This window comes from Fistularia commersonii, chromosome 4, assembly GCF_037954325.1.
Source record: "Fistularia commersonii isolate RoL2024-O1a breed Wild chromosome 4, RoL_Fcom_v1.0, whole genome shotgun sequence".
Taxonomy (NCBI): domain Eukaryota; kingdom Metazoa; phylum Chordata; class Actinopteri; order Syngnathiformes; family Fistulariidae; genus Fistularia; species Fistularia commersonii.
The window spans coordinates 195,863-335,862 of record NC_141287.1 but is presented as its reverse complement, the minus strand read 5'-3'; the positions used below and the strand labels follow the sequence as shown (position 1 = coordinate 335,862).

The following is a 140,000-nucleotide window of genomic DNA, read 5'->3' as shown; positions in this document are numbered from 1 at the left end:
GTTCCAATACCAGTCCAGGTCCTGATCCTGGTCCTGGTCTCAGTCCTGATCCTGGTCCTGGTCCTGGTCTCACCTCGATCTGGTCTATGGTGTCCTGGTATTCTCTCTCTCTGGACTTGAAGAGCGAATCGGTGTCCTTGATCTCCTTCTCGATGTTCTCGTCCTGTGGCTGCACAGAGAAGTTTTACCTCAGACGTCACTTTCTCCTCCTCCATCCATCATCCATCCATCATCCATCCATCATCCATCCATCATCCATCCATCATCCATCATCCATCCATCATCCATCATCATCCATCATCCATCCATCATCCATCATCCATCATCCATCCATCATCCATCATCATCCATCATCCATCCATCATCCATCATCCATCCATCATCCATCATCCATCCATCATCCATCATCCATCCATCATCCTTCACTTGTTCTTCAGTTGATCTCATCTTTACATGGGAAATTTCGGGAAACGCGAAAAGATTATTAGGAACTTTCCAAAGACCTGACTTTGTCCATGAAAGAAAAGCATCTCAAAAACTCATTCACCACAATGTAATTTGAACATAACAAAAGTCTTTGCACGCTTTCCTTTCACTCCCCTTTTCAGGTGAACATGGAGAAAAGAGAGGTCCTTCTATCGAGCCTTGTGGGACACCCCTCTGCTTGTCTGGAAACTCTGATCTACACCGTCTCAGAACCTTCTGCTTCAGGAATATGTTTTATTGTCCCCGTGAAGGGCGATTCTTTTTGCAGCCTGGAGGGGAAACAAACAACCACCACAAAATCCACAACAGCAACACTGAAAATCAATGCTAGTAAGACGACGGAGATGCTGATTGTCCCAGCAGCACCGGTGGACATACAAGTTGTTGACATGGAGATGGTAGAGGAGTGCAGATACCTGGGTGTTCACCTGAACAAGCTGGACTAAGGGGTTAAAGTCGTCTCCACCTTCTGTGGTCTGTGACTGAAGACTAAAAGCACAACCAAACCTTATGTGTCTATTCAAAAAGAGAATCAAAAGACACTTTACATTCTGGTTGAGATTTGATCAAGAAACGGAGAAAAAACCAACCATCTGCATGGATGAGACCTCCCTGAAAGTGCTGGCTGGAGTCAGGCGTTGATTTCCATAGAGACACTTTGCATCAGCAGCTCCATGCTCCAGTGCTCTGGGACTCTTTATAGTCTTGACATTTGGACCCTGGATGACTGACAGCCGTCCTTCATCACAAATCCTCCTCATCACAAACATGACGCGGGTCTCCGTCCTCATCTGGACTCTCCTCTGCTGCTGCTTCACAGGTAAAGTCCAGAGAGTCCACCTCCTCTCCTCTCTCAACATCACTATGTGTGAGATGAAGCCTGCAAAGCCGTGGAGTCTCTTTCACTTTGTGTGTCTGTATCCTCAGAGTCCAGAGGTCAGGTCACACTGACTCAGCCTGCAGCAAAGAGCTCTGCTCCAGGAGACCCCGTCTCCATCTCCTGTAGGACCAGTCAGAATGTGTACTCTAATAGCAACGGGAACCATCTAGCCTGGTACCAACAGAAAGAAGGACAAGCTCCTAAACTCCTCATCTATTATGCTACAACTCGAGCATCAGGAATTCCAGATCGTTTTTCAGGCAGTGGATCAAACTCTGACTTCACTCTGACCATCAGAGGAGTCCAGACTGAAGATGCAGCAGTTTATTACTGTCAGAGTTTACATTACATCAACAGTCAGTGGACGTTCACACAGTGAAAAAGCGTCGTACAAAAACCCCCTCAGTCAGACTGAAGTGAAAGTGAAGTGTCTGCTGCTGCAGAGACTGACACACTTCACTGAGGACCAGTGTCGGGTCTCTGCTCACCACAAGTTGTGTGACATCTGTCATTCTTTGTAAAACAAGACTCCCTCATGAAATGATTTCATTACATTCATCCACAAATGTCCTTTTGTCAGCAATCCAACATCAGAGAGCTCCCATCAACAAAAGTCCAATAAAGACGCTCAATGTCTTTCTTTGCAACTCTTTAGAACAGATGGAGGCTATTGAGCCGAAAGAGGTGGAGAACCAGGCCTGAAGGAGGATAAGAAAGAGAGAGTACATCTAGCAGCAAGGGTTTGTAACTATCAGAAACACAGCGATCTTCAGAATACTCTCTGGTCAAGCAGTGTGTCATCAGAAGAACAGATAGCTGGAAGATGTTTATGAGAAGTCCCTTAAAGCAGGTGGAGCAGAAAGGCCATCGAATTGGGCCGTCGATTGGTTATCAGTTCTTCTGTGGCTTCAGAAGTGACTGGACTGAGACATATTGATCCACAGTCAGTCACAGCAGTGGACAAAGTATATTGATAAGGGAGCTGTTTTCCAGGATCCAAGAAAGCGACGGGTTGTTGTGCAAAAATGAACTCTATGAGCAGCAGGAAGATTCACTGCAATAAATGCACGGTTGCAGTCAAACATCTTGAGCTTCAGACCTTTGAAACTGGCAAATGCGTATGTGTGGAGCAGTGAGGAGGACACAGCAGGACATGTTGAGAACAGCTCCAGCTGACTGACTCTGTGTTTGCATACATGTCCTGCCCCTCAGCTCCCAGCTGTTAAGAGCTCCAGACCTTTCAGAAGCACCGACACACCGGCAGCACCATGATGAAGTCACTGATCCTCCAGCTGGCCACCCTGGGGCTCCTCGTCCAGGGTGAGACTCTCCTCTGGAGACGTTGCTCCAGGTTCACCGCCATCAAGTTCCGATGCCAAGCAGGAACACACAAACGAGCAGCATCCACCTTGGAGAAACGGTGCTCCTCTGTTGCCACGTCCTTCAATTTGTCTCCTAAAATCTTCCGCCGACTTGTTTTGCAGGTTCATCCGGGGAGGTTATCCTGACTCAGTCTGGACCTCCGTCTGCTGCTCCAGGAGAGACCGTCTCCATGAGATGTAAAGCAAGTACAGGAGTTAGCGATGATATTCAGTGGTACCTTCAGAAACCTGGAGAAGCTCCAAAGCTTCTTATTTATGAAGCTGGGACCCGTTTCTCTGGAGTGTCTGATCGTTTTAGTGGGAGTCAGTCTGGGACTGACTTCACTCTGACCATCAGCAGAGTCCAGACTGAAGATGCAGGAGTTTATTATTGTCAGCAGGGTAACAGCTTCCCGTTCACACAGTGATACAACGTCGCACAAAAACCTCCCTCAGCTAAAGAGGAACTGATGCAGCCGCAACAACATTCTGGATTGTAGCATTCTAGTTATTTATAGAAATAAATTCAAAAAATTTCTTTTCTACATATGAGAGAGTTCAGTGAGCCTCCTTCAGAGTCCAATCCTGAAATGAAAGAAAATACCTGATCTTCATGCCAAAGACTTTCCTGGTGTTTAAACAACAAGTCCTCTGGGACAAAAGTCGCAAAGATACGACACTGACGGGATACAACAAGAGACAGGTGAGCAGGCAGGGAGCTGATTGGTCAAGACATGAGGAACAGGGTTGGACTGAGCAGGACTGATGAATCACACAGGAGGGAAAGCAAAGGAAGACAAACACAAACAACATGAAACAATCACAATTTAAATATGACATTGGAAACATACTGACTTTAATTCTACGTCCAAGACACGTGTGGAGCAGTTCTAACGAAACAGTGATCCATCACACTATTGGTAACAATGACAAGATCAATACATTTATGCATGAAATAATATGAGACACAGCAGGAAATGACAGTGTCACCAGCATACAAGGGTAAAATTGGGAGCTTTTGGACTTGGTTCTGTGAATTTATAGAGGGAACCCTGGGATACACCTCTGCACATGTTCAGCACTGAACCATTTTAGCGGCGACAGTCAACAGGGAACTCTTTCCAATAAGTCTAAGAGTGGGAGGACTGACAACAGCCTCCTCTCAGCCTCTGCATGACCCTGCAGGGATCTAAGCAGCTCCTTTGGCCAAAGACTTGCATCCTCGCTGCAAGAAGGAACGCCACTGCAGGTCCTTCATCCCATCGGCCGTCAGACTGTTCAATGCAACAAGCACATAAAGCTCAGTGCAGATGCTGCTCACAAACATCTCAAAACACTCTTTGTTGCACCGGCTCACGACCTCCATGAGCACTACCTCCAGCTCTACTTAGCACTGTTATCCGTGCAATATTGATATCTACACATTCCCTAGGACACCTTGCTCATCATGTCTCTTTCAGGATCCTCATCCCTACTGTACACCTGCTGTTTCTATCACCATTCTCTGAACAAGGACTTTCTTGTTTCTTCTCAGATGTTAAGATTTTGTTTGTCTTTTGTTCATGTTATACACCATCTTGTTCCTTGGTATCTATATCTATGTTTGCATATTTTTTTCTGACAAATCTGATTTAAAGACTAGTTTACGGTGGACTGTGACTGAGGAGCTGATATTGTGCTGATATTGTGATCATCTCTGAAACATGGCTTTCTAATTCTACTCCAAATGAGAGCATAAACATTCCTGGGTATGATATGTTTCCTAATTACAGGCCCAAGAAAGGTGGAGGTGTAGCAATTTATGTGAAATCAAGATTTGTTGTTGTAGTTCTTCTATCTGAATCCATCTGTTAGCAATTGGAGTTTTTGGCTTTAAATATAGAAATTGCAAAATCCCTGCGTTTAACTGTTGTTGGTTGCTATCGGCCTCCTTCTGCCAAAAAGGAAGCTTTGTCAACATTAAGACATCTTTTATCTAGGTTTAAGTCTAACGAACTCTTGCTGTCCGGGGACTTAAATTGGGACTGGTTAACCTCAGTTTTGGATGAGTTTAAATGCTTCTGTGACTCAAATAATCTAAGTCAATCGGTCAATCTATGTACTCGGCCAAATATTAGAAGTCCTGATAAATCCACTTGACTTGATTTAATCCTTACAAATGTTCCTCATAAATTCTCAGCTCTGGGAGTTTTCTGCAATGATATGAGTGATCACTGCGCTGTTGCTGCTTGCCGGGACACTAAAATCCCTAAAAGTAATCTGCTCGTTATCCACAAGACAGTGGCGGGCCGTGCATTTTACACCTAGGCCTTCAGTAGTGCTCCGAATGAATCCACCCCCCATAATTAGTTTAAGGCTATAAAAAAAAAAAACATTGTATTATGCAGAAATGCGGTATAAAGAGTCGCATGGCGGGAGCCACAAAAACGGACAGTAGCCACAATAAATGCCTTTATATCAAACAGCCTCGACACATAAAAAGCACCAATAATAACCTTATAAACTGGCAGCATTATTTAGGAAAATAGCAGCATTTTACTCACCATCAAATCCATCCTCCTTTCCTTCCCCAAAAAGAGTTCAATTATTCCCTCATACAGATTATCCGTGCGCTTCGGCTCCAAACGCTCCCAGCAATACAATTTGCAGTGAACCTCGGATCCTGTGAGCCAGGGGTACCAGTCGTAGTTTGTGGCTTGAAAATGTCGGACAAATACTTTTCCTGGTTGTGACAGGTTCACTAGCTTTGGTGTTGTCCGACCTTTCTTTACTATGTCCAGCTTTTCTTCAAAACGAAAATTGCTTTAACAATATATTGGTAACTAAATCCGTTTCTTCTCCTGTAGCCATTGTGGGTTGAAAAAAACTATATTAAACAAACACAACTATATTTCTGTTCGCAGCTGGCTAGTAATCCAATCAGATTACGTACTCAAACCCATCCAATCAGAGGGCGTGAGTACGCTGACGTTGCTGTAGCCTGCTAGAAGGCTTTGATGTCGCCAACTCAAAATCTGACTGGTTGAAGCAACCGCGTCATCAACACTTGTTTTTTTCCGTAAAGGGCTTGCAGAACTAACCCCCCTCCCCCCCAGCCAGACTCCTTTGACTTTGACCCTGCCTGGCAACAGATGATGGCTGAAATGTGATTGGTTAAATGCTTTTATATGAAAATGATTGTCTGGAAGCGGCACAACCAGGAGAAAAGCTATGAAAGGAAGTGAACAGTCCATTTGGAATTATTTCATAAGTATTCATGGACAAAATATTATTAACCTTTGTGATTCAGATATTCTTTAGGCCAGCAGAGAAGGCATTGCAGGCCCTGACAGCCCACCACTGCCACAAGAGAAACTTTAAACAATTCAGTGAACGAGCATTTCACCGTGATTTGTCCCTAGTTAATTGGAAACAGATGGAGCTGCTCCCAGATGTCGAGCTTGCTTGGACTTTCTTTAAGGAAACTTTTATAAGTATTGTGAACAAGCATGCTCCGATCAGGAAATTTAAGGACGTGAAAATCCCTGGTTTTCTCCAGAATTGTCAGACATGGTCCATCAGTGCAACTTGGCATGGGCCAAAGCTAGGATAAGTGATGCTGCAGCCGAGTGGACTGTTTTCAGCCATCTCAGAAATAAATGCACTTCTCTTATCAAAAAGGCCAAATCGGAATATTACTTATCCGTCACAACTGACAATCTCAATAATCCACACAAATTTTGGAAGGTGATACAGTTTTTATCAGTAATTAAGTCTGCACAGACCCTTCCAAAATTTGTTCTGAAGGACTCGGTCCCGGTCCATGCAAAAGCTGAAATGTTAAATTGCTTTAACAAACATTTTATCTTGTGCGGATCTTTGTTTGATCAAAAAGGTGCAGCTTCTGTAAACTCCTGCACAGATCCTCAAATGTTTTCTGGGGATCCCTTCCGATTTTATTCCTTTTACCGTGCAACAAGTGCATAAAGCACTCAAAACTTTAGATCATAGAAAAACCCTCTGGTCCAGATATGATAGAATCTTATTTTCTGCAAATAGCAGCAGATTTTGGAGCACAGCCCCTTACAGTCCTCTTCAATCTCTCCACCCAAAGTGGTGAAATGCCAGCCATTTGGAAATCGGCTTTTGTTACTTCTTTACGAAAGAGAGGTGGCCCAGCGGTTTTAACTAACTACAGACCAATATCCAATTTATGTGTCTCATCAAAAATTATTGAATCCCTTTCTGTGATTAGCTAAAAGTTTTTCTAGTGAACTTCTTTCAAATTTGCAATCAGGTTTCAGGAAAAAACATCGTACCATCACAGCAGCCACAAAGGTGGTCAATGACATACATTCTGCTCTTGATAAGAAGCAATATTGTGCCTGGCTTTTTATTGATTTGTCGAAAGCTTTTGATACTGTAGATCATGCTGTTTTAATGCATCGGATCAGCAGTTTTGGATTTTGTAGCTCTGTACTTTCTTGGTTTAGAAATTACTTGAGTGACAGAACTCAGTGCGTTAAATGTGATGGTCTGGTTTCTGACTCTTTGAGTGTCCAAAAGGGGGTGCCACAGGGTTCAATATTAGGACCCCTCTTGTTCATTTTGTACATTAATGAACTAGGAAAAAATCTATCAGATGCCAATGTTCATCTTTATGCTGATGACACAATCATCTGCTGCTTTGGATCCACCCCTGTGAAAGCAATTGAATCTGCGCAGAAAACTTTTGATGTGATTCAGCTCGCACTAGTGCAGCTAAAACTGATTCTAAATGCTGACAAAACAAAGCTAATGATCTTTCCAAAAAGCAAGAAGGTCTCTACAGATCTTCCTTTGGTATCAACTTTCAAGGGAAGTGTCATCGAGCGGGTGCATGAATAGAAATACCTCGGGGTTTTATTTGATGACTCTTTGACATTCAAGCCCCATATTGACTGTCTTGTGAAAAAACTTAAACTTAAAATGGGTTTTCTTTTTCGAAACAAGGTATGTTTCTCCTCTAATGTTAAGAAGCAACTTTTTTAGCTATTTTAGATGACGGTGATCTTCTGTACATGAACGCCTCTGCTCAAAGTCTTCAAAAAGTCGACACCGCGTATCACGCCTTGCTGAGGTTCATAACAAATTGTAGATGGTTAACACATCATTGTGAACTATATTCCCGTGTTGGATGGCCTTCTTTGTGCACCGGGAGGTCGGGGCATTGGTACACTTTTATTTATAAGGCCGTGCTCGGGCTGCTGCCCTCGTACATCTGTGACTGAGTCACAAGGCGGACTGTTGATTCTCACCTGCTGCGATCACATGATCGACTGTTGCTTTATGTCCCTTTTGCAAGATCAGAACAAAGGAAGGGCTTTTGACTGTGCTGCCCCCACTGCATGGAACAGACTTCAAAAAGACTGGAAACTCCCTTATTTTATCTCACTAAATGCTTTTAAAACCAAACTGAGAACACTAGAGGTCAACTAGTCAAAATGTAATTGCTTCTTTTAACTGTTTGTAATGTTGTTCTGTCTGTAACTTACTGCTGCCTCTTGGCCAGGACTCCCTTGTAAAAGAGGTTTTTAATCTCAACGGGACTTTTTTTCCTGGTTAAATAAAGTTGAGATAAAAAAACAAAAGGAGAAACAATAAGAAGCATAAAAAAACAACCATCTTCATGGATGAGACCTCCCTGAAAGTGCTGGCTGGAGTCAGGCGTTGATTTCCATAGAGACACTTTGCATCAGCAGCTCCATGCTCCAGTGCTCTGGGACTCTTTATAGTCCTGACACTTGGACCCTGGGTGACTGACAGCCGTCCTTCATCACAAATCCTCCTCATCACAAACATGACGCGGGTCTCCGTCCTCATCTGGACTCTCCTCTGCTGCTGCTTCACAGGTAAAGTCCAGAGAGTCCACCTCCTCTCCTCTCTCAACATCACTATGTGTGAGATGAAGCCCGCAAAGCCGTGGAGTCTCTTTCACTTTGTTTGTCTGTATCCTCAGAGTCCAGAGGTCAGTTCACGGTGACTCAGCCTGCAGCAAAGAGCTCTGCTCCAGGAGACGCCGTCTCCATCTCCTGTAGGACCAGTCAGAATGTTCATTCTAATAGCAATAATCCGAGATTAGCCTGGTACCAACAGAAAGAAGGACAAGTTCCTAAACTTCTCATTTACCTTGCTACTCGTCGAGCATCAGGAATTCCAGATCGTTTTTCAGGCAGTGGATCAAACTCTGACTTCACTCTGACCATCAGAGGAGTCCAGACTGAAGATGCAGCAGTTTATCACTGTCAGAGTTACCATAACATCAACAGTCAGAGGACGGTCACACAGTGAAAAAGCGTCGTACAAAAACACCCTCAGTCAGACTGAAGTGAAAGTGAAGTGTCTGCTGCTGCAGAGACTGACACACTTCACTGAGGACCAGTGTCGGGTCTCTGCTCACCACAAGTTGTGTGACATCTGTCATTCTTTGTAAACCAAGACTCGCTCATGAAATGATTTCATTACATTCATCCACACATGTCCTTTTGTCAGCAATCCAACATCAGAGAGCTCCCATCAACAAAAGTCCAATAAAGATGCTCAATGTCTTTCTTTGATACTCTTTAGAAAAGATGGAGGCTATTGAGCAGAAAGAGGTGGAGAACCAGGCCTGAAGGAGGATAAGAAAGAGAGAGTACATCTAGCAGCAAGGGTTTGTAACTATCAGAAACACAGTGATCTTCAGAATATTCTCTGGTCAAGCAGTGTGTCATCAGAAGAAGAGATAGCTGGAAGATGTTTATGAGAAGTCCCTTAAAGCAGGTGGAGCAGAAAGGCCATCGAAAGTCATCCACCACTGATGTCCTATGAAGAGGCTTTTGAGTGGAAGCTCTCCAAGTACACAGGACTGGTCAGTGAGTGCCAGCAAGTAGAATGGAGGGTAAAATGCCTTCCAGTGGAAGTGAGCTGCAGGGGCTTTGTGGCACGGTCCCATGCCAGCGCTCTGGGTTGTCTGGGCATTGTCGGGCAGCATCGGAGAAGAGCCATCCGCAATACCACCGAAGCGGCAGAGAGGGCCTCAAGATGGCTGTGGCTCAAGAGAGGAGAGCCATGGAGTCATGGTAGCTAGCTTGCCAACTGGACACAAGCCGGGGTCTGATCAGCCCTGGCTGGGTCACCTGGATGAGGGTGTATGATGTTGAAACACCTAATGATCCCTGGAACATCACTGAGGATGTGTCCAGGTGCATTAGTATATGTATTTACACAGAGAGTACTCTGAGGCATCAGTGACGGCCAGGAAAGACTGGATGACAACCATGAATACAATGGTGACTACTGGAGAGACAGTGACAGCTCGGAGAGACGGTGACCAGGGCAGAGCGGGCTGGCAACCCAATCTATGTCCACCGTGAGGAGGAAACCCAATCAAGCAACGATGAATTTCAATGAAGAGATACCCCCAGGGGTGCCCGAGAAGGGGGAAGGATGAACACCCCAACAGGACGGATTCATTGGTAACAGCCCAAAGCAATGGACAAACGATTACGAGCTCACAGTGTATTTGTGGAAAGGTTTGCATAAACATGCACGTCTTGAAGATCCACCAAGCAAAGAAGAAGTGCTTGGGGGCAGCAGGAGTAACGCAATGCACAGGTGTTCCACCTGCTGAGACGCAGGAGGGGCCTCGCCCAGAGTCACCCCACAGTGCTCGGAACCTCCAAGCGTTGCCCTTGCGCTCCTTGAGCATCGATTAAGAGCGGAGGCGGATCAAGTGGCCAGCAGCTACCATGACTTCACTGTGGAAGCAGTTTGACGATGATGTGGACCAAATCCTGGAGACTGTGTCAAAAGGAGAGGCAGAGCGGAAGCTGCATGCCATGACAGCAATCATTGTCAGCATAGCGGTAGAATGGAAGAAAAGCTCAGGAACATCCCATGCAAGGAACCACAGAGCAGAACAGATCCACCTCATCAGAAGGGAGATGAGAGCGCTGAAGCGCCAGTATAAGGAGGCAAGAGAGGAGGAGCGATCAGGCTTAACCCAATTGATGGCCATCCACCGGAAGAGGATAAGGGTCCTACGCCGAGCAAAGTCGAATCGGAGGCGGCGACGTGAGAGGGCTCGTAAACCAAAGGCCTTTATCGAGAACCCCTTCAAGTTCACAAAAGACCTACTAGGCCAGAAACGCAGTGGCAAACTTACCTCTTCAAGGGAAGACATCGATCGAGACCTCTCACAGATGTTCGGTGACACCAGAAGAGAAATGGAGCTGGGAGACTGCGACATCCTCATTGATCCCCCTGAACCAGAGGTGCAGTTTGACACGTCGGAGCTGAGGCTAATGGAAATCAAGGAGGTTGTCCATAGAGCCAGAGTATGCTCTGCTCCAGGACCAAGCGGCACTTTGTACAAAGTGTACAAAAACTGTCCCAAACTGCTTATGCGTCTGTGGAAAATTCTGAGAGTCTTCTGGAGAAAGGGGAAGATACCAGAGCAATGGCGAAGGAGTATGGATTCCGAATATTTTCCCGACTGGATGTGACATTGGAGGGAGAACCTCCCTACTCTTCTGTTCTACTTGCTTTTGGAGGACGTGGATTTTGATCTGCAAAGGAGATACAGGTTTTTCAGCTGTCTATATGGAGTGGATCTCAACATGGTCATAACATGGTGATTTTGGTAACTATAGAACTATATATTCACTTTATGTTTCATTTTATGTGACATATCTTGAATAGTCTGATTGTTATTGCAATTGAGAATGTTTGTTTCCAGTTGGGTTAATTGAAGTGCTTAATGTAACTCAATGGTTACTATAGTTGAAATAACCTGCAATTAGGAAGATAAAACTACTACTGGATTTCTTTACACTAAAATAGCCCCATGTTGATTTGGAAGATAGATAACTAGTTAAAATAAAATAACTTACTGCTTAAATAATAAAGAGTAGTATAGATTGAAGGGTTTTTGGACAACTATTGTGCAGAATCATGTCCTATTAAATCAAATCAAGCCGCAGGTTTGGTAGATATACTTTGTGGTCAGATAGCGTTTGTCTCACCAAGTTGAGGCTTTATGGCTCAAGTGGTTAATAACTTTGGAATTCTTTAAAGGTTGTTTCTAATACTGACATATGTTGAATAGGACATGATTCTGCACAATTTCTGTCAAAATCACTAAAATCCAGCCACTGGTTAAAAAAATTAAGCTATGTGGTCAAAAGTGCTTATCTCACCATAGTTGAAGCGTTTATGGTACACAGTGTAAATAACTTATGAATTCTTTCAAGCTGGTATCAGGTGATGAAATATGTTGACTAGGGCGTGTTTTTTGAAAATATATGTCAAAATCATTCTAATCCAGCCACTGGTTCAAAAGATATAGCCATGTTGTCAAAAAGCCACTTATCTCAATGAGATGAAGCATTATTTTTACATAATGTAAATAACGTATGAAATATTTTAAGCTCGTGTCTAATGCTTACATATGTTGAATGGGACATGATTCTGTACACTATATGTCAAAGTCACTCAAATCCAACCATTGGTTCAAAAGACAAAGCCAAGTGGTCAAAAAGTGATTATCTCACCAAGTTTAAGCATTATTTGTACAAATTGTAAAAACCGTATGACTTCTTTCAAGCTGGTTTCTGGTGCCGAAATATGTTGAATAGAACATGGTTCTGCACAATTTATGTCAAAATCACTTAAATCCAGCCACAGGTTCAAAATATATAGCCATATGGTCAAAAAAGTGCTTGTCTCACCAAGTTGAAGCATGATTGGTACAAGGTGTAAATAAATAATTGTTTCAACTGGTGTCTAATATTGAAATATGTTAAATAGGACATGATTCTGCATAATATATGTCAAATACACTCAAATCCAGCCTTAGGTTCCAAAGATAAAATAATGTGGTCAAAATTAGTTTTTCTTACCGAGTTGAAGCGTTTTTGGTACAAAGTGTCAATAAATAATGAATTGTTTCAAGCAGGTTACTTGTACTGAAATATATTGAATAGGAAATGATTCTGCACAATATATGTCAAATACACTCAAATCCAGCCACAGGTTCAAAAGATATAGCCATATGGTCACAAAGTGCTTATCTCACCAAGTTAAAGCGTTTTTAGTACATAGTGTAAATAACTAATGAATTCTTTCAAACTGGTGTCTGGTGCTGAAATATGTTGAAAAGAACACGATTTTGCACAATATATGACAAAAACACTGTAATCTCTCCACAGCTTCAAACGATAAAGCCATGTGGTAAAAAAGTGCTTATCTCACTGAGTTGAAGCGTTTTTGTTAAAAAGCGAAAATAATTAATGAATTCTATCAAGCTGGTGTCTGGTGCTGAAATATGTTGGATAGGACAAGATTCTGCAGGGCTCCAGGGATCCTCCAGTGCTTGGAGAAGATCCCCACCTGGGCACGCATGCACTTCAAGCCGGAGAAATCCAGGTCTCTAGTCCTTCAGGGTGGAAGGGTGACTGACCAGTTCCGCTTCTCCCTAGGAGGCTCCCAGATCCCATCAGTAACGGAGAAAAGCTCACTCCCGGCCGGATCGCCTGGGTGAGGAGGTCTGAAGTTGAAAGAGCCGAAACCCCCCGTGACCCCAGGTACTATCACTGACGATGTGTCCAAGAAACTGCATCACAAGATGTATCTTAAAACCGTATCAGTCTGGCTAAGCCAGTGACGTCCAGGAAGAGCCTGGTTGACGACCATGAACAGAGTGGTCTCGAGGAAGATCTCATGTGAGACGTTGTGAGCAAGGATATGAAGGTAGTTGGTGTGAGAGAGGAGGATACAGAGAATAGGGTTAGATAGAGAAAGTTGATTTGCTGTGGTGACCCCTGAAGTGAAAAGCCGAAAGAAGAAGAAGATTGTATTTTCTGAGATTCCCTGTACTTCTCCACTTCTCTGTCAAAGACACACTGCCATTGATGCTCTCAATCCCAAAAATCATCTCAAGACCATCTTTCAACGGCCTTGGAGATAGGTATCGTTCTGCATTCCTTCTTTTTGGTTGACACCTCTTATGTATGTACAGCTCAGTACTTCTCAAAGCCTGTATGGTTCACTCCTTGTATAAAGGGGACTCACTATAACCAATAAATTGAAGTCTTGCTGGAAGAAAACCAAATACAGCGTCTGTCTCTTTTTCTTTGCTCCCTGTAAACGAACAAGCCTCTGATACAACAGGACTCATCCACAATCGGTGAGGAGATCAGGACCCGAGCCCCAGAGGACGAGGAAGGCCCACCGAGGTTCACGGGCGTCGCCACCTCCACTTCACCTCAAGACTGTCCTCAACAGAAAGGAACACGAAAAGATTATTAGGAACTTTCCAAAGATCTGACTTTGTCCATGAAAGAAAAGCATCTCAAAAACTCATTCACCACAATGTAATTTGAACATAACAAAAGTCTTTGCACGCTTTCCTTTCACTCCCCTTTTCAGGTAACCATGGAGAAAAGAGAGGTCCTTCTATCAAGCCTTTTGGGACACCCCTCTGCTTGTCTGGAAACACTGACCTACATCGTCTCAGAACCTTCTGTTTCAGGAATATGTTTTATTGTCGCCGTGAAGGGCGATTCTTTTTGCAGCCTGAAGGGGAAACAAACAACCACGACAAAGTCCACAACAGCAACACTGAAAATCAATGCTAGTAAGACGACAGAGATGCTGATTGTCCCAGCAGCACCGGTGGACATACAAGTTGTTGACATGGAGATGGTAGAGGAGTGCAAATTCCGGGGTGTTCACCTGAACAAGCTGGACTAAGGAGCCAAAGTCGTGTCCACCTTCTGAAGTCTGTGACTGAAGAATAAAAGCACAACCAAACCTTACTGTGTCTATTCAGAAAGAAAATTAAATGACCCTTTACATTCTGGTTGAGATTTGATCAAGAAACGGTGAAAAAAACCAACCATCTGCATGGATGAGACCTCCCTGAAAGTGCTGGCTGGAGTCAGGCGTTGATTTCCATAGAGACACTTTGCATCAGCAGCTCCATGCTCCAGTGCTCTGGGACTCTTTATAGTCCTGACACTTGGACCCTGGATGACTGACAGCCGTCCTTCATCACAAATCCTCCTCATCACAAACATGACACGGGTCTCCGTCCTCATCTGGACTCTCCTCTGCTGCTGCTTCACAGGTAAAGTCCAGTGAGTCCACCTCCTCTCCTCTCTCAACATCACTATGTGTGAGTTGAAGCCCGCAAAGCTGTGGAGTCTCTTTCACTTTGTGTGTCTGTATCCTCAGAGTCCAGAGGTCAGTTCACGGTAACTCAGCCTGCAGCAAAGAGCTCTGCTCCAGGAGACCCCGTCTCCATCTCCTGTAGGATCAGTCAGAACGTTTACAGTGGGGACCATCTAGCCTGGTACCAACAGAAAGAAGGACAAGTTCCAAAACTCCTCATTTATTGGGCTACACGTCGAGCATCAGGAATTCCAGATCGTTTTTCAGGCAGTGGATCAAACTCTGACTTCACGCTGACCATCAGAGGAGTCCAGACTGAAGATGCAGCAGTTTATTACTGTCAGAGTTACCATTACATCAACAGCAAGGATACGTTCACACAGTGAAAAAGCGTTGTACAAAAACCCCCTCAGTCAGACTGAAGTGAAAGTGAAGTGTCTGCTGCTGCAGAGACTGACACACTTCACTGAGGACCAGTGTCGGGTCTCTGCTCACCACAAGTTGTGTGACATCTGTCATTCTTTGTAAAACAAGACTCCCTCATGAAATGATTTCATTACATTTATCCACAAATGTCCTTTTGTCAGCAATCCAACATCAGAGAGCTCCCATCAACAAAAGTCCAATAAAGACGCTCAATGTCTTTCGTTGATACTCTTTAGAGAAGATGGAGGCTATTGAGCAGAAAGAGGTGGAGAACCAGGCCTGAAGGAGGATAAGAAAGAGAGAGTACATCTAGCAGCAAGGGTTTGTAACTATCAGAAACATAGTGATTTTCAGAATACTCTCTGGTCAAGCAGTGTGTCATCAGAAGAAGAGATAGCTGGAAGATGTTTATGAGAAGTCGCTTAAAGCAGGTGGAGCAGAAAGGCCATCGAAAGTCATCCGGCACTGATGTCCTATGACGCAGATCTGCCCAAAGGGCTCCTCTTTACTGAGGTGACTGAACACCATTTATTCTACTGGTGACAAAAGGTGGCAGATAGTGGTCCTGACATGGATCCTTTTAGGACACCTCTCTGCTGGTTGAGCAAATATGACACTGACCTCCTAAAACCCTGTGACCAAAGTATCTGCTGAAATGTACAAACTATCTTCAGGGTCACTGTGACTGAGCTGCTCTTTGTCTCCTTGCTCAAGACGCACACCTGTCCTCACCTGATTAGCAATCATGACCAATATCGAGACAGCAGCCTCACACTTGCCCAGTTTCCAGTAGGTCACCTTCTGTCGACTAAGAACCCCAAACAACTACTACCTCCACTCTTGACTCTCTTCGGCCTGTGTCTTTGGTCAATCAAGGCCAAAAATTCCAGAAACAGTCGAAGTGAGAGACGACAACAAGTGTCGATTTGATGAGAAGGTGTTTATTGTCTTGAAACAAAGGAAGTCAACATGTGACGGGACAGAGGAGGGCAAAGAGTAGCCAAGAGAAATAGGTGTGGAGGTCCAAGCAGAGAGAGGGGTCAGGACTGGAGACACTGGGCTGTGGTCAGTGTCTCACTGAGTGGAGTCTGGGAGCTCTTGGTGGCCTCACAGGTCACAGAGTCCACCTTGGTCCACTGGTCTGCAGAGAGCCTCACGGTGCTGCTCCAGCTGTAGCGGCCGTCCTTCTCCGGCGGTCCACGGCTCTCGGTCTGCTCCCAGTTGCTGCTGCTTCCTCCGTTCACCTTCCAGGCCAGACTCCAGTCTGAGGGGAAGCCATTGTTGGCCAGACAGGTGATGGTGGTGTCGCCGTCCTCCAGCTCCTCGCTGGACGGGGGCAGTACCGTCAGGGTGGGACGGACAACATCACCTAGAAGAGGGCGGGCAGGCGGGCAGAGCAGGACCTCGACAACTTTCCATCGGCACTCCGTGGCCAATGGAAAAACGAGGGTGCAACTTGCGACCCGGAAGTGTTTGAAGCTTACAAGTGCTATCATGATCTGACGTCTGACTCTGTCCCAGCTGTCAATCAAACCTCTTTAAACCCCTCCAACTGGAGAGAGAGATGACTCTCGGACTTTATCTGCACAAACTCAACCTACCAGCCTGAAGATCAGAGTCTAATATCAGCCAGGATTCAGGCTCTTCTTCTATGTCCGACTGCTTCTATCCCCACTCTTCCACCTGAAAGCCTCCGTCCACTTTGTCCTTCAGCACAAATCGACCTGATCACACTGGAGACCCAACTGTTTTCATGGGAAAAGTCAAAAAAAGTCTGGAGTAACATCGACAAAGTCAAAGATTTCACTCACCTCCCACATCCAGTCTGGTTCCACCGCTGAACGTCCACCACAGTGACACAAACTCATTGAGCCGTCGTACAAAAACCTCTGAGTGCAAAGACACGGTTCTCTGACTCTCACACAAACACTTCACTAACAGGCAGGAAAACTTAGAGCCACATTTCAAAGATGCACAATCTTCATTTTTCACCAGTAGTTTGAACAAAGGAAATAGACTGATCATTTTCCTACACCATTGTATTTTCTGAGAACAATGCAGCCTCAGGGCGGCACTGGCCCGTGTCTCTCCAAGCCTGCCTCGGGGGGACACGGAGCAGTGTCTCCGTGTGCCGGTCCCAAGCCTGGATAAATGCAGAGGGTTGTGTCAGGAAGGGCCTCCGGCGTAACACTTATGACAAACAAACATACGAGTCAACCATAACTATATCATACCGGTTAACAACGACCACCATTGGTACTGATGACCTACAAGGTACTAATGGAAATTGAGCTACTGTGGGTCGAAGAACAAGAACAAGAATAAGAGGAGGAATGCTTGTTCGTAAGCAGAGAGAGAGGAGGAAAGGAAAGAGTCCTTGACTGAGAGTAGGGACTTTGAATATTGGGACTATGACAGGAAAAGGTAGAGAGTTGGTTGACATGATGCAGAGAAGGAAGGTGGATATACTGTTTGTCCAGGAGACCAGGTGGAAAGGTGGTAAGCCAAGAAGCTTGGGGGCAGATTTAAGTTGTACTATTATGGTACTGACAAGAAGAGAAATGGAGAAGGAGTTATCTTGAAGGAGGAGTTTGTTAGGAACGTCCTAGAAGACTGATGAGTCTGAAACTGGACATGGAAGGTGAGATGATCAATGTTGTTAGTGGCTATTTCCCGCAGGTGGGATGTGAATCTGAAGAGAAGGAGAAGTTCTGGAATGAGTAAGATGAAGAGATGTAGAATATTTCCAGAAATGAGAGAGTGATAATTGGTGCAGACTTCAATGGACATGTTGCTGAGGGCAATAGAGGGGATGAAGAAGTGATGGGCAGATTTGGTATCCAGGATAGCAACACAGAGGGACAGATGGTGGTAGATTTTGCAAAAAGGATGGAAATGGCTGTAGTGAATACCTTTTTCCAGAAAAAACAGGAACATAGGGTAACTTATAAGAGCGGAGGTAGGAGCACGCAGGTAGACTACATCTTGTATAGACGAGGTAACCTGAAAGAGATCAGGTACTGCAAAGTAGTTGTAGGCGAGAGTGTAGCCAAACAGCATAGGATGGTGGTTTGTTGGATGACTCTGGTGACAAGGAAGATGAAGAGGACAAAGGCAGAGCAGAGGACAAAGTGGTGGAAGCTGAAAAGGGAGGAGTGTTGCATGGTTTTCAGGGAGGAGTTGAGAAAGGGTCTGGGTGGTCAGGGTGAGCTTCCAAATGATTGGACAACAGCTCGTGTTATCAGAGAGACAGGTAGAAGAGTACTTGGTGTGTCATCTGGAAGGAAAGTAGATGAGGAGACTTGGTGGTGGAATGAGGAAGTGCAGGAGTATATACAGAGAAAGCGGTTAGCAAAGAAGAAGTGGGATACTGAGAGGACTGCAGAGAACAGACAGGAGTTCAGGGAGATGCGGCAAAAGGTAAAGATAGAGGTAGCAAAGGCAAAACAAAGGGGCTTACGATGACTTGTATGCTCGGTTGGATATTAAGGAGGGTGAGAATGATCTATACAGGTTGGCGAAACAGAGAGATAAAGATGAAAAGGATGTACAACAGGTCCGGGTGATTAAGGATAGAGAGGGAAATGTATTGACAGATGCTAGAAGAGTGATGGGAAGATGGAAAGAGTACTTTGAAGAGCTGATGAATGTGGAAAATTAAAGAGAGGCAAGGGTAGAAGAGGAGACTATTGTAGACCACAAAGTAGCACAAATTAGTAAAAGTGAAGTGAGGAAGGCAATGAAGACGATGAAGAGTGGAAAAGCAGTTGGTCCTGATGATATACCCGTGGAGGTGTGGAAGTGTCTAGGAGTGGCAGCGGCAGATTTTCTGACTAGATTATTCAACAGGATCTTAGAGAGTGAGAAGATGCCTGAAGAATGGAGACAAAGTGTGATGGTGCCTATTTTTAAGAATAAAGGGGATGTGCAGAATTATGGCACCTATAGAGGGATAAAGTTGATGAGCCATACAATGAAGTTATGGGAAAGAGTAGTGGAAACTAGACTGAGAGCAAAAGTCAGCATTTGTGAACAGCAGTATGGCTTCATGCCTAGGAAGAGTACTACAGATGCAGTATTTGCATTGAGAATGCTAATAGAAAAGTACAGAGAAGGTCAGAGGGAGCTGCATTGTGTTTTTGTAGACCTAGAAAAAGCATATGACAGGGTGCCAAGAGAGGAGCTCTGGTATTGTATGAGGAAGTGTGGAGTGGCAGAGAAGTATGTACGAAGTATGCTAGCTGTGAGACACTGGTACGGTGTGCTGTAGGGGTAACAGAGAAGTTCAAGGAGGAGGTGGGACTCCATCAGGGATCAGCTCTGAGCCCCTTCTTGTTCGCAATGGTGATGGACAGGCTGACAGATGAGGTGAGACAGGAATCCCCATGGACCATGTTTTTTGCGGATGACATTGTGATCTGTAGTGAGAGCAGGGAACAGGCAGAGGAAAATCTAGTCTCAGCAGGACAGAATATATATGTGTGAATGAAAGGAACTCGGGTGGAATGGTGGGGCTACAGGGAGTGGAGATCAAGAAGCGGGAGGATTTCAGGTACTTAGGGTCAACAGTCCAGAGCAACGGAGAGTGTGGAAAAGAGGTGAAGAGACGGGTCCAAGCAGGTTGGAATGGGTGGAGAAAAGTCTCAGGGTTACTATGTGGAAGAACATCAGCCAGAATAAAAGGAAAGGTGTACAAGACAGTGGTGAGACCAGCGATGATATATGGACTAGAAACTATTACAATGACCAAAAGACAGCAGGCAGAACTAGAGGTTGCAGAGATGAAGATGTTGAGGTTCTCTTTGGGAGTGACCAGGGTGGAGAGGATCAGGAATGAGTCCATCAGAGGAACAGTGCATGTTAGATGTTTTGGAGAGAAGGTCAAAGAAGCCAGACTGAGATGGTTGGGTCATGTACAGAGGAGGGATAGAGAATATATTGTTAGACGGATGATGGAATCGGAGCTGCCAGGCAAGAGGTCTCGAGGAAGACCAAAGAGAAGATTTATGGACGTAGTGAGAGAGGATATAAAGGCAGTTGGTGTGAGAGAGGAGGATACAGGGAATAGGGTTAGATGGAGAAAGTTGACTCGTTGTGGCGACCCCTGAAGGGAAAAGCCGAAAGAAGAAGACGATCCACAGAGACAGCAATACGGTCTGAGCTGCATAGCATAGCGGCGCAGTTAGCAGAATCATTGCGCAATCCGGTGCCGCGTCACCGCACGGCTCTTCTTCATATTTAAACGCTATGTGTGATTTTCTTTTAGCGATTTTGAAAAAAAAAAAAAAAAAAAAAAGGTGAAGTTAGATGGAAAATAACTTTTTTTCTCTTCTTTTAATTTTAAATTTTCTTTGTGACTACCTGTGTGAAGAAGCACAAAAACAAATAAAGTATCCCCCCCTCCAAATGTCTGTGGATGAAAACCCTAAGTCCCACGGCCATTTGTTTTGAATTTTCTCCAGCAGGGCAGCTTCTACAGTGTATCTCTGCATGCCCTCCTCCCGCTACCCCTGAAGTCCCCCCCGGGAGCCCCTCCTCCCTAGCTTTTGCAGACGGATACTTTATTTTACTTTAACTCCAAGCATCAAAAATCATTTTGCTGACTTTACTCAAAACACGTAGGAGGGGGGAAAAAAAAAAAAAAAAAAAAAAAAGTCATTTCTCCACACAAAGGTGTGCGCGTATAAAAACAGCCATATTTTGTCAGTCTGGGAACGGAACCTTCTCCACAATGTGGATATTGACTTGTATATCCAGATGTGCACATACATCTATAAACTCATCGGAAGGAAAAGATCAACAGGACAGAACACCAGTCCATCCCCTGAGATTAGGGCATCTTGGTTGTAGAAGAGTTGACAAGCAAACACTCAAATTGTCCAGGCTGGTGATTATGTGTGTTCTGGGTTTATTTGAAAGAGTCAGACGTTTTAGAAATGTTGGCACACGTATCTATCCAGACCTTAGACTTGAATCCTGGACCTTCAGGCTGTAAAGGTCGAAAGCTTATTTACATTTTGGTCCAAAAACAAACAATGGGGCTGTGCTTCTTCACCCAGGTAGTATCAAGTCAGTCTGTCTTGCTGCCCTGCAGTCCAAGATCAGCATCTGCAAGCAGAACACTGACTGGCTTGTCAATATCTGCAAATTCTAGCCCCCTGAAAATCTGGTTTTATCTTCTTTCTGCAATAAGAGAAAGAGAGAAACTCAATGGAAAGAGCAGCTTGAGTGTCTGAAGAGGGTTTGGACAACTGCCCCGGCTCACTGGCTTCATGGATCAGCCGGGTCACTCCTGGGACTCCTCCCTTCTGCACAGAGGTATAAATGGAGATGTTCTTCTCATGAGGTGGTTGGAAAGGATCTTGAAGGCCTTGCACTTTACACTAGCAAAAGTTTGCGATGAAGGTGCTGCACTTGCGAGCCCCCTCCTTGCACCATTCGCCCCAACAGAAGGCGAGCAGCCTCTCCCTCATCACAACCCTCAGGTCTGCCAAGGCTTCCTTCTTGTCACTCACTTTCCTGTGTCAGCTCCTCAAGCGTCCTCAGCTCTTGCCTGAGTTAAAAATCCCCCCCCCCCCCTCACGCTGGTTTGGAATTGGTGCTGTCGCAGGCTTGGTGGCTCCGTGTTCTTGGACACCAAACCTTTCTGATTCAAAGCGTGATATGAACGTACTCTTTTCGCCAACCTCTGGTCCACACTACCTTTTGCCATTTCTTCCAGGGCTATCAACATCTAATGGTTGCCACTCAGACTCCTTGTTGGGCTACAAAATCCAACTATGTTCTGATGGTGTGCCGGTGGTCTCGGGGGCCTGGATCAGATGGTGTACTAGGTAGTGGCACTGTGCGATGCACCGTGGGATTCCTCGGTCTGATGTCACTTTAGACCTGTCAGATTTTTGAAGACCTTGCCTGCCACATTCGCAGATTGCAAAGAACGCCGTCTCGGAATCGGACCAAATCTTAAGGTGAAGGATTATTTCCAAGTGCAATGTTTGGAAGAAACACTGAAGATTAGGTTTGACCAAAAGAACACAAGTCACTGTGTCAAACCCTGGAGAAAAGGAACTAAAACAAGGATTTGTCAAACAGTGACTGATTTCAGGGTGTACATGGACACTATTTCAAAACAGGAAAACTACAAGCATTTAAAGTTACAAAAAACAGCAACATGATAAAAAAGCTGCTAACTTTACAAAAGTGTACATACACACCACCTTTGTGTTGACAGGCTACTTCTGGGGCTCAGGGTCCTTGCAAGCCCAAACACAGCATTTATGGACGGTGTCTGAAAGAACTTTAGAATTAACACAAGAACCATGGCCAGTACCTGACATCAGTAAAGCCAGTGCTGATGCCAGTAAAGTCACGAATTAAATTGCATGAAGACAAAATTTAGCACTTCACGTACCATTATTTTGCCAAGCACTTGTGACGTCCATCCGTGGACGGTTACAAAAAATAAACTCGTGAGGTCTGCAAAACAAACATTGCCAACGTTAAAGGCTTCTCTTCCCTTCAAAAACAGTCACTTTGTGTCCAGTCGTATTTAAGACACAGAATTTCTATTACCGAATGCTTGAATACGACGAGTCGGAGTTATGGGTCGGCAAATTCTGCCCCGGCCGTCGAGCAGGTTGGAATCCGGCCTGGACTAAGAGCCAATATCCCACAGGAGGACACGGGGCCGCTCTCCCCTCAGAGTACTTACAAGGCCTGAGCCTGATGGCTTCAGAGATCAGTGAACACACTGTTGGTGTTCAACCTCTGCAGAAACAGACATATTGGATCTTTCTTATTCAAGAAGTGCTCGCCTCCCGTCTCCAAATCACATGAGCTGTAGCTGTCCAGTCACCTTTCAGCTCTCCATGACCTCAGAGCCTTTTCAAACTCCTGCCCTTTCAGCTTCCACCACTGGCTCCACTCTCACCACCCGTCTGAAGACATAGTCTACCTCTGCTCTTAAGTCATCTTATTAAATGTATTCACTAAAGCCATTTCCATCCTTTCTGCAAAGTCTACCATCTTTCCCTCCACTGGATACCAAACATGTCCATTGAAGTCTGCACCAATGTCCACTCATCTCCAGGAACATTCTGCACTCCATCTAACTCACACACCTATGAGGCAGAGCCAATAACATTGAGCATCACATCTTCAATGTCTGATTTCTCACCTCCAGAACATTACCCAAAGTCCTCCTTCAAGGGAACTCAATTTCTCTTCATGTGACATAAAAAACACCATCCAAGAGAATCTTCAGTCCAGTCAAAAGAGTCTTCCATCAGCACAGGTGCAAAGATCCCTGGGGGAGGAGAAGAATATGAAACTTATTTAAGCACTGAAGTCTGCAGCACACTTCCACTGAACACAAAACAAACAAGGAGAACACTAACTCACCAGAGATCGCAGACCACAAGCACACTGCAAACAAATGAGTCAGAACCGAAAGACCAGACTAACATGTGCTTCCCCGGTCAAACGAGACCATACAAGACTCAACTGGCGTCACCCGGAAACGACGTCACGGCCAGTAAAATAAGGCCGGCACCCTGGCAGGGACCAATAGGAGGCCGCCACCAATTAGCATTTACTAAACGCTCTCAGCTGCTGCACATTATCTGCTACATAGAATAACATAAGATCAACTTCATCCATCTACAGAGGAGAAAGTAATTTCTCACAGGAGTGTAACACTTATTATGTCAAAAAAATAAAAAATATATATAGTATAAATATAAAAAGAGAGACAGAAGATAACAAGACAAACAACAACAAGCAACAACATCAGGGATAATAATGGACAACATAAAGGAATAGTAAGGGATAAAAATACACAACCAGAACTAAATAACAATATAAAAAGAGTGAAAACAATGTATGTAAAATGTATCACTTCCATACGGAATGGGAGGTGGACTTTTTTTTAATATGTAATTTTCAAAGTGCGTTCGCCTCATCTGCCGGTCTGTCATCGCTATAGCAAAAAAGGGAAATGTGGAGCGGCGTTTTCAGACCGTTCATAAAAACTACGGCCCCGACTTCCCTCCGAATGGTGAGCTGAGAAGGAGAAAGGTGAAGGAACTTAAATCCCAGCTGTCGGGAAAGCGGTCATTTTTCTCCCAGCTAACTTCAACTCTGCTGCTGACTCCAACTGAGTCGTCAGAATGAGGTATTTACCAAAAAAGTACTCAGTTGTCGTGTGCTGAATGGGTTCATGCAGTTATGCAAGATCCACAAACATGTATTGTGTTAAGTATACTCAGTAGATATAGGAATAAATATGTATTCAGCATTTTTAGTGGAGGTAGATCATTTTCACATGGTCATTTGAAGCCTCTCTAGATTTTCCTCTACCTGTTTCCTGCTCTCACTACAGATCACAATGTCATCTGCAAACAACATCATGGTCCATGAGGATTCCTGTCGAGCCTCATCTGTCAGCCTGTCCATCACCCTTGTGAACAAGAAGGGGTTCAGAGCTGATCGCTGATGGAGGCCCTGACGCACACTAGCATACTGTGGGATGAAAAAGTTTGGGCACTCCTGATCATTTTCAAGATTTTCCTTTATAAGTCATTGGTTGTTCGTCTCAGCAATTTCAGTTTAATATATCATATAGCAGACAAACTGCTATATATATAGCAGTTTGATATTTGAGAAGTGAAATGAAGTTTACAGAAAGTGAGCAATAATTATTTAAACAAAAGTAGGCAGGTGCATACATTTGGGCACCCCAACAGAAAAATGACATCAATATTTAGTAGATCCTCCTTTTTTTTTTTTTTTTGAACATTTATTAGAACAGGTTCCTTGACAGAGTCACAAACATTCTTACAAAACCTCATGACAAGATACACATTATACAATATTCTTTATAGGTCACTTATTTCCTCACTAGCAAGCGAAAAAAAAAAACAAAAACAAAAAAAAAAACATCTAGCTCAGTCAAATACAGATAATATCTTCAACTCTCCAAATATTTTTTGATGGATGCCCATTTGTCAAGATATAGGTCTGTCTGAAGTCCATGCAGTTTCCATCCTTAAGCCTCTGACGCCACTGGTCCAGTAGGTGGGTGGGGTTTGAGCCAGTTTACTGGGATCATTTTATGTGCAATTAATAGAAGAACTCTAAGCAAAAACACCTAGTTTTTCCTTAAATCGCTTGTTGATGCTGTACCCATAATAAATTGCTGTGGATCAATTGGTCTGTTTAATTCTAAAACCTCACTTATTTGTTTATTTACCTCCTCCCAGAATTTCATCAGTTTAGGGCAGTCCCAAAAAATGTGGGAAAAGTCCCCCGTTATGCCACAGCCCCTCCAACACAGGGGAGAACAGTTATTAATCATAAGAAGCTATTATCAAGGGAGTTTTAAAATACCTTATTCTTAACTTCCAGCTGAACTCCCTCCATGTTGGGTTGCTTAAACATTTTTGCCAGGGCAACCAAGAACTCTCCCATTCTCCATCAGCAATCACGGCATTAGATTCCAGTTCCCACTTAGCTTTCACATCCAGTGTGTCCACTAAAGTGTCCATATGTATCCTGTCATATGTATCTGATATTGTATTTTTAATGTTCATTTTGTTCTCAACTATCTCAATCCAATATTGTTCAAAATTAGTTGAAGCTTCTTTAATATTGTTCCATTCTTTGTGTGTCATCAAATAGTGTTGAATTTGAAAATATCTAAATGAATCCTTAGAGTCAATGTTGTATTTTGCCTGAAGTTGTGAAAAAGCCCTCAGAGTTCTTCCTTTAAACAACTGATTATTGTGATTAAACCTTTCCCTGCCCATCCAATGAAACCACCGTCCATCTTTGCTGGCAGAAAGTCACCTGCTGCTGTTATTTTTGCTGCCCTCGATAGAGATAGAGGTAGATTCAGGAACCGTCTTGTCTTTTCCCAAACCTTAAGTGTATGGTTGACATATTCATTTTGTATCTTAAGTCCACGTCTTGGTTTTGAATTTAGAAAGGGAAGAGTTGAAAGCCACACATTTTTAACTGAACCTTGCTCTATATGCACCCATCTTGTGTCCATATCTAGTTTTATCCATGAGACCAATTTTCCAAGTTGTGCTACCAGGTAGTAACTTCGGAAGTGTGGCAAGGCCAATCCGCCCTTATCTCTGGGTGCACAGAGTATTTTCAATCTCACTCTGGGCCTCTTTCTGCCATATATATTTGGAAATGAGCTTATCCAGTGATGTAAAGGTAGATACAGGAACAGTGATAGGCAGAGCATTGAACAGAAACAGCATTCTAGGTAGGACATTCATCCTGATACTTTCTATCCTCCCAACTAAGGACAAAGGAAGCACCTCCCATCTTTCCATGTCATTTTTGATCTGAGAAATGAGTTTACCATAATTTTCCTTATATAGCTGATTTGTGTCGTGTGTGAGAATGATTCCCAGGTATCTAAAGCCCCCTTTTGACCACTTGAATTTCACCTCTCCATCCAAGCATGTCGGCCAGCATCCCGTTATCATCATTGCTTCTGATTTCCCCTCATTCACCTTGTACCCTGACACCTCCCCATAGTCCCTCAGGCATTGCATAAGGGCCGGTATAGATGACAGAGGATTTCTTATAAACAAAAGAACGTCTTCCGCGAACATTTTGTGCATCTCCCCTCCTTCATCCACTATTCCCTCGATCTGATCGTTTGTCCTTATCAATTCAGCAAGCGGTTCGATACACAATGCAAACAAAATAGGCGAGATTGGGTTCCCCTGCCTAACTCCTTTTTTAAGGTGAAAAAATTGGGAGCAGCACCCATTCACTCTGACCCTTGATATTGGGTCCTCATTCAGTGCTTCAATCCATTTTATAAATGTCAAATTAAATCCCATTTGTTCCATAGTAAATTTCAGATATGTCCAGTCCACCCTGTCGAACGCCTTCTCAGTATCTAGACTGAGAAGCATTGACGGGTGAACTGAATGTCTTGCCACTGGTTGTACATTTAATGCTCTTCTAATATTATTTGCTCCTTGTCGACCGGGTATGAAACTGGTCTGGATTAATCAATTTACCTAAGTACTTCTGCATTCTATTTGCTAATATGGCACTAATAATCTTACGTCATTCCCCAACAAACTGATCGGCCTATAGGCACCACAATCTAATGGATCTTTCCCCTCTTTGTGTATAACCGTTATTACTGCCTCAGACCAGCTCTCAGGTGGGTCATTTTCCTATAAGGCATAATTAAAGATCTGGCAAAGTTTTGGCACGAGCTCCTCTCCAAAGGCCTTATAAAATTCACCTGGTAGACCATCTGTGCCAGGGGATTTGTTGTTTTTTAATGATTTAATAACGTCTTGTATCTCGTTTTCTCGGATATGAGCTAATAATTCGTCCGCCTCAGATGCAGAGAGTTTTATTAAATTAAGATTTTTGAAAATATCTTCTAATTTCCTTTTGTCTTGTGTTTCTCCTGATGTATCATAAAGATGTTTATAGTAAGTCTGGAATGCCTCAGCTATCTCCTCTGGGTGGGAGACCTCGGTCAGAGAGGAGGGGTGTTTTATCTCAGGGACAATACGGCTTGATTGTTGTTTCCTCAGTTGAAAGGCAAGTAGCCGGCTCGCCCGATTTCCCTTTTCATAGTACCTTTGGCTTGTGTATCGAAGTGCTCCCTCTGCTTTTCAAGTGAGAAGTTCATCCAAGGACGTTTTACTTTCTTGTATTTGTTTCAAGACATTTTTGTCCCTTGTCGTTTCGTGTCCACGTACTAGTCTTTTTATGTCACTTTCCAGCTGTTTTTCCTTTTCCATTCTCTGTCTGTTTAATCTAACCGCAATTTCAATACATTTCCCTCTCAGCACCACCTTTGCCCCCTCCCAAAGAGTCGAGGGGGATACTGATCCATTATCATTAATTTTGAAGTACTCATCAATTGTTTGTTTTTTTTATGTTTTCCTTTATATTTGGATCTGTCAACAATGAAATATTTTGTCTCCAGTATTTGAAGTGCCAACCAAAGCCTAAATTTAATTTCATATATACAGGACCATGATCAGATAGGATACCAGGTTCAATAACACATTCTATGACTTTATATAAGCTTTGTTTTGAGATGCAAATCAAATCAATTCTTGAGTATGACCCATGTACCATGGACAGAAAGGTGAAATCTCTCGTGGTTGGGTTCTTAGCCCTCCAAACATCCACAAGTCCTAATTCTTCCAACATATGTTTTGCTGCCCTGGATTTCCTGCTAATGGGCCCATAATCAGAAGGAGTTTTATCCAATTTTACATTTAAAACACAATTGAAATCTCCTCCTAAAATGATAGTACCTCTGGCTTCTCTTGCCATTACAGTTGCCACTTCTTTAAAGAAATTGGGGTCATCTTCATTAGGGGCATAGATATTCATGATAGTTAGCTCTACTCCAACTACTGTTCCCATAATAAGTATATATCTCCCCGCTTTATCCTTCACTTCTCTCTGAATTGCAAAACTAATTGAATGACTAATTAAAGTTGCTACTCCTCTCTTTCTGCTGTTTGAACAAAAAGCATAGAATACCTGTGCAACCCAGTCTCTCCTCAATTTCTTATGTTCTACCTCATTTAAGTGAGTTTCCTGTAGTAACGCTATTGAGCAATTAAAGTTCTTCAACTGAGTCAGCATTTTCTTACTTTTTAAAGGATTATTTAATCCTTTGACATTATAACTGATAACCCCTACCTCTGACATAAATCGGTATTTCTTATTTTCACTTTACTCTCCCCAGATTCACATTTGCATAAAGTAACTATCCTTGCCCTAGTAGTAACAAAAATCACTTGTGCCGACCTAACCGACATGTCAAGGAAATAAGAACTCTTAAAACACAGAACAGAAAAATAAAGTACACATATGTGACTTCCAATAGTCCAGCTGAGTACAGAGATCTGTCCAGCTCCTGTTGTAATGCAGGCAGAGGGTTGTGATTTAAGATTCCCTCTGGGCAAAGTGCACTAAGTGCTGTCCAAACCACTGACCAAAGAAAAAAACAAAATCTTTGGTGAGGCGGTGATCCCAACACGGGTCTCATCGTAGAAAAATATTAATTGAAATAATAGCAGTTAACTCTCCTATCCTCTCAATAACTTTACAATATGATTCACTTTACTTCATATTTGGCACACTCTCATCACCGACAACGAACAGGCAGCCCTGAGTATCCAAATCTAATGGGTTGGTGGAGAGAGCTGTCCGTAGTGCTGAAAGCCTCACGGAGACAAAACCGACATCTTTCTCAACCTACTCAATTTAAGAAACATTCCTCGTGACACTAAGCTTGGGTCTCCTGCACAAAGACTGATGACGCAACAGACGTGCACTTCTCTCTGTTAGAGTTTTCTCTCTATTTCTATAACTACACTGCTCAAAAAAATAAAGGGAGCACTTAAAAAACACATCCTAGATCTAAATGAATGAAATATTCTTATGAAATACTTTGCTCTTTACACAGTTGAATGTGCTGACAACAAAATCACACAAAAATGATCAATGGAAATCAATTGTATCAACCCATGGAGGTCTGGATTAGGAATCACACTCAAAATTAAAGTGTAAAAACAAACTCCAGGCTGATCCAACTTTGATGTAATGTCCTTAATGTCTGTGCAATATTCAGAAACTGTGCAATATTTCATCTGATAACAGCTACACTGTGCAATATTTCATCTGATAACAGCTACACTGTGCAATATTTCATCTCATCTCATAACAGCTACACTACAATTTTCCCTTCTATCACACTATTGTGCACTCCTTAACTCACTTGTTACTAAGACACTTATAGTTTTATCACTGTTTACTAAGACACTTTATAGTTTCACTGAGACACTTTATAGTTTATAGTTTATCACTGAGACACTTTATAGTTTATAGTTTATTTTTATTTCTAATTCTGCCTTTTCTTTTATTATTTATTACTGTTATATTTTCTGTAACTCTGGCACAGCAATTTCCTTCGGGATTAATAAAGTTATTCTTATTCTTATTCTTATTCTTATTCTTATTCTTATTCTTATTCTTATTCCAAGTCAAAATGAATCTGTGTTGCTTCCTGAGTGGACACTGTGATTTCACAGATGTGTGATTGACTTGGAGTTACATTGTGTATTTCAAGTGTTCCCTTTATTCTTTTGAGCAGTATATATTATTTCCACTACTCACATGAAGTTAGCCAGACATGCTAGAGCACAAATGACTTTTGGCCTTAAAATGACTTTTGTCCTCAAACAGGAATCGGGCCTCCAAGATTTTAGATTCCAATGGTCGTAAACATCTTTAGATAAGAACCTACCCTCCGTAAACGTAAATCTAACTTCTGGACAGAAACCTGCCCACCCCTGTATATCATCCTGGACAACTTAACATATGCATGAACTATACTACCCAATGAATGTTGTTATGTAAATAAACACTTCCACACAATAAAAAGCCGAGCGAGGAGGAACTGGGTGGAATTCTCTGGATCTCGCCTCCAAAGAGCGCTGAGTCTCCCCTCTGCAGAGCTCAAAAGAATATTCGCTCGTCTGTGTTATTTCGTATGATAACCTCAGTTTCCTCTTTACAAGCTTTAACTTAGCATGAAGTAGAATTACTCTCCAACACTCTCCCTGTCTCCAAAAAGCTGCTTGAACCCGACACGTGCTCGACTTCTCAATAAAAGACTGGCGCAAAAAAGCTACTATGACAAAACGAGCCGACCTCTGAAACCTCTGACAGAAGGACAGGAAGTCAGGCTTCAAACACCGAAAGGATTCGACCGCACAGGAGTTGTGAAAGAAACATGCAATGAGCCCAGATCATACCTGATTCAGTCGGAAGGACAAACATACAGGAGAAACAGAAAACACACCTTAACTGTTCCTGAACCGACTCGGGTCGAACATGCAGAACAGACTCTGAGCGCCCGGCGGATCGAGCCTCTGCTTCTGAACCGTCTGTAAACGTGGATGTTTATAGAACGCGCTCAGGTGGCATCAGTAAACCAAACCCCAAGTACAAAGAGCTAAACTGCTAAGAGGGTATTTTGTTAATGTCTGACTAGGTTACATGATGACTTGTTGAATGGTTATCACAGTTATTTACACACTTTTTTTATTGTTTGGATATGTCATATTTCATGCTACATTCACACAAGTATGGAATAAGTTTAAGTCTGTGTTACTATTAAGATGTTGAAACTGTGTCCAGGGTTAGAGGTTCCAACTAAGGAAAGGGGATGTAGAATATTGACTGTGGACACAGTAATATTGAACAATAAAGAAATCAATATACTTGTTTTTGCTCATGAAATAGACACTACATTTGCTTGGCTCATGAAGAGGTCAACATATTTGCTTTGCTTATGAGGTAGACATTAGGTTGTTTTCTTCTCTTTTCAGACATCGGTGTGAGACGGACGGGATGTGCGAGATAGAGGAGAAGGTTGGAGAAGGAACTGGGGCAAAAGGGGAAAGACGGACGGGTGGAAAACAACTGCACACCTGGAAGACCCTCTTATGAATATTCATGTAACACCCGGGCAGGGAAAGAAGGCTGCTTTTTTTTTTGCTGGGAGTTCCAAGCATAAGACTCGTTTACTTCAGGCGCAAGGAAAACAGCACGAGTCCGGGTTCCTGTATTAGGTGATTTTGTATCAGGGATTTTTGAAGAAACTTTGCTTAATAAACGCATCTCTAAATTGATCCATCTCGTCGCGAATCGTCTTACTCCAGCCTGATTCCCACCACTTCAACAATTAACCATATATGTTCACTTGCGATCTGCACATGCGCAGACTCTCTGTAGGCGGGCTCATGTCTGTCAAAATAACTAAGTGCTACTCTAATATCTCCGCTCGTCTTTTACGCAACACACAACAACGCCGTACTCCCATAACAGCTGATCACCAAACTACAACAGCCGGGACTCAACACCTCCCTCTGCAACTGTCTGCCGGACTTCCTCTGTGAGAGTCCAGAAGCAGTCCAGTATCTGGAGCAGCATCACGCTCAGCGCAGAGGCCCTCAGGGCTGCTCTTCAGCCCGCTGATTCACCACTGCAAACCCACCGACGGCACCGATCACACGGTGAAGTTTGCGGACGACACCGAGGACGGCGAGACCCACTACAGGAAGCAGATTGACCGTCTGACCACCTGGTGCAGAGACAACAACCTCCTGCTGAATGTCAGCAAAACTGAGGAGATTGTTGTCCACTTCCGGAGAGGCCACACCGAGCACTGGCGCATCAACGGCGCCAAATTCCTAGGGGTGCACATCCGTGAGGACCTCTCCTGGACCACCGGCACCACGGCGCTGCCGAAGAAGGCAAAAAAACCACGACTGGTTTTTACACCTTTACACGGGACGTTAAAAATTGGATTCTCCGGTAGCAAACATGCTCACGCTAACAGCAGACGGGAATTACCCTTCTGGCTGACATCTGATGACCAAACTAATAATATCAAAACACCTTCAACTTGGGTTTTACTTATTTTATTGCCTGTTTATATATTGTTTCATTGCCTATTTGTATATTTTATATGTATTGTCTATTTGTACAGTTTTATATTTGTATTGTCTTCCCAGGACTACAGGTGGAAAGTAGCTAGGAGCTACAATCTGGTGACTAGCTGAAAATCTTTCCCCTGCTCGTACACCGAGCCCTGACCAGAAAATACCTGTTTGTAGTCCCTGTGGTCGCAATACTGCTAACCTAATCTCAATATCTCTTCAGTCAACTGCCACAGCTTCAACTCTTCTGGGAAGGCTGTCCGCAAGGATCAGGAGTGTGTTTATGGCAATTTTGGACCATTCTTCCAGAAGCACATTAGTGATGTCACACACTGATGTTGGAACAGAAGGCCTGGATCTCAGCCTCTGCTCTAATTCTTCCAAAAGGTCTTATAGCAGGTTGAGGTCAGGACTCTGTGATGGCCAGTCAAGTTCATCCACACCAGACGCTGTCATTAACGTTTTTATGGCGCTTGCTTTGTGCACTGGTGCACAGTCAAGTAGGAAAATGAAGTTTGCGACTGACTCTGCAGAAAGTCGGTGACCTCTTGGCACTATATGCTCAGCATCCACTGACCGTGCTCCGTCACTTTACAACTTGGTGGCTGAGTTGCTGTCGTGAAACAAAAAGACACACAAAAAAAGCAACCATCTGCATGGATGAGACCTCCCTGAAAGTGCTGGCTGGAGTCAGGCGTTGATTTCCATAGAGACACTTTGCATCAGCAGCTCCATGCTCCAGTGCTCTGGGACTCTTTATAGTCCTGACACTTGGACCCTGGATGACTGACAGCCGTCCTTCATCACAAATCCTCCTCATCACAAACATGACGCGGGTCTCCGTCCTCATCTGGACTCTCCTCTGCTGCTGCTTCACAGGTAAAGTCCAGAGAGTCCACCTCCTCTCCTCTCTCAACATCACTATGTGTGAGATGAAGCCCGCAAAGCCGTGGAGTCTCTTTCACTTTGTTTGTCTGTATCCTCAGAGTCCAGAGGTCAGTTCACGGTGACTCAGCCTGCAGCAAAGAGCTCTGCTCCAGGAGACGCCGTCTCCATCTCCTGTAGGACCAGTCAGAATGTTCATTCTAATAGCAATAATCCGAGATTAGCCTGGTACCAACAGAAAGAAGGACAAGTTCCTAAACTTCTCATTTACCTTGCTACTCGTCGAGCATCAGGAATTCCAGATCGTTTTTCAGGCAGTGGATCAAACTCTGACTTCACTCTGACCATCAGAGGAGTCCAGACTGAAGATGCAGCAGTTTATCACTGTCAGAGTTACCATAACATCAACAGTCAGAGGACGGTCACACAGTGAAAAAGCGTCGTACAAAAACCCCCTCAGTCAGACTGAAGTGAAAGTGAAGTGTCTGCTGCTGCAGAGACTGACACACTTCACTGAGGACCAGTGTCGGGTCTCTGCTCACCACAAGTTGTGTGACATCTGTCATTCTTTGTAAACCAAGACTCGCTCATGAAATGATTTCATTACATTCATCCACACATGTCCTTTTGTCAGCAATCCAACATCAGAGAGCTCCCATCAACAAAAGTCCAATAAAGATGCTCAATGTCTTTCTTTGATACTCTTTAGAAAAGATGGAGGCTATTGAGCAGAAAGAGGTGGAGAACCAGGCCTGAAGGAGGATAAGAAAGAGAGAGTACACCTAGCAGCAAGGGTTTGTAACTATCAGAAACACAGTGATCTTCAGAATATTCTCTGGTCAAGCAGTGTGTCATCAGAAGAAGAGATAGCTGGAAGATGTTTATGAGAAGTCCCTTAAAGCAGGTGGAGCAGAAAGGCCATCGAAAGTCATCCACCACTGATGTCCTATGAAGAGGCTTTTGAGTGGAAGCTCTCCAAGTACACAGGACTGGTCAGTGAGTGCCAGCAAGTAGAATGGAGGGTAAAATGCCTTCCAGTGGAAGTGAGCTGCAGGGGCTTTGTGGCACGGTCCCATGCCAGCGCTCTGGGTTGTCTGGGCATTGTCGGGCAGCATCGGAGAAGAGCCATCCGCAATACCACCGAAGCGGCAGAGAGGGCCTCAAGATGGCTGTGGCTCAAGAGAGGAGAGCCATGGAGTCATGGTAGCTAGCTTGCCAACTGGACACAAGCCGGGGTCTGATCAGCCCTGGCTGGGTCACCTGGATGAGGGTGTATGATGTTGAAACACCTAATGATCCCTGGAACATCACTGAGGATGTGTCCAGGTGCATTAGTATATGTATTTACACAGTGAGTACTCTGAGGCATCAGTGACGGCCAGGAAAGACTGGATGACAACCATGAATACAATGGTGACTACTGGAGAGACAGTGACAGCTCGGAGAGACGGTGACCAGGGCAGAGCGGGCTGGCAACCCAATCTATGTCCACCGTGAGGAGGAAACCCAATCAAGCAACGATGAATTTCAATGAAGAGATACCCCCAGGGGTGCCCGAGAAGGGGGGAGGATGAACACCCCAACAGGACGGATTCATTGGTAACAGCCCAAAGCAATGGACAAACGATTACGAGCTCACAGTGTATTTGTGGAAAGGTTTGCATAAACATGCACGTCTTGAAGATCCACCAAGCAAAGAAGAAGTGCTTGGGGGCAGCAGGAGTAACGCAATGCACAGGGGTTCCACCTGCTGAGACGCAGCAGGGGCCTCGCCCAGAGTCACCCCACAGTGCTCGGAACCTCCAAGCGTTGCCCTTGCGCTCCTCCAGCATCGATTCAGAGCGGAGGCAGATCAAGTGGCCAGCAGCTACCATGACTTCACTGTGGAAGCAGTTTGACGATGATGTGGACCAAATCCTGGAGACTGTGTCAAAAGGAGAGGCAGAGCGGAAGCTGCATGCCATGACAGCAATCATTGTCAGCATAGCGGTAGAATGGAAGAAAAGCTCAGGAACATCCCATGCAAGGAACCACAGAGCAGAACAGATCCACCTCATCAGAAGGGAGATGAGAGCGCTGAAGCGCCAGTATAAGGAGGCAGGAGAGGAGGAGCGATCTGGCTTAACCCAATTGATGGCCATCCACCGGAAGAGGATAAGGGTCCTACGCCGAGCAAAGTCGAATCGGAGGCGGCGACGTGAGAGGGCTCGTAAACCAAAGGCCTTTATCGAGAACCCCTTCAAGTTCACAAAAGACCTACTAGGCCAGAAACGCAGTGGCAAACTTACCTCTTCAAGGGAAGACATCGATCGAGACCTCTCACAGATGTTCGGTGACACCAGAAGAGAAATGGAGCTGGGAGACTGCGACATCCTCATTGATCCCCCTGAACCAGAGGTGCAGTTTGACATGTCGGAGCTGAGGCTAATGGAAATCAAGGAGGTTGTCCATAGAGCCAGAGCATGCTCTGCTCCAGGACCAAGCGGCACTTTGTACAAAGTGTACAAAAACTGTCCCAAACTGCTTATGCGTCTGTGGAAAATTCTGAGAGTCTTCTGGAGAAAGGGGAAGATACCAGAGCAATGGCGAAGGAGTATGGATTCCGAATATTTTCCCGACTGGATGTGACATTGGAGGGAGAACCTCCCTACTCTTCTGTTCTACTTGCTTTTGGAGGACGTGGATTTTGATCTGCAAAGGAGATACAGGTTTTTCAGCTGTCTATATGGAGTGGATCTCAACATGGTCGTAACATGGTGATTTTGGTAACTATAGAACTATATATTCACTTTATGTGAGTGTATCTGTATCTGTAGTGAGAGCAGGGAACAGGCAGAGGAAAATCTAGTCTCAGCAGGACAGAATATATATGTGTGAATGAAAGGAACTCGGGTGGAATGGTGAGGCTACAGGGAGTGGAGATCAAGAAGCGGGAGGATTTCAGGTACTTAGGGTCAACAGTCCAGAGCAACGGAGAGTGTGGAAAAGAGGTGAAGAGACGGGTCCAAGCAGGTTGGAATGGGTGGAGAAAAGTGTCAGAGGTACTCTGCGACAGAAGAACATCAGCCAGAATAAAAGGAAAGGTGTACAAGACAGTGGCGAGACCAGCGATGATGTATGAACTAGAAACTGTTACAATGACCAAAAGACAGCAGGCAGAACTAGAGGTTGCAGAGATGAAGATGTTGAGGTTCTCTTTGGGAGTGTCCAGGATGGACAGGATCAGGAATGAGTCTATCAGAGGGACAGCACATGTTAGATGTTTTGGAGAGTAGGTCAGAGAAACCAGACTGAGATGGTTGGGTCATGTACAGAGGAGGGATAGAGAATCTATTGTTAGACGGATGATGGAATCGGAGCTGCCAGGCAAGAGGTCTCGAGGAAGACCAAAGAGGAGATTTATGGACGTAGTGAGAGAGGATATGAAGGCAGTTGGTGTGAGAGAGGAGGATACAGAGAATAGGGTTAGATGGAGAAAGTTGACTCGCTGTGGCGACACCCGAAGGGAAAAGCCGAAAGAAGAAGACGATCCACAGAGACAGCAATACGGTCTGAGCTGCATAGCATAGCGGCGCAGTTAGCAGAATCATTGCGCAATCCGGTGCCGCGTCACCGCACGGCTCTTCTTCATATTTAAACGCTATGTGTGATTTTCTTTTAGCGATTTTGAAAAAAAAAAAAAAAAAAGGTGAAGTTAGATGGAAACTAACTTTTTTTCTCTTATTCTTTTAATTTTAAATTTTCTCTGTTACTACCTGTGTGAAGAAGCACAAAAACAAATAAAGTATCCCCCCCCTCCAAATGTCTGTGGATGAAAACCCTAAGTCCCACGGCCATTTGTTTTGAATTTTCTCCAGCAGGGCAGCTTCTACAGTGTATCTCTGCATGCCCTCCTCCTGCTACCCCTGAAGTCCCCCCCGGAGCCCCTCCTCCCTAGCTTTTGCCGACAGATACTTTATTTTACTTTAGCTCCAAGCATCAAAAATCATTTTGCTGACTTTACTCAAAACACGTAGGAGGGGGAAAAAAAAAAAAAAAAAAAAAAAAAAAAAAAAAGTCATTTCTCCACACAAAGGTGTGCACGTATGAAAACATCCATATTTTGTCAGCCTGGGAACGGAACCTTCTCCACAATGTGGATATTGACTTGTATATCCAGATGTGCACATACAGCTATGAAGTCATCGGAAGGAAAAGATCAACAGGACAGAACACCAGTCCATCCCCTGAGATTAGAACATCTTGGTTGTAGAAGAGTTGACAAGCAAACACTCAAATTGTCCAGGCTGGTGATTATGTGTGTTCTGGGTTTATTTGAAAGAATCAGACGTTTTAGAAATGTTGGCACACGTATCTATCCAGACCTCAGACTTGAATCCTGGACCTTCAGGCTGTAAAGGTCGAAAGCTTATTTACATTTTGGTCCAAAAAAACATTGGGGCTGTGCTTCTTCACCCAGGTAGTATCAAGTCAGTCTGTCTTGCTGCCCTGCAGTCCAAGATCAGCATCTGCAAGCAGAACACTGACTGACTTGTCTATATCTGCAAATTCTAGCTCCCTGAAAATCTGGTTTTATCTTCTTTCTGCAATAAGAAGAGAAACTCAATGGAAAGAGCAGCTTGAGTGTCTGAAGAGGGTTTGGACAACTGCCCCGGCTCACTGGCTTCATGGATCGGCCGAGTCACTCCTGGGACTCCTCCCTTCTGCACAGAGGTATAAATGGAGATGTTCTTCTCATGAGGTGGTTGGAAAGGATCTTGAAGGTCTTGCACTTTACACTAGGAAAAGTTTGCGATGAAGGTGCTGCACTTGCGAGCCCCCTCCTTGCACCATTCGCCCCGAAAGAAGGCGAGCAGCCTCTCCATCATCACAACCCTCCTGTCTACCAAGGCTTCCTTCTTGTCACTCACTTTCCTGTGTCAGCTCCTCAAGTGTCCTCAGCTCTTGCCTGAGTTAAAAATCCCCCCCTCACGCTGGTTTGGAATTGGTGCTGTCGCAGGCTTGGTGGCTCCGTGTTCTTGGACACCAAACCTTTCTGATGCAAAGCGTGTTATGAACGTACTCTTGTCTCCAACCTCTGGTCCACACTACCTTTTGCCATTTCTTCCAGGGCTAATCAACATCTAATGGTTGCCACTCAGACTCCTTGTTGGGCTACAAGATCCAACTATGTTCTGATGGTGTGCCGGTGGTGTCTCGGGGGCCTGGATCAGATGGTGTACTAGGTAGTGGCACTGTGCGATGCACCGTGGGATTCCTCGGTCTGATGTCACTTTAGACCTGTCAGATTTTTGAAGACCTTGCCTGCCACATTCGCAGATTGCAAAGAACGCCGTCTCGGAATCGGACCAAATCTTAAGGTGAAGGATTATGTCCAAGTGCAATGTTTGGAAGAAACACTGAAGATTAGGTTTGACCAAAAGAACACAAGTCACTGTGTCAAACCGTGGAGAAAAGGAACTAAAACAAGGATTTTTCAAACAGTGACTGATTTCAGGGTGTACATGGACACTATTTCAAAACAGGAAAACTACAAGCATTTAAAGTTACAAAAAACAGCAACATGATAAAAAAAAAAAAAAGCTGCTAACTTTACACAAAAGTGTACATACACACCACCTTTGTGTTGACAGGCTACTTCTGGGGCTCAGGGTCCTTGCAAACCCAAACACAGCATTTATGGACGGTGTCTGAAAGAACTTTAGAATTAACACAAGAACCATGGCCAGTACCTGACATCAGTAAAGCCAGTGCTGATGCCAGTAAAGTCATGAATTAAATTGCATGAAGACAAAATATAGCACTTCACGTACCATTATTTTGCCAAGCACTTGTGACGTCCATCCGTGGACGGTTACAAAAAATAAACTCGTGATGTCTGCAAAACAAACATTGACAACGTTAAAGGCTTCTCTTCCCTTCAAAAACAAGCAGTCACTTTGTGTCCAGTCATATTTAAGACACAGAATTTCTATTACCGACTGCTTGAATACGACGAGTCGGAGTTACGGGTCTACAAATTCTGCCCTGGCCATCGAGCAGGTTGGAATCCGGCCTGGACTAAGAGCAAATATCCCACAGGAGGACACGGGGCCGCTCTCCCCTCAGAGTACTTACAAGGCCTGAGCCTGATGGCTTCAGAGGTCAGTGAACACACTGTTGGTGTTCAACCTCTGCAGAAACAGACATATTGGATCTTTCTTATTCAAGAAGTGCTCGCCTCCCGTCTCCAAATCACATGAGCTGTAGCTGTCCAGTCACCTGTCAGCTCTCCATGACCTCAGAGCCTTTTCAAACTCCTGCCCTTTCAGTACCCACCACTGGCTCCACTCTCACCACCCATAGTCTACCTCCGCTCAAAAGTAACCTTAGAAAATGTATTCAGTAAAGCCATTTCCATCCTTTTTTTAAAGTCTACCATCTTTCCCTCCACTGGATACCAAACATGTCCATTGAAGTCTGCACCAATGTCCACTCCTCTCCAGGAACAGTCTGCACTCCATCTAACTCACACCCATGAGGCAGAACCACTAACATTGAGCATCACATCTTCAATGTCTGATTTCTCACCTCCAGAACATTACCCAAAGTCCTCCTTCAAGGGAACTCCATTTCTCTTCCTGTGAAGTAAAAAACACCATCCAAGAGAATCTTCAGTCCAGTCAAAAGAGTCTTCCATCAGCACAGGTGCAAAGAGCCCTGGGGGAGGAGATAAATATGAAACTCATCTAAGCACTGAAGTCTGCAGCACACTTCCACTGGACACAAAACAAACAAGGAGAACACTAACTCACCAGAGATGGCAGACCACGAGCACACTGCAAACAAATGAGTCAGAACCGAAAGACCAGACTAACATGTGCTTCCCCGGTCAAACGAGACCACACAAGACTCAACTGGCGTCGCCCGGAAATAACGTCACGGCCAGTAAAATAAGGCCGGCGCCCTGGCAGGGACCAATAGGAGGCCGCCACCAATTAGCATTTACTAAACGCTCTCACCTGCTGCACATTATCTGCTACATAGAATAACATAACATCAACTTCATCCATCTACAGAGGAGAAAGTAATTTCTCACAGCAGTGTAACACTTATTATGTCAAAAAAATAAAAAATATATATAGAATAAATATAAAAAGAGAGACAGAAGATAGCAAGACAAACAACAACATCAGGGATAATAATGGACAACATACAGGAATAGTAAGGGATAAAAATACACAACCAGAACTAAATAACAATATAAAAAGAGTGAAAACAATGTATGTAAAATGTATCACTTCCATACGGAATGGGAGGTGGACTTTTTTTTAATATGTCATTTTCAAAGTGCGTTCGCCTCATCTGCTGGTCTGCCATCGCTATGGCGAAAAAGGGAAATATGGAGCGGCGTTTTCAGACCGTTCATAAAAACTACGGCCCGACTTCCCTCCGAATAGTGAGCTGAGAAGGAGAAAGTTGAAGGAACTTAAATCCCAGCTGTCGGGAAAGCGGTCATTTTTCTCACAGCTAACTTCAACTCTGCTGCTGACTCCAACTGAGTCGTCATAATGAGGTATTTACCATAAAAGTACTCAGTTGTCGTATGCCGAATGGGTTCATGCAGTTATGCAAGATCCACAAACATTTATTGTGTTAAGTATACTCAGTAGATATAGGAATAAATATATATTCAGCATTTTTAGTGGAGGTAGATCATTTTCACATGGTCATTTGAAGCCTCTCTAGATGTTCCTCTACCTGTTTCCTGCTCTCACTACAGATCACAATGTCATCTGCAAACAACATCATGGTCCATGAGGATTCCTGTCGAGCCTCATCTGTCAGCCTGTCCATCACCCTTGTGAACAAGAAGGGGTTCAGAGCTGATCGCTGATGGAGGCTCTGACGCACACTAGCATACAGTGGGATGAAAAAGTTTGGGCACTCCTGATCATTTTCAAGATTTTCCTTTATAAGTCATTGGTTGTTCGTCTCAGCAATTTCAGTTTAATATATCATATAGCAGACAAACTGCTATATATATAGCAGTTTGATATTTGAGAAGTGAAATGAAGTTTACAGAAAGTGAGCAATAATTATTTAAACAAAAGTAGGCAGGTGCATACATTTGGGCACCCCAACAGAAAAATGACATCAATATTTAGTAGATCCTCCTTTTTTTTTTTTTTTTTGAACATTTATTAGAACAGGTTCCTTGACAGAGTCACAAACATTCTTACAAAACCTCATGACAAGATACACATTATACAATATTCTTTATAGGTCACTTATTTCCTCACTAGCAAGCGAAAAAAAAAACAAAAACAAAAAAAAAAACATCTAGCTCAGTCAAATACAGATAATATCTTCAACTCTCCAAATATTTTTTGATGGATGCCCATTTGTCAAGATATAGGTCTGTCTGAAGTCCATGCAGTTTCCATCCTTAAGCCTCTGACGCCACTGGTCCAGTAGGTGGGTGGGGTTTGAGCCAGTTTACTGGGATCATTTTATGCGCAATTAATAGAAGAACTCTAAGCAAAAACGCCTGGTTTTTCCTTAAATCGCTTGTTGATGCTGTACCCATAATAAATTGCTGTGGATCAATTGGTCTGTTTAATTTTAAAACCTCACTTGTTTATTTACCTCTTCCCAGAATTTCATCAGTTTAGGGCAGTCCCAAAAAATGTGGGAAAAGTCCCCCGTTATGCCACAGCCCCTCCAACACAGGGGAGAACAGTTATTATCATAAGAAGCTATTATCAAGGGAGTTTTAAAATACCTTATTCTTAACTTCCAGCTGAACTCCCTCCATGTTGGGCTGCTTAAACATTTTTGCCAGGGCAACCAAGAACTCTCCCATTCTCCATCAGCAATCACGGCATTAGATTCCAGTTCCCACTTAGCTTTCACATCCAGTGTGTCCACTAAAGTGTCCATATGTATCCTGTCATATATATCTGATATTGTATTTTTAATGTTCATTTTGTTCTCAACTATCTCAATCCAATATTGTTCAAAATTGGTTGAAGCTTCTTTAATATTGTTCCATTCTTTGTGTGTCATCAAATAGTGTCGAATTTGAAAATATCTAAATAAATCCTTAGAGTCAATGTCGTATTTTGCCTGAAGTTGTGAAAAAGCCCTCAGAGTTCTTCCTTCAAATAACTGATTTATTGTGATTAAACCTTTCCCTGCCCATCTAATGAAACCACCGTCCATCTTTGCTGGCAGAAAATTACCTGCTGCTGTTATTTTTGCTGCCCTCGATAGAGATAGAGGTAGATTCAGGAACCGTCTTGTCTTTTCCCAAACATTAAGTGTATGGTTGACATCTTCATTTTGTATCTTAAGTCAATGTCTTGGTTTGAATTTAGAAAGGGAAGAGTTGAAAGCCACACATTTTTAACTGAACCTTGCTCTATATGCACCCATCTTGTGTCCATATCTAGTTTTATCCATGAGACCAATTTTCCAAGTTGTGCTGCCAGGTAGTAACTTCGGAAGTGTGGCAAGGCCAATCCGCCCTTATCTCTGGGTGCACAGAGTATTTTCAATCTCACTCTGGGCCTCTTGTTCTGCCATATATATTTGGAAATGAGCTTATCCAGTGATGTAAAGGTAGATACAGGAACAGTGATAGGCAGAGCATTGAACAGAAACAGCATTCTAGGTAGGACATTCATCCTGATACTTTCTATCCTCCCAACTAAGGACAAAGGAAGCACCTCCCATCTTTCCATGTCATTTTTGATCTGAGAAATGAGTTTACCATAATTTGCCTTATATAGCTGACTTGTGTCGTGTGTGAGAATGATTCCCAGGTATCTAAAGCCCCCTTTTGACCACTTGAATTTCACCTCTACATCCAAGCATGTCGGCCAACATCCCGTTATCATCATTGCTTCTGATTTCCCCACATTCACCTTGTACCCTGACACCTCCCCATAGTCCCTCAGGCATTGCATAAGGGCCGGTATAGATGACTGAGGATTTCTTATAAACAAAAGAACGTCTTCCGCGAACAACGAAATTTTGTGCATCTCCCCTCCTTCATCTACTATTCCCTCGATCTGATCGTTTGTCCTTATCAATTCAGCAAGCGGTTCGATACACAATGCAAACAAAATAGGCGAGATTGGGTTCCCCTGCCTAACTCCTTTTTTAAGGTGAAAAAATTGGGAGCAGTACCCATTCACTCTGACCCTTGATATTGGGTCTTCATTCAGTGCTTCAATCCATTTTATAAATGTTAATTTAAATCCCATTTGTTCCATAGTAAATTTCACCCTGTCGAACGCCTTCTCAGCATCTAGACTGAGAAGCATTGACGGGTGAACTGAATGTCTTGCCACTGGTTGTACATTTAATGCTCTTCTAATATTATTTGCTCCTTGTCGACCGGGTATGAAACTGGTCTGGATTAATCAATTTACCTAAGTACTTCTGCATTCTATTTGCCAATATGGCACTAATAATCTTACGTCATTCCCCAACAAACTGATCGGCCTATAGGCACCACAATCTAATGGATCTTTCCCTTCTTTGTGTATAACCGTTATTACTGCCTCAGACCAGCTCTGAGGTGGGTCATTTTCCTGTAAGGCATAATTAAAGATCTGGCAAAGTTTTGGCACGAGCTCCTCTCCAAAGGCCTTATAAAATTCACCTGGTAGACCGTCTGTGCCAGGGGATTTGTTGTTTTTTAATGATTTAATAACGTCTTGTATCTCGTTTTCTCGGATAGGAGCTATTAATTCGTCCGCCTCAGATGCAGAGAGTTTTATTAAATTAAGATTTTTGAAAATATCTTCTAATTTCCTTTTGTCTTGTGTTTCTCCTGATGTATCATAAAGATTTTTATAGTAAGTCTGGAATGCCTCAGCTATCTCCTCTGGGTGGGAGACCTCGGTCAGAGAGGAGGGGTGTTTTATCTCAGGGACAATACGGCTTGATTGTTGTTTCCTCAGTTGAAAGGCAAGTAGCCGGCTCGCCCGATTTCCCTTTTCATAGTACCTTTGGCTTGTGTATCGAAGTGCTCCCTCTGCTTTTCAAGTGAGAAATTCATCCAAGGAGGTTTTACTTTCTTGTATTTGTTTCAAGACATTTTTGTCCCTTGTCGTTTCGTGTTCACGTACTGGTCTTTTTGTGTCACTTTCCAGCTGTTTTTCCTTTTCCATTCTCTGTCTGTTTAATCTAACCGCAATTTCAATACATTTCCCTCTCAGCACCACCTTTGCCCCCTCCCAAAGAGTCGAGGGGGATACTGATCCATTATCATTAATTTTGAAGTATTCATCGATTGTTTTTTTTATGTTTTCCTTTATATTTGGATCTCTCAACAATTAAATGTTTAGCCTCCCGTATTTGAAGTGCCAACCAAAGCCTAAATTTAATTTCATATATACAGGACCATGATCAGATAGGGTACCAGGTTCAATAACACATTCTCTGACTTTATATAAGCTTTGTTTTGAAATGCAAATCAAATCAATTCTTGAGTATGACCCATGTACCATGGACAGAAAGGTGAAATCTCTCGTGGTTGGGTTCTTAGCCCTCCAAACATCCACAAGTCCTAATTTTTCCAACATATGTTTTGCTGCCCTGGATTTCCTGCTAATGGGCCCATAATCAGAAGGAGTTTTATCCAATTTTACATTTAAAACACAATTGAAATCTCCTCCTAAAATTATAGTACCTCTGGCTTCTCTTGCCATTACAGTTGCCACTTCTTTAACGATAGATAGATAGGGCATAGATATTCATGATAGTTAGCTCTACTGTTCCCATAATAAGTATATATCTCCCCGCTTTATCCTTCACTTCTCTCTGAATTGCAAAACTAATTGAATGACTAATTAAAGTTGCTACTCCTCTCTTTCTGCTGTTTGAACAAAAAGCATAGAATACCTGTGCAACCCAGTCTCTCCTCAATTTCTTATGTTCTACCTCATTTAAGTGAGTTTCCTGTAGTAACGCTATTGAGCAATTAAAGTTCTTCAACTGAGTCAGCATTTTCTTACTTTTTAAAGGATTATTTAATCCTTTGACATTATAACTGATAACCCCTACCTCTGACATAAATCGGTATTTCTTATTTTCACTTTACTCTCCCCAGATTCACATTTGCATAAAGTAACTATCCTTGCCCTAGTAGTAACAAAAATCACTTGTGCCGACCTAACCTACATGTCAAGGAAATAAGAACTCTTAAAACACAGAACAGAAAAATAAAGTAAACATATGTGACTTCCAATAGTCCAGCTGAGTACAGAGATCTGTCCAGCTCCTGTTGTAATGCAGGCAGAGGGTTGTGATTTAAGATTCCCTCTGGGCAAAGTGCACTAAGTGCTGTCCAAACCACTGACCAAAGAAAAAAACAAAATCTTTGGTGAGGCGGTGATCCCAACACGGGTCTCATCGTAGAAAAATATTAATTGAAATAATAGCAGTTAACTCTCCTCTCCTCTCAATGACTTTACAATATGATTCACTTAACTTCATATTTGGCACACTCTCATCACCGACAACGAACGGGCAGCCCTGAGTATCCAAATCTAATGGGTTGGTGGAGAGAGCTGTCCGTAGTGCTGAAAGCCTCACGGAGACAAAACCGACATCTTTCTCAACCTACTCAATTTAAGAAACATTCCTCGTGACACTAAGCTTGGGTCTCCTGCACAAAGACTGATGTCGCAACAGACGTGCACTTCTCTCTGTTAGAGTTTTCTCTCTATTTCTATAACTACACCGCTCAAAAAAATAAAGGGAGCACTTAAAAAACACATCTTAGATCTAAATGAATGAAATATTCTTATGAAATACTTTGCTCTTTACACAGTTGAACGTGCTGACAACAAAATCACACAAAAATGATCAATGGAAATCAATTGTATCAACCCATGGAGGCCTGGATTAGGAATCACACTAAAAATTAAAGTGTAAAAACAAACTCCAGGCTGATCCAACTTTGATGTAATGTCCTTAATGTCTGTGCAATATTCAGAAACTGTGCAATATTTCATCTGATAACAGCTACACTGTGCAATATTTCATCTCATCTCATAACAGCTACACTACAATTTTCCCTTCTATCACACTATTGTGCACTCCTTAACTCACTTGCTACTAAGACACTTATAGTTTTCTCACTGTTTACTAAGACACTTTATAGTTTCACTGAGACACTTTATAGTTTATAGTTTATTTTCATTTCTAATTCTGCCTTTTCTTTTATTATTTATTACTGTTATATTTTCTGTAACTCTGGCACAGCAATTTCCTTCGGGATTAATAAAGTTGTTCTTATTCTTATTCTTATTCTTATTCTTATTCTTATTCTTATTCTTATTCTTATTCTTATTCTTATTCTTATTCTTATTCTTATTCTTATTCTTATTCTTATTCTTATTCTTATTCTTATTCTTATTCTTATTCTTATTCTTATTCTTATTCTTATTCTTATAACAAGTCAAAATGAATCTGTGTTGCTTCCTGAGTGGACACTATGATTTCACAGATGTGTGATTGACTTGGAGTTACATTGTGTTGTTCAAGTGTTCCCTTTATTCTTTTGAGCAGTATATATTATTTCCACTACTCACATGAAGTTAGCCAGACATGCTAGAGCACAAATGACTTTTGGCCTTAAAATGACTTTTGTCCTCAAACAGGAATCGGGCCTCCAAGATTTTAGATTCCAATGGTCGTAAACATCTTTAGATAAGAACCTACCCTCCGTAAACGTAAATCTAACTTCTGGACAGAAACCTGCCCACCCCTGTATATCATCCTGGACAACTTAACATATGCATGAACTATACTACCCAATGAATGTTGTTCTGTAAATAAACACTTCCACACAATAAAAAGCCGAGCGAGGAGGAACTGGGTGGGATTCTCTGGATCTCGCCTCCAAAGAGCGCTGAGTCTCCCCTCTGCAGAGCTCAAAAGAATATTCGCTCGTCTGTGTTATTTCTTATGATAACCTCAGTCTCCTCTTTACAGGCTTTAACTTAGCATGAAGTAGAATTACTCTCCAACACTCTCCCTGTCTCCAAAAAGCTGCTTGAACCCGACACGTGCGAGCTAGAGGACGTACGTGCTCGACTTCTCAATAAAAGACTGGCGCAAAAAAGCTACTATGACAAAACGAGCCGACCTCTGAATCCTCTGACAGAAGGACAGGAAGTCAGGCTTCAAACACCGAAAGGATTCGACCGCACAGGAGTTGTGAAAGAAACATGCAATGAGCCCAGATCATACCTGATTCAGTCGGAAGGACAAACATACAGGAGAAACAGAAAACACACCTTAACTGTTCCTGAACCGACTCGGGTCGAACATGCAGAACAGAATGCGGACTCTGAGCGCCCGGCGGATCGAGCCTCTGCTTCTGAACCGTCTGTAAACGTGGATGTTTATAGAACGCGCTCAGGTGGCATCAGTAAACCAAACCCCAAGTACAAAGAGCTAAACTGCTAAGAGGGTATTTTGTTAATGTCTGACTAGGTTACATGATGACTCGTTGAATGGTTATCACAGTTATTTACACACTTTTTTTATTGTTTGGATATGTCATATTTCATGCTGCAGTCACACAAGTATGGAATAAGTTTACCTCTGTGTTACTATTAAGATGTTGAAATGTGTCCAGGGTTAGAGGTTCCAACTAAGGAAAGGGGATGTAGAATATTGACTGTGGACACAGTAATATTGAACAATAAAGAAATCAATATACTTGTTTTTGCTCATGAAATAGACACTACATTTGCTTGGCTCATGAAGAGGTCAACATATTTGCTTTGCTTATGAGGTAGACATTAGGTTGTTTTCTTCTCTTTTCAGACATCGGTGTGAGACGGACGGGATGTGCGAGATAGAGGAGAAGGTTGGAGAAGGAACTGGGGCAAAAGGGGAAAGACGGACGGGTGGAAAACAACCGCACACCTGGAAGACCCTCTTATGAATATTCATGTAACACCCGGGCAGGGAAAGAAGGCTGCTTTTTGCTGGGAGTTCCAAGCATAAGACCAGTTTACTTCAGGCGCAAGGAAAACAGCACGAGTCCGGGTTCCTGTATTAGATGATTTTGTATCAGGGATTTTTGAAGAAACCTTGCTTAATAAACGCATCTCTAAATTGATCCATCTCGTCGCGAATCGTCTTACTCCAGCCTGATTCCCACCACTTCAACAATTAACCATATATGTTTACTTGCGATCTGCACATGCGCAGACTCTCTGTAGGTGGGCTCATGTCTGTCAAAATAACTAAGTGCTACTCTAATATCTCCGCTCGTCTTTTACGCAACACACAACAACGCCGTACTCCCACAACAGCTGATCACCAAACTACAACAGCCGGGACTCAACACCTCCCTCTGCAACTGTCTGCCGGACTTCCTCTGTGAGAGTCCAGAAGCAGTCCAGTATCTGGAGCAGCATCACGCTCAGCGCAGAGGCCCTCAGGGCTGCTCTTCAGCCCGCTGATTCACCACTGCAAACCCACCGACGGCACCGATCACACGGTGAAGTTTGCGGACGCCACTGAGGACGGCGAGACCCACTACAGGAAGCAGATTGACCGTCTGACCACCTGGTGCAGAGACAACAACCTCCTGCTGAATGTCAGTAAAACTGAGGAGATTGTTGTCCGCTTCCGGAGAGGCCACACCGAGCACTGGCGCATCAACGGCGCCAAATTCCTAGGGGTGCACATCCGTGAGGACCTCTCCTGGACCACCGGCACCACGGCGCTGCCGAAGAAGGCAAAAAAACCACGACTGGTTTTTACACCTTTGCACGGGACGTTAAAAATTGGATTCTCGACATGCTCACGCTAACAGCAGACGGGAATTACCCTTCTGGCTGACATCTGATGACCTTCTTCTTCTTCTTCTTCTTCTTCTTCTTCTTCTTTCGGCTTTTCCCGTTAGGGGTCGCCACAGCGAGTCAACTTTCTCCATCTAACCCTATTCTCTGTATCTTCCTCTCTCACACCAACTACCTTCATATCCTCTCTCACTACATCCATAAATATTCTCTTTGGTCTTCCTCGAGACCTCTTGCCTGGCAGCTCCAATTCCAGCATCCGTCTACCAATATATTCACTATCTCTTCTCTGATGACCAAACTAATAATATCAAAACACCTTCAACTTGGGTTTTACTTATTTTATTGCCTGTTTATATATTGTTTCATTGCCTATTTGTATATTTTATATGTATTGTCTATTTGTATAGTTTTATATTTGTATTTTCTTCCCAGGACTACAGGTGGAAAGTAGCTAGGAGCTACAATCTGGTGACTAGCTGAAAATCTTTCCCCTGCTCGTACACCGAGCCCTGACCAGAAAATACCTTTTTGTAATCCCTGTGGTCGCAATACTGCTAACCTAATCTCAATATCTCTTCAGTCAACTGCCACAGCTTCAACTCTTCTGGGAAGGCTGTCCGCAAGGATCAGGAGTGTGTTTATGGCAATTTTGGACCATTCTTCCAGAAGCACATTAGTGATGTCACACACTAATGTTGGAACAGAAGGTCTGGATCTCAGCCTCTGCTCTAATTCTTCCAAAAGGTCTTATAGCAGGTTGAGGTCAGGACTCTGTAATGGCCAGTCAAGTTCATCCACACCAGACGCTGTCATTAACGTTTTTATGGCGCTTGCTTTGTGCACTGGTGCACAGTAAAGTAGGAAAATGAAGTTTGCGACTGACTCTGTAGAAAGTCGGTGACCTCTTGGCACTATATGCTCAGCATCCGCTGACCGTGCTCCGTCACTTTACCACTTGGTGGCTGAGTTGCTGTCGTGAAACAAAAAGACACACAAAAAAAACAACCATCTGCATGGATGAGACCTCCCTGAAAGTGCTGGCTGGAGTCAGGCGTTGATTTCCATAGAGACACTTTGCATCAGCAGCTCCATGCTCCAGTGCTCTGGGACTCTTTATAGTCGAGACACTTGGACCCTGGATGACTGACAGCCGTCCTTCATCACAAATCCTCCTCATCACAAACATGACGCGGGTCTCCGTCCTCATCTGGACTCTCCTCTGCTGCTGCTTCACAGGTAAAGTCCAGAGAGTCCACCTCCTCTCCTCTCTCAACATCACTATGTGTGAGATGAAGCCCGCAAAGCCGTGGAGTCTCTTTCACTTTGTGTGTCTGTATCCTCAGAGTCCAGAGGTCAGGTCACGGTGACTCAACCTGCAGCAAAGAGCTCTGCTCCAGGAGACCCCGTCTCCATCTCCTGTAGGACCAGTCAGAAGGTTTACCAGGATGATGATGGTGACTATGCTCTAGCCTGGTACCAACAGAAAGAAGGACAAGCTCCAAAACTCGTCGAGAATCAGGAATTCCAGATCGTTTTTCAGGCAGTGGATCAAACTCTGACTTCACTCTGACCATCAGAGGAGTCCAGACTGAAGATGCGGCAGTTTATTACTGTCAGAGTGCACATAACATCAACAGTCAGTGGACGTTCACACAGTGAAAAAGCATCGTACAAAAACCCCCTCAGTCAGACTGAAGTGAAAGTGAAGTGTCTGCTGCTGCAGAGACTGACACACTTCACTGAGGACCAGTGTCGGGTCTCTGCTCACCACAAGTTGTGTGACATCTGTCATTCTTTGTAAAACAAGACTCCCTCATGAAATGATTTCATTACATTCATCCACAAATGTCCTTTTGTCAGCAATCCAACATCAGAGAGCTCCCATCAACTAAAGTCCAATAAAGACGCTCAATGTCTTTAGTTGATACACTTTAGAAAAGATGGAGGCTATTGAGCAGAAAGAGGTGGAGAACCAGGCCTGAAGGAGGATAAGAAAAAGAGAGTACATCTAGCAGCAAGGGTTTGTAACTATCAGAAACACAGTGATCTTCAGAATACTCTCTGGTCAAGCAGTGTGTCATCAGAAGAAGAGATAGCTGGAAGATGTTTATGAGAAGTCCCTTAAAGCAGGTGGAGCAGAAAGGCCATCGAAAGTCATCTGGCACTGATGTCCTATGACGCAGATCTGCCCAAAGGGTTCCTCTTTACTGAGATGACTGAACACCATTTATTCTACTGGTGACAAAAGGTGGCAGATAGTGGTCCTGACATGGATCCTTTTAGGACACCTCTCTGCTGGTTGAGCAAATGTGACACTGACCTCCTAAACCAGGGGTGCCCACACTTTTTCAACCTGACAGCTACTTATGACATGACCGAGTCAAAATGATCGACCGCCCACAAAACACATTATTTCTAAATATATTGAGAATCATTTTTATATGTACACTATATGCCTTGCATTACTGCATCAACCTATATTGCACAATACAACTCTGTACATGTTTTTTGTCATGACCTTACTCAGATGTCTTACACTGAATGGAATTAGCCAGGGTTGCATAGTCCGGACAGTAACTGCTGATAGCCAGCCTCAAGCAGACTTCCAGATGCTCATCAGTCATTGTGGAACGGTACTTTGACTTCATGATCTTCATATGGGAAAAAGCTGACTCACATAAATAAGTGGAGCCAAATAATGCAGTCAAGAAGGTAGCACATTTTCTGATGTTGGGGTACTTGTCCTCTGTGAGTAGGTTCCAGAATTGTCCATGAGCTCTGGCCTTCAGCTGAATGTCGACTTGAAGTGTCAGAATCTCATCCTCCACTCCAGAAGAGTTCAGGGCAAACAGGGTTGCAACTTTTGATGCCAGTGAAACAACCTCAGCATCTTCCTGGAAAGGGTAGCACATGAATGTAGCGACCGGCTCGAGTACAGCAAAGTCTTGAAAGCGTCTGTCGAACTCTGACGGACAACTGTCAATTTGCTTTATGTGGCGTCCACTGTCAAGCTGTGCACATGACTGCTCTTGTGTCTCCAGCTCTTGGTTCTGGAAGTTCTGGAAGTTTGCCGAATCATGGCGGTGGAGCTTCGAGGGGAGATGTTGCATTTTGCGTTTGAAAGCATTAACTGAGCTGATCATATTGATCACAGTTTTGTCCTTTCCTTGCAGCTCTAGATTAAGGTCATTCAGCATGTTGGTCAGATCGGTTCGGAGTTTGTTAGGAATTTCCTAGAGGTGAAAAGAATGTCAGATAGACTTATGAGTCTGAAACTGGACATTGAAGGTGTGATGCTCAATGTTGTTAGTGGCTATGCCCCGCAGGTGGGATGTGAATCTGAAGAGAAGGAGAAGTTCTGGAATGAGTTAGATGAAGTGATGCAGAATATTCCCAGAAATGAGAGAGTGGTAATTGGTGCAGACTTCAATGGACATGTAGGTGAAGGCAATAGAGGGGGTGAAGATGTGATGGGCAGATTTGGAACACAGAGGGACGGATGGTGGTAGATTTTGCAAAAAGGATGGAAATGGCTGTAGTGAACACTTTTTTCAGAAAAAAACAGGAACATAGGGTGACTTATAAGAACGGAGGTAGGAGCACGCAGGTAGACTACATCTTGTATAGACGAGGTAACCTGAAAGAGATCAGTGAATGCAAAGTAGTTGTAGGTGAGAGTGTAGCCAGACAGCATAGGATGAAAGACAGGTTTGCTGTTTCGCTCTCCTTTTTTTTTTCTGTCCAAGTAGGTGGTGCTTTTTCTTCTCTGCTTGGCGATCGTGACACTGTACCTTCACAAACCGGCTCGTCCGTCTTGAATGCTTCAGCTTCATTTGGGCTGCCACTGGATGTCAGTTGCTATGTTGGCATGGTTCCCCTTTCAATGCACGTGAGGTGGAGAAATTGCCTGTTTTGAGAGAGTAGAGTGACACGAGTGGCCTGTAGACATTTGGACATTGCTATTCCAAACTGTCCTGAGTGACAAGGTGCAGCCTGTATATTCTGCATTAATGCAACAGGGCTCAGAGTATCAGGCAGTACTGCCTAAAAGTTGTTACCGGAGGCGTAGACAAATTTTGTTTTTGCAATAGAAGGTGTCTGAGAGTTGGTGCACTTAGAACTTTCCAACACAAGAGCTGATATCACTTTAAAAACTAAAATCAAGTTAGACTGTTTCTTGGTCATTTCTTGTTCAACAGGAGCAGCTCCCAAAAAGCTCTGGTTTTGCACATCGTTCATGTCTGGAGTCATTTAGTGTTGGATTGTTAAATTGGCTGTCCGTTAATCGCTGGGAGTGATTTAGCTTTGTAACCATGAGTTGTACGTCGGTTGTACGTCACTGCAGCACCTGTTTATTCATCTGTTCAATTGGCACTGTTTCCCTCTATGTTGCAGGTAGTTCTGAGCAGCTGAGAGCGTTTAGTAAATGGCAACCAGTCGCAGCCCCCGATTGGTCCTGGGCGACGCCAGGGATGTGAGATACCCTCTGGGAGCCGGTGAGTGCTGCGTGGTCTCTTAACTGGAATTGCTTTTGGAGGCGGCAGCGGTTGTGGTTAAGCCAGACTGCTTAGGAGCCAAGGACTTTCCACTTTTTACCATTTTTTTTGCAAGCTGTTAATAAATACGCTTTCCCGTAACTCTTGTCTGCATACTTTCTCTTGTTTGGTCTCCCTGACCTAGACCGGGAATTAACGAATGCCATTAATGGCTCCTCGGTGGGGCATGGGCAGGGTCTCTGAGCGCAGATGAATGCACAGGGTTGGATCAGACAACTTGGACCAGGTCGGTAGAGGCCCGGTTTAACAACTGCCATTGGTGCCGATAGGCTACAAGAGAGGAAAAGAGCCAGGGACGGTAACTGGGAAAGGTAGAGTTGGCTAATGTGTTGCAGAGAAGGAAGGTGGATGTACTGTGTGTCCAGGAGAACAGGTGCAAACCTCGACACTTCGAAGATTTTGTTGTGATGACAAGAAGTGATTGGAGTTACCTTGATGGAGGAATGTTCTGGAGGGGAAATTGAGTCTGAAGCTGTGATGCTAAATGTTAGCGGCTACAGGGCGATGGAGTTAGATGAAGTCCCATGCAAGTTTGGTGTTTTATAAAGTAACTTAAGAGCGCAGGTAGACTACCTCTTGTACACATGAGGTCATCTGAAGATCAGAGTCAACTATTTTGTAGATTGAAATGTTCTCGCTGACATTCATCCGGTTTCTTGGAATGTCGTCTACTAGCTGGTTTATGTGAATCTATTCAACTATATAGCTGTTGAACACAGGATGTAAAATCTGGCTCAGAAAGAAGGTTGTGTTCCTGCATATCAATAATACTTCAAATCAGCTTGGCAGGAAGGATCCCAGTGCACTTGCTTGATATTTAACACATGTTTATGTGGATATATGTTTAGGAGATCTGGCACCAGTGGGCTGATCCTCTGAAGCAGAAGGTACTGGTTCAAGTCCATGTATATAGTATATATATATCTTTGTCGTCTGTAAGGAGATAAGTAATCCTGTCTATCATCGAAAACAACTTGCTGGATTACATTCATTCCTCTGGGCGCTTCTGTTTGACTGAACGGCAAACTAGAAATTGGCTTAATGTACCAAAAGTAGACTCCGTCTGGACATTCACAAATATGAAATAGTCAAAACAAATTGTCACTAAAGCTGACTGGCCACCGAAGTGATTGTGTGTTGGATTTGAATGCAGACTGAGAATTTGCATCCAGAAACAACCTTGAAGGTAAGAAGCCTTGATGGAATGTTGCACAACAGGGCCACTTTCATTTAGACATACACAACACCCTGTTATGCTGCGTCTATCAGTAACATCTGCTGCCCAGTCAGCATCACTGCAGGCTTGTATCTCTAGTTTGTCACATTTTCGGTAGCATAGTTCTTTGTTTGTAGTACCTTTCAGATATCTTAGCACATGTTTAGCAGTCACCCAATGCTCTTCAGTGGGATTTGCAAATGACTGTGATAACCTACTAACTATAAAACTCAAATCGGGCCTTGGGCACATAGATAAATAAATGAAACTTCCAACTATTTCTCTGTACTTCTTGACATCACTTAATGCACTTGCATCATCTGAGTAATCAAGTTTCTGTTCACATGGCGTTTTTTCTGGGTTTACAATCCTGCATGTCAAATTTCACAAGTAACCTTTCCACATATTTTCTTTGTGACATCTTAACACACTCTTCTGACTGATCAAAGTCAATACCCAGAAAATATGTCAGTTTGCCCAAGTCCCTCATTTTAAATCTAGCTGTGAGCATGATTTTCACCTCTTTCATTACTTCCTCATCACTCGCAGCGATGATTAAATCATCTACCCATATTATGATGATGACTTTGTCATTTTGGTTTTCTTTGACATAGACACAATGATCTGCTTCATTCTGAATAAAGTCATTGTCAATCAAGTAAGAATGGAGCATCGGATTCCAATTACGACCTGCCTGTTTAAGGCCGTATAGTGACTTTTCCAGTTTACACACCAGCTTCTGTTTTGTATTTGTTACTTCATACCCTTCTGGTTGTTCTACATAGAGCTCATAATCCATGGGTGCATGAAGATAGGCTATCTTTACATCCATTTGGTGTAGTAACAAATTTTCCTGAACTGATTTCTGCATTAACACCCTTACACTTGTCATATTTGCTGTTGGAGAAAATGTTTCCTCAAAATCTGTGCTATACTTTTGACTGTAGCCCTTAGCGACATAACGAACTTTACATTTGTTTGTGCCATCTTCTTTTTTTTAGTCCATACACCCACCTTTCCCCCACTGCACACTTGCCTTGGGGTAGCTGTGTTAGGGTAAAAGTGTTGTTCTCTCTCAATGACTCCATCTCTTCGTCCATAGCTTTCATCCACTTGTCAGCATTAAGTGAACTCCTTGCCTCTTTAAATGTCTGTGGGACACCACACGCCAGTCGTCACTCATTTTGACCATGTCTTTTCCTTCATTGAAGATTACCGTTGCTCCGCTTGCTGTGGCGGCCATCACAGAAAAAATGTCCTGTGGATAGGAAGGGATTGGATAGGAAGGGATGAACAGCGCGTTTCTCAGTGTTGCTGTGTGGTGACGTCCTCTGCTGTCTATGAGGATCACCGCTGCCTCTCCCCGCTGCTTCACCACGCCTTGACACTTGGTCCCGTCTGCCAGCACAACATGGTGTGTGTCAGCTCTGAAAGTCTCATCGAAGCTCTTGAACTTTGTCTCATCCGTGATGATGTGGGAAGTAGCGCCCGTGTCCACCATTAGGCCTTTCATCTTCACACCACGCTCTGGAACGATGTCCGGTCTTCGGTCAAGAAAACATACGATGTGTTGCCCTCTCCCTCTGAGAGATGAGATGAGAACAACTTTATTAATCCCGAAGGAAATTGTTGTGCCAGAAAAAAACAACTTCTTCCTGTTCAGCGTGGCCTTAATGTCCTTAGTCACCCAGGGTTTGTTATTTGTGAAACAACGCACTGTCTTGGTGGGGATGATGTTGTCCGTGCAGAAGTTCACATAGTCCATAATGCAGTCAGAAAGTTTTTCAATGTCCTCTTCCTGATCGTCGCAGAGCACATCCCAGTCAGTCATCTCAAAGCATCCCTGAAGAGTCAGTTCAGCCTCCTGAGAACACCTTCGGACAGTTCTGGTGATCACAGGTTGCCGCTGGACTTCAGGAACATAGCGAGGCTTTAAATGGACCAGGTTGTGGTCTGCCCTGCCCAGAGCAGGGAGAGCTGTGCAGGTGTATGCGTCCTTGGCATTTGTGAACAACAGGTCCAGGGTTTTACTGTCTCTAGTGTTGCAGTCCACAAACTGTTTGAAAGTGGGCAGAGAAGATGACAATGTGGCGTGGTTAAAATCCCCAGAGATGGCTATGAAGGCACTGGGGTGCTGAGTCTGGAGTCTTGCGACCGTTGAGCTGATGACGTCATTACCCCGCGGCGCAACGGCAGACGGTGGGATATAAACCGTTAAGATGATGGCGTGGGAAAACTCTCTGGGCTGATAGTACGGCCGGAGACTCACTGCCAACAGTTCGATGTCCGGGCTGCACACACGCTCCTTCACCGTGATGTGTCCGGGGTTGCACCACTTGTTTACAAACATGGCGACACCTCCTCCTTTCTTCTTGCCGCTGCCGGCACAACTCCGGTCCCCTAGCACCAACTGAAGGCCGGGTAAACTCAGCACAGAGTCCGGTATGTTGCTGTTTAGCCAAGTCTCTGTGAAGCACAACACCGAGGCCTCACGAAACACACCGTCGCTCCGTGTGAGTGCTGTTAACTCCTCCAACTTGTTGTCCAGCGATCTCACGTTTCCCATCACAATGGAGGGGAGATACGGTCTGTATCTCCTCTTCCTCAGCTCCCGTCTCCTCGCCGCTCGGCAGCCCCGGTATTTCCTCCGTAGCTCCTTAGGGATTTCGTGCCTTTCCCCCATCCCGCCGCTGCATCTCAGCTCCATCAGCTGATCCCAGGTGTAAACAATGGAGCCGTTGCGCTGCTCCACCAGGATGTGGCTCGAAAAAGTGCTCCAAGCACCGCGAAAACAAGAAATAGAGAATGGAGCAACATCTCTTGTTTTGGTGCAGGACACACATGGGTTTGTGGCCCCTGAGACAACTGGCTGTTGGTACGATGCCTACCAGTCTCTTTGATCTGGCAGAGGATAGAGGATATAGGAACCACACAGTGATGGAGGGGAGATCAGGACACTTGATGGTTGCGAGGTAGAATTGTAATCACGCAACCTCCTTCTTCTTCTTCTTCTTCTTTCGGCTTTTCCCGTTAGGGGTCGCCACAGCGAGTCAGCTTTCTCCATCTAACCCTATTCTCTGTATCTTCCTCTCTCACACCAGCTACCTTCATATCCTCTCTCACTACGTCCATAAATCTTCTCTTTAGTCTTCCTCGAGACCTCTTGCCTGGCAGCTCCAATTCCAGCATCCGTCTACCAATATATTCACTATCTCTTCTCTGTACATGACCGAACCATCTCAGTCTGGCTTCTCTGACCTTCTCTCCAAAACATCGAACATGTGCCGTCCCTCTGATAGATTCATTCCTGATCCTATCCATCCTGGTCACTCCCAAAGAGAACCTCAACATCTTCATCTCTGCAACCTCTAGTTCTGCCTGCTGTCTTTTGGTCATTGTAACAGTTTCTAGTCCATACATCATCGCTGGTCTCACCACTGTCTTGTACACCTTTCCTTTTATTCTGGCCGATAGTCTTCTATCACATAGTACCCCTGACACTTTTCTCCACCCATTCCAACCTGCTTGGACCCGTCTCTTCACCTCTTTTCCGCACTCTCCGTTGCTCTGGACTGTTGACCCTAAGTACCTGAAATCCTCCAGCTTCTTGATCTCCATTCCCTGTAGCCTCACCGCTCCACCCGAGTTCCTCTCGTTCACACACATATATTCTGTCTTGCTGCGACTAACTTTCATTCCTCTCCTTTCCAGAGCATACCTCCACCTCTCTAGATTTTCCTCTACCTGTTGTCTGCTCTCACTACAGATCACAATGTCATCCGCAAACATCATCACGCAACCACTGGTGTAAAAATAAAGAAAGATAATAAACTAAAAAAACTAAAAAAAACAGTCCAGCAATTCTATCGACATCTACTGTTTTGCAAAGGTGGTGTTTGCCCAATTCGTCTAACAGGTCTCAAGTCAAACAATGCCAGGACATGGTTTAGCTGATCTGCAGCCATACAATTTTGAAATGAAAATAAATAAAATTGTCAAGAGCAGTAAATACATGCACAAGGAAACAAAAGATGATTCTTAGGATTTCTGCAGATATAAATCCATGTTTCCGTGAAATGACCCAACGGTGAGAAAACTGTAATTACATCATTATATATATATATGTATTCCAGATACATTGAACCCCACACTTGTTTGAAGTGATGTTTAAATTTCATTGTGAAGATAAAACATAACATGTGTCTATGAATGACTGTATTTGGGGAAAAGGTGGAGTTAAGATACAACTTAGTAAGTAGTTGGTGACTTTCATGAAGAACAGGGGAATATTGCATCACAAATGGAAGGTTAATTGACAGCAGGTGATGTTAGGCAAGTTTGCAATGACTAATCAATTACATTCACCATCCTCCACTCCAACATGCAATTAAAGCCTCTTCAGTAGCATTCTGTCAATATCATATAGTATTTGAGACCATTTTGTTTAGTGAAAATACTTGACATCTAAAGACAAGGATTAGTTTTCCTTGAAAATTGAAATTAACATTGAAAATTCACGAAAAAATAACATTTTGGCTTCCAGAAGTATACAAATAAGAACACTTGTGAACTTATGAAGTGTTTGAACTTGACTGTTTCAGACATTGAAGTTGTGTAGAGCATATATAACATTTGTATAACAGCTAAAATCTGTGATCTGTACTCATTTTCATCTTCTGTAACATCTGTGGATCAAGGCCAACTTTAACACCTCAGGTTATCAGATGGTGAAGAACTGAGGCTTTTTCATTGCCATTTGGAGTGTCCATCAGCATCACCTCCATCCAGTGGGACTGGGTGTAGATGCACACAGAGCCCTGTCTGTCAGTCTGCAACACCACGACGTTCTCCTGTCTCTGCTTGGTGAGATAAATCTTTCCTGACCAAATGGCTATTTCTTTTTTCCCTTCTGCTGGATTTCAGTGAATTTCATATGTATTCTGTAGAATCACGTCCCGTTCAACATATTTCAGCGCCAGACACCAACTTTAACGATTTCCAAAGTTATTTCCAATTGGGCCAAAAAGCTTCAGTTTGGTAGGATCAACACTTGTTGAACAAATGGCTATATTGTTTATTCCTATGGCTGGATTTGAGTGATTTTAACATATATTGTGCAGAATAATGTCCTATTCTACATATTTCTGCATCAGACACAAGCTTTAAAGAATTCCAAAGTTATTTAAAACTTGTGCCATAAAGCTTCAACTTGGTGAGATGACCACCATGGCCATCATGTCTCTATCTTTTGTACCTGCGGGGGTTTTTGATTGATTTTGAAATATAGTATGTAGAATCATGTAACCTAGTTGAAGATAGCAATATGTTAATCAATACTTGAATGAATAAAAATAAATAATGGGTAAATTGTCACAATTTTTAATAGTCTTATAAGTGATATAAAAAAAGTCCAAATGGTTTTAAAATATAATTTCATATTGTCGGTGAATTGATTTTTCATTTAGTTTGATAGTACTGTCAAATCAAACAATCAAGAGTGATTTTGTTCCTGAAGTTACTAGAAAAAAGAAAAGAAAAACACCACAGTATAGGAAGTCATGCTGTTGAGTTGATCAAGTCATTGAACAAAGACAGATATAAAGTATTTCTGACGTTTATTTTATCTTTCATAAATTTTTGGTGATAGACTGTGGTTACTTTGAATATTTTCCCGACTGGATGTGACATTGGAGGGAGAACCTCCCTGCTCTTCTGTTCTACTTGCTTTTGGGGGACGTGGATTTTGATCTGCAAAGGAGATACAGGTTTTTCAGCCGTCTATATAGAGTGGATCTCAACATGGTCGTAACATGGTGAATTTGGTAACTATAGAACGATATATTCACCTTATGTTTCATTTTATGTGACATATCTTGAATAGGTTGACTTGTTAGTCTGATTGTAATAGCATTTGAGAGTGTTCGTTTCCACTTGGGTTAATTGAAGTGCTTAATGTAACTCAATGGTTACTATAGTTGAAATAACCTGCTATTAGGAAGATAAAACTACTACTGGATTTCTTTAGTTAGTTAGTTAGTTAGTCCTCTTGCAGGAAATGCGTAGAGCCAACCGTGGCTACCAGGTTTTGTCAGCATTTAGAATCAGTTTTAGCTGCACTAGTGCGAGCTGAATCGCATCAAAAGTTTCTGCACAGATTCAATTGCTTTCACAGGGGTGGATCCAAAGCAGTAGATGATTGTGTCATCAGCATAAAGATGAACATTGGCATCTGACAGATTTTTTCCTAGTTCATTAATGTACAAAATGAACAAGAGGGGTCCTAATATTGAACCCTGTGGCACCCCCTTTTGGACACTCAAAGAGAAACCAGAAACCAGACCATCACATTTAACGCACTGAGTCCTGTCACTCAAGTAATTTCTAAACCAAGAAAGTACAGAGCTACAAAATCCAAAACTGCTGATCCGATGCATTAAAACAGCATGATCTACAGTATCAAAAGCTTTCGACAAATCAATAAAAAGCCAGGCACAATATTGCTTCTTATCAAGAGCAGAATGTATGTCATTGACCACCTTTGTGGCTGCTGTGATGGTACAATGTTTTTTTCCTGAAACCTGATTGCAAATTTGAAAGAAGTTCACTAGAAAAACTTTTAGCTGATCACAAACAAGGGGTTCAATAATTTTTGATAAGACACACAAATTGGATATTGGTCTGTAGTTACAGTGGAATGAAAAAGTTTGGCCACCCCTAATCATTTTCAAGATTTTCCTTTATAAGTCATTGGTTGTTCGTCTCAGCAATTTCAGTTTAATATATCATATAGCAGACAAACATAGTGATATTTGAGAAGTGAAATGAAGTTTATAGGATTTACAGAAAGTGAGCAATAATTATTTAAACAAAAGTAGGCGGGTGCATAAATTTGGGCACCCCAACAGAAAAATTACATCAATATTTAGTAGATTCTCCTTTTGCAAAAATAACAGTCTCTAAATGCTTCCTGTAGCTTCCAATGAGGGTCTGGATTCTGGTTGAAGGTATTTTTGACCATTCTTCTTTACTAAACATCTCCAGTTCAGTCAGGTTTGATGGTTTCCGAGCATGGACGGCCCGCTTTAAATCACACCACAGATTTTCAATGATATTCAGGTCTGGGGACTGAGATGGCCATTCCAGAATGTTGTACTTGTTCCTCTGCATGGATGCCTTAGTAGAATTTGAGCAGTGTTTAGGGTCGTTGTCTTGTTCAAGTATCCAGCCCCGGCGCAACTTCAACTTTGTCACTGATTCTTGAACATTGTTCGTAAGTATCTGCTGATACTGACTGGAATCCATGCGACCTTCAACTTTAACAAGGTTGCCAGTCCCTGCACTGGCCACACAGCCCAACAGCATGATGGAACCACCACCAAATTTTACTGTGGGTAGCAAGGGTTTTTCTTGTAATGCTGTGTTCTTCCGCCATGCATACCACCTCTTGTTATGTCCAAATAACTCAATTTTAGTTTCATCAGTCCACAGCACCTTATTCCAAAATGAAGCTGGCTTGTCCAAATATGCTTTAGCGTACCTCAAGCGACTCTGTTTGTGGCGTGTGCGCAGAAAAGGCTTCTGCCATATTACTCTCCCACACAGCATGTCCATGTGCAAAGTGCGCTGAATAGTTGAACAATGCACAGTGACACCGTCTGCAGCAAGATCATGTTGTAGGTCTTTGGAGCTGGTCTGTGGGTTGAGTTTGACTGTTCTCACCATCCTTCGCCTCTGCTTATCTGAGATTTTTCTTGGCCTGCCACTCCGAGCCTTAACTAGAACTGTGCCTGTGGTCTTCCATTTCCTCACTATGTTTCTCACAGTGGAAACTGACATCTGAAATCTTTGAGCTAGCTTTTTGTATCCTTCCCTTAAACCATGATGTTTAGGTTATTTGACATCTGACAGTTGTTTTGAGGCTCCCATGTTGCCACTCTTCAGAGAACATGCAAAGGGAGCAACTCGCAACTGGCCACATTGAATACCCTTTCTCATGACTGGCTTCACCTGTGTATGTAAGTCAAGGGTCAATGACCTTACCAAACAAATGTTGTGTTCCAATAATTAGTGCTAAAGGTATTCAAATCAATAAAACAACAAGGGTGCCCAAATTTATGCACCTGCCTACTTTTGTTTAAATAATTACTGCTCACTTTCTGTAAATCCTATAAACTTAATTTCACTTCTCAAATATCACTATGTTTGTCTACTATATGATATATTAAACTGAAATTGCTGTCATGAACAACCAATGACTTATAAGGGAAAATCTTGAAAATGATCAGGGGTGGCCAAACTTTTTCATACCCCTGTAGTTAAAACCGCTGGGTCACCTCCCTTTAGTTAGTTAGTCCTCTTGCAGGAAATGCGTAGAGCCAACCGTGGCTACCAGGTTTCTCCATTGGGGTCTGTCGTTGGCAAGTTGCCGTGCCTGTGCCAGGCTCACACCGCAGGCCCTGAGGTCTTGGGCCACAACATCAAGCCAGCGGGTGCGGGGGGCACCTCTGGGTCTTCTCCATCCGGCTAGCTGGGGATTAAAGGCCAAGATGGAGCTTGTGGGGTGTTCGGCAGGCAAGCGGATGATGTGGCCATACCAACGAACTCGCCGCATTGCTGCGAGGCGAGATGCTGGGGGCTGCTGGGTTCGATCCCTTAGGGTCTTGTTGGTGACAAGCTGGGTCCAGCTGATGCCTTCTAATGTCCTCAGGGCCCTGGAGTCAAATCCATCAAGCCTGGCTGCCAGCATGTTGTTCAGCGGCCAGGTTTCGGAGCCATAGAGAAGGACAGAGATGACTGAGGCATTGTAGACCCGGAGCTTTGTCACCCGGGATATGTGCCGGTGTCGCCACAATGGTCTCCACAGGGACTGCATGACTGACGCCGCAAGGGCACGGCGCCGGTCAATCTTAACTTTGAGATCTCCGGTGTTTGATAGGGTTGAGCCGAGGTACTTGAAGGAGGCGACAAAGTGGACAGGGGTGCCGTCGAAGAGGAGTGGTGGTGGATCAGGTCCCTCTCCTATATGCATAAGCTTGGTTTTTGGCCAGCTTATCTTCAGGCCGAGTTTCCTGGACTCCTCATCAAAAACATGGAGGGCTTCACGAAGCTGGTCAGCGGTCTCGCTGAACAGCGTGGTGTCGTCTGCGTACTCGAGATCCCTGAGGGTGTAGCTGCCTATGGGGACCCCAGGGATCCGCTCAGAGACTTTTGTCATCAGATGGTCGATGACACAATTAAAAAGTTCTGGCGCAGCGACGCAGCCCTGCCTCACCCCGCTGTTGATGGGGAACCACTCAGAGTTCCGGCCATTCACACGCACACAGCTTTCGGCTCCTTGGTAGAGCTGCCTAAACAGTGTGGTTATTTTGGCCGGGACTCCGAGGGATGTCAGGATGTTCCAGAGAGAGCCGAGGTCCACCGTGTCGAAGGCTACTTTCAGGTCGATGAAGGCGATGTAAAGGTGCCGATCCTTCCTGAACTCCCGGGCCTTTTCAATTATGAGCCGGAGGGCAGAGATGTGATCTGTGGTAGACCGATTGGTCATGAAACCGGCTTGCTGTTGGCGGCGTCTGCTTTGGGTTGCAGGTAGAGCACGGGTTAGTAGGACGCGGGTGAATAGTTTTCTGGGGATGGAGAGGAGGGTGATTCCTCTGTGGTTGCTGCAAGTCAGCTGATCGCCCTTATGCTTCCAGAAGGGAAGTATAATGCCCCGCCTCCAGTCATCAGGCAGCGACTCAGTGACCCACACATGGTTGATGATTTGTGTGAGCCAAAGGATGATGTTGTTACCTCCGGCCTTCAGCATCTCAGCTGTGATGGAACATAGGCCAGGGGCTTTGCCGTTTTTGAGCTTTGACAAGGCTGCCTTCACTTCGGCTGGGGTGACCGGGGAGATGAGAGAGTCCGGGTTATTGTTGGGGTGGGTGGTGGAGGTTTCTGGTAGGGGAGGATGGTTTAGGAGCTCACTGAAGTGCTCCTTCCAGCGACTGAGGCAGTCAGCTTCAGTGGATAGGACGTTTCCGGCCGTATCCTTAACCAGGAAGCAGCGCTTGCGGGGGCCTGCTTTCCCTTGGCGGAGCAGATTGAAAAGCTGCCGCAGGTTGTTGTTTTTGGAGGCTGACTCCATGGCTGTCGCCTGGTTTCTCCAGTATGTTTCCCTGTCTTGACGGATGGAAATGTTCCGTTGGCCGTTGAGGCGCCGGTACAGGACCATGTCCCCACGCAGTCGAGCAGCTCGTCGGCTGTTGACGATGTCCAACGTGGCTTGGGAAATCCAGGGCTTCTTGGGGGCTGGTCTTGTTCGCCCGGCGGCTCCCTTCGAAGCCATGGTCACCTCGCTTTTAAAGTGAGGCCAGTCCTGGGACATCCCGCTGGTGAGGGCGCTAAAACGGTTTGCGATGGAGCAGCTGTAGCGCTCCATGATGGCAGGGTCTAAGAGACGGGAGGAGTCCAGCTTGGGGGAGGCATTGGCTGAGGCCCCCGCCTTGAGCTTTAGCCGCAGGTCGGCTATCAGCATGCGATGGTCGGTGTTGCCAAGCTGTGCGCCTCTGAAGACACGGCAGTTGGTAACCGATGTCTTCCAGCGGCGGGAGATGAGGATGTGGTCTATGGCTTTTTTTGTCTTCCCGTCCGGGCTGTACCAGGTCCAGTGGTGGATTCTCTTTCGGGGGAACCAAGAGTCAGCGGATTTCTTTACACTAAAATAAATTGATTTGGAAGATAGATAACTAGGTAAAATAAAATAACTTACTGCTTGAACGATTAAGAGTAGCATAGATTGGAGGGTTTTAGGACAACTAGTGTGCAGATAATGTCCTATTAAATCAAATCAAGCCGCAGGTATGGTAGATATACCTTGTGGTCAGAAAGCATTTATCTCAGTGCTGACATATGTCGAATAGGACATGATTCTGCACGATATACGTTGAAATCACCCAAATCAAGCCACTGGTTCAAAAGATATAGCCATGTGGTCAAAAAGCTACTTATCTTAATGAGATGAAGCATTATTTTTACATAATGTAAATAACGTATGAATTCTTTCAAGCTTGTGTCTGGTGCTGATATATGTTGAATAGGACATGATTCTGCACGATATATGTCGAAATCATTAAATCCAGCCTTGGGTTCAAAAGATCTAGCCTAGTGGTCAAAAAGTGATGATCTCACCGAGTTGAAGCGTTATTTGTACAAATTGTAAAAACTGTATGACTTCTTTTAAACTTGTGTCTGGTGCTGTAATATGTTGAATAGGACATGACTCTGCACAATATATGTCAAAAATCACTCAAATTCAGCCACAGGCTCAAAAGATATAGCCATATGGTCAATAAGTGCTTATCTTAACGAGTTGAAGCGTTTTTGGTACAAAGTGAAAATGATTATTGAATTCTATCAAGCTGGTGTCTGGTGCTGACATGAGTAAAATAGGACATGTTTCTGCACAATATGTGTCAAAATCACTGTTATCCAGCCAATGGTTCAAAAAATATCATCATGTGGTCAAAAAGTGCTTATCTCACCGAGTTGAAGCGTTTTTGGTACAGAGTGTAAATGAATAATGAATTCTTTCAAACAGGTTACTGTTAATGAAATATGTTAAGTTGTACATGATTCTGCACAATATATGTCAAAATAACTGAAATCCAGCCACAGGTTCAAAAGATAAAGCCATGTGGTCTAAAAGTGCTTATCTCACCAATTTGAAGCTTTTTTGTTACAAAGTGTAATTAACTAATGAATTGTTACAAGCTGGTATTGAGTTGTGAAATATATTGAATAGGACATGATTCTGCACAATATATGTCAAAATCACCGTAATCCAGGCTCACGTTCAAAAGATAAAGCCATATGGTCAAAAGTGTTTATCTCACCGAGTGTCAGGATCTCACAGGGCTGGGCCCAATTGGTAATCAGCGCCAGCTGCCGCTAATTACCCGGCTCCATAAAGAGCAGCGGCACGCTCTGCTCGGGGCCGGGGGATTCGCGAGGGATCAAGAAGGCTCGAGAGGGACTCGAGAAGAGGTCCCAGGGCTGGAGGATTGTGGGACCCTGCCTGAGACCCTGCCTGAGACCCTGCCTGAGACCCTGCCTGAGACCCTGCCTGAGACCCTGCCTGAGACCCTGCCTGAGACCCTGCCTGAGACCCTGCCTGAGACCGGAGGATTGTGGGACCCAGCCTTGTGCGACTCTGTCTCGGGGCCGGGGAATTAACAGAGACCCTGCCTGTGTGGGACCCTTACCCTGTAGCTCGACCCACCATGTCCCCCTTGTCTTGCCCTACCTGGTGTGGTTCCCACTTCGAGTCCGCCCCATGACAGCGAGTTGAAGGGTTTTTGGTACACAGTGTAAATAAATATAAAATTCTTTCAACTGGTGTCTTATAACTGAAATATGTTGAATATTCAATGATTCTGCACAATATATGTCAAATGCACTCAAATCCAGCCACAGGTTCCAAAGATATTGCCATATGGTCAAAAAGTGCTTATCTCACCGAGTTCAAACGTTTTTTGTACAAAGTGTAAATAACTAATGAATTCTACCAAACTGGTGTCTGGTGCTGAAATATGTTGAATAGGACAAGATTCTGCAAAATATGTGTCAAACGATAAAGCTATGTGGTCAAAAAGTGCTTTTATCACTGAGTTGAAGTGTTTTTGGGGAAAAAGTGATAATAATTAATGAATTATATCAAGCTCATATCAGGTGCTGAAATATGTTGAATAAGACATGATTCTGGACAACATATGTCAAAATCACTCTAATCCAGCCACAGGTTCAAAAGATAAAGCCATGTGTTCAAAAAGTGCTTATCTCACCAATTTGAAGTGTTTTTGGTACAAAATGACAATTTGGCACAAAGTGACAAAGTGAAAACAACTAATGAATTTTATCAAGCTGGTATCAGATGCTGAAATATGTTGAATAGGACAAGATTCTGCAGGGCTCCAGGGATCCTCCAGGGCTTGGAGAAGCTCACCACCTGGGCACACATGCACTTCAAGCTGGAGAAATCCAGGTCTCTGGTCCTGAAGGGTGGAAGGGTGACTGACCGGTTCCGCTTCTCCCTAGGAGGCTCCCAGATCTTATCAGTCACGGAGAAACCTGTGAAAAGTCTTGGCAAGATCTTCGACTGCTCCCTGAAAGATACAGCCTCTAACAGGGCTACCAAGAGTCAGCTGGAAGGCTGGCTAACAGCAGTGGACAAGTCAGGTCTCCCGGGGAAGTTCAAGGCATGGATGTACCAGCACGGTATTCTGCCCAGGATACTGTGGCCCTTGCTTGTCTATGAATTTCCTATATCCACCGTGGAAGGGTTTGAGCGGAGGGTCAGGAGTCACCTCCGACGCTGGTTGGGGCTTCCCCGGAGTCTCAGCAGCATTGCCCTTTATGGCAATAAAAACAAGCTGACCCTACCAATCAACAGCCTTACTGAGGAGTTCAAGGTCACCAGGGCAAGGGAGGTTCTCCAGTACAGGGAATCAAAGGACCCAAAGGTTGCTCAAGCCGGCATCGTGGTGAGGACAGGCAGAAGGTGGAGGGCGCATGAGGCGGTGGACCAGGCAGATGCTCGGTTGTTCCACAAGGGGCTTGTAGGGTCCGTGGCAACTGGTCGGGCAGGCCTGGGAACTATTCCGACAACACACCTTAGGAGGCACAAGGGTAAGGAAAGGCGGGACCAGGTCCAACTCGAGGTGCGGGCTGGTGTCGAAGAACAGCGTGCGAGCCAGTGGGTCGGGCTAAGGCAGCAAGGTGCATTGACTAGATGGGAGGAAGCCATGAACAGGAAGATCTCGTGGACAGAGTTGTGGAAGGCTGAACCACTCCGTATAAAATTCCTCATCCAGTCGGTCTATGATGTCTTGCCCAGCCCGTCAAACCTCTTTCTTTGGGGCAAGGTTGAAACTCCATCATGCACATTGTGCCAGGGAAGGGAACTCTGGAGCACATCCTTAGCAGCTGTCCGAAAGCACTTGGAGAAGGCCGCTATTGTTGGCGCCATGACCAGGTGCTTAAGGCAATTGCTGAGTCCGTCCACTCTGCCATTGACCACAGCAAGCGCTTCCAGCCACAGAGGCAGGGTGTGACATTCATCAGAGCCGGGGAACAACCTCCTCCCCAACCAAAGACCCAAACAGGACTTCTGGGAACTGCAAAGGACTGGCAGCTAAGAGTGGACTTCTGCAAACAGCTGAGGTTCCCTGAGGACATCATAGAAACCCGCCTAAGACCAGACGTCGTCCTACATTCAGAGTCCTAGAAGCAGGTAATCATGCTGGAGCTGACTGTGCCCTGGGAGGAGAGAATGGAGGAAGCCAGCAGAAGAAAGGAGGAAAAGTATGCAACGGTGTAAAAGATGACGCTGGACACCACCAAGTGGTAGAACATCTGCAGCATGGTCCTGCAGACGTTGAAAGATCTGAGCCTCCTGAGGAAGAACAGGCGGCTCTGACCCTTCTTGAAGATGGCGTTGGTGTTAACAGTCCAGTTTATTGTCCAAGTGGACACCCAGGTACTTATAACTGTCCACCTCTGTACCCCTGGTGGTGACTGGGGTTGGATGGTCCTCCGTTTCCTGAGTCATCTGAGAATTTCTGCAGGTGGCAGGACTGCAAGGAGAACCTGAAGACTGAGGTGTAGAGCGTAAACAGGAAGGGAGTCAGGACCGTCCCCCGTGGCGCCCCCGTGCTGCTCACAATGGTGTCCGACCTGATGTTTTCCAGCCTCACGTACTGCGGCCGGCCTGTGAGGTAGTTATTGATCCTGGCCGCGATTGGAGCATCTACCTGCATGTCCAGGAGCTTCCTGCTCAGCAGGGCAGGTCGAATGGTGTTGAAAGCACTGGAGAAGTCAAAGAACATGACTCTCACAGTGCTTCCTGCCTCCTCCAGGTGTGTGTAGACTCTGTGCAGCAGGAAGATGATGGCGTCTTCCACTCCTATCCGTGGCTGGTATGCGAACTGCAGGGGGTCCAGCGAAGGTCCGACGACTGTGCGAAGGTGCCTTAGGACGAGCCTCTCCAGCGACTTCATGACGTGTGATGTCAGGGCCACTGGTCTGTAGTCGCTGTGTGTGCTGGGATGCTTCACCTTGGGCACTGGAACCAGGCATGAGGTTTTCCACCAGTCAGGGACAACCATCTGGATCAGGCTGAAGAGATGTGAGAAGATCCCACACAGCTGAGAGGCACATCCTTTCAGCACTCTGGGGCTAAGGCCGTCAGGGCCAGCAGCTTTCCTGGGACGAAGGCAGCTGAACTCTCTTCTCACCTCCTCAGCGGTGAAGGTGACAGGAGGGGGTGGAGAGAGTCCCATTGGGGGGCAGGAGGGCTGAGGTGTTAACGAGACATCGTCCAGGGAAGCAGAAGAGGTGCATGGGGGAGGGGGAAAGCTCCTCAAAGTGAGGGGTGAGGGCACAGGGGAAGGAAAGTCCTGAGCGGAGCTGAGGGAGGGTGGGCAGAGGCTTCTTCATCAAACCTGTTGAAAAACAGGTTTAATTCATTGGCCTCATGCAGGTCTCCTTCCATCATCTGGCTTGCTTGTTTTCCATGGCCAGTGATGGTTTTCAACCCACTCCACATCTCCCTCATGTTGTTCTGCTGGAGTTTGCTCTCCAGCTTCCTCCTGTAACTGTCCTTTCCCTCTGCGATCTTCTCCCTCAGCTCAGTCTGTACCTTCTTCAGTTCCTCTTTGTCTCCACTCCTGAATGCCACCTTCTTCCTGTTCAGCGTGTCCTTAATGTCCTTAGTCACCCAGGGTTTGTTGTTTGAGAAACAACGCACAGTCTTGGTGGGGATGATGTTGTCCGTGCAGAAGTTGACATAGTCAGTTATGCAGTCGGAGAGTTTTCCGATGTCCTCTCCCTGGTCTTCGCAGAGCACATCCCAAGTCCGTCGTCTCGAAGTATCCCTAAAGAGTCAGTTCTGCCTCCTGTGACCACCTCCGCACAGTTCTGGTGATCACAGGTTGCCGCTGGACTTCAGGAACATAGCGAGGCTTCAAGTGGACCAGATTGTAGTCTGATCTGCCCAGAGCAGGGAGAGCTGTGCAGTTGTATGTGTCCTTGGCATTGGCATACAGCAGGTCCAATGTTTTATTGTCTCTGGTCTTGCAGTTCACAAACTGTTTGAAAGTGGGCAGAGATGATGACAGGGTGGCGTGGTTGAAATCCCCAGAGATGGTCATGAAGGCACTGGGGTGAGCATCTGGTCAAAAAGTGTGGGCACCCCTGGTTTAGGGGGTCAGTGTCACATTTGCTCAACCAGCAGAGAGGTGTCCTAAAAGGATCCATGTCAGGACCACTATCTGCCACCTCTTGTCACCAGTAGAATAAATGGTGTTCAGTCACCTCAGTAAAGAGGAACCCTTTGGGCAGATCTGCGTCATAGGACATCAGTGCCGGATGACTTTCGATGGCCTTTCTGCTCCACCTGCTTTGAGGGACTTCTCATAAACAACTTCCAGCTATCTCTTCTTCTGATGACACACTGCTTGACCAGAGAGTATTCTGAAGATCCCTGTGTTTCTGATAGTTACAAACCCTTGCTGCTAGATGTACTCTCTCTTTCTTATCCTCCTTCAGGCCTGGTTCTCCACCTCTTTCTGCTCAATAGCCTTCATCTTCTCTAAAGAGTATCAACGAAAGACATTGAGTGTCTTTGTTGGACTTTTGTTGATGGGAGCTCTCTGATGTTGGATTGCTGACAAAAGGACATTTGTGGATGAATGTAATGAAATCATTTCATGAGGGAGTCTTGTTTTACAAAGAATGACAGATGTCACACAACTTGTGGTGAGCAGAGACCCGACACTGGTCCTCAGTGAAGTGTGTCAGTCTCTGCAGCAGCAGACACTTCACTTTCACTTCAGTCTGACTGAGGGGGTTTTTGTACGATGCTTTTTCACTGTGTGAACGTCCTCTGACTGTTAATGTAATGTAAACTCTGACAGTAATAAACTGCTGCATCTTCAGTCTGGACTCCTCTGATGGTCAGAGTGAAGTCAGAGTTTGATCCACTGCCTGAAAAACGACCTGGAATTCCTGATGCTCGAGTTGTAGCATAATAAATGAGGAGTTTAGGAGCTTGTCCTTCTTTCTGTTGGTACCAGGCCAGACGATACCCATAATAAACCTTCTGACTGGTCCTACAGTAGATGGAGACGGGGTCTCCTGGAGCAGAGCTCTTTGCTGCAGGCTGAGTCACGTTGAACTGACCTCTGGACTCTGAGGATACAGACACACAAAGTGAAAGAGACTCCACGGCTTTGCGGGCTTCATCTCACACATAGTGATGTTGAGAGAGGAGAGGAGGTGGACTCTCTGGACTTTACCTGTGAAGCAGCAGCAGAGGAGAGTCCAGATGAGGACGGAGACCCGCGTCATGTTTGTGATGAGGAGGATTTGTGATGAAGGACGGCTGTCAGTCATCCAGGGTCCAAGTGTCAGGACTATAAAGAGTCCCAGAGCACTGGAGCATGGAGCTGCTGATGCAAAGTGTCTCTATGGAAATCAACGCCTGACTCCAGCCAGCACTTTCAGGGAGGTCTCATCCATGCAGATGGTTGTGTTTTTATGCTTCTTATTGTTTCTCCTTTTGTTTTTTTATCTCAACTTTATTTAACCAGGAAAAAAAGTCCCGTTGAGATTAAAAACCTCTTTTACAAGGGAGTCCTGGCCAAGAGGCAGCAGTAAGTTACAGACAGAACAACATTACAAACAGTTAAAAGAAGCAATTACATTTTGACCTCTAGTGTTCTCAGTTTGGTTTTAAAAGCATTTAGTGAGATAAAATAAGGGAGTTTCCAGTCTTTTTGAAGTCTGTTCCATGCAGTGGGGGCAGCAAAGGCAAAAGCCCTTTTCCTTCGTTCTGTGCTTGCAAAAGGGACATAAAGCAACAGTTGATCATGTGATCGCAGCAGGTGAGAATCAACAGTCCGCCTTGTGACTCAGTCACAGATGTACGAGGGCAGCAGCCCGAGCACGGCCTTATAAATAAAAGTGTACCAATGGCCTCCCGGTGCACATAGAAGGCCATCCAACATGGGAATATAGTTCACAATGATGTGTTAACCATCTACAACTTGTTATGAACCTCAGCAAGGCGTGATACACGGTGTCGACTTTTTGAAGACTTTGAGCAGAGGCGTTCATGTACAGCAGATCACCGTCATCTAAAATAGCTAAAAAAGTTGCTTCTTAATATTAGAGGAGAAACACACCTTGTTTCAAAAAAGAAAACCCAGTTTAAGTTTTTTTCACAAGACAGTCAATATGGGGCTTGAATGTCAAAGAGTCATCAAGTAAAACCCCGAGGTATTTCTATTCATGCACCCGCTCAGTGACATTTCCCTGGAAAGTTGACACCACGGGAAGATCTGTAGGGACCTTCTTGCTATTTGGAAAGATCATGAGCTTTGTTTTGTCAGCATTTAGAATCAGTTTTAGCTGCACTATTGCGAGCTGAATCACATCAAAAGTTTCTGCGCAGATTCAATTGCTTTCACAGGGGTGGATCCAAAGCAGAAGATGATTGTGTCATCAGCATGAAGATGAACATTGGCATCTGACAGATTTTTTCTTAGTTCATTAATGTACAAGATGAACAATAGGGGTCCTAATATTGAACCCTGTGGCACCCCCTTTTGGACACTCAAAGAGAAACCAGAAACCAGACCATCACATTTAACGCACTGAGTTCTGTCACTCTAGTAATTTCTAAACCGAGAAAGTACAGAGCTACAAAATCCAAAATTGCAGAGCCGATGCATTAAAACAGCATGATCTACAGTATCAAAAGCTTTCGACAAATCAATAAAAAGCCAGGCATAATATTGCTTCTTATCAAGAGCAGAATGTATGTCATTGACCACCTTTGTGGCTGCTGTGATGGTGCAACTGTTTTTTCCTTAAACCTGATTGCAAATTTGAAAGAAGTTCACTAGAAAAACTTTTAGCTGATCACAGAAAGGGGTTCAATTATTTTTGATAAGACACACAAATTGGATATTGGTCTGTAGTTAGTAAGTTAAAACCGCTGGGTCACCTCACTTTAGTCAAGGAGTAACAAAAGCCGATTTCCAAATGGCTGGAATTTCACCACTTTGTGTGGAGAGATTGAAGAGGACTGTAAGGGACTGCGCTCCAAAATCTGCTGCTATTTGCAGAAAATAAGATTCTATCATATCTGGACCAGAGGGTTTTTCTATGATCTAAAGTTTTGAGTGCTTTATACACTTGCAGCACGGTAAAAGGAATAAAATTGGAAGGGATCCCCAGAAAACAATTGAGGATCTGTGCAGGAGTTTACAGAAGCTGCACCTTTTTGATCAAACAAAGATCCGCACAAGATAAGATGTTTGTTACAGCAATTTAACATTTCAGCTTTTGCATGGACCGGGACCGAGTCCTTCAGAACAAATTTTGGAAGGGTCTGTGCAACTTAATTACTGATAAAGACTTTATCACCTTCCAAAATTTGTATGGATTATTGAGATTGTCAGTTGCGACGGATAAGTAATATTCCGATTTGGCCTTTTTGATAAGAGAAGTGCATTTATTTCTTAGTTGGCTGAAAACAGTCCACTCGGCTGCAGCATCACTTCTCCTAGCTTTGGCCCATGCCAAGTTGCGCTGATGGATCATGTCTGACAACTCTGGAGAAAACCAGGCATTTTCACGTCCTTTCGCTCTAAATTTCCTGATTGGAGCATGCTTGTTCACAATACTCATAAAAGTTTCCTGAAAGAAAGTCCAAGCAAGCTCGACATCCGGGAGCTTGTTCACTGAATTGTTTAAAGTTTCTCTTGTGGCAGTGGTGGGCTGTCAGGGCCTGCAAGGCCTTCTCTGCTGGCCTAAAGAATATCTGAATTACAAAGGTTAATAATATTTTCTCCATGAATACTTATGAAATAATTCCAACTGGTCTGTTCACTTCCTTTCATTGTATTTCTCCTGGTTGTGCCGCTTCCAGACATGCATTTTCATGTAAAAGTATTTAACCAATCACATTTCAGCCATCATCTTTTGCCAGGCAGGGTCAAAGGGTCAAAGGAGTCTGCCTGGGAGGGGGGTTAGTTCTGCAAGCCCTTTACAGAAAAAAACAAGTGTTGATGACGCGGTTGCTTCAACCAGTCAGATTTTGAGTTGGCGACATCAAAGCCTTCTAGCAGGCTACAGCAACGTCAGCGTACTCACGCCTTCTGATTGGATAGTCAGAGTACTAGCCTGCTACGAACAGAAATATAGTTGTGTTTGTTTAATATAGTTTTTTTCAACCCACAATGGCTACAGGAGAAGAAACGGATTTAGTTACCAATATATTGTTAAAGCGATTTTTGTTTTGAAGAAAAGCTAGACATAGTAAAGAAAGGTCGGGCAACTCCTAAGCTAGTGAACCTGTCACAACCAGGAAAAGGATTTGTCCGACATTTTCAAGCCACGAACTACGACCGGTACCCCTGGCTCATAGGATCCGAGGTTCACTGCAAATATTATTGCTGGGAGCGTTTGGAGCCGAAGCACACGGATAATCTGTACGACGGAATAATTGAATAATTGAGGAAAGAAATGAGGATGGATTTTGTCTACAAATGATCAGAATTTCTGGTGAGTAAAATGCTGCTATTTTCCTAAATAATAATGCCAGTTTATAAGGTTATTATTTTGTGTGTCTTTTTGTTTCACGACAGCAACTCAGCCACCAAGTGGTAAAGTGACGGAGCACGGTCAGCGGATGCTGAGCATATCATGCCAAGAGGTCACCAACTTTCTGCAGTCAGTCGCAAACTTCATTTTCCTACTTGACTGTGCACCAGTGCACAAAGCAAGCGCCATAAAGACGTTAATGACAGCGTCTGGTGTGGATGAACTTGCCTGGCCATCACAGAGTCCTGACCTCAACCTGCTATAAGACCTTTTGGAAGAATTAGAGCAGAGGCTGATATCCAGGCCTTCTGGTCCAACGTCAGTGTGTGACATCACTAATGTGCTTCTGGAAGAATGGTCCAAAATTGCCATAAACACACTCCTGATCCTTACGGACAGCCTTCCCAGAAGAGTTGAAGCTGTTCTCACTGCAAAGGCTTGATCCGTGTCATGTTGAACCCTATGGATTCGGAATGGGATGCCGTTGAAGTTCATATGCGAGTATATTGGCTGGTAGTTTAGATGTTGTTCTAAAGTGCAATGGACATCCACATGACCAAAAAATATGAGCCATGGATGAGGAACACACATGCTCAGCTTGACCTTGTCTGCCAGTACAGTTAAGATGTAGATTATCTTTAACTTGGACATCGTACAAAATAAGCAGAAACGTCACGTGTTTCGAGCATACGACTGACGCCCCACTAACATTTTTATGTCACGTCTCATCAGTGAAAACTCACACATCCACGTCGTGTTTTAGTCGTCAAAGACTCATGTTTATCCCATCACCGTCTGGTTGCATCCTGAAAAACATTTGCATCGGCGAAATCAGGGGTCATCATTGATGAACTCCGCAGTGGAGAGGATGTACGTGGGCTTTTCCAGCCGACCAGAGGAGGCCCCACAAGGCTCGAGAGAAGGGCCACTCTTTCCTTCACGTTTCCCTTCACGTTCAAATATGCTGAACTTGTCACAGATGCTCAGGGACAAGGCTGGAAAGTGAATGTTCGTCCAGTGGAAGTAGGCTGCAGAGGTTTCATAACCACGTCAACATCTCGGCTACTCAGGGAGATGGGAGTTAAAAGACATGCCCACAGACAGGCAGTAAATGACTTCTCCAGGGCTGCTGAAAATGAGAGCCAGTGGCTGTGGCTGAAGAGAAGAGATCCAACGTGGGCCTTCAAGTGAGCTGATGGCATCTAGGGAGTGAACCTGGGACGCTGGGATTCACTGCTGAACCCCCTGGAGATGTCGTGGGCCAATCCGCCAAACATCCATGAAGGAGGGTGCTCACTTGACAACCCGAAGGAGGCCATTGCTCTCTTGAAACCCCACAGAGTCTCATCGGTGCCTTAGGTATGCTTTCATCAAGGGATACCAACACCGAGTCCTACACAATAGATCTCGTCTGGACTGTTGACCCTAAGTACCTGAAATCCTCCAGCTTCTTGATCTCCACTCCCTGTAGCCTAACCGTTCCACCCGAGTTCCCCTCATTCACACATATATTCTGTCTTGCTGCGACTAACTTTCATTTCTCTCCTTTCCAAAGCATACCTCCACCTCTCTAGATGTTCCTCCAACTGTTTTCTGGTCTCACTACAGATCACAATGTCATCTGCAAACATCATGGTCCATGGAGATTCTTGTGTAACCTCATCTGTCAGCTTTTCCTTCATCACTGCGAACAAGACGGGGCTCAGAGCTGATCCCTGATGGAGTCCCACCGCCACCTTGAACTTCTCTCTTACCCCTACAGTACACCGTACCAATGTCTCAAGGCAGGCATACATGTCCTGCACCAGTTTAACACTAGTCTGCCACTCCAGACTTCCTCAATCTACACCAGACCTCCTCTCTTGGCACCCTGTCATATGCTTTTTCTAGGTCTACAAAAACAAAATGCAGCTCCCTCTGGCCTTCTCCGTACTTTTCTATTAGCATTCTCAACGCAAATACTGCATCTGTAGTACTCTTCCTAGTACTACAGATACAGCCCAGTGTCTCCAGTCCTGACCCCTCTCTCTGCTCGGACCTCCACACCTATTTCTCTTGGCTACTCTTTGCCCTCCTCTTTCCCGTCACATGTTGACTTCCTTTGTTTCAAGACAATAAACACCTTCTCATCAAATCGACGCTTGTTGTCGTCTCTCACTTTGTTTCTAGAATTTTGGTCTTGATTGACCAAAGACACGGGTAGAAGAGTGGAGGTAGTAGTTGTTTGGGGTTCTTAGACAACAGAAGGTGACCTACTGGCAACTGGGTGAGTCTGAGGCTGCTGTCTTGATATCGGTCATGATTGAAGGCCATCAGGTAGAGGTGAGTGTAATCAGGTGAGGACAGGTGTGCAGCTTGAGCAAGGAGACAAAGAGCACACGGAAAGTACAGTGCCGTCACGGACCAAATGTTTGTACAAGTCAAAATGGTCTTTTAGTTTCTCCTCAGTCACAGTGACCCTGAAAATAGTTTGTCCATTTCAGCAGATACTTTGGTCACAGGGTTTTAGTGGGTCAATGTCACATTTGCTCAACCAGCAGAGAGGTGTCCTAAAAGGATCCATGTCAGGACCACTATCTGCCACCTCTTGTCACCGGTAGAATAAATGGTGTTCAGTCACCTCAGTAAAGAGGAACCCTTTGGGCAGATCTGCGTCATAGGACATCGGTGCCGGATGACTTTCAATGGCCTTTCTGCTCCACCTGCTTTAAGGGACTTCTCATAAACATCTTCCAGCTATCTCTTCTTCTGATGACACACTGCTTGACCAGAGAGTATTTTGAAGATCACAGTGTTTCTGATAGTTACAAACCCTTGCTGCTAGATGTACTCTCTCTTTCTTATCCTCCTTCAGGCCTGATTCTCCACCTCTTTCTGCTCAATAGCCTCCATCTTTTCTAAAGAGTATCAAAGAAAGACATTGAGCGTCTTTATTGGACTTTAGTTGATGGGAGCTCTCTGATGTTGGATTGCTGACAAAAGGACATTTGTGGATGAATGTAATGAAATCATTTCATGAGGGAGTCTTGTTTTACAAAGAATGACAGATGTCACACAACTTGTGGTGAGCAGAGACCCGACACTGGTCCTCAGTGAAGTGTGTCAGTCTCTGCAGCAGCAGACACTTCACTTTCACTTCAGTCTGACTGAGGGGGTTTTTGTACGACGCTTTTTCATTGTGTGAACGTAGCCTGACTGTTGATGTAATGGTAACTCTGACAGTAATAAACTGCTGCATCTTCAGTCTGGACTCCTCTGATGGTCAGAGTGAAGTCAGAGTTTGATCCACTGCCTGAAAAACAATCTGGAATTCCTGATGCTCGACGTGTAGCAAGGTAAATGAGAAGTTTAGGAACTTGTCCTTCTTTCTGTTGGTACCAGGCTAATCTCGGTCCATGGTTATCAGAGGCCACATTCTGACTAGTCCTACAGGAGATGGAGACGAGGTCTCCTGGAGCAGAGCTCTTTGCTGCAGGCCGAGTCACCGTGAACTGACATCTGGACTCTGAGGATACAGACACACAAAGTGAAAGAGACTCCACGGCTTTGCGGGCTTCATCTCACACATAGTGATGTTGAGAGAGGAGAGGAGGTGGACTCTCTGGACTTTACCTGTGAAGCAGCAGCAGAGGAGAGTCCAGATGAGGATGGAGACCCGCGTCATGTTTGTGATGAGGAGGATTTGTGATGAAGGACGGCTGTCAGTCATCCAGGGTCCAAGTGTCAGGACTATAAAAAGTCCCAGAGCACTGGAGCATGGAGCTGCTGATGCAAAGTGTCTCTATGGAAATCAATGCCTGACTCCAGCCAGCACTTTCAGGGAGGTGCAATATATGTAAATATAGGATATAGATACCAAGGAACAAGATTATGTATACTGTGAAGAACAGAAAAAAATCTAATTAACATCTGAGAAGACAGAAAAGAAAGTCCTTGTGCAGAGAATGGTGATAGAAGCAGTAGGTGTACAGTACGGATGAGGATCCTGAAAGAGACATGATGAGCCAGGTGTCCTGGAGAATGTGTAGATATCAATATTTCATGGATAACAGCGGCAGACAGAGGTGGAGGTAGTGCTAAATAGGGATGGTGGTCGTGAGCCGGTGCAAAAAAAAGTGTTTCCAGATGCTCGTGAGCAGCATCGGCATACTCCGAAAGTGGTGATGTTTCGATGTATCATCAGAGTCCAGTAGAGATCGTTGGGCGGTTCAGGGGGAAACTTCAAAATTTTAGTTGGGGTGTAATGGAGGGAGTGGGAGAGTGGGTAGGGAACTGAGCCTCCTGACAGACTGGTGTGTGAAGCTGTGGGTGAGTCTGGTGGATCCGGCCCTGAGACTCCGGTACCTCATCGCTGAAGTCAGGAGGCTGTACAGGCTGTGTGCGGGGCGGCCTTACGGGTTTAGTTTGGTTCAAAACGTTTATTAGGACAGTGGACGATTACATTGAGCACAGAGGCAGAGATGTTTGTACCAGATTGTAGCTCATAGCTAATTTCCACCTGTAGTCCTGGACAATACAAATATAAAACTGTACAAATAGACAATACATATAAAATATACAAATAGGCAATAAAATAAGGTTGGAATAATAAGGAGTAGGTTGAGAAAGATGAGGCTTTCAGCACCATGGACAGCTCTCTCCACCAACCCATTAGATGTGGATACTCAGGGCTGCTCGTCACATGAGTGAAGTCCCACTGCCTTGCAAAGTCCTTGAAACGCTGACTCGCGAACTGTCATCCGTTGTCGGTGATGAGAGTGTGAGGTGAACCGTGGACAGAGAAGTGACGTTTCAGTTTACCAATGACTGTCGTTGATGTGAGATTACGCAGCAGGTCAATCTCAAACCAGCCTGAAAATGAATCTACAAGTATCAAGTATTGTCGGTTGTGCCAGTCAAAGATGTCCTCTGCCAAAGTCGACCAAGGTATCTCCGGAACAGGGTGGAGAAGAAGCGGCTCTTTTTGTAGGTGTGGTTTTGTGCTGTTGCACACCGAGCATGCTTGCACTTCCACATCAATATCTCTAGTCATTGTCGGCCAAAACACTATTCCTCTTGCTCTCCGTTTGGTGGCCTCTGTACCTGGATGCCTCTGTGTAAAATGCTAGCGTACAATTTTTGTAAGCTTAGAGGAATAACTGCTTTCTGTCCTTTCCGCGCTGGCTTGTCCGAGTGCGCCGCAGCTATAAAAATGTCATACTCCTGCTCGAATATGCGCCAGTTTTCTGCCAAGTTGCCTCCAAACATTAGTGGTTCGGGTCGCCTGAAACCCTCCGCCATGTTGGTGGAAAAAATGTAACGTGGTAGCGCGATGGTCCCGCTCGATAAGAAACTGTCGGGATTCCATCTCTAACATTTTCCCCCTGTTTATCATTTGTGAGAACTTTGTTTCCTTCGCTCCACAGCTTCTTCTTTGTCAGATTTTCACCTGCGAGGTCATCCGTTGCTCATCGTTCTTTCAGTACGGTGGAGACTCTTCTTCTCCTTCATCCTCGCTAAACAGTTCTTCCAGTCCTCTGATATCATTATCATCACTCTCCAATAAAGGGTACGACTGTAGCTTTAGTTCTTCAGTTTCCGGTGTGAGGGCTGTGTTGATTATTCTGTTGGCGAGAGTTCTTATACAAGGTATCCAGCAACATCCACATAAGGGTAACATTGCAGAGAATACTGACAGCAGGATGGATGACACTAAGGCTTTATATTTCCCAAACACACTTAACCACTCATTCCATACCGATGTATCTATTCCAGAATGTTCCTTCATTTTCCCATTGAGCGTTCTCAACCCCTCTATAGCTTTTGTCAGGCTTCCATCTGCAGCGGTGTTATTTGGTATAAATGTACAACATGCTTCTCCGAATATAATGCACACTCCTCCTTCGTTCACTAAAATCATATCTACGGCTATTCGATTCTGGAAGGCCATGAGTGACGTTGCTGACAATTGTTCAGCTACGGCTTGGAACGCACCTTCAGTGTAGTTGCCAAGTCTCTGTACATTATAATGGATGTAGTTGATGCGGTCTACATTTTTGTTTGTGGTGCACCACCAGCAAATGGCAGACTCGAAACCTGCCGCAACCTGATTTGCTAATTTATTGTCCTAACTTTTGTATTTGTTGTCCTGAGTCTTCCCTGAGCAATGGTGTTGCCATGGGAACCAGATGAGAGCCACCCAGAGGAGCACAAACATTACGAATCCGCAGCATCCTGCTGCTTTTCTTAGGTTTTCTCCAGACATCTTTGGGCCCCAATTCTTCACTGCCCTGTTACAGGGTCAGACTGAGTTCCCGTCTTGGTACTGGATTACCTTTTTACAGTGTGTTAGGTGCACCCAGGTGGATCTCTCCGCTATCTTTAGTGCGGTTGGCGTAGTCAGTAGCACTTGGAACGGTCCCTCCCGCTTAGGCGAGTATCAATGGTTTTTCTTAATGCTGCGTACCAACACCCAGTCCGCAGGCTTCACCCACTGTTGCTCTCCAGGGAGACAGAATCGTTATTCAGGGTTTTAGATGTTTTTTCTATATTCTCTACCACAGACATGTCAAACTCAGGCCCGCGGGCCAATTTTGGCCCGCACTACAATTATATTTGGCCCGCGAGGTGATTTCAAATATGTATTACATCTGGCCCGCCGGCCCGTTATACAGCGCACGTACCGCTAAAGGTGCCGACACATTGAACGCGTCAAGCGCTGGGTGGCGTCAGCGCAGCCATTCATCGTGTATGTGCGACGTCAGCGACAGAGCGCAAGTCCGCGCTGAGGCGCAGAGCGTCGCGCAAGGGTGGCGTTTGACGCCTTGACGCTTGACGCCCGATTTAAAACATTTTTAATTCGAGCGGCAAAACGCTGTGACGACATCTACGCGCGGCCAATAGGAGAGCAGCCGGTGCTGGGGGCGGGAGGTAGCGATGTGGAGCAGAAGCTAAGCTTAGCTGCTGCTAAGCGATAGAAGGGGCACTGCCGTCCGCGACACTTTTCGTTCGTGTCTTAAAAACACGAACGGAAGGGAAATGGAGCGGGCTCGATGTGTGGCAATCGTCCCGCAATTGCGGCAGCATTTTTCTACGAGTGCCGGAACTGTCTGTTTTGATTGCCGAAAATGCCGCGGCAGTAAATGAACAGTGGAAACAGTGAAAAGTGAACAGTGAAAAAAAGTAAAATGGATAAATATTATTTTATTTACTGATGGCATGGTCTGTTCAAAGTCGAAAGAGATATTTTTTTTTTAGGTGTTGGCCTCGATGGTCTGTGATGAAAAGATTTAGGTTACAATTAAAATGAATAAAGTTAAAGATATAGAAGCCTTATATTTTTTTCAGTTTTTGTTTTTATTATTTTCTTAAACCTGTTCTGGTTTCAGTATTTAAGCAAAAATTCAATTGTAATATATTAGGATGGTTAATACAGTAGTTTACTGTATCTTAAAGATAATAAAAACATAAATAAATTAATTAAAAAAGATTGGTCTGGCCCTCGACAATGTTCTTTTTTTTTAATTTTGGCCCTCTATGAATTTGAGTTTGACTCCCCTGCTCTACCACTTTCCTCATGTGATTTGCTAGTGTTTCCTCTTCCTTTGTTTTCCATATATTAGTTATTACTTGGTTTACAAAATGACTTCCGTTGTCACTACAGATTGTTTCTGGAATTCCGTGTCTAGCTATAATATCTTTGCACAAAGCCTTGGCAACTGTTATTGCATCTGGAGTTTTTGTTGGAACTATTTCTACCCACTTTGAGAAAGCATCTATGAGGACCAGACAGTATTTCCTTCCCTCGCTTGGGCTGAGTTCTATAAAATCCATGTGTATAACTTGAAATGGATAATTTGGCTTAGGAAATGTACCTCTTTGTGGTCTTAGATTCCCTTGTGCATTGTGTTTTGCACATATTAGGCACGCTCTACAGAAATGTTTTGCAAATGATTGAAATCCATACGTTGTATAATACGATGACATTTGCCGGACCATCCCCCCCTGTTGAGACATGAGTCGGTCCATGGCTCAATATTGCAGCCCACCTAAACAGATTTCTGGGAAGGACAGGTTTAGCATCTGACATGGATCCCTTCTGTCAGAACCGCACCCTGAGCAGTCCATTTAGAACGCTCAGTCGCCGGGCTCTGCTGTTGCATCGTCTGAAGAACGTTAGCGTCAACCTCCTGTGCCAGAATACGGAGAGATGGCGGAATCGAAAGCCACCGGCTGCAGCTTATCACCAAGTTTCTGGGTTAAGACAGAAGTCATGTAACTGCCTTTGCAATCTACCATTTGGACAAAGGTTTTGCTATAATTTAGAAGAGCCAATGCTGAGCTAGACACTATAGCTTGTTTCAGTGATCCGTGTTCTGCAATAATCGTGGCCAGACACATCATGTGTACAGTTTGTCGATAACTTTCCCCATTTCTATACATCCTCTTTCCTTTCTTACCTTCCAGATTCCCCCTCCATCAGTGTTTGATATATGATATAAGAAAAATATATTTTTCTTACTTATTTATTTATCTATTTCTTCTATTTTATTTCTTCTAAATTTAACTCCACCTCCGGTACAGGAGATGTCTGCTCCCGTGATAGTCAGGCCGTATTGTTTTGACTATGATTATTCCAACTTTAACGCATGACCAGCCTTCTTTTTTCCTCAGATCTTTCCTGGTCTTTCTTTGACCACGAAACCTTCGGCCTCTCGGTCCACCTCCTCCCTTGATTCTGGTAGAAGATGCCATCATGACTCGTTTCTTCATCTTCCCAGAATACATCAGGAGTTTTGGCTGCTTTTTTTTGTGCTCTTGTTATTCTATCAGCATGTATTGCATGTTCGGTATATTCTGTTCGTGTTTTTTTACCCAAATCCAATCATATGTTTGTTCACCCAATTTTGTACAGGCTCTCTAAAGTTCCAGTGCAGAGCATTTTTTAGTTGCTGTTGAAATGTACCATCAGCCTCCCCGTTATCTCTTAGTCCGCTGTTAGCCTTAAAAGCAACATTCATGTTGACACATATAATCTTCAAATTTCTCATCGTCGGACTCGTCCTATGTTGCAATAATTGGTTCTTTTCTTAAACATTGTTCTTGCTCTTTCAAATACCTCATTGATTCGATCACGGAGTGCCGTGGAATCATGTGTAAGTGGTTCATTATCACCATCCAGAGTGATATTACTGAGACATGACCAATCGCCTCTGATTTTCTGCCAATCTCGGCCAAAATGTTGCATGAATACTGTTTGGACTTCTTGTCCATTTAGATGATACATTGTTATCAGACACCTCAGTTCCTCCTCACATCGTTCTATATCTTCTTTGTGAGGTGTTATGCCTTTTAAGGAAGCTTTGACGTCATCCAACGTCCATGTTCTGAACACTATAATAGTACGTCTTTCCCCTTTTACTCCTACATTAGGATTTGCTACTTCTACCATGGGAACCTTTTTCGTCGCATTTACTGCGCACAATTACCAGTCATTTTTCATATCTTGTACTTTTGGACTTAAAACCTTCCCAAATGTTTTAGACCAGTCGTTTTTACCTGGGTCTGTACTTCTAGTTGTCACTGTATTTTGTTCTCATCCTCCCCTGTTTCATACGGGGGAGGTGACAGATTCCCAAGATCTGGATATATATTTCTCTGTGTTGTTTTTGGATCACGACTCCTACGCTTATCACCTTCACTGTCCTCCTCACTATCACTTCCTCCTTCCCTCGGCTTTGGTCCAGTGGTCCTTCTTCTGACCTCTAGATCGTCATCTTCCTTCCTGTGATACATCACATCTTTCTTTTCATCATTTGACTGTTTTTCCTCCTCTTTTACCCCCCCTTTTTATCTTTCTTATTGGCCTGTTTCTCCGACTGCGCTCTCTGCATACCATCTTCTCGTTTTTGTGCAATTTGGATCCAGTATTCTTGTTACGGGTGATTCAAAGACTCAGGTGCGGAACAACAGGACACGAGCAGGACTCAGAATTTAGAAATAAATATTTAATGATAGCCAATATACAAACAGAAATGGAGCCAAACAAAAACTGACTAAGGGACAAGGGGCAACTAGCAACACTAGTGAACAGGTCCACTAAAGGTGACTAGAAAATCTAGTGAACAGACCAAAGCGGCAATACAAACTAACGTTATCAATTATCGAACAGGCTACGAACAAACAGGCAAACTAATGAACTGGCAATTCAGTAAGGCAAGGATTCCTAATCTAAACGATCCTACGGTACACAACTGGTGGGAAGGCAGTGAGTCAAGCAGGGGGTTCCAGGCAGGCAGAGCACGGTGTGTGGCGGTGGAGTTGGATGACGAGGTAGCAGACCGGTGGAAGGATCCAGGGGTTCTGACAGACAGAAGCTGAGCTGGCAAGGGGGAACTAACAAAACTAGGTAGCCGCATGTGTGACCCAGTGGTCATCATTGTGGAATCTAACATTCCAGCGATTAGACATCCGGTGTGTGCGGCTTTTAAGCTGCACAGGATGGGTGTGGCCAATCAGCTGCGCCTGGTTTGCTGATTGTCAATTGCTTCCACCTGTCTGCCTCACCGGCACACAACGTCACATGCCCACCTAGAATCAGAGAAGGGAGGAACAGGGAGAACACAACAGACATTGCTTCTAATGAACATTCCTAGTGGACATAACAATTCTACACTGCTCATTCCCCATTTTTCTACTTTTCCTGCGTTGTTTTTACATTTCTTCATTATCTGTTCTCTTAACTCCAACAACGGCTTGACTTTCAGTTCACCTTTGAACCCAAAATGTATTATCCATTTGTCTAATGGCACCACATGTTCGGGTTTTTGCCAATCCACTAACTTCCAATCATTGTTAGCAAGGACCTGATTTATTTGTACTCTTTCCTATTCCCATCTTGGAATAGTTTCTATCTGTGTCCTACAAAATCACTATTTTGTAGGACACAGATACTTTGTGGTACAGCGATTAAAATAATTTTAGGACCAATGTTTTCTTCCTAACATCCTCCCAAAACTCACTGTTTACTAATCCACCTTTTTCTATTCGGTCAACAGGGTCTAGAATCCTTGACCGTATTGTTATCTCTCATAACAATTTTCACTCTTACTTACGAACCAGAGTTCTACTCACCCCTGCCGTCCCTCGGACTGCCTTCAACCGTCAGACTCCGGCGGAAGGACTCACATCAGTCCCTGAAAGGGTCTCAAAATTCTCTGTCTAATTGAGAATTGCCTCGGCCAAGGTCTTTCTGATTGATGTCCTCCGTCGGGGTCGTCAGGTATGTTGGCCTCCGGCTCGAAGGGCCAAATTAATGTCGGGGTTCCAAGGCCGACATCAACATTATAAGGAAGACAGGAGACGAGTCAAGTCTGCTCAGCTCGCGAGGAGAGTCGGTTGGAGCACCACCGTAGTAGTCTCCTGACAGCTCTGACCTCCCTTCGATAGCATGAGCTTTTATTCGTAACTGGTGTTGTTACATTTGCGTAAGCAAGATAAAAGTTAGTGGGTAGACGCCTGTGGGGCGTCGCTTCTCACGGGATAATCATGTTTTTAGTACAGCCAGCACTTTTCACAGGATTGTTTGCGTCAGAGGACGTGGGTACAGGTTGCATAGAGAAGCATAACAGGATAAGGTTACAGTTTGTACAGCTCGCAATATGGTTCTCACACATGATAATATAACACAGACAGTTTTGCCACGTGAAGTAAATTACTCTAACAGAAACAAGCCACTTACAACACACAGGTTTCCTGTGAAAAATGTGCGTCCGTAACTTCTGACACCATGTTGTGTTTTGCGTAAAAAAGGCGACCGGAGATATTAGAGTAGCACTTAGTTATTTTACTGAAGAGGCGATGATAGCAATTCGTACCAACAGACATGAGCCCGCCTACAGAGAGGCTGCGCATGTGCAGATTGCAAGTAAACATATATGGTTAATTGTTCAATATTACTGTGTCCACAGTCAATATTCTACAGGCGTTGAACGCTGAGCTGAAGTCCGGGAACAGCTTTTCTCACATCAGACTCTTTGGTGTCCATGTGGGTGAAGGCCGGTGGGGAGGTGAGCAGATGGCGTCCTCTGTGGAACATTGGGCCTGGTATGCAAACCGGGAGGGGTCTAGGGTAGGTTTTGGACTTGATCTGCACCATGACTAGCTGTTGAAAGCACTTCATGATGATGGGGGTCAGTGCTAGGGGGTGATAGTCATTGTAACCGGATTGGGCAGCGGATTTGAGGCATGACAGAACAGCCTCTTGCCTCAGGGAGCTATTAAAGATGCCCCTGAAGTTCCTCTGCACAGTCTTTCAGCATGTTGTTTGGGACTGCTGCCTTGTGGCTGTTGATGTTGGAGTGTTCTCTCCATGCTGGCAGCAGGCAGGTTCAGGGCTCGCTGGTGGGTCTTCTGTGGATGAGTGTTGTTTTGAGCCTCAAACCGTGGGAAGAAGCTGTTGAGGTTGCTCAGCGGAGAAATGTTATTTAGGGTATTCAATGTGGCCAGTTGCAAGTTGCTCTCCTCTTTGCATCTTCTCTGAAGAGTGGCAACATGGGAGCCTCAAAACAACCGTCCAATGACCTGAAAACAAAGATTGTTCAACATCATGGTTGAGGGGAAGGATACAAAAAGCTAGCTCAAAGATTTCAGCTGTCAGTTTCGACTGTGAGAAACATAGTGAGGAACTTGAAGACCACGGGCACAGTTCTAGTTCAGGCCCGGAGTGGCAGGACAAGAAAAATCTCAGATAAGCAGAGGCGAAGGATGGTGAGAACAGTCAAACTCAACCCACAGACCAGCTCCAAAGACCTACAACATGATCTTGCTGCAGATGGTGTCACTGTGCATTGTTCAACTATTCAGCGCACTTTCCACAAGGACATGCTGTATGGGAGAGTAATGCGGCAGAAGCCTTTTCTGCGCACACGCCACAAACAGAGTCACTTGAGGTACGCTAAAGCAAATTGGGACAAGCCAGCTTCATTTTGGAATAAGGTGCTGTGGACTGATGAAACTAAAATTGAGTTATTTGGACATAACAAGGGGCGGTATGCATAGCGGAAGAACACAGCATTCCAAGAAAAACACTTGCTACCCACAGTAAAATTTGGTGGTGGTTCCATCATGCTGTAGGGCTGTGTGGCCAGTGCAGGGACTGGCAACCTTGTTAAAGTTGAATGGATTCCAGTCAGTATCAGCAGATACTTACAAACAATGTTCAAGAATCAGTGACAAAGTTGAAGTTGCGCCGGGGCTGGATACTTGAACAAGACAACGACCCTAAACACTGCTCAAATTCTACTAAGGCATCCATGCAGAGGAACAAGTACAACGTTCTGGAATGGCCATCTCAGTCCCCAGACCTGAGTATTATTGAAAATCTGTGGTGTGATTTAAAGCGGGCCATCCATACTCGGAAACCATCAAATGTACTGGAGATGTTTTGTAAAGAAGAATGCTCAAAAATACCTTCAACCAGAATCCAGACCCTCGTTGGAAGCTATGGGAAGCGTTTAGAGGCAGTTATTTTTGCAAAAGGAGGATCTACTAAATATTGATGTAATTTTTCTGTTGGGGTGCTCAGATTTATGCACCTGTTTACTTTTGTTTAAATAATTATTGCTCACTTTCTGTAAACTTCATTTCACTTCTCAAATATCACTATGTTTGTCTGCTATATGATATATTAAACTGAAATTGCCGAGACGAACAACCAACGACTTATAAAGGAAAATCTTGAAAATGATCAGCCCAAACTTTTCCATCCCACAGGATGCTAGTGTGCGTCAGGGCCTCCATCAGGGATCAGCTCTGAGCCCCTTCTTGTTCACAAGGGTGATGGACAGGCTGACAGATGAGGCTCGACAGGAATCCCCACGGACCATGATGTTGTTTGCAGATGACATTGTGATCTGTAGTGAGAGCAGGAAACAGGTAGAGGAACATCTAGAGAGGCTTCAAATGACCATGTGAAAATGATTTACCTCTACTAAGAATGCTGAATATATATTTATTCCTATATCTACTGAGTATACTTAACACAATAAATGTTTGTAGATCTTGCATAACTGCATGAACCCATTCGGCACACGGCAACTGAGTACTTTTATGGTAAATACCTCATTCTGACGACTCAGTTGGAGTCAGCAGCAGAGTTGAAGTTAGCTGGGAGAAAAATGACCGCATTCCCGACTGCTGGAATTTAAGTTCCTTCACCTTTCTCCTTCTCAGCTCACTATTCGGAGGGAAGTCAGGGTCGTAGTTTTTATGAACGGTCTGAAAACACCGTCCACATTTCCCTTTTTCGCTCTAGCGACGGCAGACCTGCAGATGAGGCGAACGCACTTTGAAAATGACACATTAAAAAAGAGTCCAGCTCCCATCCCGTATGGAAGTGATACATTTTATTAATTATTAAAATTATTATTTTCTCGAGTAAATTGTCACTATTTCTATTGTTTTCAGTGTATACAGGACGTCTCAAAAAATTAGAATATTATGATGAATTTCTTTATCTTCTGTAATGCAATTAGAAAAACAAAAATGTCAAACATTCTGGATTCATTATAAATTACCGGAAATATTGCAAGCCTTTTATTATTTTAATATTGCTGATTATTGTTTACATCTTAAGAAAACTCAAAATCCTATCTCAAAATATTAGAATATCATAAAAAAGTAATTTTTGATTTTTATTTGCATGACAGAAGATAAAGAATTTTATCACAATATTCTAATTTTCTGAGACAGTCCTGTATATATTGCCGTTTCGTTCTGCTTGTGTATTTTTCACCCTTATTATTCCTTTATGTTGTCCATTATTATCCCTGATGTTGTTGTTGTTGTTTGTCTTGCTATTTTATGTCTCTCTATTTATATTTATACTATATATACTTTGTTAGTTTTTGACATTATAAGTGTTACACTGGTGTGAAAATGACTTTCTCCTCTGTAGATGGATGAGGTTGATCTTATGTTATTCTATGTAGCAGATAATGTGCAGCAGCTGAGAGCGTTTAGTAAATGCTAATTGGTGGCGGCCTCCTATTGGTCCCTGCCAGGGCGCCGGCCTTATTTCACTGGCCGTGACGACATTTGCCGGGGGCGCCAGCTGAGTCTTGTGTGGTCTCGTTTGACCGGGGAAGCACATGTTAGTCTGGTCTTTCAGTTGAGACTCATTTGTTTGGAGTGTGCTTGTGGTCTCCGGTGAGTTAGTGTTCTCCTGGTTTGTTTGGTGTTCAGTGGAAGTGTTGCTGCAGATGTCAGTGCTTCTATAAGTTTCATATTCTTCTCCTCCCCCAGGGATCTTTGCACCTGTGCTGATGGAAGACTCTTTGGACTGGACAGAAGATTCCCTTGGATGGAAGAGAAATGGAGTTCCTTTGAAGGAGGACTTTGGGTAATGTTCTGGAGGTGAGAAATCAGACCTTGAAGATGTGATGCTCAATGTTAGTGGCTCTGCGTCATAGGTGTGTGAGTTAGATGGAGTGCAGAATGTTCCTGGAGTGCAGACTTCAATGGACATGTTTGGTGTCCAGTATAGGAATGTGGAGGGAAAGATGGTAGACTTTGCAAAAAGGATGGAAATGGCTTTAGTGAATACATTTTCTAAGGTGACTTCAGAGCGGAGGTAGATTATGTCTGAAGACGGGTGGTGAGAGTGGAGCCAGTGGTGGAAGCTGAAAGGGCAGGAGTTGGAAAAGGCTCTGAGGTCATGGAGAGATGGCAGGTGACTGACAGCTACAGGTCATGTGATCTGGAGACGGGAGGCGAGCACTTCTTGAATAAGAACGATCCAATATGTCTGTTTCTGCAGAGGTTAAACACCAAAAGTGTGTTCACTGACCTCTGAAGCCATCAGGCTCGGGCCTTATAAAGTGCTGAGGGGAGAGCGGCCCTGTGTCCTCCAGTGGGATATTGGCTCTTAGTCCAGGTCGGATTCCAACCTGCCCGACGGCCGGAGCAGAATTTGCCGACCCGTAACTCCGACTCGTCGGTAGTAGAAATTTCGTCTCTGAAGAAGACTTGACACAAAGTGACTGCTTGTTGGATTTGAAGGCGAGAAGGTTTGTAACGTTGTCTGTTTTGCAGACGTCACGAGGGTCTGTTTCATAACCGTCCACAGACAGAAAAATAATGTGAAGTGCTAAATTTTGTGTTCATGCAATTTTAATTCTTGACATTTAACAGCACTGATTTTACTGATGTCAGGTTCTGGCCAACTCATTGTGTTAATGCTAAGGTTCTTTCAGACGCTGTCCATAAATGTTTGGGCTTGCAAGGATCCTGAGTCCCAGATGTAGCCTGTCAACACAACCAAGGTAGTGTGTACAATGTTTACTGTTGTAAAGTTAGCAAAATGTTCAGCATCTTTTTATCCTGTTGCTGTTTAACTTTAAATGCTTGTAATTTTCCTGCTGTGAAAATAGTGTCCATGTACACCCTGAGGTCAGTGTTTTTAAATCTGTTTTAGTTGAACATTTTTCTATGGTTTAACTTAGTCTGACATGTGACTTGTTATTTTGGTCCAAAGCTAATCTTCAGGGTTTCTTTGAACTTTTGCACTTGGAAATAATCCTTCACTTTGAGATTGACTTGCAGTATTTCTGTCTGAATGTTGGACTGTTTTATGATGCATTCAAAGTATTGAATAGTTCAATCATTCACTGACTGCTCAGCACAAATAACCAGGATTTGTTTTTAAGCTGCATGCAAGAAAACCCAATCCAGAGCAGTGAGCTGCTGCAAATAAATTAGATATAACATTTTTTTCCTGACACTCGCTCAGGTGTCCAGCCAATCACTGCACTGACAGTGCTTGTGTACATGCTATATCAGAAAAGGAACAACAACGTGCCTGTGGGAGATTTTCAGTGATCTGGAAAAGAGGGAAGGTATCCTGGCACTGGACGTACACAGAGGGAGTGTTGCTTCCCAAGGAGAACGCAAAGGATATGGAACAGTTCGGATCAATCTCCCTTCTCAGCGTCGAGTGCGAGGCCTTCAAGATCTTTTCCAGCACCTCGTGAGAAGAACATCTCCATCACTACCTCTGTGCAGAAGGGAGGAGTCCACTGATCTGTGAAGCCAGAGAGCAGGACGGTCGTCCAAACCTTCTTCAGATACTGTAATCAAACAAATGAGCAGGTCTTTCCATTGAGGTTCTCAGGTCTCATTGCAGAATTAAGATAAAACCAGATTGTCAGTGGGCTAGAAATTGCAGATATTGAGAAGTCAGTCAGCGTTTTAATGTTTTCTATCCGCAGATCCAGATTTTTGACAGGGTCGGGGTGCTATTGCCTGAAACTGACTGACTTAACCCTCCTGGGTGTGAAGGGGAACCATCCCAACTTTTTTTGGGACCAAAATGTAAATAAGCTTTTATTCTGCATTAAAACTGAAGATCCAGGATTCAAGTCTGAGGTCCGGCTAGATAGATATGCATGCCATCATTTGTAAAATGTCTGATTCTGTCAAATATACGCAGAACATATGTGTCAATCACCCGACTCCTCTGGGTCTGTCAAACCTTTACCTTCTGATGAAATCAAAGATGTACGTGCACATCTGGAGAAGGTTCTGATCCCAGACCGACAAAATATGGATGTCAGCATGTTTTTATATGTGCACACATTTGTGTGTGGAGAAATGACATTTTTTTTTTTTTTTTTCCCCCCTCCTAAGTGTTTTGTGTAAAGTCAGCAAAATGTTTTAATGCTTGTAGCTAAAGTAAAATAAAGTATCCATATGCGAAATCAGTGTCCCCTATGTGGTTCAAAACCTAAGTGCCTCGCCCAGTTTTTCCTCAAAGTGTAAGGTTGTGTCCATGCAACCTGGAATTCTGCACCTGATCGGTTAGCTCAGTGCCTTAAGCCACTGATGCTGAATGTGGCCAACACTCACCTTGTAGCCAGTGGCCCAGGGTTCAAGTCTCGCCTTGCTAAATGAATAAGTACAATTGATGTTGCCGATTTTTTTTTTTTTTTTTTTTTTTTTTTTTCTCTCCTCCCCCCCTGGAGAGAGTGGTCCCCTGGAGAAGCTGCCCTGCTAGAGAAATAAAAAAAAAGCAATTTGACTTCCCAATTTGACTTGGTGGGATGGATGCTTTGATTTTTTTTTTTTTCCCCCCTCAAAAAAAATAAAAAAAAGACAAAAAATTAAACAAGAAAAAAATTAAATAAAAACATAAAAATTTAAAAACAAACATTTGCAATTTTTTTCAAAAAAGAATTAAACATTTAAACAAGATGAAGATTAAAAAAAAACAGGACAACTACAAGCATTAAACCAAACATTTAAAAAGAGGAAAAACACAGGATAAAAAAAAAAAAAAAAAAAAAGAACACTGCTAACTTTACAGAAAACTAGCCAGAGTGCACACACTACCTTGGCACTCTTACATACACAACTTCTGGGCTCACCACACTTACAACACAAACAATTAGAGATGCACTGTCAAACACCTTGATTCAAACACATACAAAGAAAACCTCAACTACACAACAATCCATCTTAAACATCTTACTGACTTCACTGCTCCTAAATATCAGCAATGAATTAACATTGTGCTCAACCCAAAATAACATTATACAAAATTAACAAGAATAATTCAAGACATCACTTACCATTATTTTGCCAAGCACTTGTGATGTACATTTGAGGACTCTTAGAGGACAATCTGAAAAACAGATTCTCATGACACTTTGCAAAACAAACATTACAACATTCCTTCAAGCTTGTTTCTGGGTGCAAATTCCCAATCTGCATTGCAATCCAACAATCACTTTGGTGACAATTTGCATATTTAATATTTGTGAATGTCCAGATTGAGTCTACTTTTGGTAGACTACGCCAATTTTTAGTTTGCGGTTCAGTAAAACAGGAGCATCCCGAGGAATGCGTGCAATCCATTGAGCTGTTTTAGAGAGAAGACAGAATTACTTGTTTCCTTACAGAGACTACAAAATATACATGGACTTGAACCAGTGCCCTTCTGTTTCAGAAGATCAGCCTGCTGATGCCAGATCTGGTAAACATAAATCCACATAAACATGGGCAAAATGAAGCAAATGCACTGGGATCCTTCCTGCCAAGCTGATTTGAAGTACATATATATATTTATCTATGCAGGGACAGAACCTGCTTTGAGCCAGATTTTACATCCTGTGTCCAACAGCTGAATAGATTCACATAAAGAAGACGGCTAGAAGACGGCTAGAAGACGTTCCAAGAAACTGCAAGCATGTCAGAACATTTCAATCTGCAAAATAGTTCCTCACTCATCTTCAGATGAACTCCTATACAAGAAGTCTACCTCCACTCTTAAGTCACCTTATAAAATTTATTCATGAAAGCCTATGCTGGATACCAAACCTACCCACCATTTCAGAATTAAGCCTGACTTTCACCTCCAAAACATTCCTCAAGGTAACACCAAGTCACTTCCTGTCAGTACAACTGACTCTGCCAAGTGTGACCGGTTAGCTCGGTGCAATTAGCTGCCGACGCTGCAAGTGGATACTGCTGGTTCGAGTCCAGTGCTGGTCAATTAATGCAGAATATACAGACTGCACCTTGTCACTCAGGACAGTTTGGAATACCAATGTCCAAATGTCTACAGGCCACTCGTATCACTCTACTCCCTCAAAACAACCAATTTCTCCACCTCACGTGCATTGAAAGGGGAACCATGCAAACATACCGACTGACATCCAGTGGCAGCCCAAATGTAGCCAAAGCATTCCAGGCGGACAAGCCGGAAATGCAGAGGGGAAAAAAAAGGCAGCAAAAACCCTGCAGTAAACAAGTTTATTTAAGCCAAAAATTGAAGCACAAACTCAGGTACCTTCTGACCTCAAGATGAAACACAGCAACTCATGGTGTGCAAGACACCTCTTGCAATTCCCCAGTCAAACACAACCTTGCACACTCAGCTAGCTCTCCTCAAAGCCCTGGCGTCTCCAGGAAATGACATCACGGCCAGTATAATAAGGCCGGCGCCCTGGCAGGGACCAATAGGAGGCCTCCACCAATTAGCATTTACTAAACGCTCGCGCCTGCTCCCAATTACCTGCTACATATAATCTATGACAATATTCCTTTTTCACAGCAGTGTAGTAGTTATAATATCAAAAAATAAAAAAGTATACATATATATATCTATATAACAACATTAACAACAACCGGCAGTGGTACTAATGACCTACAGGGTCTTCTTCTTCTTCTTTTGGCTTTTCCCTTCAGGGGTCGCCACAGCAAATCAACTTTCTCCATCCAACCCTATTTACTGTATCAGAGGTTCGTTCGGACCTCTCTCGTTCGGTTCTCTCTCACACCAACTACCTTCATATCTTCTCTCACTCCGTCCATAAATTTTCTCTTTGGTCTTCCTCCAGACCTCTTGCCTGGCAGCTCCAATTCCAGCATCCGTCTACCAATATATTCTCTATTACTCCTCTGTCCATGACCCAACCATCTCAGTCTGGCTTCTCTGACCTTCTCTCCAAAACATCTAACATGTGCTGTTCCTCTGATAGACTCATTCCTGATCCTCTCCATCCTGGTCACTCCCAAAGAGAACCTCAACATCTTCATCTCTGCAACCTTGAGTTCTGCCTGCTGTCTTTTGGTCATTGTAACAGCTTCTAATCCATACATCATCGCTGGTCTTGTACACTGTCTTGTACACCTTTCCTTTTATTCTGGCTGATAGTCTTCTATCACAAAGCACCCTGACACTTTTCTCCACCCATTCCAAGCTGCTTGGACCCGTCTCTTCACCTCTTTTCCGCACTCTCCGTTGCTCTGGACTGTTGACCCTATGTACCTGAAATCCTCCAGCTTCTTGATCTCCACTCAGTGTAGCCTCACTGTTCCACCCGAGTTCCTCTCATTCACAAACATATATTCTATCTTGCGGCAACTAACTTTCATTCCTCTCCTTTCCAAAGCATACCTCCACCTCTCTAGATTTTCCTCTACCTGTTGTCTACTCACACTACAGATTACAATGTCATCCGCAAACATCTTGGTCCATGGGGATTCCTGTCTAACCTCATCTTTCAGCCTGTCCATCACCATTGGGAACAAGAAGGGTCTCAGAGCTGATTCCTGATGGAGTCCCACCTCCACCTTGAACTTCTCTATTACCCCTACAGCACACCATACCAATGTCTCACAGCTAGCATACATGTCCTGTACCAGTCTAACATACTTCTCTGCCACTCCAGACTTCCTCATACAATGCCAGAGCTCCTCTCTTGGCACCCAGTCATATGCTTTTTCTAGGTCTACAAAAACACAATGCAGCTCCCTCTGACCTTCTCTGTACTTCTCTATTAGCATTCTCAACGCAAATACTGCATCTTGGAGAGGCTTGGAGAGACACGGGCTAGTGCCGCCCTGAGGCTGCATTATTCTCCCAAAATACAATGGTATAGGAAAATTATCTGACACTCTGTTCAAACGACTGGTGGAAAATGAAAATTGTGCATCTTTAAAATGTGGCTCCAACTTTTCCTGCCTGTTAGTGAAGTGTTTGTGTGAGAGTCAGAGAACCGTGTCTTTACACTCAGAGGTTTTTGTACGACGGCTCAATGAGTTTGTGTCACTGTGGTACACGTTCGGCGGTGGAACCAGACTGGATGTGGGAGGTGAGTGAAATCTTTGACTTTGTTGATGTTACTCCAGACTTTTTTGAGTTTTCCTGTGAAAAAGTTGGGTCTCCAGTGAGATCAGGTCGATTTGAGCCGAAGGACAAAGTGGACGGAGGCTTTCATGTGGAAGAGTGGGGATAGAAGCAGTCGGACGTAGAAGAAAAGCCTGAATCCTGGCTGATATTAGACTCTGATCTTCAGGCTGGTAGGTTGAGTTTGTGCCGATAAAGTCAGAGAGTCGTCTCTCTCTCCAGTCGGAGGGGTTTGTCAGGCGCCTCCATCACTTTGTGTTGCTGTGGTGGACTTTTGGTGGAGGAACCAGACTGTCAAAGCCACACTGAAGCTGCTAAAGTGAAATGAGGTTCTCGAACGTGTGAAGTCGTGGCTGTTTTTCTGCAGAATTTCTGTGACGACCCCGTCGCAGAGAGCAGAATAAGGCGGGTGTTTGAACATGTGCTGAACTGCTTTATCAGCTTGGATACTGATGGAAATGTGGTTGGAAAAGAAGTCCAGTCCTTCATAGATGATTGAAATCCTCGTGAAAACGGACTGATGGTCGTCTCTGCACGTCCGATTTCTTTTCATGATTTTCACACTTTGGAGGGATTTGATAGAAGGTCGTGTCAAACTGTTTCTGCTCAATCTGCCCGTTTGCAGACTTTCAGTCGATTTGCATGAGAGGCTTCTTGCAGGGAAGTGAAACACTGTGTGAGTGAGTGAGTGACTGGTGGACCAGAACAACATCTGACAGGAACTCCTTAGGAGGAGATGGACTCTCACACAGGAAAGAGGTTTGATTGACAGCTGGGACAGAGTCAGACGTCAGATCATAATAGCACTTATAAGCTTCAAGCACTTCCGGGTCGCAAGTCGCACCCTCGTCTCCTCGGCCGCGGAGTGCCGATGGAAAGTTGTCGAGGTCCCACTCTAACCTGCCCGCCTTCTTCTAGGTGATGTGGTCCGTCCCACCCTGACGGTACTGCCCCCGTCCAGCGAGGAGCTGGAGGACGGCGACGCCACCGTCACCTGTCTGGCCGACAACGGCTTCCCCTCGGACTGGAGTCTGGCCTGGAAGGTGAACGGAGGAAGCAGCAGCAAATGGGAGCAGACTGAGAGCCGTGGGCCGCCGGGGAAGGACGGCCGCTACAGCTGGAGCAGCACCCTGAGGCTCTCTGCAGACCAGTGGACCAAGGTGGACTCTGTGACCTGTGAAGCCACCAAGAGCTCCCAGACTCCACTCAATGAGACACTGACCACAGCCCAGTGTCTCCAGTCCTGACCCCTCTCTCTGCTCGGACCTCCACACCTATTTCTCTTGGCTACTCTTTGCCCTCCTCTGTCCCGTCACATGTTGATTTCCTTTGTTTCAAGACAATAAACACCTTCTCATCAAATCAATACTTGTTGTTGTCTCTCACTTTGATTGTTTCTGGAATTTTTTGCCTTGACTGACCAAAGACACAGGCAGAAGAGAGTCAAGAGTGGAGGTAGTAGTTGTTTGGGGTTCTTAGACAACAGAAGGTGACGTACGGCAACTGGGTGAGTCTGAGGCTGCTGTCTTGATATTGGTCATGATTGCTAATCAGGTGAGGACAGGTGTGCGTCTTGAGCAAGGAGACAAAGAGCAGCTCAGTCACAGTGACCCTGAAGATAGTTTGTATATTTCAGCAGATACTTTGGTCACAGGGTTTTAGGTGGTCATTGTCATATTTGCTCAACCAGCAGAGAGGTGTCCTAAAAGGATCTATGTCAGGACCACTATCTGCCACCTTTTGTCACCCGTAGAATAAATGGTGTTCAGTCACCTCAGTAAAGAGGAACCCTTAGGGCAGATCTGTGTCATAGGACATCAGTGCAGATGACTTCCAATGGCCTTTCTGCTCCACCTGCTTTAAGGGACTTCTCATAAACATTTTCCAGCTATCTCTTCTTCTGATGACACACTGCTTGACCAGAGTATTTTGAAGATCACTGTGTTTCTGATAGTTACAAACCCTTGCTGCTAGATGTACTCTCTCTTTCTTATCCTCCTTCAGGCCTGGTTCTCCACCTCTTTCTGCTCAATAGCCTCCATCTTTTCTAAAGAGTATCAACTAAAGACATTGAGCGTCTTTATTGGACTTTAGTTGATGGGAGCTCTCTGATGTTGGATTGCTGACAAAAGGACATTTGTGGATGAATGTAATGAAATCATTTCATGAGGGAGTCTTGTTTTACAAAGAATGACAGATGTCACACAACTTGTGGTGAGCAGAGACCCGACACTGGTCCTCGGTGAAGTGTGTCAGTCTCTGCAGCAGCAGACACTTTACTTTCACTTCAGTCTGACTGAGGGGGTTTTTGTACGACGCTTTTTCACTGTGTGAACGTCCACTGACTGTTGATGTAATATGCACTCTGACAGTGATAAACTGCTGCATCTTCAGTCTGGACTCCTCTGATGGTCAGAGTGAAGTCAGAGTTTGATCCACTGCCTGAAAAACGACCTGGAATTCCTGATGCTCGAGTTGTAGCATAATTAATGAGGAGTTTAGGAGCTTGTCCTTCTTTCTGTTGGTACCAGGCTAGGTAGTTTCCATTATAAACTTTCTGACTGGTCCTACAGGAGATGGAGACGGGGTCTCCTGGAGCAGAGCTCTTTGCTGCAGGCTGAGTCAGTGTGACCTGACCTCTGGACTCTGAGGATACAGACACACAAAGTGAAAGAGACTCCACGGCTTTGCGGGCTTCATCTCACACATAGTGATGTTGAGAGAGGAGAGGAGGTGGACTCTCTGGACTTTACCTGTGAAGCAGCAGCAGAGGAGAGTCCAGATGAGGACGGAGACCCGCGTCATGTTTGTGATGAGGAGGATTTGTGATGAAGGACGGCTGTCAGTCATCCAGGGTCCAAGTGTCAGGACTATAAAGAGTCCCAGAGCACTGGAGCATGGAGCTGCTGATGCAAAGTGTCTCTATGGAAATCAACGCCTGACACCAGCCAGCACTTTCAGGGAGGTCTCATCCATGCAGATGGTTGGTTTTTTGATACTTCTTTTTGTTTCTCCATTTGTTTTTTTATTTAACCTTTACTTAACCAGGAAAAAACAGTTCCGTTGAGATTAAAAACCTCTTTTACAAGGGAGTCCTGGCCAAGAGGCAGCAGTAAGTTACAGACAGAACAACATTACAAACAGTTAAAAGAAGCCATTACATTTTGACAAGTTGACCTCTAGTGTTCTCAGTTTGGTTTTAAAAGCATTTAGTGAGATAAAATAAGGAAGTTTCCAGTCTTTTTGAAGTCTGTTCCATGCAGTGGGGGCAGCAAAGGCAAAAGCCCTTTTCCTTTGTTCTGTGCTTGCAAAAGGGACATAAAGCAACAGTCGATCATGTGATCGCAACAGGTGAGAATCAACAGTCCGCCTTGTGACTCAGTCACAGATGTACGAGGGCAGCAGCCCGAGCACGTCCTTATAAATAAAAGTGTACCAATGCCCCGACCTCCCGGTGCACAAAGAAGGCCATCCAACATGGGAATATAGTTCACAATGATGTGTTAACCATATACAATTTGTTATGAACCTCAGCGAGGCGTAATACGCGGTGTCGACTTTTTGAAAACTTTGAGCAGAGGCGTTCATGTACAGCAGGTCAACGTCATCTAAAATAGCTAAAAAAGTTGCTTCTTAATATTAGCAGAGAAACACAGCTTGTTTTGAAAAAGAAAACCCAGTTTAGATTAAAGTTTTTTCACAAGACAGTCAATATGGGGCTTGAATGTCAAAGAGTCATCAAGTGAAACCCCGAGGTATTTCTATTCATGCACCCGCTCAATGACACTTCCCTTGAAAGTTGACACCACGGGAAGATCTGTAGGGACCTTCTTGCTTTTTGGAAAGATCATGAGCTTTGTTTTGTCAGCATTTAGAATCAGTTTTAGCTGCACGAGTGCGAGCTGAATCACATCAAAAGTTTTCTGCGCAGAATCAATTGCTTTCACAGGGGTGGATCCAAAGCAGTAGATGATTGTGTCATCAGCATAAAGATGAACATTGGCATCTGACAGATTTTTTCCTAGTTCATTAATGTACAAAATGAACAAGAGGGGTCCTAATATTGAACCCTGTGGCACCCCCTTTTGGACACTCAAAGAGAAACCAGAAACCAGACCATCACATTTAACGCACTGAGTCCTGTCACTCAAGTAATTTCTAAACCAAGAAAGTACAGAGCTACAAAATCCAAAACTGCCGATCCGATGCATTAAAACAGCATGATCTACAGTATCAAAAGCTTTCGACGAATCAATAAAAAGCCAGGCACAATATTGCTTCTTATCAAGAGCAGAATGTATATCATTGACCACCCTTGTGGCTGCTGTGATGGTATGATGTTTTTTCCTGAAACCTGATTGCAAATTTGAAAGAAGTTCACTAGAAAAAAACTTTTAGCTGATCACAAACAAGGGGTTCAATAATTTTTGATGAGACACACAAATTGGATATTGGTCTGTAGTTAGTTAAAACCGCTGGGTCACCTCCCTTTAGTAAAGGAGTAACAAAAGCCGATTTCCAAATGGCTGGAATTTTGCCACTTTGGGTGGAGAGATTGAAGAGGACTGTAAGGGGCTGTGCTCCAAAATCTGCTGCTATTTGCAGAAAATAAGATTCTATCATATCTGGGCCAGAGGGTTTTTCTATGATCTAAAGTTTTGAGTGCTTTATGCACTTGCTGCACGGTAAAATGAATAAAATTGAAGTTATCCCCAAAAAAACAATTGAGGATCTGTGCGGGAGTTTACAGAAGCTGCACCTTTTTGATCAAACAAAGATCCGCAGAAGATAAAATGTTTGTTAAAGCAATTTAAGATTTCAGCTTTTGCATGGACCGGGACCAAGTCCTTCAGAACAAATTTTGGAAGGGTCTGTGCAGACTTAATTACTGATAAAGACTTTATCACCTTCCAAAATTTGAATGGATTATTGAGATTGTCAGTTGTGACGGATAAGTAATATTCCGATTTGGCCTTTTTGATAAGAGAAGTGCATTTATTTCTTAGTTGGCCGAAAACAGTCCACTCGGCTGCAGCATCACCTCTCCTAGCTTTGGCCCATGCCAAGTTTCGCTGATGGATCATGTCTGACAACTCTGGAGAAAACCAGGGATTTTCACGTCCTTTCGCTCTAAATTTCCTGATCGGAGCATGCTTGTTCACAATACTCATAAAAGTTTCCTTAAAGAAAGTCCAAGCAACTTCGACATCCGGGAGCTTGTTCACTGAATTGTTTAAGGTTTCTCTTGTGGCAGTGGTGGGCTGTCAGGGCCTTCAAGGCCTTCTCTGCTGGCCTAAAGTATATCTGAATCACAAAGGTTAATAATATTTTCTCCATGAATACTTATGAAATAATTCCAAATGGTCTGTTCACTTCCTTTCATAGCTTTTCTCCTGGTTGTGCTGCTTCCAGACATGCATTTTCATATGAAAGCATTTGACCAATCACATTTCAGCCATCATCTGTTGCCAGACAAGGTCAAAGGGTCAAAGTCAAAGGAGTCTGCCTTGGGGGGAATGGGGGGGTGCACGATCAGTTCTGTAAGCCCTTTACAGAAAAAAAACAAGTGTTGAGGACGTGGTTGCTTCAACCAATCAGATTTTGAGTTGGCGACATCAAAGCCTTCTCGCAGGCTACAGCAACGTCAGCGTACTCACGCCCTCTGATTGGCTAGTCAGAGAGTATTTGTGTTTGTTTAATATCGTTTTTTTCAACCCACAATGGCTACAGGAGAAGAGACGGAGTTAGTTACCAATATATTGTTAAAGCGATTTTCGTTTTGAAGAAAAGCTGGACATAGTAAAGAAAGGTCGGGCAACTCCTAAAGCTAGCAAACCTGTCACAACCAGGAAAAGGATTTGTCCGACATTTTCAAGCCACAAACTACGACCGGTACCCCTGGCTCACAGGCTCCGAGGTTCACTGCAAATGTATTTCTGGGAGCGTTTGGAGTCGAAGCGCACAGATAATTTGTACGACAGAATAATTGAACTCTTTTTGAGGAAAGAAAGGAGGATGGATTTTGTCTACAAATGATCAGAATTTCAGGTGAGTAAAATGCTGCTATTTTCCTAAATAATACTGCCAGTTTAAAAGGTTGTTATTGGTGCTTTTTATGTTTCGAGGCTGTTTGATATAAAGGCATTTATTGTGGCTACTGTCCGTTTTTGTGGCTCCTTTATACCGCATTTCTCTATAATAAGATGTTTGTTTTTTTTTGTAGCCATAAACTAATTATGGGGGGTGGATTGATTTGGAGCACTACTGAAGGCCTGGGTGTAAAATGCACGGGCCGCCACTGTCTTGTGGCTAACGAGCGGATTACTTTTAGGGATTTTAGTGTCCCGGCAAGCAGCAACAGCGCAGCGATCACTCATATCATTGCAGAAAACTCCCAGAGCTGAGAATTTATGAGGAACATTTGTAAGGATTAAATCAAGTCAAGTGGATTTATCAGGACTTCTAATATTTGACCAAGTAGGTAGATTGACCGATTGACTTAGATTATTTGAGTCACAGAAGCATTTAAACTCATCCGAAACTGAGGTTAACCAGTCCCAATTTAAGTCCCCGGACAGCAAGAGTTCGTTAGACTTAAGCCTAGATAAAAGATGTCTTAATGTTGACAAAGCTTCCTTTTTGGCAGAGGGAGGCCGATAGCAACCAACAACCGTTAAACACAATTTCTATATTGAAAGTCAAAAACTCCAATTGCTTACAGATGGATTCAGATAGAAGATCTACAACAAAAAAATCTTGATTTCACATAAGTTGCTACACCTCCACCTTTCTTGGCCCTGTCAGTAGAAAACATATCATACCCAGGAATGTTAATGCTCTCATTTGGGAAGAATTAAAAAAGCCACGTTTCAGAGATGATCACAATAGCAGCACAATATCAGCTCCTCAGTCACAGACCACTGTAAAATAGTCTTTAAATCAGATTTGTCAGAAAAGAATATGCAAACGTAGATATAGATACCAAGAAACAAGATGGTGTATAACTTGAACAACAGACAAACAAAATCTTAACATCTGAGAAGAAACAAGAAAGTCCTTGTGCAGAGAATGGTGATAGAAACAGCAGGTGTACAGTAGGGATGAGGATCCTGAAAGAGACATGATGAGCAAGGTGTCCTGGAGAATGTGTAGATATCAATATTGCACGGATAACAGTGCTAAGTAGAGCTGGAGGTAGTGCTCATGGAGGTCGTGAGCCGGTGCAACAAAGAGTGTTTTGAGATGTTTGTGAGCAGCATCTGCACTGAGCTTTATGTGATTGTTGCATTGAACAGTCTGACAGCCGATGGGATGAAGGACCTGCAGTGGCGTTCCTTCTTGCAGCGAGGATGCAACAGTCTTTGGCCGAAGGAGCTGCTTAGATCCCTGCAGGGTCATGCAGAGGCTGAGAGGAGGCTGTTGTCAGTCCTCCCACTCTTAGGCTTATTGGAAAGAGTTCCCTGTTGACAGTCGCCGCTAAAATGGTTCAGTGCTGAACATGTGCAGAGGTGTATCCCAGGGTTCCCTCTATAAATTCACAGAACCAAGTCCAGAAGCTCCCAATTTTACCCTTGTATGCTGATGACACTGTCATTTCCTGCTGTGTCTCCCCTTTAGACAGGGTGGTATATGTTGGAAATCTGCTCCAATGTTCATATTATCTATTGATCTTGTCATTGTTACCAACAGTGTGATGGATCACTGTTTCGTGAGAACTGCTCCACACGTGTCTTGGACGTAGAATTAAAGTCAGTGTGTTTCCAATGTCATATTTAAATTGTGATTGTTTCATGTTGTTTGTGTTTGTCTTCCTTTGCTTTCCCTCCTGTGTGATTCATCAGTCCTGCTCGGTCCAACCCTGTTCCTCATGTCTTGACCAATCAGCTCCCTGCCTGCTCACCTGTCTCTTGTTGTATCCCGTCAGTGTCGTATCTTTGCGACTTTTGTCCCAGAGGACTTGTTGTTTAAACACCAGGAAAGTCTTTGGCTTGAAGATCAGGTATTTTCTTTCATTTCATGGTTGGACTCTGAAGGAGGCTCACTGAACTCTTCTCATGTGTAGAGAAGAAATCATTTCATAATTCATAATTTCATAATTTCATTTCATAAAAATTCATAATTTGAATTTATTTCTATAAATAACTAGAGTGCTACAATCCAGAATGTTGTTGCGGCTGCATCAGTTCCTCTTTAGCTGAGGGAGGTTTTTGTACGACATTGTATCACTGTGTGAACGGGAAGCTGTTACTCTGCTGACAATAATAAACTCCTGCATCTTCATTCTGGACTCTGCTGATGGTCAGAGTGAAGTCAGTCCCAGACTGACTCCCACTAAAATGATCAGACACTCCAGAGAAACGGCTCGTGGCATAATAAATAAGAAGCTTTGGAGCTTCTCCAGGTTTCTGAAGGTACCAGTGAATATCATTGCTAACTCCTGTACTTGCTTTACATCTCATGGAGACGGTGTCTCCTGGAGCAGCAGACGGAGGTCCAGACTGAGTCAGGATAACCTCCCTGGATGAACCTGCAAAACAAGATTTTAGGAGAGAAATTGACGGACGTGGCAATAAAGGAGCACCGTTTCTCCAAGGTGGATGCTGCTCATTTGGGTGTTCCTGCTCGGCATCGGAACTTGATGGCGGTGAACCTGGAGCAACGTTTCCAGAGGAGAGTCTCACCCTGGACGAGGAGCCCCAGGGTGGCCAGCTGGAGGATCAGTGACTTCATCATGGTGCTGCCGGTGTGTCGGAGGTTCTGAAAGGTCTGGAGCTCTTAACAGCTGGGAGCGGAGAGGCAGGACATGTATGCAAACACAGAGTCAGTCAGCTGGAGCTGTCCTCAACATGTCCTGCTGTGTCCTCCTCACTGCTCCACACATACGCATTTGCCAGTTTCAAAGGTCTGAAGCTCAAGATGTTTGACTGTCACCGTGCATTTATTGTAGTGAATCTTCCTGCTGCTCATAGAGTTCATTTTTGCACAACACCCTGTCGCTTTCTTGGATCCTGGAAAACAGCTCCTTGATTAATATTCTTTGTCCACTGCTGTGACTGACTGTGGATCAATATAATTCAGTCCAGTCACTCCTGAAGCCACAGAAGAACTGATGACCAATTGACAGTCCATTTTGACTGAGGCCATCTTCTTCTGAGCCTTCTGCTTTTTGGATTCAGGGAGCCTGATTCCAGATGTATCCTTCTTAAGAGACAGATAATCCACTACTTCATTCAACAGGTCCAGTGCAGAGCATCTTGAGGTTCAGTGGTTCGGCCCGTCTCCTCACAGCAAGAAGGTTCCAGGTTCCACCTGGTGAGTGACTGCGTTCTCTCTGTTTGAGGTCGTCATTGTTCAAGAACTAACCAGTCATACTTGCACTCATCCTCTGCTGCCGCTTCTTAAGGGTCCCTCATCTTCGGTCCAATTCTACTCAGTTCCTACTTTGTTGATCTGCTTCTGATTTACCCAGAGTTCCAAATCTTGATGTATGCAGATGACACTGTTCTTTGCAACCAATGCGGTCCAACTGATTGTTGTCGTAGCCAGTTTAATACATAAATAAAGAGCATCCTTATTAAGTTTTAGAGCCTCTAAAGTGAACTTTAGACACATCAGCCTGCTGGAAACAGCTTCACCTCTTCAGCATTGGAGGTTTTCAGCAGGTGCAAGGCTGGGGAGAATCGACATTTGACATTTTCAGTCAGGTAACTCAGTCTTGTGATCAAATTTTGAGAACTTTTGCCTAACTATTAGCCCTTTGTACAGTTCGAAAATGTATACATTTTTCTTTCCACGTTAACATTGACATCGTAGCTGACACAAGTTTTCACATAAGAAGTCCTGTTTTGTGGACAATAAATCTTCAGTTTGGGGAAAAAAAAAAAAAAAGTTTAATTTAAAAGCAAAAGCCACACCATGTTAATCTGAACTCCAAAGGTCGACTGACAGACTTGAAAGATCATGAAAGTAATTTGTTAAACATAAACAGTTAAAAGTAAATACTGTATTTAACACACATATAAGGCGCACCTGATTATAAGGCGCGAGTTTTATATACAATCCACGCCCACACTTTAACGTTCTCATGGTGTCCTCTACTACGTCCGCCTTACAACAACAACAACACACACAAGCATACAAGTGTCCAGTGTCCCTTTTTAAAAACAGAGCGGGAGCTAAACTGAGTTTGGTATTCATATTTTTTACCGGTAATCGTCATCCATCGAACCCATGGAAGTCCTCATCCTCTGTTTCTGATTTGAACAGCTGCGCTAAATCTCCATCCAACATGCTAGCGTCGCTTTCCTCGGAAATTATCCCGGCTTTTGCGAAAGCTGGAACAAAAGTGCCGGCGGACACGTTAGCCTGAGCAGCTACAATCCATTTGCAAATTGTGGCATAACTCACCTTCCACTCTTAGTGAAACCGTGGTGTCCAAGAAGACTTTTCCTACCCCGTTGTGCGTCTCGCTACCGTGCTGGTCCCCTTCTTCTCCACTGGGATGTCGAAAGGGAGCGGCACCTGGATGTGTTTGTCGGCCATGTTTTCAGGGTTGTTAAAACAAGGATGTTCTGCACATACCCGTTCTTTTATATACCATCAACGTCCACACTTCCCCCTATAACATTCTCATGGTGTCTCTACTACACACACAGGGCGCACTGCACATTTTGGAGAAAATGTAAGACTTTTATGTGCGCCTTATAGTCGTGAAAATACCGTAAGTTAAACATTTTAACTTGTCAACCGCCAACTTAAGAGTGAGTCTTTAGTGAATACTTTTGGTGTTTGTTTTCTTGAAAACAAACAACTCACACTGACTTTCTGTTAAATGTTTGTAAAAATCACTGTTTATTTTCAGAGACCTTCAGTTGTTTGATTGCGGAGTTCCTCAAGGTTCAATTCTGGCGCCTTGAGGTCTTTCACATTGACTTTTTCCTTTTCAACTGAACTTTTCAAACTATTTGTTAGGGAATCCACTTGCAATCTCACGTCTTGTAGTGACCGCAGTGGTTTTGTTCTTTGAAATTTACCAGGTTATTTTCTTGCGTTTCATTACTATTTTATTGACTGTTTGCTGAATCCTGGTTTGATTTCACTGAGAAGCACTTTTTTACTGGAAAAGATTGGACTCAAAGAGAGTGTCATTGAAATGGGAAACCCTGCAGCTACATTTGTGTGTGATACAAAAACCTTCCAGGAGTGTCATGATGAAGACCTGGTGTGTGGAAATGATGCTCCAGCTGGAAATCAACGCCTGACTCCAGCCAGCACTTTCAGGGAGGTCTCATCCATGCAGATGGTTGGTTTTTTCAAATTTTCTTGATCAAATCTCAACCAGAATGTAAAGGGTCATTTAATTATCTTTTTGAATAGACACAGTAAGGTTTGGTTGTGCTTTTGGTCTTCAGTCACAGACCTCAGAAGGTGGACACGACTTTGGCCCCTAAGTCCTGCTTGTTCAGGTGAACACCCAGGTATCTGCACTCCTCTACCATCTCCATTTCAACAACTTGTATGTCCACCGGTGCTGCTGGGACAATCAGCATCTCCGTCGTCTTACTAGCATTGATTTTCAGTGTTGCTGTTGTGGACTTTGTCGTGGTTGTTTGTTTCCCCTTCAGGCTGCAAAAAGAATCGCCCTTCATTGGGACAATAAAACATATTCCAGATCTTTCAACTTCTGCAGGACCATGCTGCAGATGTTTTACCACTCGGTGGTGTCCAGCGTCATCTTCTACGCTGTTGTGTACTGGGGCAGCAGGCTCATGACAGCTGACGCTAACAGACTCAACAAGCTCATCAGGAGAGCTGGATCTGTCCTGGGAGTGGAGCTGGAGTCTGTTGTGCAGGTGTCAGAGAAGCTCCTCAGCATCATGGACAACGTCCATCACCCCCTGCATGGACACTGACGTCTTGTCAGAGCTCTTTCAGTCGTAGATTGATACCACCAAGGAGCTCCACTGAACGCCACAGGAGGTCTCTCCTACCCGAGGCTATCAGACTTTTTAATTCCTCTTCCTTCAAACCGAAGGGAATCTTCAAATCTTTCTACTTAAGACCTTAAAACACTTGATAGCCTAAACCTTGACAATTTATATTTTATTGTATTTTTTTATTCTCCCTCCTTCCTACTATTATCTATTACTGTTATGTTTTTGCTTGAAACTCTGGCACAACAATTTCCTTCGGGATAAATAAAGTTTTTCTTATCTTATCTTATCTTAATGGCGGGCTAAAAGCTCGCTGGTCACGGCTAGAGGAAGGAGTTCACACGTGGAGAGGCTTGTCAACAGGACAGTTGCATCTTCACACCCAGGTAGTTGCCAAGGAGATGAACATACATGACTTCAGGGGAGGAGCTTCCTGTTGTTACTGCTTCATGCAACACGATCACCTCTCTATCAGATCAAAGACGCCATCCTGTCGGGATCCAGAAAGGCTGGAATAATTGGAACTGCGAGTGACAATGACTCTGACGTAGCGACGTACCGGTAGAAGAGGAAGCAGAACATTGTCTACCTTCGGAGTTGGCGGAGTTGTTCAGAAGTGACACCGAAGAAGAAGATTTCGTTGGATTTAGTGATTAAGAGTGACACAGATTGTTTGGTTGTAGCATGTGCTATATGCTATCGTTATTCGAATGACTCTTACCGTAATATGTTACGTTAGCATAGCCTAGCAGGCACATCATCAGTTCGTTGTTTATGCGTCATATAGGCTATACTTGTTCAGCCTGTTGTTCTCTATTCTATTTTCATTTTAAATTGCCTTTGAAGATGAAATGTCTATTCTTGGTGTTGGATTTTATTAAATAAATGTCCCCCCGAAAAATGCAACTTATACTCCAGTGCGACTTCTATATGTTTTTTTTGTTCTTTATTATGCATTTTTGGCTGGTGCGACTTGTACTCCGGAGCGACGTATAGTCCGGAAAATACGGCACATCATGGTGAATTTGTTTTGGAGCTACTTTTCTTTCATGAACAAAGTCAGATCTTTGGAAAGTTTCTTAAGTTTCTCTATTTATATTTATACTATACACTCACCGGACACTTTATTAGGTACACCATGCTAGTAACGGGTTGGACCCCCTTTTGCCTTCAGAACTGTCTCAATTCTTCATGGCATAGATTCAACAAGGTGCTGGAAGCATTCCTCAGAGCGTTTGGTCCATATTGACATGATGGCATCACACAGTTGGCGCAGATTTGTCGGCTGCACATCCATGATGCGAATCTCCCGTTCCACCACATCCCAAAGATGCTCTATTGGATTGAGATCTGGTGACTGTGGAGGCCATTTGAGTTCAGTGAACTCATTGTCATGTTCAAGAAACCAGTCTGAGATGATTCCAGCTTTATGACATGGCGCATTATCCTGCTGAAAGTAGCCATCAGAAGTTGGGTACATCGTGGTCATAAAGGGATGGACGTGGTCAGCAACAATACTCAGGTAGGCTGTGGCGTTGCAACGATGCTCAATTGGTGCCAAGGGGCCCAAAGAGTGCCAAGAAAATATTCCCCACACCATTACACCACCACCACCAGCCTGAACCGTTGATACAAGGCAGGATGGATCCATGCTTTCATGTTGTTGACGCCAAATTCTGACCCGACCATCCGAATGTCGCAGCAGAAATCGAGACTCATCAGACCAGGCGACGTTTTTCCAATCTTCTATTGTTCAATTTCGATGAGCTTGTGCAAATTGCAGTTTCCTGTTCTTAGCTGAAAGGAGTGGCACCCGGCGTGGTCTTCTGCTGCTGTTGCCCAGCTGCCTCAAAGTTTGACGTACTGTGCATTCAGAGATGCTCTTCTGCCTACCTTTGTTGTAACGGGTGGTTATTTGAGTCACTGCTGCCTTTCTATCAGCTCAAACCAGTCTGGCCATTCTCCTCTGACCTCTGGCATCAACAAGACATTTCCGCCCACAGAACTGACGCTCACTGGATATTTTTTCTTTTTCGGACCATTCTCTGTAAACCCTAGAGATGGTTGTGCGTGAAAACCCCAGTAGATCAGCAGTTTCTGAAATACCCAGACCAGCCCTTCTGGCACCAACAACCATGCTACGTTCAAAGTCACTCAAATCACCTTTCTTCCCCAAACTGATGCTCGGTTTGAACTGCAGGAGATTGTCTTGACCATGTCTACATGCCTAAATGCACTGAGTTGCCACCATGTGATTGGCTGATTAGAAATTAAGTGTTAACCAGCAGTTGGACAGCTGTACCTTATAAAGTGGCCGGTGAGTGTATATATTTTTCTTATTTTTTGACATTATAAGTGTTACACTGCTGTGAGAAATGACTTTCTCCTCTGTAGATGGATGAAGTTGATCTTATGTTATTCTATGTAGCAGATAATGTGGCCGTGACGTCATTTCCGGGCGATGCCAGCTGAGTCTTGTGTGGTCTCGTTTGACCGGGGAAGCACGAGTTAGTCTGGTCTTTCAGTTCTGACTCATTTGTTTGCAGTGTGCTTGTGGTCTGCGATCTCTGGTGAGTTAGTGTTCTCCTTGTTTGTTGTGTGTTCAGTGGAAGTGTGCTGCAGACTTCAGTGCTTAAATAAGTTTCATATTCTTCTCCTCCCCCAGGGATCTTTGCACCTGTGCTGATGGAAGACTCTTGACTGGACTGAAGATTCACTTGGATGGTGTTTTTTACTTCACAGGAAGAGAAATGGAGTTCCCTTGAAGGAGGACTTTGGGTAATGTTCTGGAGGGGAGACATCAGACATTGAAGATGTGATGCTCAATGTTAGTGGTTCTGCCTCATGGGTGTGTGAGTTAGATGGAGTGCAGACTGTTCCTGGAGAGGAGTGGACATTGGTGCAGACTTCAATGGACATGTTTGGTATCCAGTGGAGGGAAAGACGGTAGACTTTGCAATTTAATAAGGAGACTTAAGAGCAGAGGTAGACTATGTCTGAAGACGGGTGGTGCGAAAGGGCAGGAAAGGGCAGGAGTTGGGAAAAGGCTCTGTGTGGTCATGGAGAGCTGCCAGGTGACCTGGAGCCGGGAGGCGAGCACTTGCTGTGTCAAGTTGGAAAGATCCAATATGTCGGTTTCTGCAGAGGTTGAACACCAAAAGTGTGTTCACTGACCTCTGAAGCCAACAGGCTCAGGCCTTGTAAGTACTCTGAGGGGAGAGCGGCCCCGTGTCCTCCTGTGGGATATTGGCTCTTAGTCCAGGCCGGATTCCAACCTGCCCGACGGCCGGAGCAGAATTTGCCAACCCATAACTCCGACTCGTTGTATTCAGGCAGTTGATAATAGAAATTCTGTGTCTCTAAAGACGACTGGACACCCAAGTCACTGCTTGTTGGATTTGAAGGCAAGAGAAGCCTTTGTAACATTGTCAATGTTTGTTTTGCAGACGTCACGAGTTTATTTTTCATAACCGTCCACAGATGGACGTCACAAGTACTTGGCAAAATAATGGTAAGTGAAGTGCAAAATTGTGTTCATGCAATTTTAATTCATGACCTTTAACAGCACCGACTTTACTGATGTCAGGTTCTGGCCATGGTTCTTTTGTGTTAATTCTAAGGTTCTTTCAGACACCATCCATAAATGTTGTGTTTGGGCCTGCAAGGATCCTGAGCCCCAGAAGTAGCCTGTCAACACAACCAAGGTAGTGTGTACAATGTTTACTGTTATAAAGTTAGCAAATGTTTAGCATATTTTTATCCTGTTGCTGTTTGTAACTTTAAATGCTTTTAATTTTCCCGCTGTGAAAATAGTGTCGATGTACACCCTGATATCAGTGTCACGGTTTTTAAATCTATTTTAGTTAAACATTTTTCTATGATTTAACTCAGTCTGACATGCGACTTGTTATTTTGGTCCAAAGATAATCAATGTTTCTTGTAACTATTGCACTTGGAAATAATCCTTCACTTTGAAATTGACTTGCAGTATTTCTGTCTGAATGTTGGACTGTTTATAATTAATTCAACTATTAAATAGTTCAATCATTCACTGACTGCCCAGCAGAAATAACCAGGATTTGTTTGCATGTGTTTAAGCTGCGTGCAAGAAAACTGGTTCAGCGCACTGCAAATGAATTGGATTTCTTTGTGTGAAACTCTGCCAGGTGTCCAGCCAATATACTATGCAATTACACTACGCAGCCAATCACTGCATTGTTTGCACACATGCTCTGCCCGTACGTGCTATAAGAAAAGGAACAGCAACAACGCGCCTTTGGAAGATCTTCAGAATGATCTGGAAAAGAGGGAAGGTATCCTGGCAGTGGAAGTACACAGAGGGAGTGTTGATTCCCAAGGAGAACGCAAAGGATATGAAACACTTGGGCTCAATCTCCCTTAGCATCGAGTGCGAGGCCTTCAAGGTCCTTTTCAACGCCTCATGAGAAGATCACCTGCAACTGTGCAGAAGGGAGGAGTCCCAGGAGTGAAGCCAGAGCGCAGGATGGTTGCCAAAACCCTCTTCAGATACTGTAATCAAACAAATGAGCTGGTCTTTCCATCCAGGTTCTCAGGTGTTTGCTAAGGTCACCTTATTGCAGAAGTAATAAAGCCAGATTTTCAGGGGGGCGAGAATTTGCAGATATTGAAAAATCAGTCAGCGTTTTAATGTTTTCTATCTGCAGATCCAGATCTCTGACAGGGTTGGGGTGCCGTCGTATGAAACTGTATCCACAGGAGACTGACTGACTTGACCCTACCTGGGTGTGAAGGGGAAACACAACCCCAATTTTTTTGGGGCCAAAATGTAAATAAGCTTTTATTCTGCATCAAGACTGAAGATCCAGGATTCAAGTCTGAGGTCCGGCTGGATAGATATGCATGCTATAATTTGTAAAATGTCTGATTCCGTCAAATAAACGCAGAACATATGCGTCAATCACCCGTCTAGACAATTCATTGACAAGGAAACCCTCGACTCCTCTGGTTCTGTCAAGCCTTTTCCTTCTGATGAGTTCATACATGTACGTGCACATCTGGTTATACAAGTCAATATGCACATTGTGGAGAAGGTTCTGATCCCTGACCAACAAAATATGGAGGTTGGTATGTTTTTATACTTGCACACATTTGTGTGTGGAGAAATAACTTCTCCAGACATGAACAATGTGCAAAACCAGAGCTTTTTGGGAGCTGCTCTTGTTGAACGCTGGGCATGCAGCAACAAAATGACCAAGAAACAGTCAAACATTATTTTAGTTTGAAGTGACATCAGCGCTTGTGTTGGAAAGTTCTAAGTGCATCAACTCTCAGACGCATTCTCTTGCAAAGAGAACAGAATTTGTCTACACCTCCAGTACCAACTTTTAGGCAGTACTGCCTGATACTCCGAGCCCTGTTGCATTAATGCAGAATATACAGACTGCACCTTGTCAGTCAGGACAGTTTGTAATAGCAATGTCCAAATGTCTACAGGTCACTCAACTCTCAGAACAAGCAATTTCTCCAGCTCACATGCATTGAAAGGGGAACCATGCAAACATACCAACTGACATCCAGTGGCAGCACAAAGGAAGCCAAAGCATTCCAGACGGACGAGCCGGCTTGTGAAGGTACAGTGTCACGATCGCCAAGCAAAGAAAGAGCACCATCTACTTGGACAGGGGAAAAAAAAAAAAAAAAAAGCAGAGCAAAACAGCAAACCTGTCTTTCTTCCAAAGATCCAAAAATGCAGAGGGGGGGAATAAAAAAAAGCAAAAACCTTGCAGTAAACAAAAAAGGTTTATTTAAGCCAAAAATGGAAGCACAAACTCAGGTACCTCCTTACCTTCAGACCTCAATATGAAGCACAGCAACTCAAGGTGTGCAAGACACCTCTTGCAATTCCCCAGTCAAACACAACCTTGCACACTCAGCTAGCTCTCCCCGGAGCCCTGGCATCTCCAGGAAATTACATCACGGCCAGTATAATAAGGCCGGCGCCCTGGCAGGGACCAATAGGAGGCCGCCACCAAGTAGAGTTTACTAAACGCTCGCGCCTGCTCCCAATTATCTGTTACATATAATCTATGACAATATTCCTTTTTCACAGCAGTGTAGTAGTTATAATATCCAAAAATAAAAAAGGATACATACATACATACATACATATATAGATATATATGTAGTATAAATATAAAAAGAGACAGCAGATAGCAAGACATCCACAAATAAATAGACAACAGATACAACAACAACAACATGAGGGATAATAATGGACGTCTTCAACCCTCCTCATTGCACTCAGCCCCAAACCCCCCCCAGAAAAAAAAAAAAAAATGAACAATGAAATAAATGTATGTATGTATTTGGTTGTGAGATGACTATTTGGTTGAGTGGTCACTTCTGACGTCCGACTGCTGGTACTTTGGATCTTCGGTGACTGAATTGCACTTCTTGTAAGTCACTTTGGTTAAAAGCGTCTGCCACATGACTGGAATGTAATGTAATGACAACACACTATATGGGCACACCATATCATACCGGATCTGTCGAGGACTGGGTTAACAACGACCGGCAATGGTACTAAAGACGGAAAGCCATTTCCATCCTTTTTGCAAAATTGACCACCATCCGTCCCTCTGTGTTCCAAATCTGCCCAACACTTCTTCACCCCCTCTATTGCCTTCACCTACATGTCCATTGAAGTCTGCACCAATTACCACTCTCTCATTTCTGGGAATGTTCTGAATAACTTCATCAAACTCATTCCAGAACTTCTCCTCTTCAGATTCACATCCCACCTGCGGGGCATAGCCACTAACAACATTGAGCATCACACCTTCAATGTCCAGCTTCAGACTCATAAGTCTATCTGACATTCTTTTCACCTCTAGGACGTTCCTTACAAACTCCTCCTTCAATATAACTCCTTTTCCATTTCTCTTCTTGTCAGTACCACAATAGTACAACTTAAAGCCTGCTCCTGGGCTTCTAGCCTTACTACCTTTCCACCTGGTCTCCTGGACACACAGTATATAAACCTTTCTTCTCTGCATCATGTCAACCAACTCTCTACCTTTTCCTGTCATAGTCCCGATATTAAGAGTCCCTCCTCTCAGTCCCAGAGTCTTTCCTTTCCTCCTCTCTCTCTGCTTCCGAACAAGCCCTCCTCTCCTTCTTCTTGTTCTTGTTCTTCGACCCACAGCTGCTCAATTTCCATTAGCACCCTGTAGGTCATCAATACCAATGGCAGACGTTGTTAACTCGGTCCGCGACCTATCCGGTATGGTATAGTTTTGGTTGACTCGCATGTTTGTTTGGCAAAAGTTTTACGCCGGATGCCCTTCCTGATGAAACCCTCTGCATTTATCCAGGCTTGGGACCGGCACAGGGAGACACTGCTCCGTGTCCCCCCAAGGCAGGCTTGGAGAGACACGGGCCAGTGCCGCCCTGAGGCTGCATTATTCTCAGAAAATACAATGGTGTAGGAAAATTATCTGACACTTTCATTTGTTCAAACTACTGGTGGAAAATGAAGATTGTGCATCTTTGAAATGTGGCTCCAAGTTTTCCTGCCTGTTAGTGAAGTGGTTGTGTAAGAGTCAGAGAACCGTGTCTTTACACTCAGAGGTTTTTGTACGACGGCTCAATGAGTTTGTGTCACTGTGGTGGACGTTCGGCGGTGGAACCAGACTGGATGTTGGAGGTGAGTCAAGTCTTTGACTTTGTTGATAATATTCCAGACTTTTTTTCAGTTTTCCTGTGAAAAGAGTTGGGTCTCCAGTGAGATCAGGTTGATTTGAGCTGAAGGACAAAGTGGACGGAGGCTTTCAGGTGGAAGAGTGGGGATAGAAGCAGTCAGACGTAGAAGAAGAGCCTGAATCCTGGCTGATATTAGACTCTGATCTTCAGGCTGGTAGGTTGAGTTTGTGCCGATAAAGTCAGAGAGTCGTCTTTCTCTCCAGTCGGAGGGGTTTGTCAGGCGCCTCCATCACTTTGTGTCGCTGTGGTGGACTTTTGGTGGAGGAACCAGACTGTCAAAGCCACACTGAAGCTGCTGAAGTGATATGAGTTTCTCAAACGTGTGAAGTCGTGGCTGTTTTTCTGCAGAATTTCTGTGAAGACGCCGTCGCAGAGAGAGCAGATTAAGGCGGGTGTTTGAACATGTGCTGAACCGCTTTATCAGCTTGGATACTGATGGAAATGTGGTTGGAAAAGAAGTCCAGTCTTTCATAGACGATTGAAATCCTTGTGAAGACGGACCGATGGTCGTCTCTGCACGTCGGATTTCTTTTTAATGATTTTCACACTTTGGAGGGATTTGATAGAAGGTCGTGTCAAACTGTTTCTGCTCAATCTGCCCGTTTGCAGACTTTCAGTCGATTTGCATGAGAGGCTTCTTGCAGGGAAGTGAAACTGTGTGAGTGAGTGAGTGACTGGTGGAGCAGAACAACATCTGACAGGAACTCCTTAGGAGGAGATGGACTCTCACACAGGAAAGAGGTTTGATTGACAGCTGGGACAGAGTCAGACGTCAGATCATGATAGCACTTGTAAGCTTCAAGCACTTCCGGGTCGCAAGTCGCACCCTCGTCTCCTCGGCCGCGGAGTGCCGATGGAAAGTTGTCGAGGTCCCGCTCTAACCTGCCCGCCTTCTTCTAGGTGATGTTGTCCGTCCCACCCTGACGGTACTGCCCCCGTCCAGCGAGGAGCTGGAGGACGGCGACGCCACCGTCACCTGTCTGGCCGACAACGGCTTCCCCTCAGACTGGAGTCTGGCCTGGAAGGTGAACGGAGGAAGCAGCGGCAACTGGGAGCAGACCGAGAGCCGTGGGCCGCCGGGGAAGGACGGCCGCTACAGCTGGAGCAGCACCCTGAGGCTCTCTGCAGACCAGTGGACCAAGGTGGACTCTGTGACCTGTGAAGCCACCAAGAGCTCCCAGACTCCACTCAGTGAGACACTGACCACAGCCCAGTGTCTCCAGTCCTGACCCCTCTCTCTGCTCGGACCTCCACACCTATTTTTCCTGCTATTCTTTGCCCTCCTCTGTCCCTTCACATGTTGATTTCCTTTGTTTCAAGACAATAAACACCTTCTCATCAAATCAAAACTTGTTGTTGTCTCTCACTTTGACTGTTTCTGGAATTTTTTGCCTTGATTTACCAAAGACACAGGCAGAAGAGAGTCAAGAGTGGAGGTAGTAGTTGTTTGTTGTTCTTAGACAACAGAAGGTGACCTACGGCAACAGGGTGAGTCTGAGGCTGCTGTCTTGATATTGGTCATGATTGCTGGCCATCAGGTAGAGGTGAGTGTAATCAGGTGAGTATAGATGTGCAGCTTTAGCAAGGAAAAAAAGAGCACACGGAAAGTACAGGGCCGTCATGGACCAAAGGTGTGTACAAGTCAAAATGGTCTTTCAGTTTCTCCTCAGTCACAGTGACCCTGAAGATAGTTTGTACATTTCAGCAGATACTTTGGTCACAGTGTTTTAGGAGGTTAATATCAAATTTGCTCAACCAGCAGAGAGGTGTCCTAAAAGGATCCATGCCAGGACCACTATCTGCCACCTCTTGTCACCGGTAGAATAAATGGTGTTCAATCACCTCAGTAAAGAGGAACCCTTTGGGCAGATCTGCGTCATAGGACATCAGTGCCGGATGACTTTCGATGGCCTTTCTGCTCCACCTGCTTTAAGGGACTTCTCATAAACAACTTCCAGCTATCTCTTCTTCTGATGACACACTGCTTGACCAGAGAGTATTCTGAAGATCACTGTGTTTCTGATAGTTACAAACCCTTGCTGCTAGATGTACTCTCTCTTTCTTATCCTCCTTCAGGCCTGGTTCTCCACCTCATTCTGCTCAATAGCCTCCATCTTCTCTAAAGAGTATCAAAGAAAGACATTGAGCGTCTTTATTGGACTTTAGTTAATGGGAGCTCTCTGATGTTGGATTGCTGACAAAAGGACATTTGTGGATGAATGAAATGAAATCATTTCATGAGGGAGTCTTGTTTTACAAAGAATGACAGATGTCACACAACTTGTGGTGAGCAGAGACCCGACACTGGTCCTCAGTGAAGTGTGTCAGTCTCTGCAGCAGCAGACACTTCACTTTCACTTCACTCTGACTGAGGGGGTTATTTTACGACGCTTTTTCGCTGTGTGAACGTCCACTGACTGTTGATGCTATGTAAACTCTGACAGTAATAAACTGCTGCATCTTCAGTCTGGACTCCTCTGATGGTCAGAGTGAAGTAAGAGTTTGATCCACTGCCTGAAAAACGATCTGGAATTCCTGATTCTTGAATTGTAGCCCCATAAATGAGGAGCTTAGGAACTTCTCCTTCTTTCTGTTGGTACCAGGCTAGATAGTTCCCATTATAAACGTCCTGACTGGTCCTACAGGAGATGGAGACGGCGTCTCCTGGAGCAGAGCTCTTTGCTGCAGGCTGAGTCAGTGTGACCTGACCTCTGGACTCTAGGGATACAGACACACAAAGTGAAAGAGACTCCACGGCTTTGCGGGCTTCATCTCACACATAGTGATGTTGAGAGAGGAAAGGAGGTGGACTCTCTGGACTTTACCTGTGAAGCAGCAGCAGAGGAGAGTCCAGATGAGGACGGAGACCCGCGTCATGTTTGTGATAAGGAGGATTTGTGATGAAGGACGGCTGTCAGTCATCCAGGGTCCAAGTGTCAGGACTATAAAGAGTCCCAGAGCACTGGAGCATGGAGCTGCTGATGCAAAGTGTCTCTATGGAAATCAACGCCTGACTCCAGCCAGCACTTTCAGGGAGGTCTCATCCATGCAGATGGTTGGTTATTTGTTTCTCCTCAGTTCTAGTCCACCTGAAAATAGTCTTCAGATTTCTCAGAAAAGAATATGCAAAAAACATAGGCAAAGATACCAAGGAACAAGATTATATATATTATGAACAACAGATAAACAAAATCTTAACATCTGAAAAGAAATATATTATGAACAACAGACAAACAAAATCTTAACATCCGAGAAGAAAAAAGAAAATCCTTGTGCAGAGAATGGTGATAGAAACAGCAGGTGTACAGTAGGGATGAGGATCCTGAAAGAGACATGATGAGCAAGGTGTCCTGGAGAATGTGTAGATATCAATATTGCATGGACAACAGTGCCAAGTAGAGCTGGAGGTAGTGCTCGTGAAGGTCGTGAGCCGGTGCAACAGAGTGCTTTGAGATGTTTGTGAGCTGCATCTGCACTGAGCTTTATGTGCTTGTCGCATTGAACAGTCTGACAGCTGATGGGATGAAGGACCTGCAGTGGCGTTCCTTCTTGCAGCGAGGATGCAACAGTCTTTGGCTGAAGGAGCTGCTTAGATCCCTGCAGGGTCATGCAGAGGCTGAGAGGAGGCTGTTGTCAGTCCTCCCACTCTTAGACTTATTGGAAAGAGTTCCCTGTTGACAGTCGCCGCTAAAATGGTTCAGTGCTGAACATGTGCAGAGGTGTATCCCAGGGTTCCCTCTATAAATTCACAGAACCAAGTCCAAAAGCTCCAAATTTTACCCTTTATGCTGATGACACTGTCATTTCCTGCTGTGTCTCCCCTTTAGACAGGGTGGTATATTTTGGAAATCTGCTCCAATGTTTATATTATTTATCGATCTTGTCATTGTCCCCGATAGTGTGATGGATCACTGTTTCGTTAGATCTTCTCCGCACGTGTCTTGGACGTAGAATTAAAGTCAGTATGATTCCAATGTCCTATTTAAATTGTGATTGTTTCATGTTGTTTGTGTTTGTCTTCCTTTGCTTTCCCTCCTGTGTGATTCATGAGTCCTGCTCAGTCCAACCCTATTCCTCATGTCTTGACCAATCACCTCCCTGCCTGCTCACCTGTCTCCTGTTGTATCCCGTCAGTGTCGTATCTTTGCGACTTTCGTCCCAGACAACTTGTAGTTTAAACACCAGGAAAGTCTTTGGTGTGAAGATCAGGTATTTTCTTTCATTTCTTATAGTCGTGAAAATATCATAAGTTAAACATTTTAACTTGTCAACCGCCAACTTAAGAGTGAGGGTTTAGTGAATATATTTGGTGTTTGTTTTCTTGAAAACAAACAACTCACACTGACTTTCTGTTAAATGTTTGTAAAAATCACTGTTTATTTTCAGAGACCTTCAGTTGTTTGATTGCGGAGTTCCTCAAGGTTCAATTCTGGCGCCTCGAGGTCTTTCACATTGACTTTTTCCTTTTCAACTGAACTTTTCAAACTATTTGTTAAAGAATCCACGTGCAATCTCACGTCTTGTAGTGACCGCAGTGGTTTTGTTCTTTGAAATTTACCGGGTTATTTTCTTGCGTTTCATTACTATTCCATTGACTGCTTGCTGAATCCTGGTTTGATTTCACTGAGAAGCACTTAGTGACTGGAAAAGACTGGACTCAAAGAAAGTGTCATTGAAATGGGAAACCCTGCAGCTACATTTGTGTGTGATACAAAACCCTTCCAGGAGTGTCATGATGAAGACCTGGTGTGTGGAAATGTTGCTCCAGCTGCAGCAGCAGACACTTCACTTTCACTTCAGTCTGACTGAGGGGGTTTTTGTACGACGCTTTTTCACTGTGTGAACGTCCTCTGACTGTTGATGCTATGTAAACTCTGACAGTAATGAACTTCTGCATCTTCAGCCTGGACTCCTCTGATGGTCAGAGTGAAGTCAGAGTTTGATCCACTGCCTGAAAAACGATCTGGAATTCCTGATTCTCGAGTTGTAGCATAATAAATGAGGAGTTTAGGAACTTGTCCTTCTTTCTGTTGGTACCAGGCTAGATAGTTCCCGTTGCTATTAGAGTACACATTCTGACTGGTCCTACAGGAGATGGAGACGGGGTCTCCTGGAGCAGAGCTCTTTGCTGCAGGTTGAGTCAATGTGAACTGACCTCTGGACTCTGAGGATACAGACACACAAAGTGAAAGAGACTCCACGGCTTTGCGGGCTTCATCTCACACATAGTGATGTTGAGAGAGGAGAGGAGGTGGACTCTCTGGACTTTACCTGCAGCAGCAGCAGAGGAGAGTCCAGATGAGGACGGAGACCCGCGTCATGTTTGTGATAAGGAGGATTTGTGATGAAGGACGGCTGTCAGTCATCCAGGGTCCAAGTGTCAGGACTATAAAGAGTCCCAGAGCACTGGAGCATGGAGCTGCTGATGCAAACTGTCTCTATGGAAATCAACGCCTGACTCCAGCCAGCACTTTCAGGGAGGTGCAATATATGCAAATATAGGATATAGATACCAAGGAACAATATTATGTATATTATGAACAACAGAAGAAAATCTAATTAACATCTGAGAAGAAAGAAAAGAAATTCCTTGTGCAGAGAACGGTGATAGAAACAGCAGGTGTACAGTAGGGATGAGGATCCTGAAAGAGACATGATGAGCAAGGTGTCCTGGAGAATGTGTAGATATCAATATTTCATGGATAATAGTGCCAAGTAGAGGTGAAGATAGTGCTAAATAGGGATGGTGGTTGTGAGCTGGTGCAACAAAAAGTGTTTCCAGATGCTCGTGAGCAGCATCGGCATACTCTGAAAGTGGTGATGTTTCGATTTATCATCAGAGTCCAGTAGAGATTGTCGGGCGGTTCGGGGGGGTGAAGAACGAAGAGGGCGAAACTTCAAAATTTTAGTTGGGGTGTAATGGAGCCTGGTGGATTCGGCCCTGAGACTCCGATACTTTATCACTGAAGTCAGGAGGCTGTACAGGCTGTGTGCGGGGCGGCCTTACGGGTTTAGTTTGGTTCAAAACGTTTACTAGGACAGTGGACGATTACATTGAGCACAGAGGTAGAGATGTTTGTACCAGATTGTAGCTCATAGCTGATTCCCACCTGTAGTCCTGGGAAGACAATACAAATATAAAACTGTACAAATAGACAATACATATAAAATATACAAATAGGCAATGAAACAATATATAAACAGGCAATAAGTAAAACCCAAGTTGAAGGTGTTTTGATAATATTAGTTTGGTCACCAGATGTTAGCCAGGAGGGTAATTCCCGTCTGCTGTTGTTAGCGTGAGCGTGTTTGCTGCTCCAGAATCCAACTTTTAACGTCCCGTGCAAAGGTGTAAAAACCAGTTGTGTTCTTTCGATCGTCCGGAAGCCCAAGACTGTGTCTTTCAGGGAGGCGAGTGGGGCACCGATGATCCTTCCAGCTGTGTTCACGAGCCGCTGCAGAGCTTTTCTGTCGTAGTCCGTGCAGCTCCCGCCCCACGCAGAGATCCAGCTGGTCAGTTTGCTCTCCATGGTGCCCCCGTAGAAGGTGTGCATGATGGGTGCGGGGGCTCTCGCTTGCTCGAGTTTGCCAAGGAAGAAGAGGCGCCACTGTGCCTTCTTCAGCAGTGCTTTGGTGCTGGTGGTCTAGGAGAGGTCTTCACGGATGTGCACCCCTAGGAATTTGGCGCCATTGATGGTCAGGGGGAAACGCTTGGTGTGGCCCCTCTGGAAGTTGACAACAATCTCCTTGGTTTTGCTGACATTCAGCAGGAGGTTGTTGTCTCTGCACCACGTGGTTAGATGGTCAATCTGCTTCCGGCAGTGGGTCTCGCCGTCCTTGGTGACCCACCGGAGTTGCGTCGTCCGCAAACTTGACCATGTGATCGGTGCTGTAGGTGGGTTTGCAGTCATGGGCCAGCAGGCTGAAGAGCAGCCCTGAGGGCCTCTGCGCTGAGTGTGATACTGCTCCAGATACTGGACTGCTTGTGGACTCTCACAGAGGAAGTTTGGCAGACAGTTGCAGAGGGAGGTGTTGAGTCCCAGCTGTTGTAGTTTGGTGATCAGCTGTTGTGGGACTACGGCGTTGTTTTATGTTGCGTAAAAGACGACCGGAGATATTAGGGTGGCACTTAGTTATTTTACTGAAGAGCAGGGCACAGGTGATGATAGCAATTCATACCAACAGACATGAGCCTGCCTACAGAGTGTCTGCGCATGTGCAGATCGCAAGTAAACATATATGGTTAATTGTTGAAGTGGTGGGAATCAGGCTGGAGTAAGACGATTCGTGACGAGATGGATCAATTTAGAGATGCGTTTATTGAGCAAAGTTTCTTCAAAAATCCCTGATACAAAATCATCTAATACAGGAGCCCGGACTTGTGCTGTTTTCCTTGCGCCTGAAGTAAACGGGTCTTATGCTTGGAACACCCAGCAAAAAGCACCCTTCTTTCCCTGCCCGTGTGTTACATACAGTGGTTACATGAATATTCATAAGAGGCGTGACAGGGTCTTCCAGGTGTGCAGTTGTTTTCCACCCGTACGTCTTTCCCCTTTGCCCCAGTTCCTTCTCCAACCTTCTCCTCTATCTCGCACATCCCGTCCGTCTCACACTGGCGTCTGAAAAGAGAAGAAAACAACCTGGCCTCCCCAGCAGCTGTGACCTGAGAGAAGGCCTTTTCACCTACAACTGCGAGCTGTTAGTGCCAAACTACGTCTGGCTCGGTCTCTGTTCGGGCACCGACCTCTCACATTGTTTGTCCGGGCTGCCGTTTGATTGGATTATATGTTGAACAAAGCAAATGTAATGTCTACCTCATAAGCAAAGCAAATATGTTGACTTCTTCATGAGCCAAGCAAATGTAGTGTCGACTTCATGAGCAAAAGCAAGTGTATGATGTCTATTTCATGAGCAAAAGCAAGTACATTGATTTCTTCATTGTTCTGTGTCCACAGTCAATATTCTACATCCCCTTTCCTTAGTTGTAACCTCTAACCATGAACACAGTCTCAACATCTTAATAGTAATACAGTGTTAAACTTATTCCATACTTATGTGACTGAATCATGAAATACGACATATCCAAACAATGAAAAGAAGTGTGCAAATAACTGTGACAACCATTCAACAAGTCATCATGTAACCTAGTCAGACATTAACAAAATACCCTCTTAGCAGTATAGCTCTTTGTACTTGGGGTTTGGTTTACTGATGCGACCTGAGCGCATTCTATGAACATCCACCTTTACAGACGGTTCAGAAGCAGAGGCTCGATCCGCCGGGCACTCAGAGTCCGCATTCTGTTCTGCATAGCCACGTCCGGTAACTGTCATACGACTTGTTGGATCAGGCCCAGTGTCCTGATAAGAGTCTCCCCAGTCAACCTGAGTCGATGCGGGTTCAGGAACAGTTAAGATGTGTTTTCTGTTTCTCCTGTATGTTTGTCCTTCCGACTGAATCAGGTATGATCTGGGCTCATTGCATGTTTCTTTCACAACTCCTGTGCGGTCAAATCCTTTCGGTGTTTGAAGCCTGACTTCCTGTCCTTCTGTCAGAGCTTTCAGAGGTCGGCTCGTTTTGTCATAGACTTTTTTGTGCGAGTCTTTTATTTAGAAGTTGAGCACGTACGTCCTCTAGCTCGCACGTGTCGGGTTCAAGCAGATTTTTGGAGACAGGGAGAGTGTTGGAGAGTAATTCTAATTCATGCTAGTCTAAGTTAAAGCCTGTAAAGAGGAGACTGAGGTTATCATAAGAAATAACACAGACAAGCGACTATTCTTTTGTGCTCTGCAGAGGGGGAGACTCAGCGCTCTTTGGAGGCAAGATCCAGAGAATCCCACCGAGTTCCTCCTTGCTCTGCTTTTTATTGTGTGAAAGTGTTTATTTACATAACAACATTCATTGGATAGTATAGTTCATGCATATGTTAAGTTGTCCAGGATGATATACAGCGGTGGGCAGGTTTCTGTCCAGAAGTGTTTATCCTCGTTAGATTTACGTGTACGGAGGGTAGGTTCTTATCTAAAGATGTTTACGACCATTGGAATCTAAAATCTTGGAGGGCACCAATTCCTGTTTGAGGACAAAGGTCAGTTTAAGGACAAAAGTCATTTGTGCTCTAGCATGTCTGGCTAACTTCATGTGAGTAGTCGAAATAACATAGTTATAGAAATAGAGAGAAAACTCTAACAGAGAGTAGTGCGCGTCTGTCGCGACATTAGTCTTTGTGCAGGAGACCCAAGCTTAGTGTCACGAGGAATGTTTCTTAAATTGAGTAGGTTGAAAGATCTCGGTTTTGTCTCCGTGAGGCTTTCAGCAATACGGACAGCTCTCTCCGCCAACCCATTTGATTGGGGATACTCAGGGCTGCCTGTCACATGAGTGAAGTCCCATTGCCTTGGAAAGTCCTTGAAACGCTGACTTGCGAACTGTCGTCCGTTGTCGGTGATGAGAGTGCGAAGTGCTCCGTAGACAGAGAAGTGACATTTCAACTTACCAATGACTGTTGTTGATGTGAGATTACGCAGCAGGTCAATCTAAACCAGCCTGAAAATGAATCTACAAGTACCAACTATTGTCGGTTGTGCCAGTCAAAGATGTCCGCTGCCAAAGTCGACCAATGTATCTCCGGAATAGGGTGGAGGAGAAGCGGCTCTTTTTGTTGGTGTGGTTTTGTGCTGTTGCACACCGAGCATGCTTGCACTTCCTCATCAATATCTCAAGTCATCGTCAGCCAAAACACTATTCCTCTTGCTCTCCGTTTCCTGGCCTCTGTACCTGGATGCCCTCTGTGTAAAATGCTAGTGTACAATTTTTGTAAGCAAAGAGGAATAACTGCTTTCTGTCCTTTCATGACAATGCCATCCTCAATGATCAGTTTACTTCCTGAAAGTAAAGTAGGGACGCACCGCATCTGGGAGATTATGAAGCTTGTCTGGCCGGCCACGTCTTATAAAGTTGCTGAGCATCTGGAGAGTCGGATCAGTGGCAGTGTGTTCTCTTAGTTCCCGTAAACGAGCAGAAGACACGTAACACACTGACATCACATCAAAATCATCAACTTCGTCCGCCAGCTGAGTTTTGGTGTTACTGGGAGCCCGTGATAAAGTATCAGTCAAGTGCATTCGCTTACCACTTTTATACACAAGCTTGATGTTATACTTCTGGAGCTTCAACATCATGCGTTGTAGTCTTGCTGGTGTTGCATGAATAGGCTTTTTGATGATTGTAACCAGAGGTCGATGGTCAGTTTCTATGGTGACTGGTTTGTGTTTCTTTAGCGTGTCGAAAGCACATTGCTGCTGTTCATAACTTGACTACTCAGTATCTTTGTGGGTGAGTTGTCCAAGTGGAGCAGCGATTTGGCTGAAGTTGGGGATACATTTCCCAAGGTAGTTCACCATACCAAGAAATCGTTGCACGGCCGCTACATCGGTTGGCACAGGCATGTCGCTAATCGCTTTAGTCTTAGATGGGTCAGCTTTTAGACCCTGAGCAGTGAAAACATGACCAACGTAACTGACCTGGTTCAGCCTGAACTTGCATTTGAGGGGGTCGAGTCTCAACTTTACCTCTCTAGCTCGGTCAAGTACTTTTCTCAGATGTGCATCATGTTCCTCAATGTCCTTGCCTCCAATCAGTACATCGTCCACGATGATTGCGCAGGGGTAACCAGCGAAAATCTGCTCCATGGAGCGCTGGAACACCTCACTGGCAGAGCTGATTCCAAACGGCATCCGCAGGAACCTGTAACGGCCAAAACAGGTACTGCAAGTTGTTAACATTGAGGATTTCCGGTCCAGGGATATCTGCCAGAATGAGTTCTTTGCATCTGAGACTGAGAACACTGTTGCGTTGGACATTTGAGATGCAACCTCATCTACTGTTCTCATTGGGTGATGTGGTCTTTACAAAGCAGCGTTCAAGTCTTCAGGATTGACACAGATCCTAATTTCCTTTTTGTCCTTTTTGTTGGTAGCGACCATTGAGGAAACCCAGTCGGTGGGCTCTGAGACGGGTGTGATCACACCTAGCTCCTGCATTCTGTCCAGTTCAGCTTTGACTCGGTCTTTCATTGCAACTGGAATGCGGTGTGCTGGTAGAACTACGGGTCTCTGGGTCAAGGGTCACTGAATATGTGACAGGTAATTTTCCAAACTCATTAGCAAAAAGGTCACTGTATTCACCTTCGATTTGTCTTGTAAAATCTTGAACCGTTGAAATACTCACTTGGTGGACTTCTCTGCTGAGAGACACAAGTCCCATTTGGAGTGAAGCACTGAGTCCTAGCAATGGCAGCACGTTCTCATTTATAATGAAGAAAGGTAAAGAATAAGGTTTGACTCCTAAATGGCAACATATCTCAACGAGTCCTAGAGTCTGTATCTTACTACCACCGTATGCAACGAGGTTAGTGGGTTTACTGCATGGCATTATTTGTTCATTTTTATCTTTTCAAAAGTCTTCACTGAGAGAACATTGCATTTAGCACCAGTGTCCACCTTCATTTCAACTGGATTGCCATTAATCTGTAAAGTGGTTTGAGCTTCTTCGCTCTCCAGCGTCTGTGCATCATCCGAATCTACGCTGTCCAATGTAATTCCATTTACATAGTAAGTATCACCGTCACTGTCCTCTTTGTGGTCCATGTCCACCTGGTGGACTGCCTTCTTTTGTCTATGCCTCTCAAACTGAGGTCTGGATTTACAGCACTTTCTAAAGTGGTTCATCTTCTTGCATGCATTACACTGCTGGCCAAAAGCTGGGCATTTACTTCTTTTTGCAATATGACTACCACCACAGTTGTTACAGTTGGAGATGTGCTGAGAAGCAACTGGTTTAGCATTAAATCATCATGTTGTGCTCCTCTGTCACTTCGTATATTTGACACACAGAAATTGCTTTGGCTAAAGTGAAGCCACTGTCACGCAAAAGACTTTTCCTGACATGGTCGTCCTCGCTCAGCTCCCCAAAGTTGCAGTTCTTAGCTTTAATTTTCAAATCACTTACGTAAAATTCAATAGTCTCACCAGCCTTTTGGCTGCGTGTGATAAACTTGTGCTGTTCCATCGTCACGTTTGTCTGTGGATTGCACATTTCTCTGAACTTTCTTTTGAGGCATTTAGGATCCTCCTTTGACTCTGCGGGAACGAGGACACGTCCATCGTCGGCGGCACCTTCACGCACCTCCGCCGCGTACACGCAAGACATTTCCCGCTCGACAGCTTCGGGTCCGGCTAGGTTCGAGAGAATGTAGGCTCGAGTCCGCGCTGGCTTGTCCGAGTGCGCTGCAGCTATAAAAATGTCATATTCCTGCTCGAATATGTGCCAGTATTCTGCCAAGTTGCCTTCAAACATTAGTGGGTCGGGTCGCCTGGAAAAAATGTAGCGTGGTAGCACGATGGTCCCGCTCAATAAGAAACAAGCCACTTACAACACACCGGTTTCCTGTGAAAAATGTGCGTCTGTAACTTCTGACACCATGTTGTATGTTGCGTGAAAGACGACCGGAGATATTAGAGTAGCACTTAGTTATTTTACTGAAGAGCAGGGCACAGGTGATGATAGCAACTCGTACCAATAGACATGAGCCTGCCTACAGAGAGGCTGCGCATGTGCAGATTGCAAGTAAATATATATGGTTAATTGTTCAATATTACTGTGTCCACAGTCAATATTCTACAGGCATTGAACGCTGAGCTGAAGTTCGGGAACAGCTTTTCTCACATCAGAGTCTTTGGTGTCCAGGCGGGTGAGGGCCGGTGGGGAGGTGAGCAGGTCGCGTCCTCTTGCCATTAATCTCTAAAATGGTATGAGCTTCTTCGCTCTCCAGCGTCTGTGCATCATCCGAATCTACGCTGTCCAATGTAATTCCATTTACATATTAAGTATCACCGTCACTGTCCTCTTTGTGGTCCATGTCCACCTGGTGGACTGCCTTCAGGTAGAGGAAAATCTAGAGAGGCTTCAAATGACCATGTGAAAATGATCTACCTCCACTAAAAATGCTGAATATACATTTATTCCTATATCTGCTGAGTATACTTAACACAATAAATGTTTGTGGATCTTGCATAACTGCATGAACCCATTCGGCACACGACAACTGAGTACTTTTTTTGTAAATACCTCATTCTGACGACTCAGTTGGAGTCAGCAGCAGAGTTGAAGTTAGCTGGGAGAAAAATGGCCGCTTTCCCGACAGCTGGGATTTAAGTTCCTTCACCTTTCTCCTTCTCAGCTCACTATTCGGAGGGAAGTCGGGGCCGTAGTTTTTATGAACGGTCTGAAAACACCGTCCACATTTCCCTTTTTCGCCATAGCGATGGCAGACCAGCAGATGAGGCGAACACACTTTGAAAATGACATTAAAAAAAGTCCACCTCCCATTCCGTATGGAAGTGATACATTTTACATACATTGTTTTCACTCTTTTTATATTGTTATTTAGTTCTGGTTGTGTATTTTTATCCCTTACTATTCCTTTATGTTGTCCATTATTATCCCTGATGTTGTTGCTTGTTGTTGTTTGTCTTGCTATCTTCTGTCTCTCTTTTTATATTTATACTATATATATTTTTTATTTTTTTGACATAAGTGTTACACTGTTGTGAGAAATTACTTTCTCCTCTGTAGATGGATGAAGTTGATCTTATGTTATTCTATGTAGCAGATAATGTGCAGCAGGCGAGAGCGTTTAGTAAATGCTAATTGGTCGCGGCCTCCTATTGGTCCCTGCCAGGGCGCGGGCCTTATTTTACTGGCCGTGACGTCATTTCCCGGAGACGGCAGCTGAGTCTTATGTGGTCTCGTTTGACCGGGGAAGCACATGTTAGTCTGGTCTTTCAATTCTGACTCATTTGTTTGCAGTGTGCTTGTGATCTCTGGTGAATTAGTGTTCTCCTTGTTTGTTTTGTGTCTAGTGGAAGTGTGCTGCAGACTTCAGTGCTTAAATAAGTTTCATATTCTTCTCCTCCCTCGGGGGTCTTTGCACCTGTGCTGATGGAAGACTCTTTTGACTGGACTGAAGATTCTCTTGGATGGTGTTTTTTACTTCACAGGAAGAGAAATGGAGTTCCCTTGAAGGAGGACTTTGGGTAATGTTCTGGAGGGGAGAAATCAGACATTGAAGATGTGATGCTCAATGTTAGTGGCTCTGCCTCATAGGTGTGTGAGTTAGCTGAAGTGCAGAATGTTCCTTGAGATGAGTCGACATTGGTGCAGACTTCAATGGACATGTTTGGTATCCAGGGGAGGAAAGATGGTAGACTTTGCAAAAAGGATGGAAATGGCTTCAGTGAATACATTTAATAAGGAGACTTAAGAGCGGAGGTAGACTGTCTGAAGACGGGTGGTGGAAGCTGCCAGGTGACTGGACCGCTACAGATCATGTGATCTGGAGACGTGAGGCGAGTGCTTGCTGTTTCGAGTTGGAAAGATCCAATATGTCGGTTTCTGCAGAGGTTGAACACCAACAGTGTGTTCACCGACCTCTAAAGCCATCAGGCTTGGGCCTTGTAAGTGCTCTGAGGGGAGAGCGGCCCCGTGTCCTCCTGTGGGATATTGGCTCTTAGTCCAGGCCGGATTCCAACCTGCCCGACGGCCGGAGCAGAATTTGCAGACCCATAACTCCGACTCGTCGTATACAAGCAGTCAGTAATAGAAATTCTGTCTCTAAAGACGACTGGACATAAAGTGACTGCTTGATGGATTTAAAGAGAAGAGAAGCCTTTGTAACGTTGTCAATGTTTGCTTTGCAGACGTCACGAGTTTATATTTTGTAACCGTCCACAGATGGACGTCACAAGCGCTTGGCAAAATAACGGTAGGTGAAGTGCTAAATTTTGTGTTTATGCAATTTTAATTCATGGCATTTAACAGCACCGACTTTACTGGTGTCAGGTTCTGGCCATGACTCTTGTGTTAATTCTAAGTTTCTTTCAGATGCCGTCCATAAATGTTTGGGCTTGCAAGGATCCTGAGCCCCAGAAGTAGCCTGTCAACACTACCAAGGTAGTGTGTAAGTATACTTTTGTGTAAAGTTAGCAGAATGTTTGAGTTGTAATTTTAAATGCTTGTAGTTTCCCTGTTTTGAAAATAAAGTGTCCATGTACACCCTGAAATCAGTCACTGTTTGGAAAAATCCTTGTTTTAGTTGATCCTTCTCCCCTGTGTCAAACCTTTCTCTAGGGTTTGACACAGCGACTTGTGTTCTTTTGGTCCAAACATAATCTTCAGTGTTTCATCCAAACATTGCACTTGGAAATAATCCTTCAGTTTAAGATTTGGTCCGATTCCGAGACTGCGTTCTTTGCAGTCTGCAAATGTGGCAGGCAAGGTCTTCAATCTGACAGGTCTAAAGTGACATCAGACCGAGGAATTCCGCGGTGCAACGCACAGTGCCACTACCTAGTACACCATCTGGTCCAGACCCCTGAGACACCACCGGCACCCCATCAGAACATTGTCTGATTTTGTAGCCCAACAAAGAGTCTGAGTGGCAACCATCAGATGTTGACTCAGCCCTGGAAGAAACGGCAAAAGGTAGTGTGGACCAGAGGTCGGAGACAAGAGTATGTTTACAACACACTTTGCATCAGAAAGGTTCTGTGTCCAAGAACACAGAGCCACCAAGTCTGTGACAGCACCAATGTGAGGGGGGGATTTTAACTCAGGCAAGAGCTGAGGACACTTGAGGCGCTGACACAGGAAGGTGAGTGACAAGGAGAAGGAAGCCTTGGCAGACCTGAGGGTGGTGGTGAGGGAGAGGCTGCTCGCCTTCTGTCGGGCCGAGTGATGTGAGGAGGGGGCTCGCAAGTGCAGCACCTTCGTCGCAAACCCTTCTTGGTGTAAAGTCGTTTCCAACCACCTCATGAGAACATCTGCCTCTGTGCAGAAGGGAGGAGTCCCAGGAGTGACCCGGCTGATCTGTGAAGCCAGACAGAGCCGGGGCGGTTGTCCAAACCCTCTTCGGACACTCAAATGAGCTGCTCTTTCCATCGAGGTTCTCTGGGTGTTTGCAAAAACAGAAAGAAGATAAAACCAGATTTTTGGGGGGCTAGAATTTGCAGCTATTGACAAATCAGTCAGTGTTCTGCCTGCAGATGCTGATCTTTGACTGGGTTGGAGTGCAGGGCAGCAAGACAACCTGACTTGATACTACCTGGGTGAAGAGGCACAACCTCATTTTTTTTTGTCCTTTTTGGACCAAAAAATAAATAAGCTTTCGAGCTTTACAGCCCGAAAGTCGAGGATTCAAGTCCGAGGTCTGGATAGATATGTGTGCCATCAATTTTAAAATGTCTGATTCTGTCAAAGCCAGAACACATAATCACCGGTCTGGACAATTTATTGAATGTTTGCTTGTCAACTCTTCTGCAACCAAGATGTTCTAATCTCAGGGGGTGGACTGGTGTTCTGTCCTGTTGATCTTTTCCTTCCGATGAGTTCATAGATGTACGTGCACATCTGGATACACAAGTCAAAATCCATATTGTGGAGAAGGTTCCGTTCCCGGACCGACAAAATATGGATGTTGGTATGTTTTTATACGTGCACACATTTGTGTGTGGAGAAATGAACCCTTTTTTTTTCCCCTCCTAAGTGTTTTGTGTAAAGTCAGCAAGCTGTTTTTTAATGCTTGTAGCTAAAGTAAAATAAAGTATCCATGTGTAAAATCAGTGTCCCCTGTGTGGCTCAAAACCTAAGTGCCTTGCCCAGTTTTTTTTCTCAGTATTTTTTCTCACAGTGTAAGGTTGTATACGTGCAACCCGGAATCCTGCACCTGATCGGTTAGCTCAGTGCCTTAAGCCACTGACGCTGAATGTGGATACCACTGACCTTGTAGCCAGCGGCCCAAGGTTCAAGCCTTGCTTTGCCAAAAGAATCGAAGTACATTTGATGTTGCCATTTTCCTCTAAGTGTGACGTTATATACGAGCAACCCTGGTTTCTCTCTGTGACCGGTTAGCGCGGTGCCTTAAGCCACCGACACTGTGTGGATACCGCTGGTTCCAGTCCAGCACCGGTTAACAGCCAAATCAGGCGTTAAACCCCGATTGCAAGGCCAAGAACGGCCAAGCTGGCTCCCAACCCAAGAGGCAGATAGGCCAAGAGATAGGGAGGAGAGGGCCCCACTAACCCTGGCCCCCTGGGGGGAGATACTTTATTGATTGTTTTGAGAGGAAAGAACAAGAGGAAAAAAAAAAGAAAAAAAATACAAATTATAGAAAAAAATTTAAAGTTAAAAAAAGAAGAGAAAAAAAAATAGAATAAAGATAAAGATAAGGATAAAGGAAAAAAAATGAATTAAAAAAGACTAGAAAAAAGTTAAAAATAAAAAACAAGAGAAAAAATTAAGAAAAAATAAAGAAAAGAAAAGAAAAAAAATAGAAATTTAAAAAAGAATAGAAAAAATTAAGAAAAGATAAGAAAATAAAGAAAAAAAATAAAGTTAAAAAAAGGACAAGAGAAAATTAAGATAAGAAAATAAAAGAAAAAAAAATAAAGTAAAAAAAAGGACGAGGAAAAATAATAAAAAATAAAGATAATAAAAAAAATACTTATTAAAAAAAGACAAGAAAAAAATCAAAGAGTTACAATAAAAAAAAAAAAATACAAATTTAAAAACTCAAACATCTAAAATCAAGAAAAACATTCAGGAACAGGATTTGCTAACTTTACACCAAACTATCCAGACTGCAGACACTACCTTGGCTCTCTTACAGACGCTACTTCTGGGGCTCAACACACCTACAAGCCAAAACACAACATTTAGGCATGCAGTGTCAAACAACACCTTACTATTTAACACATAACCTTGATTTGCACACATACAAAGAAAACCTCTGCCCAGCCACTGCTCAGCTTAAACATCTTACTGACTTCAACAAAGTCAATGCCCTTTAATAGCAGCAATCAAGTAACATTGGGTTTAACACAAAATAACATTATAAAAAATTAACAAGAAAAATTAAGCACTTCACTTACCATTATTTTGCCAAGCACTTGTGATGTCCATCTGTTGACTGAAATCTGAAAAACACAGATTCTCGTGACACTTTGCAAAAGAAACAGAACATTCCATCAAGGCTTCTTACCTTCAAGGTTGTTTCTGGATGCAAATTCTCAGTCTGCATTCAAATCCAACACACAATCACTTCAGTGGCCAGTCAGCTTTAGTGACAAACAATTTGTTTTATTGACTATTTCATATTTGTGAATGTCCAGATGGAGTCTATTTTTGGTACATTAAGCCAATTTCTAGTTTGCCGTTCAGTCAAACAGGAGCGAGTGCAATCCAGCAAGTTGTTTTAGATGATAGACAGGATTATTGATCTCCTTACAGACTACAAAGATATATATACTATATACATGGACTTGAACCAGTACCTTCTGCTTCAGAGGATCAGCCCACTGGTGCCAGATCTCCTAAACATATATCCACATAAACATGTGCCAAATATGAAGCAAATGCACTGGGATCCTTCCTGCCAAGCTGATTTGAAGTATTATTGATATGCAGGAACACAACCTTCTTTCTGAGCCAGATTTTACATCCTGTGTTCAACAGCTATATAGTTGAATAGATTCACATAAACCAGCTAGTAGACGACATTCCAAGAAACCACATGAATGCCAGAGAGAACATTTCAATCTGCAAAATAGTTGACTCTCTGATCTTCAAAGGACCTCATGTGTACAAGAGGTAGTCCACCTCTGCTCTTAAGTTACTTTAGAAAACACCAAACTTGCACATGACTTCATCTAACTAATCGCCCTGTAGCCGCTAACATTCAGCATCACAGCTTCAGACTCAATTTCCCCTCCAGAACATTCCTCCATCAAGGTAACTCCAATCCCTTCTTGTCAGCACAACAAAGTCTTCCAAGTGTCAAGCTTTGCACCTGTTCTCCTGGACACACAGTACATCCACCTTCCTTCTCTGCAACACATTAGCCAACTCTTCCTTTCCCAGTTACCGTCCCTGGCTCTTTTCCTCTCTTGTAGCCTATTGGCACCAATGGCAATTGTTAAACCGGGCCTCTACCGATCTGGTCCAAATTGTCTGATGCTACCCTGTGCATTCATCTGCGCTCAGAGACCCTGCCCCAACGAGGAGCCATTAATGGCATTCGTAAGTTCCCGGTCTAGGCCAGGGAGACCAAACAAGAGGAAAGAAAGTATGCAGACATGAGTTCCGGGAAAGCGTATTTATTAACAGCGTGCAAAAACAATGGTAAAAAGTGGAAAGTCCTTGGCTCCTAAGCAGTCTGGCTTGATGACAACTGCTGCCGCCTCCAAAAGCAATTGCAGTTACAAGACCACACAGCACTCACCGGCTCCCAAAGGGTATCTCACATCCTTGGCATCGCCCAGGACCAATAGAGGACTGCGACTGTTCACCATTTAAACGCTCTCAGCTGCTCAGAACTACCTGCAGAGGGAAACAGTGTCAATTGAACAGATGAACAAACAGGTGCTGCAGTGAAACCGACGTACACCTCATGGTTACAAAGCTAAATCACTCCCAGTGATTTACGGACAGCCAATTTAACAATTGACATCAAATGACTCCAGACACGAACGATGTGCAAAACCAGAGCTTTTTGGGAGCTGCTCTTGTCGAACGCAGGACATGCGGCAACGAAATGACCAAGAAACAGTCTAACCTGATTTTAGTTTTTAAAGTGATATCAGCTTTTGTGTTGGAAAGTTCTAAGTGAACCAACTCTAAGACGCATTCTCTTGCAAAAACAAAATTTGTCTACCCCTCCGGTACCAACTTTTAAGCAGTACTGCCTGATACTCTGAGCCCTGTTGCATTAATGCAGAATATACAGACTGCACCTTGTCACTCAGGACAGTTTGTAATAGCAATGTCCAAAAGTCTACAGGCCACTCGTGTCACTCTACTCTCTCAAAACAGGCACTTTTTCCACCTCGCGTGCATTGAAGGGTGAACCATGCAAACATACCGACTGACATCCAGTGGCAGCACAAAGGAAGCCGAAGCATTCCAGACAGACGAGCTGGCTTGTGAAGGTACAGTGTCACAATCGCCAAGCAGAGAAGAAAAAGCACCACCTACTTGGACAGAAAAAAAAAGCAGAGCAAAACAGCAAACCTGTCTTTCATCCTATGCTGTCTGGCTACACTCGAACCTACAACTACTTTGCAGTCACTGATTTCTTTTAGGTTACCTCGTCTACAAGATGTAGTCTACCTGTGTGCTCCTACCTCCGCTCTTATAAGTCACCCTATGTTCCTGTTTTTTCAGGAAAAAAAAGTATTCACTACAGCCATTTCCATCCTTTTTGCAAAATCTACCACCATCAGGCTCCAAGTTTTCCTGCCTGTTAGTGAAGTGGTTGTGTGAGAGTCAGAGAACCGTGTCTTTACACTCAGAGGTTTTTGGATGACGGCTCAATGAGTTTGTGTCACTGTGGTACACGTTCGGCGGTGGAACCAGACTGGATGTTGGAGGTGAGTGAAGTCTTTGACTTTGTCGATGTTACTCTAGACTTTTTTTGAGTTTTCCTGTGAAAAAAGTTGGGTCTCCAGTGAGATCAGGTCTATTTGAGCTGAAGGAAAAAGTGGAAGGAGGCTTTCAGGTGGAAGAGTGGGGATAGAAGCAGTCGGACGTAGAAGAAGAGCCTGAATCCTGGCTGATATCAGACTCTGATCTTCAGGCTGGTAGGTTGAGTTTGTGCCGATAAAGTCCGAGAGTCGTCTCTCTCTCCGGTCGGAGGGGTTTGTCGGGCGCCTCCATCACTTTGTGTCGCTGTGGTGGACTTTTGGTGGAGGAACCAGACTGTCAAAGCCACACTAAAGCTGCTGAAGTGAAATGAGGTTCTCAAACGTGTGGAGTCGTGGCTGTTTTTCTGCAGAATTTCTGTGAAGACGCCATCGCAGAGAGAGCAGAATAAGGCGGGTGTTTGAACATGTGCTGAACTGCTTTATCAGCTTGGATACTGATGGAAATGTGGTTGGAAAAGAAGTCCAGTCCTTCATAGACGATTGAAATCCTTGTGAAAACGGACTGATGGTCGTCTCTGCATGTCGGATTTCTTTTCGTGATTTTCACACTTTGGAGGGATTTGATAGAAGGTCGTGTCAAACTGTTTCTGCTCAATCTGCCCGTTTGCAGACTTTCAGTCGATTTGCATGAGAGGCTTCTTGCAGGGAAGTGAAACACTGTGTGAGTGAGTGAGTGACTGGTGGAGCAGAACAACATCTGACAGGAACTCCTGAGGAGGAGATGGACTCTCACACAGGAAAGAGGTTTGATCGACAGCTGGGACAGAGTCAGACGTCAGATGATTATAGCACTTGTAAGCTTCAAACACTTCCGGGTCTCACCCTCGTCTCCTCGGCCGTGGAGTGCCGATGGAAAGTTGTCGAGGTTCCGCTCTAACCTGCCCGCCTTCTTCTAGGTGATGTTGTCCGTCCCACCCTGACGGTACTGCCCCCGTCCAGCGAGGAGCTGGAGGACGGCGACGCCACCGTCACCTGTCTGGCCGACAACGGCTTCCCCTCAGACTGGAGTCTGGCCTGGAAGGTGAACGGAGGAAGCAGCGGCAACTGGGAGCAGACCGAGAGCCGTGGGCCGCCGGGGAAGGACGGCCGCTACAGCTGGAGCAGCACCCTGAGGCTCTCTGCAGACCAGTGGACCAAGGTGGACTCTGTGACCTGTGAGGCCACCAAGAGCTCCCAGACTCCACTCAGTGAGACACTGACCACAGCCCAGTGTCTCCAGTCCTGACCCCTCTCTCTGCTTGGACCTCCACACCTATTTCTCTTGGCTACTCTTTTCCCTCCTCTGTCCCTTCACATGTTGATTTCCTTTGATTCAAGACAATAAACACCTTCTCATCAAATCAAAACTTGTTGTTGTCTCTCACTTTGCCTGTTTCTGGAATTTTTGGCCTTGATTGACTAAAGACACGGGCAGAAGAGAGTCAAGAGTGGAGGTAGTAGTTGTTTGGGGTTCCCCATCAACAGAAGGTGACCTACTGGCAACTGGGTGAGTCTGAGGCTGCTGTCTTGATATTGGTCATGATTGCTGGCCATCAGGTAGAGGTGAGTGTAATCAGGTGAGTACAGGTGTGCAGCTTGAGCAAGGAGACAAAGAGCACACGGAAAGTACAGGGCCGTCATGGACCAAAGGTGTGTACAAGTCAAAATGGTCTTTCAGTTTCTCCGCAGTCACAGTGACCCTGAAGATAGTTTGTACATTTCAGCAGATACTTTGGTCACAGTGTTTTAGGAGGTTAATATCACATTTGCTCAACCAGCAGAGAGATGTCCTAAAGGATCCATGTCAGGACCACTATCTGCCACCTCTTGTCACCGGTAGAATAAATGGTGTTCAGTCACCTCAGTAAAGAGGAACCCTTTGGACAGATCTGCGTCATAGGACATCAGTGCCGGATGACTTTCGATGGCCTTTCTGCTGCACCTGCTTTAAGGGACTTCTCATAAACAACTTCCAGCTATCTCTTCTTCTGATGACACACTGCTTGACCAGAGAGTATTCTGAAGATCACTGTGTTTCTGATAGTTACAAACCCTTGCTGCTAGATGTACTCTCTCTTTCTTATCCTCCTTCAGGCCTGGTTCTCCACCTCATTCTGCTCAATAGCCTCCATCTTCTCTAAAGAGTATCAAAGAAAGACACTGAGCGTCTTTAT

The 140,000-nt window shown here is 44.3% G+C and overlaps 1 protein-coding gene and 1 gene segment (V, D, J or C); both read left to right on the top strand.

Moving 5' to 3' along the window:
- The first annotated feature begins 33,670 nt into the window (after nucleotides 1-33,670).
- Nucleotides 33,671-98,996, top strand: LOC147234370 (Ig kappa chain V-III region MOPC 63-like). The segment is given in 5 exon segments: nucleotides 33,671-33,722; nucleotides 33,830-34,138; nucleotides 64,312-64,325; nucleotides 97,566-97,599; nucleotides 98,553-98,996. Coding segments are annotated over 5 exon segments (738 nt in total).
- On the top strand, nucleotides 35,397-49,593 carry LOC147234371 (uncharacterized). The gene is made up of 3 exons (XM_086144684.1): nucleotides 35,397-36,313; nucleotides 49,197-49,482; nucleotides 49,561-49,593. The coding sequence occupies exons 1-3, from the start codon at nucleotides 35,397-35,399 to the stop codon at nucleotides 49,591-49,593; spliced, it is 1,236 nt and encodes a 411-aa protein (XP_086000810.1).
- Nucleotides 98,997-140,000: the final 41,004 nt, after the last annotated feature.

Coding starts and splice junctions, on each gene's coding strand:
- LOC147234371 (XM_086144684.1), top strand. CDS start 35,397: ATGCACGTCTTGAAGATCCACCAAGCAAAGAAGAAGTGCTTGGGGGCA. Junction 36,314..49,196: donor GGGAAGATACCAGAGCAATG/GCGAAGGAGTAT, acceptor GCTGCTCTTCAG/CCCGCTGATTCACCACTGCA. Junction 49,483..49,560: donor CCACGGCGCTGCCGAAGAAG/GCAAAAAAACCA, acceptor TCACGCTAACAG/CAGACGGGAATTACCCTTCT.